Source organism: Pezoporus occidentalis, unplaced genomic scaffold, assembly GCF_034315485.1.
Source record: "Pezoporus occidentalis ecotype Australia unplaced genomic scaffold, CSIRO_AGI_Poc_V1 ctg4, whole genome shotgun sequence".
NCBI classification, from domain to species: domain Eukaryota; kingdom Metazoa; phylum Chordata; class Aves; order Psittaciformes; family Psittacidae; genus Pezoporus; species Pezoporus occidentalis.
The window spans coordinates 8,929,749-9,073,927 of record NW_026915724.1 but is presented as its reverse complement, the minus strand read 5'-3'; the positions used below and the strand labels follow the sequence as shown (position 1 = coordinate 9,073,927).

Sequence of the window (144,179 nt, the reverse complement as noted above, 5' to 3'; positions counted from 1 at the left end):
TATAAAATATATGCAGATTACTAGCACAGTGCCAAACGTGTATAATGTGAACTTGGCTCACCTGCAAAAATAAATAATACTCCAGAAAAGCAGAATCACAAGATCTTAAACCTACAGCTTATTTCACGGAGAAGCATTGTGTGTTTCTAAGCTGGCATCTGTTTGCAAAGGGAAAATACATATGCCATACAGACATAGGCGTATGCTGTAAGAGATAAATCTATTTTGCTCTCTTGAGGAATTACAAGACAGAAGACAGAACTCATGCAACTTTTCAACCAGCCCAGCCACTTGGATGGACAACAAACTGCCTCATATATTTACAGCAGCTTATAGAGAGACTCATCAATAACTCTCACTCTACAGGTTTTGTCATATTTCATCATTCATAGAGAGATTTTATGAGCAGAATGTACACAGCTCAAGAGTACTCAGTAATTATTTATTGGCTAGCACAAAGGATAAATAGCTGGAACTGGAATGCAACTAAGCTAAGTATTAATACTCTCACCGTCATCTTCCAATTCTCTATTTCTTTTTCTTGCTATTTATTCTCCTTTGATTACTAGCAATTACCTCTTCAATAATTACACTTTGCCTGTGTTATTGCTTTTCTTATCTTACATGTCCATAGCTCAGGTACTGTCTCAAAGCTCGAACCAATCTTCTTGAAGCTCTTAAACCACATATGTAATGCACCAAGATGGACTACAGATCACAGAGAGCTGAAATTGAATCCTTGGGCTGAATTACATCTCCTGTCTTGGTCATTCTTTCAGTAAGTCTGGCTTCTGCCAAAACTATGCTGTTCCATTTTTCTTACAGTTCTTAAAACCTGTATTTGCCTTTTCTACTTGTACACAGCAGTGTGGCATGACTTAATTACTGTATATGACATCCATTTGTTATGCTGATGTAAAAGGGTTATTTAAAATCGTTCATACTTTTGCTTGCAACTCTGACATCAAATGATTGTAAAAATAATTAAGTAATTAATCCTTCCAGGTGACAGCAAGGTCTGAAGCAAGCGTAAGTGAAATACTGCATAGAAAAATAGAAAATCCATTCTGTATATTGTGCTATGGAGGCTGGTGTCTGAATTTAGATTACAAATTTAGGCTATAAACTTTTTATTTACCACAGAAGTATTTATCTGGTGTCCTGCTGATAAAGTAATTAGTTGCCAAGTGGCAGAGCTAGCCTGTGTTAATGCAGAAATCAACTGTAATGTATAAGAACAGCAAAGTGGTAATAAGCAATAGGCAAAGGTCCTTCCGGTGTGGTTTCTGCATCACACTGTTCATAAATGATCAGGTGCTCAGAATGCAGTACTTCCAATGACATCTTCAGGCAAGGCATCCTGCAGTATAACTTCTTACAACATGCTGAGGACACAGTATAGAAAGTACACATTAGTCAATATTCAGTGGGCAGTCAAGAATTAAATATTTCAGCAATTATTATTGAGTCTTGGCAGTCACACATTTCAGAATGCCAGTACGGTCAAAATACTGTGAAGACAAACCAAGAGCGTAGCATATGGCATGCTTTGCTGATGGAGTGTTCATTTCATTACAGAGGTCTAAAATTTGTTGATTAAATTGCTGCTATGACACTGATGTAGTTATTACAAGCCAATTCAATAACAGCTTTTTAGCACCAGTTTGTATAAAATATGAATACATGAATGTATGTACCATGTTACTTGAAATGCAAATTCACACATTAAAAAAAACACCAAAATAAAAGACTGCATTAAGGAAGTAAGAATAATTCTCAGGTTAGAAAATTGACAAGATGAAGTCATCACACAGCTGAGCACAGAAGATTGTCCTAGTGATAAGAAGTCTCCCATTTTTGTGATCAAACTTTTCATGACACTTTGCAAAGAAGCTGCTTAAGAAATCTGCTGCTGAGAGTTTATTTCTCTCTTGGCCTATGCATAATGTGGCATTTGGGCATACAATACAATCAGGTAGCTACTTCCTATTGGAGATATTAAAATTCATGTTTGTTACTTCTCTGGTCATCGTGATTAAAAACATGCAAGCATTGCACATGCATGTCCAAAAGGGAAGATGACCAAAGAAATTTACACTTAATTCAGGAATGTGGATGCAAAAGATGACTCCTAATAAAAACAGCAATTCTAAAAGCAAAACACACACACTCACATTCAAAAATCTTTTTTATGTTTGTGTGCATTATTTTTTTATTTAATAAAAATGCAATATTGGTAAAGAAAGGCAATCTGTCTATAGACAGTCCTTTTGTTTGCTTTCTTGGTAGCCCTGGTACTTTCGTTTCCTCCAGTCTGAAAGCCTCATGTGAGACTGAACTTCCATTTTCACCTTAAAAATCAATAATTCTCACAGACTTCCTGCAGCATCTTTTGAAGTGTATAAAGAGAAGTCTGAACAGTTGCAGACTTTACATTCTCTTAGATTTGGTGACATTTTAGCAATATTCAGCAGATGCAGGGGCTTTTAGCAGCTCAAATGAATGTTTTTTTTCCAGAAGAATACCTAATATTTGTTTCTCTTGGAAGGAGATAAAATAACTAGATGCTACTGGACAAAAGGATACTTTTGTACAAAAAAAACCCTATTGCCAGAGAATCATAGAACATTTCTTCATATCTAATTCCTAATAAAAAACAACTGTAAAGATCAGGAAGCATTTTTATTTTTAAATAACCAAAGCTATTTTAAAAGAAGCTGTAGTCACTCGTTACATATCGCTTCACATTTTAAATAGAAGTGATTTGAAAGAACATTTTCAATGTACTTCAGAAAAATGCAGGTTCTAAAGGACAAGAGTATTCTCTGGGAAATTTAAGGGAATTTTAAAAGAAATCTTCCTTCTCCTCCAGATGCCAGCAAACCTTCTTTCTTTGTTGTTTTTGTTTGGGTTTGTTGGTTTTTGGGTTTTTTGTTTTGTTTTGAACATGATCTTAGGCAAGTTTTCATTAATCTGGGCTGCTAGAGAGTTAGGAAGTATATTTGGCTTTGAAAACATTTTGGTCTATTTGAGTTTTTGAAATGACATAAGTATCACAGACTTCCCTTTCAATGAAAGACTGTACTTTTCACATGTTTAGCTGTTTCCAAATCAAGAGGAAAAAATATATGTAAAATGAAAATAAAATTTGAAATAAATGGTAGAAATGAAAGACAATTTTCTGACCAGCTGTGGTTCAAAGTAGCAAAATACGTATGTCATTATAAACCTGCAGCAATACTCATTTGGAAATGTTAAGTCAAAATTACTTTAAAAGTACTCTACTAACAAAACTAAAGGGATGTTCTGAATCAGTTTCTCATGGCAGCAGGCTGCAGACCACTGTCAGCTCTTTGTTTTTAACTTCTGAACAAGTTCAAAGCTGCATGGTTCTCCTGCAGGTGCTTTTCCAAAATGAGTGAAGCCAAAAGTAGCCTGAGAGGGAGCCCAGGACTGCTAACAGAGATTACAACCAAGAATGTCATTAATAAATAGTAGGATTTACCATGCTAAGGAGCAGAGATGAAGATGTGTCAGAGGGAAGAAGAAAGCAAGAGGTGATAAAAGAACATGGCTAAGGCTTTGTCAGGTGAAAGGAGCTGGGGTAAATGAATCCTAGTGTGAATAGACAAGCATCAGAAACTGTGATCATTTCCCTGCAGTCACTGTATTAATACCTGATATTACGCCAATATCACAAAGATCCCTGAAAGCCCTTGGCAAAACACCTCTTGCTCACAGAGACTCACAAGCTACCTGTACTGTGGTATGGACAGCCCTGATCCCACTGACAACAGCAAGGCAGTTGAGTGAACTCCACCATGAAAAATCCCTTACTAGGATTTTTCTTTAAGCGCTGAAAGTGAAGTGCCTGTAATGCACCAAACTGCTTTAAAAGGAAAAAAAAATCATGAACCCCTATGCTGTGTATCTGATGACTGGCTTTATATCTCCTCTTATTCTGTCCTGAACACTACAGGTCTTCTTGCAAAATCTGTTCCAATGCTGTGTGGATGGTCTTTCCAGAATAGTCTGCTCATATCTGATATATTTCCATTTAAAAAAAAACAGTTTGGTGGTCTAATCTCTCAGCACTTACATACAAACACCTGAAGATTAGCAGGATGTCACTTGCAGGCTTTTATATCAGCTCTTGCAGAGTCATAAAGATATCACTTTATCTGATACCATAGATTAAATGGTACCTTGCCCAGAAGATCCCACGGTACTTGCACCACTGTGTGAAAGATCCTGGTTTTGTCTTAGACCTTTCCTCTCCTTTAAAATCCCTTATTTATGCTTTCAAGGGTGTAGAGACCACGCAGAGAAACATGTTTTCTGTTTGCATCAGCTCTGGTGTTCCGAGTTGTGGAAAGCAGCCTGCCAGGGGGGTCAGTACTGACTCAGTATATTGGCTACTTGATGAACCATCAACTTCATTCAGTTAAAGCACCTCTCATTTTAGGACAAATATTGTCTCCAGTTCTTAATTCAACTCTTCAACCACAATTTTGTTTCCTTCATGGCCACAAACTGAAACCACAGCATAGCCAGCTTATTTCCTTTCATTTCCAGTGCCCTGATGGGGTGTGCTTCATATCATCCAGAAGTGTACCATCCATGCATCCTTTTGTTTTCCAGAATCACCTTGCCTAGGTATGGAAAAAGTATAAGCAAAAGAAAGGGACATACATTTTTTATCTTATTTCTTTAAGATATTGTTGAGAAATTAATGTAAAGAGGTCTGCAGTTTCTTGCTTAGTTTTGTAATTCTGTATTTAGTTTCACCTACTCATAAACTCTCCTGATCACCTGATCACTGACTTGAAATTACTCTGAAAATTACTGTCATGCTTTCTTAGTTCCTTTAAAAGCTATTTATACATCATATTTCTCTACAGGAAGAAGTTATTTTATTACTTCAGCATAATTTATCATTCCTTATTTCTGCTATTGAGGTTTCAGAAGAATTAAATACCAGAGCTTAAACAGAGTACCCCTTCTCCTCTTTCCTAAAAAAATCCCTATAGTATTATTTCTATTACTTCCCTTTTCTCTAATCTGACAAAAACTGTAATGTCTGTTTCAATCTTTTATATCTGTATTTCTGTCTACATTTGATATCTATATCCAGTTACTCATCCTGGCTGGTATATCACCTTGTTTTATACTTGCATTTTCTCTGTCTTGTAAATGTGCTCTGATCTCTCTGAAGTTTCTGTGTGCTTGTCAGGTTTGTTTTTATTTTGTATTTTGCTTTACTGCAGGGTTTGGAGGTTTTCTGCTTTATCTTAATTAATTATGTATTTTGTTTTTTAAACAGCATGAGAAATGTGCCTGTCAGTGGAACGGGTAGCCAAAGGGAAAGGAGAATGGGCTCCCACCCTTTACACTGCCCCAGCATGCAGGAGTTGAACCAGAGTCTGATTGAATACATGTTATTCACCATCATGCTACTTACCTTATCACATCAAACATACAAAACTGGATTTTTTTCATTGTCATGGCAAACCATCACTAAATTGATTTATATTCTACTTTCTTCTTTAATGAGTTTTCTTCCAGAGCTTTCTTCTGATATTTCTTCCCAAACATGAAACAAGGCAGAATTTTCATATATTTGTCATTTCTGATCTGCCTCTGACCTCCAGATATCATCTAACAAAATAAGGATTTTATTGCATGCATTAAACCACTTTAGTTTTCTGTATTTATATTTTATTACCAGGAATATCATTCTTGTTTGACTGACAATTATCTTCTGTGTTATAACTGTGCTACCTCTAACTATTCTATATTAGCTTTATTTATTCCTCTTTCTTAGGTACTCCAGTGATGGAATTAATTGCTCTACCAAACAAGGGCTTCACCTTGTACGTAAAGAAGTAATTCATACTTACAACTCATACTATTCCCTTTTGAAATCAAAGGGAGTTTTTTCATAGATTTTAGTTGGGCTCTGGCCTATACCTATGAACTTCACACGCATATATGAATATATATGATACACACAGACAATTGTCATATTGATTTCAGTAAGACATCTAAGGGTTCTTCATTATGGGATTAGGCTACAGACTGGCATACTGGAAATTGAAGCTCTTTTTCTTTTCTTTTAAAGGTACACATGTCCAGCAAAAACAGTGGCAACACAAGCTTCCCTCTACTGGTACTTTAATGCTGTCTGTAAGACTCATCTTAAGGGTCATGCAATTCAGTTTCTCTCTTTGTAGCTCATACCTGCATTAGCAAATCAAACAGGACAACACCTGTTCCTCAGCCCCGAGGACAAGAGCTCCTTATGCCCATGGGGCTGAGCTCCTTTCTCCTCCCTCCCTCAAAGCAGGGTAGCTTCATCCATTCTGCCCAGTGAGAATGCACAGGGGCTAATTCTGTCCCCCAGGTTGTGCCCAGGAACTATATGGGAGGCTGCTACATGGCTTGGGAGAAAACTGCACCAGGGACTATGTTGGCATTTAAAAAGAAATGGCGATTGAATCTCAATACCTGACCTTCCCTGTCCTGCCTGATTTCCAGGGATTGGTGGTGCCTGAGGCTGTCAGTTAAGATAAACACCACCAACTATGTTGATGCTTGTTGTACTCATGGCTAACCAAGCTAATCCCAAATTTATTTCACATCAGGCAAACAGATTACAGGAAGGAGGCAATGGCTTTCAACAATTAGTCAAGGATGAAATTGAAAACAAGTTGTGCTCTGTATTCTATTTACTAATGCTCTGAATCACACTGTCTCGCTTCTGATCACCCGTAATCACATTTAAGCTACTTTCAGTTTATCTTTACAGATACTGGTCCCTGTAACTCAACCCTTTCATAAATCTATGCATAATGCTTTAATGATTATATGTAAGAACCACAATACATAAATTTGAAACTACCTATGTCAACCTCCCCTGTGCAATTCCTCCTCCTGAGAGGAGGAGAAGGTCTCAGTGGGTACCGTAGAGCTCCCAGATCATTGATTAATGTACACTGTTTACACACAGGTTTGCTAATGGATAAGGATAGGATAAATTTGCAAGCTGTGTTGTTTCTGATCACTGTGTCATGGTTTAAGCCCATCAAGTAACTCAGAACCACACAGCTGCTTCCCCACTCACCCCCATTCCCCTCCTGCCACCTCCCCGCCCCTGGAGGGGTGGGGAGGAGAATCGAAAGAATGTAACTCCCACGGGTTGAGATAAGAGCAGTCCAGTAACTAAGGTATAACACAAATCACTGCTACTGCCACCAATAACAATAATGATAAGGGAAATCATGACAACAACAAACACACACACATACATTTCGTATTCTAACCATGCTTTAATATGAAATCCTATCCCTCTTTCTACAGCAACAGTATATTTGCTTTAGCATAAGCAGGAGGTTATTACCCGGGTGTGGAACTGATGAGAGACCAAACCCAGGAATTTTCTTCAGATTTAAAATCTCTGCTTTGGACTTCTAAAGCTTTTTCTTAGCATCAATTTGGTTTAGGCCAAATGATTAGAGACTTTCAGGTTGAAAGAAACTGCTGATAAAATCACACAACTGAAGAATTTTATCATACAGTACAGAATTTTGCTTTTCCAAACACTGGAAGACAAGCAACTAGAAAATTTCCCTAGTCACATTTCAAAACCTTTTTTGGCCAGCACCACTATCCAAAGACACATTCCCCCAGGCCTCTCTCAGGGTTACAAGCCATTGCTGCTAGGACATTCTGAAACATCCTTCTCTCTGTTGAATGGCACATTTCATTTATTGCCATCTCTAATAACATATTGCCCATCAAAGCAGCTGAATTCATTATGGTTTTCATTTACCTTTATTTTTGGGAATATAGTATTCCATCTTAAATGAAGAGCAGACAATAAATATACCACTTAAGTAAGATTTAATATAACAGATTGTCCTGGTTTTGTCTGGATTACAGTTATTTTTCTTCCCAGTGTCTAGTACAGAGATGTGGTTTGGATTTAGTCTGAGAATAATGCCAACAACACACCAATGTTTTAGTTGTTGCTAAGTAGCACTTACCCTGATCAAGGACTTTTCAGTCTCTCATGCTCTGCCAGTGAGGAGGGGCACAAGAAGCTGGGAGGGAGCAGAGGCAGGACACCTGACCCAAACTAGCCAAAGGGGTATTCCGTACCACAGCACGTCATGCCCAGTATTGAAACTGGGGGGAGTTGGCAGGATGGGCTGATCACTGCTGGCCTTGAACACCTCCAGTGATCATCTTATACATCTTACTGTATATTTGACAATAGCTTAATTCCTCCGAAGAATTTTGCTTGGATGGAGCTCAAGTAGGATGGTGGTTTTTTCCAGTTCATTCTCAATGGTTATGTGCAGAAATCTTCCCTGTTGCATAAAAGCAGCAAGAGATATGAAATGAATAATTAAGAGATATTGAAAATTCAGAAAACCTGAAGTGCTAGGAGACAAGGAAAGAAAACCTAAAGAGGGAGGAATACCTTTCTGAAGTGTTCAGCTATGTACAAGGAATATTTTGCACTTTGGTAGTTGCAGGCAAAAATCAAATAGAAGCTATTCATCAGCATGAACAGTCCAATCCACGTCAGACCATAACAGAATATCTGTTTATTGATAATTAATTTCTTCTCTTTGAATGCATAAATGAAAAAAATGATTTTCATCAAATATTTCACCTCTATTGTTTTGCTGGCTTTATACTGAGGGTGAGAGGTCTTGCAGAACAGGCAACTAGAGCCTTTACAGTTTATACTTTCATACATAAATGGCAAATATTTTATCGTGCTAAGTGTAAATGACTGGGGGGGGGGGGGGGCAGGGAGTTAAGTCTTTCCTGCATCCCAAGGGCCCAAAGGAAAACCTTCTGCCCTGGCAGCTGCTGCTGCCTTTCTGCCAGAAGCAGCTGGTCTCACAGCACAGCCAGTGAAACAGCTCACATGGATGCTCCTGACCTGTTTGAAACTAAATCAGCCTGTTTGGTTCACCCCACTGATTCAGGTGTTAGATTAACCCATCTCATTTTGTCCCTGATAAATTGAACAGTCACAAATGCTCTCCCTCCTAAGTGGAGCTGCAGGGATGGTAATTCCCAGCAGCAGAGCATTGCTAAACTGGTGAGCACATCCTTCACTGCCTCATCCCCTTGACACATCATCACATGGGCAGGGCTTGAAGATCTTTATTTTAGAACTTGAGAGTCAAGAATAAAAACAATTTAACAACACATTATTTAACTTACACTATTTCTTGGATGTGATCCAACATCATGTCTTCTCTGATGGTGAATCGGGTTTAATGAGTTCCCATCCCTTGCTCTCATGGCCCTGTCACATGCCTCTTCACTTTTGGCAGTCTTTAAGAGAAACTTCAGAACTGGATTGGGGAACCGGTATTTTAAAAGCACTGAAAAAACAAGGTGTGTGGAATGAGGGTGGAGGGGAAATCCCTTGGACATAGCTTAGATAGCATGTTAATAAAAAGGACATAATAGAAGAAAAGGCACTGCTATGCTTTGTGTTAACAATGCTGTATTAATGGCTTCTAGAAAGCTATGCTCCATTAGCAATTGTGAGTAATAGGACAAAACAGAATTCCTTAGATATTAGAAGTCATAATAGAAGTTGTACCATTTCTGTGGCGATAAATAAACTTAGTTTGGGATAGGCTGAGAGAGACACTCAGGAAAGAGATAGATACAAAACATTTGATAGATATTTCTGTGAAAATGTGATTCCTGAGTCCTGTGCTTGATTATGGTCAAAAGCAAATCAAATACTGGCAATTGCAAGAAAATAAACAGAAAACAAACCAGAATGTGTATAATTCAAATTGATCTGGGAAACTACCACAGCATACATGGCTTTCCTTAGGCTTGGTTACCTTCAGTTGGCCATAGCTGAAGAGGCTGGGATAACAGCCCCTTTGGTTTGTCTCCTTCTGTGACTCTTAACAGAATTACTGTAGGTACATATTTAAGTTTCATTAAATATATATATATGTTAAATTAAAATATTTCTTACTTGGAGTTCTCTCATACAATGAGAATATTTCTCTGGCCTTTTAAATGCAAAATAACCACCTAGGGAGTGGCAGATCCAGTGCCTCTGGCTGGATAAGCCAGTGATGAAATCCAAGGAGTCAGCAGGTATGGCTCTGTGGTGAATGATGGACCATCTGGCCTTTATTCCACCCCATGAAGCTCCTTGCCAGTCAAGAATATAAAATGTTATAGTAGTAATTCTATACCAGCCACGTTTTGAGGTAACAAAACCTCCTGTGGATCTGTTCTGATTACATGGCCTAGATAGTAACTGGTGGTATGGCAGGAGTGTGAACAGAAACAGTCTGTGTGGTCAGGATATCCAAAACTGCCTGATCTGAGAGGAGGTTACCCCAGAACAGAATAAGATGAAGAAACGAACGATGACAATGTTCATTTACGATAGACACCTGTTGGATTAAGCAGCAACCAGGCAATTTCCAAGAGGCTTTTGAGAAAAGAGTCAGCTTGAGGAACATAAAAGATGGAAGCAAACTTGTGGCTGTTTGGGAAGTAGGATGTTGGGGAAGTGGCTGTTTGGAAGTAGGATTGGGAAGGTGCTCAGCACAGTGGTCAGACCCCTGCTTTGGATGCTGCCAGAAGTCACCCTGCTGCCATTGTATCCCCATCTCAGCCTGACATGGCATCCTCCCCACCCCACACAGGGAGCAGGGGTGACAGTTACAGGGTGTAGCAGAAGGACCTGCAGCTCGGGGAGCACATGGGAACTTATAGTGTACTGTCTTGCCAACACACAGACTAGCATGCAACAGGGAGGTGCATTGGTACACACTAAAATAGAGCAACATCATCCATAGCAGGAAAATATGCATGGCCAGAAGAGGGGGTGCGCTTGTCAGCCCCCATTCTGTAAGAGAGGGGTGCACATACATAACCATGCTCCCGTAGCATTAGAAATGGCAGGGATTGGGATGTTTAGAAACTTTTAGGTGCTTTTTAACATCTTGCAAGTGTTTTGTATTCTAGTTTATCTGTTGGCCTGCTAATATTGATCCAGAATGTGAAGTTCACTGACTGCCAGCTAATTATATGTCATTAATAAATCAGTAAAACACTTCGATCCTGATTTGAGGTAAACCACGTAAGTCAAGCAAGTCTTCCCTGCCACAGTCCCTTGTGTTAAAAGAGTCGTACACTATTAAAAAGCAGTAAACAATTAGCTAAAGTACTCATAATTCACACTCAAATTACAATAGTTCTTTAATTCAGATGATTGACTATTTCATTTCCTAGCATAAATGTAGATATAAACTAACAAGCTGCTTCTTGATCTTCTAATTATAATGCTCTTCTTCTCAAAGGAAGTTCCTGGTTTGGTACATTCCTGTGCCATTCCTCTCTATTTGTGGTCACCCTGTGATATGAGTTTGCAACAGCAAAAGGAAATTTCTTATTTGGAAATTATATTTCAGTAGGTAGTCTCTCCTCAAATACATCAGTGTTACTTGCAGCCAAAACTTGGAGAAATACCTTCCAGATGAACATACTGGCTATAGTTTCTTATAGTCATAACTAAGGAAATGAAAAATACTTGATGAACTAAGAGAGTGCAGAAAGAGCAGACTGAAATAAAAGTTTCCCATTCAGCAAAAACTTTGAAAAGAAAAATGCAGCTAAAGCTTTTGGATCCTCAGTTATGGACTGCGAAGCAAGATGGCTCAGTGATTAGTTCCAGAGAAACAACGTACCTCATAGAATTTTACGGAAAATACTAATCATGAAACAGAGAAAGCAAATTTAAAACATATAATACAAATGTACCATGAAAGAAATATACATATAATTGTTATGAATTTAACAGGGAAAAAAAAACAACCAAACAAACAAGCACATAAGAGTTATTGGTCACTTAAACTTTTAACATAAGAAGCTCTAGCAAGTGGCCAGCTTATTAGTGCTAGAGTTTGCCCTGACTTTGTATGTTAAGTTGCAAGTGAAGGCATCATTGCATCTTCAGATCAGGACCTTAGCAGGAGCAAGTTCAGTGTCAGAGAAATCCTCTGTATGGAAGACATCCTTTTATTATGGAAGCACTAACATTAAAATTCTTTACTGCAGACAGGCAAGGGCACATCCCTAATTTACCACCCTTTTTCTTGGAAGGCCAGATCTGTTAGATGAGTTTTGTTACCCTGCAGTTACTTAAACCAGTAGGATCCTGGTCTGTGGCCAGTGGTGGCTGTTGAGGTGAAAAATTAATTGCATCTGTAAGTTCTTGCCTATGGCCATGTCCTTTGATTTGCCCTTCTTTGACATCACATTTGAAAAGCGTAAAAAAAGCACTGAAACCATGAAAAGTCTTGCATTCTTTATGGAAAGTTGCTACACACTCCTTAGATTAGAAACAATCTCTACACTCAGTATGTACGTACTATTTAGTATAATAGGTATATGATTAGAGCTCATACACAATGCCATAAAGTCCACAAACTTGCAAGTAAAAGTTAATAAGCAAGAGAGAAATATAAAGTTATTTTCAGAGCTACACTGGAAAACAGAGCTGTAATAAAGCACTATAAAACTTCCTTATATGAATAGTCACAGAAGGCTACACTTATATAAACTAACACAATTAAAAGAGAAAAACATACTTAATGGTAAAGAAGAATTAAAGCCATACATCTTCAGACTATTTTTTTTAAGATATCCCTGATGTGTTCACTATCTTAGAATATGATCTCCTCTGACTCAAACTACATCAGCAGCACTTCCAAAGGTGCGAATGAATAATAACCACTTGTAAAATAAATGGCCCATTATCCAGGACTATGTAACTGGATATGATTTAGCTGCACATACTCCTGCACAAAAAAAAAAAAAAAGGAATAGAAAAATTTAAACCAAAGACTGCATGTGCAGAAACAGAAGTCTAATGGCACAATCTGAGTGTCCTGGGTTCAGCAGTAGCAGTCATTTTTCTCCTTCCTAGTAGCTGGTGCAGTGCTGTGTTTTTGGCTTTAGCCTGAGAACAATGCTGATAACACACTGACGTTTTAGCTGTTGCTAAGTAATGTTTGCTCTGAAAAGAAGCGGCGTAACTCTTCCCCATCCCTCCCACCCCCCCCTCCCGGGAGCGGCTGCATGATTCCGAGTTGCTGGCTGGGCTTAAACTGCGACACTGAGTACAACCACAGCGTAATTAGAGGATTTGACCCATTATCAGAAAGCTGAGACTGAAGGTGTCTTTAAGAAGGTAATTAGGGTATCAAAAATGTACCATATAGTATGTGACAGACCTAAATAGCATGCCTAGGTATCATGTTTGCTTTGTGTTCTTTTCCATATTTGTTTGGCTCATCAAGCATTTAAAAAAAATATTGAATCTAACTGGGGTGGCTTCCTGTATTTCAAAATAAAAGCGAAAAATTATGTGTGGAACAAGAATTTGGAGTGCAAGGTTTTGGGGACAGCAAGAGTGTAATTTTCACTGAGACAATGTTGCCACACAAAATTACTTACCTACATTCCAGATCTCTCATATCTAAGTGTCAAGGGAGACCCTAACATAGAAAAAAAACTTCTCTCACAGATGGTCACAAAATCATATGTGAAACTACCTTGATGTTCTGATTTGTAGTTGCTTAGTGGAATCTAGTCTTCACAAAGGCAGTGAAAAGGAGATAATACTGAGAGACGTCTATCCTGCAAGCCATTTCCATAATTTGCTCAGGTTTTCCGGACCTGTCTCCCGCTCCCAGTTCCGCCAGATTTTTCCTATATCTTTTGTTGCAGATTTTTGTTGCCATGTCCTTTCCTCCCCTCCTTTCTCCCCAGCCTAAGGTGCAAATGCTCCTCGTAGGGAGTCACTTGGAAGCACAAGTCCCACCACTACGGCTGCCCTTACACAAGCATCGCGTTCTCGGAACCCCAGCTACTCTGCAACACCCACTGGGGTCCAGCGCCTGTCCCGCCAGCGGAGACCCCGGCGGGCGCCCCCGCCAGGCGGCTCTGCTCTGCCCGGCCCGCCCCGTCGGCCGCAGCCGAGCGGGCTCGGGGAGGGCTCGGCGCTCCCAGCAGTTCCGGCGGAAGGCAGCGGCGGGCTGGTTCCGCGGCGTGGTTCTTCCCGCAGGGATGGTGCAGGACCCGCGCGGGCGGCTGGTGGCGGAGCTGCTGCTGCGGGCCGGCCCCGCCTGCAGCATCCTCTGCCTGTGCTCCCGCGCCTTCGTCGAGTGAGTAGCGGCACCGGGCGGGTGGTACCGCCGTGTCCGGGGCAGGTTCGCGCAGGGGAGGTGCGGGGAAGGGTCGTGCTGCCGTAGCCGTGGGCAAAAACGTCCCTATAGGTTGTGTTTATCTGGGGGGGAATATACCCAAACACTGGCTCCCGCGGAGAGCTCTTGCCGGAGCGGACGCGGCCCGGCGCGTAGTAGCGGTCTCTTCGGTTGGAGCCCGCTTCCTCCTGGGCCGTGCTGTATGTCTGACGAGGGCCGCGGCTGTGCGGTGCTCGGCCCGAGCGCTCCCCCTCCCAGCTCCCTTCCGCCTCCGAGTGCTTCCGTCCCCTTATCGCTTCCCCAAAGGCGTGCGGAGGGACCCGGAGCCCAACCGAGCCACGTGGAGGGCCGGGTTTCTCAGCGCGGGGTGGGAAATGCTGCTCGCGGGCGTCAGTCGTCGGTGCGTGATAGGGGAGAAGAGGCTGAGGCTGTTAACCGGGGCTTTTGCTATCAAACACACTCGGTGTTACGGCGGCATTGCGGAGATGAGGCGCTTTCAGCATTGGGTGATGTCTCAAATAGTTGCTGTTTGGGGCTGGAGACATTAAATGCTGCTTATGCAGAAGCTTTTGTGCAGCTGAAGTATAATTCCGTTGTTGCATGGAACAGCATTTTCAGAGCATCTCTTGTGTAGGATTTCCCATCGGGCTTTCAAGTGTTGCCTTTTCAACATCTTACTTTGTTCCATGTGTTTGGACTCATTGGGCAGCCCAGGTGGGAAGGGACAGGGAAGGGTCATCTGGTCCAGCCTTTCGTGGGAAAGGGAGCCTAGAGGAGGTTATTTAGCACCCTGCCCAGCCACATCTTGAAACCTCCAGCAATGGGGATTTTACCACATCCTTGCAGAGTTTATTTCCACTGAATGATTGTTTTTACTGTAAAAAAAAATAAAGTTTTAAGGATGACCCTCTGCATCAATGTCTGTCTTCATTTTTACAGAGATCGAAAATTATATAAACTGGGATTAAAAGGATTTTATGTCAAAGATGACAATGACAGTACAGGTAGGGTAATAATATCTACTGTGTGGTACAGTGTGCGGTCATACTTAAAGTGAGTTATCTGTGGCTACTTACATTCTTATTTCTGACTTATTCTTCACTACTTTTGTATGGGGATAGATGTGAATAATATCTTAGTACTTGCATAGCTTTCAAAATACCGTAATCTCAATGTGGAAGTTTGTGTCAAACCAGGTGTGATGCTTATTCCTGTCCAGACAGACTCACTACCTCACATAGCCTCCATCTGCTACATGGAGCAGATCAGTTGTCAGGTCCCCAGCCTGCTCTTAAATCGTAACTTCAACTATCTCAAAATTGGTCATATAATGGAGTGTCTGCCAATCCTGGATGTTTGCTTGGGAGCAGCACTGTCCTGCTGCCTGTACCCCAGTCTAGGATATTAGCTGTTGCAGATTAATCTGATGGGCCAGAAGCAGAGAAGAAGCAGTAGCACTGATGGGAAGAATTATGATGTATGTTTACATGATAAGTAAGGAGGATGAGAAGAGTAAGTCTCTCCCTTGGCATGCTTGTATTTTAGGAATGATCATGATGCATGCTCGGGCAATTTTAACACTATTCCTTTGCTCTGTCTTCCAGATAGGCATATGTGAAGAATTTGGAAAATGGTACTTTTGGTATCTGTTTTTGCCTTTGCTGTCATGCTAGCTTCAGTATCCTGTAATATCTTAATTTGAAAGGAAGAAGTCTAAACGTTAAGGAATATTCATAGAGGCTGATAATTAATAGCACAGATTAAATGTACACAATGTGGGAGGAGTGAAGAAGGAGAATGTAAACCTTGGTTTTGTGCATATATGAGTGAATTCTGGTGAGAGTAATCATTTAAAACCAAAAGGGTATTGTGCTATGTGATAATTTGGCAGTAAATGTATCATGACAAAAAAAAAATTCTGTGATTGTTTCAATTTTATCAACTGTGTCAAGATACTTTGTATTTCATGGTTTCCATCACTATCCAGTTCCTACTTTCTCAGTGGTATTTGTCGTTTTATGTTCATATGATGTTGCTTAAAAATTTGATAGATGTGCAAGCAGTGATTCAATAGCTGATCAGTTACTTCTGAGATAATTAAGTTCTGTAGTTCACACACTACATTTTTGTAAAATCATACTATTTTTCTTAGTGTGCCTTTGATTTCAGGTTTGCTGTGATACGTGCCAGAAGAACTCCTGTAAAGGATTTCTTTTCATAATACCAATTTTTGTGTTGTTTGCTGGGCATCACTGTAGTTTGCTCTGCATGTTATTGAGGTGAATGTGGTGGATCGACCCCAAGCACCCAGTTTTTATTACTGCCCATCACATTATATGGTATGGACTCGCCCTTCAGCTAGTCTGTTCCAGCAGTCCTACCTATACCTCCTCCTGATCTCTTGCCCACCCCAGCACTGTGGAAAAGAGAAAGTTATAAGGCTGTGCAAGCCTGTGCAATTGCTGCTCAGCAATAGTCAAAACATATTTGTTTTAGCCACAAATCCCAAATGAAGCACCTATAGAGGCTGCTATGAAGAAAGCTAGCTCCATCGCAGCCAGACAGGGAGCGATGTTTTGGCTATCTACTGATATTTAGGCAGAAATGAAGGTATTTATGAGGAAAGTTTTAAATGGGAAAGGAAGCTTAAGAGGCAGTTCTACTGTTGTGGTTTTTTTAGGCATTGAGGTGTCAGAACCAGATTTAGATATTATTTTATATTCATATAATTTCTTACTAGGAGATGAACAACCATCTGAGGAGAACCATTGTCCCAATGTATCCACATTGAAGGTGGATACTAATCATGCTCTGGACCTGGAAGAAGTTGAACTAGACTCGGAGGCTGAGCTTATGAAAAGCATGGGATTGCCTCTTCAGTTTGGTGGGCAGTCAGCCCACAGAGACATTGTGGTAAATATTTATTTGCTTTATTTGTTCTGTTTACTTTGTGTTTCCAGACGTAGGGGCATGTCTACTCTCAGTTATTTGGGGACTGCAGTTCACAGAAGTGATGTGAGCTGCCTTTGAGCTGTCTGCCTCATGTACTTGTACCAACGTACAGCACTGTGGTCTGCGGTTTGTAAAATCCACCTGCCAGTTTGACTAAACAGGGTCAGCTGTGCCTCATGCTTCCATTTCTATACTGCTCTTGCTACTAGAGAGAGCTGGTTTAGAGCAGGTGTGGTAACGTTGATGGTCTGCATCAGGACAACTAGTACACTCCAGTCTGAGTGCATGTTTTCACAGGTTCTGACCTGATTTGCACTATATGTATTAACATGGCATTATGAGGGATGTAGATGAGAGCTTAATGCCAGCTCTATGAACCTAACTTCTTACCGTCCACTTTATGTTTTTTTCAATGCGACAAAAGTAGGGATTGCATCTGATGGGACATTTGGAGTAATAGCTGTACATTTGCAGGCTTTTGCCCATGTAGGTTGTAGACCCTCATCACTACCACCTTCTTACCTGCCAAATTTAATTTGGCAGTTTGTGGAAAAAAAAAACCAAAACAACAGATTTGTCTGATTGAAAAACTTGCCTTTCTTGGATGTTTTTATCTTCTTTATATAAGTAGAGTTGTTGATGAAACCAATATTTTTCCTTAGGATTTCCTTTCAATAACAGGTTTCTGTCCACTAGACAACGGTAGGAGCCTGAGTTTTTGTAACAAGTGAAATGTGTGTATTGCACAAATGAAGGGGCCACCTGTTTGGAGAGGAGGCTGTTCCTTTGTCTTTCTGTTTAGCCAACTTGGAGATCAGTATGGGATGGGAAGAATATTACACCCTTCTTTTACGTCAGTGTCTTCAGACATACAGAGATGCAGCTGCAGGATTTACAGAGCTTATGAGTATATAGTGATGCTTTTGGGTTTTTTTTGGTTTTTTTTAAAGCACCCAAATATAGCAATGGTTTAGCATTCTATTAAGCTGAGCATTATATGTTCACTACCCTAATAAGACATCTGAACAATGTTCGCTGCCCAGGCAGATACCTGACAACAGTAAGGGTCAGTATCCATGGCCCCCTAAAAAAAGCTCTTTGATATTACTGAGATACTGTTTTATTGTTGAGCTCAACCCAGTGACCCTTCAGTTCCTGACCAACCTCTCTTTAGGACTTTATAGTGTTTCATGTTGATGTCTCCCCTTCTGAATCCTTGAGCTACTAATGATTTTCCTCTCAGCAGCTCCACTTCTGTCTGTGATCCTGCCTTTCTTTTGTGTTATCTTTCTGTACACTTTGTCACAGCTGTTTCTCACAACCTCCACAGAAATGTGAGCCAAGGTCATGCAGCAGGGCCCTGTCAGACCCATAAACCCTACAATCTTTTGTGGGGAGAGAGCTTAACAGGAGGGTTGCAGTAAGAGGGAGGATTACAACAGAAATGTGCTTGGAGAGAGGACAAGAAAAGACTGTATAAACATTGTGGACTTCTAGGCATTTTTTCCATTATATTTTAGGCAACAGAAAGTTATAGAAAGAGAAGTAACATGAAGATGATGAAAAAGAAAAAGAAGAAAAAAGAGTTACAGCAAAAACATGAGGATAAAATGGGGCAGGAATGCCAGAATCAAGTTTGTGGTGATCATATCCAGTCCATTTCTCATGAGTTGGTCCTAGCTACAGAGCAGTGTGAGAAAAGCAACAAACCTCAGGTTGTAAGTGAAGGGAACTGTGAAAGTTCAGAAAATCTTGCAAATGAGACTTTACCCAGTGAACTTAAAGAAAAATGGGAGAAGTACTGGAGCGAGTATGGGGAGGGCCTTCTTTGGCAAAGTTGGTTGGAGAAGCATCAAGAGATCTCATTGTCTGAGACCACCACTGCCTCTGAGCCTTGGAATAGTCCAGATACACGGGAAGAATGGGAGCGGCATTATAGCGAACTGTACTGGTATTACTGGGAACAGTTTCATTACTGGACAAGTCAAGGATGGACTACTGAGAGCTTACACGGAGACAGCGTGAAAGCTGATGGGATTACCCAGCAGACGGTAACGGACTTGATTAGCCCAGGGACTGAACACAGTGAAGTGCTGACCTTGGAGCTTTCTACCTCTGACACCAGAAATGAGGAAACACTCCCTTCAAGTGCTGAGCCCCACAGTGAAATAATTTCTGGGATTTGTAATTTAAACCTGAATTTGGAGGAAGTGGAGCAGTGTAGCACAGCTTCCCACCAAGGTCCTCAAGAGCATAATTCATCTGACAGTGAAAGCCAGGAAGAGCCCTGTGATGGAGGATCCAGGAAAAGGAGTGCATCTTGTGAAAATAAAAGTATTAAGCAATCAGGTAATACAGAATCAGATAAAACTGATTTTACCAGAATTTCTGTATGTGGTTATATATAAGAAATAAGGGCCTGTCTGTATTACGCCATTTTTAAAAAGTTAATCAAATATTTTGCGGAATAACTACATACTTAATTCCTTTTTCTTTCCTCTGCTTTTCTGGGTGATCCTCTCTAACCTGTATATTGAATGCATTCTTCAGCCAGAAGTAATTTTAATAGAACACGTACTTCATAAATCTTCAGATGTACTACTTAAAGTGATGAGACAGCACTGCTAGTGCATATTTATTTATCTTAGTATTAGTATTGTAATTCATTCAGCTGTGTCATTCAGATGATTTGTCTTTTCTCACTGATAGTCTAAAATGAATGAAAACTCAGGTTTTTGTTCTCATGACTGACAAATTTTAAGAACAGCTTTTTCAGAGGAAAAAAATAGCTCTGCAGTTCTGGGGTTGGAAGGATTTTTGCCTTCTGTCTAAAAAATGCCATATTGGTGAATAAACTCTTGTTTTGGTGTAACATGTTAGTATGGATAAAATGTCTTCCAGAGGTCCTTTCCAGCATTAAGTTATCAATTAGGCAGTGAGCTAGTATTTGTAGCATAGTGGCTATGCCTTACACCACTGGAAGAGACTCTGTGAGGGAGGTACAAAGACTGAGCTGGAGATGTTTTTCTTAGAATCATAGAATTGTTTGGGTTGAAAAAGACTTTAAACATCATTTAGTTCCAACTTCCCTGACACAGTCAGGGATACCTTCTACTAGGCCAGGCTGTTCAGAGAAGGGAGAGCCCCATCTCATTTGCCTGCCAGTTCTTCCTGCTAGTGTTTGCTGTAAGCAGCAGTGTAATGTCTTTCCTGACTTTTGAATGGTTTCCCCTGCTAAGAGGAGGGATGAAGCACATGAGTTAAGTGTCAGCAGCTCGGGAGTTCAGTTTGGTGGGAACTCTAACTCTGCTTCTAGTGACCTTCTAAGGAAAGAAGAAGCAGGTGTGTTCTCATCTGGATCCTACAGTAGAGGTAAGAGTCGGAGAGATGAAAGGAAAATCTCCTTTCCAACAAGAAACGAGGAGTTCTGGAATCCTCTCATTAGGTGTATGTGCATATCTTTGCATATTTAATAAAATGAAAACAAAATATACATCCAGGGAAGAAACTCTTTTGAATTTGTACCTCGTAGGCATTTTTCTTGGAGAGCTTGAGATAATTTGAAGTTGGTCTTACTAAAGTTTATTAACTCTACTGTGTAACTGATACTGGAAGCTTGTATTGGTATGTTGTCCCTCAAGCAGAGACAGGTAAAGATACATGTGTTTGGCACTTGTGTCTCATTGTCAGATTCAGGTATGTACAACAATCTAATTGTAGCTGCAGACATACTTTGGGGACAGGGAGATAAGGAATTAATTTAGGCAAAAGGAAAGTATAATCTTAACCTATCTTCAGGTTTGCAGGGGTCATGTAGTTCAAACTCTAATGAAAAAGAGCAGTTGCTGCATTGTGACCGAGATGAAGACGAGGATGAAGAGCCTCCTGAATGCAGACATGTCAAAGTCAAGAGAAGGCGAGTCATAAAATGTAGATGAACTTTTTATTTCAAGAAGCCCAAGTCTAGAAGCGTCCTACTTTATAGTAACTATTTGTTTGATTGAGACTGTGGGTTAAAACTTCAGTACAGAACAAGAGTCTTCTATCATTGCTTATCACTTTACCTGGTAACAAGCAGTGGATATTTCTGCTTTATGAAAGCAGTGTATGGCCTCGGTGACTGTGCAAGGTGATGGTACTATTCTTGTGTCACTGAAGTATACAAGATTGTTAAATTGGATCAGACAGCTTGCTTACCTAGATCTAATTTGTGTAGACAATACAAGAACAATAGTAAATAATCTGTATTGTTAAACTATATTTTATGCTGCCAGTAAAATGCTCAGTGCAATGGCAATCGTAAAATAGCCAATCTCTGCCTTGTTACAGTCTTTTTAATTCTCTAGAAATTTATAGCCTCAAAGATGATGAGATGGCTCTTCCTCCCTAATAAATGTACAAACTCAAAGGTGAAGGCATGGATGGAATTATTATCTGCTAATCATATAGCTCCAGTTTCATTCTAATATTTGGCTGTTGCCATAGCATTAATAATAGATGCTGAAGGCAATTTGGAAATTGGGTAAATAAACATCGTCTTCACCAGTTCCCTGTAGGCTTGATCTTAAATATTTTAAGAAGTCATTTGGAATAGCTGGAATGTTATAACCCCAATGGAAGGACATCTTGAATTGGGTAAAAAAAAACCCCAAACAGAAACCCTGGAAGAAGTATGTGCCCATGCATATGAATAGGCTGGTATTACCTGCTTTGCTTGGTTTCAGCAGTGTGTGGAAGAACATACTGAAGCCCACATTTAAATGTTTTCAACACATGAGTTTTAGTGGTATATCTGTAAAATTAGAGTGTTTCTTATAGATACTAACCTTGTCATCTGCGTTTTTTCCTAGCCATGAACTGGATGTGGATGAGAACCCAGTGGAAGATCCTGAGAAAACCTGTTCTGCTTTGGGTTTTAAGTGTGGCACAGGACAAAAGTAATTGCTTATGAGGAACTCGGGGTTTCTTCATAGCAAGTCAGCTTTCTTGTTATTACTGAAATAGACCATTCATCTCCATTTCCATTTTGTAAAGCTTTTGAAGATATTCCAAAGTTAGTCTCTGCTCTTAATAAAACTGTCATTCTTTGGCTAGAGTGAGATGCAAAGGTAGAGACTAATAAAAGAACAAGGAAATTACTTTGAAACAGAAGTGTAAATCGCAAGATACTTGCAGTTGTGTAAATGCTAGATGTCCAGTCAGCTACTTAAATTAGAGCTTAAAGGCTCTGACAATGAATGGCCCTCTCAGTTCAGAGTCCTGTAAGTTTAGATCATAATTTATAGCTATTTCATGTTTGAATCAGGTTGCTTTATACTAGTAAAATGTTTCTGTACTAATAAAGTGTTGCCAGGGTGCTGACCAGTGAAATTTCTTTTCTGGTGGTATGACCTAACAATAGGGTGGTCAGTGCTGTAGAAGTAACATTGTAGGGCACAGGCAGACTGTAGCTTAGGTCTAGCGCTTCTGTGAGATACCAGTTGTTTAGGGTGTGGGTATATATATATATATATATATGTAGTGTATATATATATAATTACATGTTTCAGACAAACAAGAGTGTTTTGCAGTTGACAATCTTTGTTCTGCTTTATAAAATTTATTTTAAGTGAATTGCCCTTTTTATTTAATTACATTTGCCAGGAGACAGAAGTCGCTGTTTTGGACGTTCTTTACAGCCACCAAAGAGTCGTTTTAGTAATCAAAGACGTTTTTTCATTTCCTATTCTTTAGGCTGGTATGGAAAATAATTTCTATCAAAAGTTGCATATATATGTGTGTATATATATACACAAGAATAAAAAAAAACAACCAAAACAACCGAAAATCAAGTTGGATAAACATTTTCAAATAAAAATATGTAAAAGTTTTCATGAAGGTACATTGTTTCACAGCTGCATTCGGTGACATATATTTTATTTTAGGAGCGGAAAAAATATCTCATAAAGAAATAGTTTAAATCATCTTCTGTAGATGTCAGCTTTCATGTTAAAACTTCCAGGTTGGAAATTAACCAACTAACGGGGGGGTTGTTTGTGGTTTTCAATTTCAGGTATGGTGGAATTCCCGATTTCACCCACCGAAGTGTGCAGTACTTGGAGAAAAAAGCAAAACTCAAGTCCAAGTTCTTGGATATGCGTAAACCAAAGAAGAGCAAAAACACACACATCTTCTTTACAGAGGAATCTGAAATGTCTTGCAAAAAAAATAAAACTTTGAAGAAGGTAGGTTTAAATTTTAGTGTTGCTGTAATTCATAGATTTATCTGCTCCCTTAGTATATTGGTGTATTCTTGGCAATCTGTCAAGGGGATTTTGAGCTTAATGGTGAAGTTATGTGAAAGTCATTCCTAACATCTGGGTGCATCATTTCTTTGGAGATGTGTGTAGGTTTTTATAGTTACTAGCAGTATCTCTGATTTTAAAAGGCATTTGGGGGCATTTGGTAGTGCTAACATTTCAGCAGGGAGAGAAAAATGTTTGTATAGGTTAGTGTGATTTATGTAATGCTGTGTTCTTAGTAATTTGTATCAACATCTTTGCTTACACCGCTGCCTGCATTTATTTTAAACTATAATTTTATGCTTCATTATTTTTATCTCAGAAATTAGTAATAAGTAGAAAAAAATTGTTCACTGTAGTTTTTTCTGAGTTGAGCCCCTTTAAAATCTGTTACCTCAGAACTCCAGTCCCACTGCTATGATTTTTGATCAAAAGAAAATCTCAGCCGTTGCCATCTTATACTTGAGGCCAGCATAGTTCTAGGGCAACTTTAATTGTGTGAAGGAAAAGAAGTTATGCATTTCCTCAGACTTTCTGGTAAGCAACTGCCCCAGGCCTAGGGCCACTCAGAGCAACTGTAATGTACAAGTGAGCACCTGTGAATGCCTTTGAAGAGTATAGACTAGTGTCTGCATGTTGGGTAGTATGTGATGTGGGGATGTCTGCTGTGCAGCAGAACCCTTCAGCACATGCACCATTTGGTACATCTTGCAGATGAGGATGAAGGTAATATATGAAGGTAATTTTACCTGTTGATGCTAACCTAAAAGTCAGAGTACAGCTTCTATGACTGCAGATTCGAGAAAAGGTAGTGATCTAAAAAGCAGTAGTCTTGGTCACCTGTGCCATGGCAAGTCTGACTATATTTCAGATATTACTTGAGAATGATTTAAACCCAGACAGGATGGAGAGGAGCATTGGAAGAATGTAAAATCCACAGGTTGATGTAAGAACAGTTTAATAATTGAAATAATAATAAAATGATAAATAATAACAATAATAGTTATAATAATAATTAATAACAAAAAAGAAATAAAAGTTCAGAAGGCACAACTGATGAACAATACATTGCTCACTGACCAATGCCTAGCCTATCCCAGAGCTGTGATTGATCTCTCCCAGCCAATTTTTCCCCACAGTTTATATATTGGGCATGACATGCTGTGGTATGGAATACCTCTTTGGCTAGTTTGAGTCAGGTGTCCTGTCTCTGCTCCCCCCTGGCTTCCAGTGCCCCTCTTCACTGGCAGAGCGTGAGAGACTGAGAAGTCGTTGATCAGCGTAAGTGCTGCTGAGCAACAACTAAAACATATTGTGTTATCAACATTGATCTCATACTAAAGCCAAAACACAGCACTGCACCAGCTACTAGGAAGAGAATTAACTCTGTGCCAGCCAAAACTAGGACATAAGTTTATCAGTCAATTTTTATGGAGTTTTCCTGTTGCAAATAGCTGGTATCTAGTTCCCAAAGCTAACTTTTTTCCAAATGGTGTAAAAAGGGAGGTCAGTTGGTGACTTCCTGAATGTTTTGACTCTGGATATTTTACTTTTTTTCAAAATATATATGGCAGAGAGTTCCTGCATGGCAGGTGCTTTTGAACTGTAACGCTTAAGCTGTGCTCTTGATAACTGGTTAACAACACCATCTGATCACGTGTGATATTTGACAATTGCAGGTGGAAATGTTCCTAAAGCGGGTTAATAAACCTGGAGCGGAAGCCACATCCCAGGCAGCCTCAACTCAGGGCAAAGCAGAGTCACTGTCTGTGAGCAGCGACTCGGAGGATCAGGAAGGCACTACTGCTGCACAGACTGCGACGCTGAGCGCTGAAAACCAAAAGCCACCGTCTTCCAGTGTGTCCCCGACAGAACCTGAAAGGGGTTACCTTGAGGAGGAAGCGCAGGAGGTGACAGCAAGTGCCTCCGATGGCCAGGGTGCAGGGAGACGGGAGAGGCGGCAGCTAGTCTCTCTGGATATTCCCGATTATCTCTGCGAAGAGACAGAGGACGTCAGCCAAGGTACATCAGTTTCCTACAAACTGGAAACGAGTTGACAGTGGACTTAGTACTTACTGCCTTACTGCACATGTAATTTGAGATATGTTTATTCTGTTTATCCAAAGAAACTCATTAAGTCCAAGGGTTAATGAGGTTGATTGAGAGCTGTGCTAGAGGAAGTGTCTTCAATATTGTCAGTATTTCTTTATAGGTGAAGAGTCATGGTTGATCCTATGCGCAATCTAACAGGTTTCAATTCACACCTTTTTTTCCCTGTAAGGATGAGGGTGATTAACTCCATGTAGATGAGCAGACCGTGAGGTCTGGGTTTCTCAGTGCATATTGCTGAGCTTTGAGGAGTATGTGTTGTTGAAATTATTTTCAGGGGGGAGGAGGAGGAAACCTGTGTTATGAAGTTTACTATTAAACACTGTAAACAAAGGAAAACAGGCTTATTCAGTTTTCTGCATATAGTTTAATCCTTCCTACGGTAATTTGATGATGTTAAATTTCTAATTGAAAGCTCTCATCTAGATTGGTTCTTACTCCTTGTTTATACAAGGGCATTAAATTGGTCTCTGATTCACTTGTTTGCTCGCTATATAGAGTTTATTGCCATCAGTTGAAGATAATGGCTAGGCTGTTAAGGCTCTTCACCTGAAATGTTATTTAGGACTGTGGCTGATACCTGTCAGGTAACACCATTCCCTTGAAACAGAGGATGATTTTTTTTAAATTTAAACCACTAATCTGCATAATCTGGCAAACAGCAGAGAAGGACATCTAACAGTGTTTCTAAACCTGAGCATCTTGCATCTTATCTCTCACCTGCCTACAAATTACATTCCTAGCCTACAAGAACAGTGACTGTTAACTTTTGCATTGTCTGCCAGATGTAGATGAAAAAAATGTCACAAAGAAGAAGGAGAAAAAAAGGAGAAGAAGGAACAAAATTGCACTGGGAGCTATGCCTGCCGAGGTTGCTGCTGATCCGGAGCTCATCAAGTACTGGGCACAACGCTACCGGCTCTTCTCTCGGTTTGATGAGGGAATTAAGCTGGACAGAGGTGGGCTTAGTACAAAGTGTGTTTAGTGGTATAAGATATATCCAAACCTGTGGCACTTCTCACAGTTTGTACTGATTTTCTTATGAGGAGTGTTACTGAGTGTGTGGTCGCACATGCACCCCAGCAGGCAGGTGAACAGAAGTCTTGGACTTCAGTACAGCTTCTAGCATGGGACACCCCTGTTTGCATTAGTCCTCATGTTTACTAGTCATGCTGTACCCAAATTTTGCTTGGTCTTTTTCAAAAACTCAATGACATTTTTCTGTTTCTCTATTTTATAAAAGAATTTTGTGAAACTTCCAAATACGCTCATGGACCTAGTTTGTTCTGACTTTCAGCAGTCGCTTTCAAAGTTACTTTTTTCCATGTTTACATGGAAACCATTTCCAAATCATAAATTTTGGGGTAAAAAAGGATTAGGATTACTGCTCCTTTATGTCTGGCATGTGTTGGTTTTGTAAGCCTTTCACTTCTAATGCTCTCTCACATAAACATGTAGATTATGTGGGAGACCAGGCATTGCTGTAAAGAAAACAACATTGGATAAGAGAGGATACATATCTGGTTTATTTGTTATAGAACATAGTTGTGCTGTATGAAGCTTTTTATAGCTGTCTCAGTGGACTTGTCCTTGATAAGCCAGGATCCTCAGCACCACATTCAACAAAGCATTTACTGAGATTTGGGCATATCTGTTTGCTTCAGTGAGACTTTGTTTGCTTAGCAAATTGCTGGACTGACCTGAGTTTATCATCGTCAAAGCCTGTATTTCCTGGTCGAATGCGCTAAGCCAAAATTGTTGGGATTAACACTAAACCTTCAGTTGTGTGTGTTGTTTGTTTGTTTTTAATTTAGGTGACCTTGGAATAAGAAATGAAAATACACTTCTTCCTTTCCTTTGCAGAGGGCTGGTTTTCTGTTACTCCTGAGAAAATAGCTGAGCATATTGCCATCCGGGTTAGTCAGTCATTCAACTGCGATATCATAGTGGATGCATTCTGTGGGGTTGGAGGAAATGCTATTCAGTTTGCATTGACCTCAAAAAGAGGTAAGCAGATGTTCTATGTAGCACTTTATTTTGTTTCTTCACTCTTTTTCCCTAAAAATCTGGGTATGCATTTTGTTCACTGCTTTTTAATCCTTTTTTTCAGTGCTTCTGAAGGAACAGAAGCTTTTTTGTTTCATCACATTTACAATATGAGCTTCCTGTTTTTAAAAAGGACCTATAAAACTGCATTTCTGTTTTAAGTCAGAGTTGGATTTGTGTGGTACTAGTCAAAGTTATTTTTACATGTCATAGTAACTAGTCTGTCAGATGCTCTGAAGATTGCTGGTAAAGGTTGAGTTCTGTTTGCAGTCCTGACTGCAGAGATGCCACAAAGCTCCTGCTTTTCCCAATTGTTACACCAAGTCTGTGTACTCAAAACCAGGTTACATGAGAGCAGTGCTTAAAACACTTGAATGGGATCATGTGCAGGTGCAGCAGAAGCAAATACAGAAAAGTGATAATAACAACTTAGTATTAGTCTAAGTTCCTGTTGCCAACAAATGAAATTGCTGTGAAAGATTGAGAGTGCTTCTGTAAAAACACTGACTACTTGATATTCATCAAACGCTCTGGGGAAAAAATCAGCTCATTTAATGCTTCTGAGTAATTTCTGAGCAAGACAGCAGTTTCTACTGCTGTTTCTACATAGGCTATGATCCATTCTATAAATGTTTTCCAAATTTCACTTTTCATATTTCCTGGCCAAATTTTTATTTCTGTCATTATGCACTGCCCTTGTATCACCTCTCTTGTGCTGTGTTGTTTGGGGTTTTTTAACTCAATTTTCAGTACAATGTTACCCACCACAGATAAACGTTCAACAAAGGGGAAGAGTAAGTTTCTAATTGACACCATTGTCAGGCTCCTGCAACAATTGAAGCAAGGAGGACTTCCTCTCTTAGGCAGACAGCCTAAGACAAAGCGGACAACTTGTCAACTACTTGAGCTGAGACGGAGGAGTCATGTTGGTAGATGTATGACAGCCAAAAGCTAAAGCTTCTCAGCTTTGTAACAGCAGCTGAGACTTCCCCGTCTTTGCTGTGTGACTTCCCTTGTTGTTTTGGAAATGCAGCAGTTGTGCTCTTGGTGGAACATCTGCTGCTGTCTTGCAAGGACAGGTCCTTCCCTTCTACGGAGCTGTTGCTTCGTGTCTACTATGACCAACAAAACTGAAGTAGTCGCTCACTTCACAATAGTAGGTTATAGACATGACTTGTATCTGCTGGCTGCAGAGGAACACCTTTCTTTTGAAGACATCCTTTTGGTGGTCACTTGGGATTAGCAGTTCAAGTTAACCTCTGTGTTTGCTCTCTTTGGTTTGCAGTGATTGCTATTGATATTGATCCTGAGAAGCTCAGTCTTGCGCGCAACAACGCTGAGGTATATGGCGTGGCGGATCAGATAGAATTTGTGTGTGGAGACTTCATGGTGCTGGCTGCTGACCTGAAAGCAGATGTTGTGTTCCTCAGCCCACCCTGGGGGGGACCGGACTACGCCACGGCTGAAATCTTCAATATCAAGACCATGATTTGCCCAGATGGATATCCTTTCAGAGTTACATGCTGGGGTGATTTTCAGTTGTTTACGAGCGGTTTTCTCTTTCTTCCGCTCCCTCTCAACATGGGCTTTGCACATCTGGTTGACTGACTGGAAATGATTTGGCCAGCAGCTGAAATCTCAGATGTGCTGCATTTGTTTACTCCTGCCCTAACCTGAGCTATATGACTGGGGGTTGGAATAGATGACCTTTGAAGGTCCCCTCCAACCCAAGCTGTTCTATGATTCTGTGACTGACCACCTAAAATTTAGTATTATGAGTTTTTTATTTGAAAAAAGCATGAAGACTTCTTAAAAGTAAAAAATCGCTTAAAGAATTGTAGTAGTTTCTTAACTTAAAAGCATTAATTCAGCAGTTTTAACTCTTTTATATTATTTTATTAAAATACCCTAAAGTAATCAAATAGCCATGTGGTATGTATATATATAGGTAATAATTAGTCACATGATCGATGACTTTGTCATCGATACCACTTTTTAATTGATTTATGAAAGGTGTATCTTATTTTACATGTCTTACTCAAACTTCTCAATCATAGCGCCTGACTTGGGAAATCACAGAAGATTGTAAGCAAAATATTAACCCTTTCAATTAATGTATAAAATTCCAGACTTATTAACAGTGGTATTGAGTACTCATTCATCTGGGAAGGCATTAGCATAATAGTTTCATCAAATATGAAGTGTGGTGGGTTTTTCCCCTAAGAAAAATCTTAGCTGTTCCCTTTTTGTCTAAAATGTAGCCACGTTTATAAGAGTAAGAAACTCTTTGTATGTATGTGTGACAGATATTCCACGAAATGGATTAGAAAAAAAAATCAAACCAATGTACTAGCTATAAACTACATTCAGATTTCTCATATACATCTATAGCTCGGTTAACTTTAAAAGTGAGGTTTCCTTTTCCTCTGTTTTCTAGGGCAATAATGATGAAACAGATTTTCTGCATTTAGACAATACGGGTTTCTGCATTTCAGAAGAGTAAAACTAAGACATACCCAGAAGACTAGCTATAATTTAATCGCATAATAACTGTATTTAGAACATACTTTTAATATGAATGAATATAAAACAACTTCTCCTTCCCTGTTCTTGGTTTTTCCTTTACTGGCTTCTACATTTGAAATTTTCAGGCTCTCCAAGAAGATCACCAACAATATTGTGTACTTTCTACCTCGGAATGCTGATATTGACCAGGTGTGTTACTGGATGAGGACTTGGTAATTAAAAAAAGCTCAGCTGGCTTAATAGGTATTACAAGCACAAACTTACTTAAGACTTTGAAGTCTGTTTAGCTGCCTGTGTTGGGGTTTTGTCTTCATTTTAAGTTCAAACCTTCAGTTATTTCTGTGTTTGCAGTACTTTTGATATATTTAGAAATGGGAGTAGTAGATTATTTCCATGGTTTTGATACTGTTCCTTCATGGAGCAACACATTGGAGGTTCTTATAGAAGATCCAAAGTGAGTAGAGTTCTTGAATGTCAGACAGATACATCATTATAAAAAACAAAAAAATGTAAAAGAATATCTTAACCTTTTAACCAGCTCTTACTGATAAGCTCCTGAGTCCTAAACTTTCATGGCTTTCAGTTTCTGAAAGAGTTGCAGGGAATCACTGCACAGCCTGTATTCCCTGCTATCACTGATCAGTAGATCGAAGACAATTGTCATGCCACCAGAGGTGGTACTGATGCTGTCCAGAAAACTGTGGTTCCATATGAACTGTTTGCATTGCAGTGATTAGATAGATGCCTCACTGACTTGATAAACACACAATTTGTTTCACTGGTGTGGGGTTTGGTTTTGCTTTTTTTTTTTCTATCAGGCATTTTTGTTTTAGACTTTTAAGAAAGTAATTAGATGACTGTTACAATGCCACTGAGTGTCTGGTTTAGTTCCCTCTGTGTACTTTCTGTTAATTACGTCTTGTAGCTGTTTCCAAAGAAGGGAACAGAGATGTTCTTCTCGCGTGCAACATGCCACAGAACTTTGCAGGGTTTTTTTCCTGCCTTCCCAACAGCTGTGTCTGACTTCAAGCAGGCAGTGTCTCCAGCCCCTTGGTGGTTTGCAGAATCATTGGTGGCAAACAGCTGGCTTTGGAAACAGGCTGAATTTCACATGGCCTGAGTATTAGCACACCATGAGCCCATGCTATGCACAGCACCATTTGAATGGCAGGTGATGATTCAGTTGTGTTTTGGTTTCAGGCTGGTGAAAAGCCAAAGTAACTTATGAATCTTTGAATAGGGACCTTAATTCTACGCAGGGTTTCTCTAGTTTCAACTTGTAACCACTGCATTTTATCAAATGTTCCATTCCCACAATGAAGAATGACTTTACAGGTATCTGCTGTGCTCATGAGCATTTTTTCACTGGATTTATAAATGGGCAACTTTATACTTACATTCTCGCATGCACATCCAAGAGTATTACCCACAGGCCTGTGCCTATTCCTATAGAAGATCTTGGCATCTCTGTGTGGTTGGGTTAGGTGTCTTGCCACCTCTGCATCTTGGTCTGATTGGCTCTGAATGCTTTTGTTGTGCTCTAAGTGTTCCTTAATGTACATCCACGGGTTTTCCTTTATACAAATGTCTGAAGAGTAATTGCTGTTGCACGAAACCAGCTTTGTAGTTACGGCTTAGTTGTTAAAAGCACATGGTTGGAGGCCTGGGGTCAGTTCAGTCGTCCATACTATGGGCTGCTATCAGGAAGAGAAATCATCTATTATCTCTAGAGATTATGCCAGCGTAAGGACAAAAACTTACAGGTTGATGATCTGAGTGGGGAAAGAGAATGTGAATCTAGCCCACTGTTTAGGGAAATGTAGTCTTGATCCTATGTGAACAGAGGTGTGTCAAACATGACCATCCCAAACATGACTTTAGTGGATAGTCTGGTCCGTAGTTGTGGGTTTGGCTGCCTTCATCTCTGACTAAAAGTTTCTGAAGTTACTGCCACTACACTTCCAGGGCTGTGAATCTCCAGAAAAGAAGATTTATCATCAGAGTTCCTTAATGGTTAGTGTAGACAGTTGTCTTCTCAGTCTGCTAATGCTTTTGCCCACAGTTCTCATCCATTGTACTTTTCTCATGGACTGTACAGGGTACTTGTGATGCAACAGCTGACTTTGGAAAAGGCCTATGGACACAACTGCTAGGGTGTGGTGTTGTCACTTGGTTTATGAATGTAGTCCATAAACTTGAGGGGCCTAAAAAAGCTTAATGAAGTAAATCTTAAAATTATTTTGCAGGAGATTAATACCTGGAAAGTGAATAACTTGGATAAAGCAGTATTTGTTGAACAAATTATCTGATGCCTCAGATTTAAATGGAAAGTTAAAAACCTAAGTTTGATTCATGGTAATGTAGCTGAGGAATGTAAGATTTGTCTCTTCTGTGTCCTCAGAAATTAACTCCGTGCTTGTACACATACGTGAGGCTTTCAGAGGTTGCTTAGCTCCTAGAATAGCTGGTGTGACATACTTAATTTGTAAGGTGGTAGTTAAGTGCTCTGCCTCTAGTCTTTCATTGATTGGCTTGAGCCTAAAACCGAGCTGTAGTCATGTGCTTTGTCAATTAAAACTGATTTAGAAGCTGACTTAATTGCCTTTGCAAACCTCTGTGAAGACGTTTATACTGACTGTAAGCCAGTGCTTCAGTGCAAATTTGCTTGTCTGACAGTGGATCTTGGGCAGAAATGGAAATAAATGAGCAGCCAGTTAGGAGCAACCTCACAATAAAAATACTGTTTAACCTTTAGTTAAAGTGGTGCAAATTTAGTGGAAATTATGTTCTTCTTTTTACAGTTAGATAACTCACAGAATAGGGATTCTGCTGCTGGTGTGAAAGCCGGTGGTAGCTGACCTTGTCCTAGTTGTGTCAGAGGACTTGTTGTCCATTGCTTCATTGGTAGACAAGACATCCAACCTTGTCCTGCATGGTTTTATTCTAAAAACAGTGCTTATTATGTCTGCAGGCTTGGCCTTTTCCGTGTAGGGTTAGTCTTGTAGAGAGAGATGGGGCTCTTTGAACTCCATGCAAAAAGAAGTGAACTTCTCTACTTCTGCCTCGAGAGGGAGCAGCGAGCCAGCCATGAGGAGTCTGGCGTTTAATACTTACCCTGACCGTGGACGGTTAACTGCCCATGTACCGTATTGTGCCTTAGGGATTATCCTAAAGTGCTTCACCGTTCTTTGCAGACAGTCACATTGTACAAATTTACAGAGGGTGGCTTAATTCAGAAACACATTTTTCTCTTTTTGCTAGACAACAATCTTTTACGTGTATCTACTTAGCATGGGATTATCTTTAAGTCTTTCTGATTTTAAGCTGCTGGAAATGTTGCATATTTAATATCTTGAACATAAGGTATTGATTTTGGATTGCATATTAGTCTATCAAAACAGCAGGATAATTTTCAGCTAACATTTCAATCTTTATGACCTCTATAGCAGAGCAAACAAATCTATTAGAAGAATATTGGTCTACTCTTAAGACAGGATACAAGTGACTTTGCTAATTGAAGATGATTCTGAGAGTAAAATGGCTGATTATTATTCAGTTTGAGAGATATCTTTTTTGAGTTAAAAAAGCCATTCTGTTTCTGTATTGAAAACTTTGTGTACATCTTTACTACTCGAAAATTTGATGACTGGTGCAAAATTTTATAAATCGGGTAAATTCCTGGGGGTTTTGGAGGTTCGGAGGTAGGGGTTTTTTTGTTGTTTGTGACAATTATGCCTAATTTAGTGAAATTTCACTGTTGTTGGAGCTTTTGCTGTCCTAATGTTGGTGTATTAGACCTGGTTTATATTCCAAATACTGCCAGAAGATACTAGTTACCTTTTGTTCCTTGTCAAGTGTATAGCGTGACTCCCTGAGCCCAGAATTAAGCAACGTGCTCTTGACCTTGGATAATCATACAAAGAATACACATCATGCAGGCACTTTTCTTAGTTTCTTGTCTTTGTTCCCACCTCATATTTGTCATCCATTTGAAGAAAATCTAGAGTTAGACACTGAAGACTTGTTCTGTCTTCAAGTCTGGTGCCTGTATGGGAAGATGTTAGCTGTGTTTCTGGTTTTGAAAGTCCAGTTGTTACAAATGACTGGTCAGTGAAGGGGGTGTGAAGATGGGTAAAACTCATTTATTTTAATTCTGTCTGGTGTCATTCAGAGAACAGAAAATCATATCAGAGAGGTCAGTTTAATAAATATGATAACTTGTCTGAATTAAGTCATTTAATGGCAGGCTGACTAGTAGAACTGCCACTGGGCCCATTCATTTAGCTATGATTTTAGACTGGAGACCTATCCAAATGGGACCTGCCAGGCAATGTCATATCTGGTTTAGGAGTAAATATAACAATGAGCAAAGCAGGGAGTGAGTGGCCAGGAGGTGAACTCAGATTAACTTTATTGTATTTTTAAGATGCTTGGGTATTAGGAGAGTTGGCAGGTCTCCTGTGGGTTGATGTGTTTTGCAGGCTGATCATTTCTAAGTGAACATAATGGTGTACACTTCAGCTGTGACTATCATGTACACGTTCAGGTTTTTAAGATGGTCTCGAACCAGTTCCTCTCCTACAGTGGGCGCAAGGTCTTCATTCTCACAGTCCCTGCATCTGCCTTCCAAGACTTGGGTGGTGCAGTCAGAGCCTTTGCCAGTGAAGAACAAGGCAAAGAAGTCATTCAGAACCTCAGCCTTCTTCAAATCCTGTGTAGCCAGTTCTCCTGAGAGCTTCCTGAGGGGGCCTACCTTCTCCCTAGTCTGTTTTTTATTTGCTACGTACCTGTAGAATCCCTTCCTGTTATCTTTAATACCTCTAGCTAAGTTTAATTCTAACTGGGCTTTAGCTTTTCTAACCTGGTCCCTAGCTTCCCAGACAACATCCCTGTACTCTTCCCATGCCACCTGTCCTTGCTTCCACTTATTATAAGCCTCTTTTCTCATTTGAATTTTCCTCAGCAGCTCCTTATCCATCCAAGGAGGTCTCCTAGCCCTGCTGCTGCACTTCCTTCTAGTTGGGATGCAACACTCCTGAGCTTGTAGCAGGTGATCCTTGAATATCAGCCAAGAGTCTTGGGCCCCCCTGCCCTCTAGGGCTATATCCTATGGAACCTTACTAAGCAGGTTCCTGAAGAGTCCAAAGTCTGCTCTTTTGAAGTCCAGGGCAGTGAGCTTGCTGCACGCTCTTCTCACTGTCCTGAGGATCTAAAATTCGAGCATCTCATGATCGCTGCATCCAAGGCTGCCCTGGAGAGTCACATTTCCAATGAGCCCTTCCCTGTTGGTGAGCACGAGGTCAAGCATGGCACCTCTCCTTGTCGGCTCCTCTATTACTTGCAGAAGGAAGTTGTCTTCCACAGAATTGAGGAACCTCCTGGATTGCTTGTGCCAGGCCGTACCGTCCTTCCAACAGATGTCAGGGTGGTTGAAGTCCCCCATGAGAACAAGGGCCTGCGAGCATGAGGCTTTTCCTATCTGTCTATGGAGTGCTTCATCCACAGGTTCTCCTTGATCAGGCGGACTATGACACCACCCTTTTAACCATTTATTAACCTGGCCAATCCTCCTAGCTTTTTTTAGGTCCTCACCTGTATCCTGGAGAATTGATGAAAAGATCACCTGAGCTCCAGAGCCCCTAACCACCTCCCCCAGGGCTCTGTACTCCTTCTTTATGTTCCCCAGGCTACTACTTTCTATATCCCTAACACCCACATGTATCACCAGGAGTGGGTAATAGTCCATGGGACTTACTAGAGCAGGCAGCCTCTCTGCCACATCCCTGATCCATGCCCCTGGTAGGCAACACACCTCCCTTGAGATGGGGTCTGGCCAACAGACGAGTGCTTCTGCCTCTTTCAGTGTAGAGGCCCCTACTACTACAACCCGCCGCTTTTTCCTAGCAGCACCAGTAGAGATCTTCTTTACCAGTGCATCAGCCGGCTGTTTCTGGCTCGAGTGTGCTTCCTCATTAGCCCCCTGCAGGACAGCAGAGCGGTTCTGCGTGGGGACAGGGATTTAGGGGGAAGCCCCTTGCTTTTGGTTATCCTTTTCCTTCTCTTTTTTTGTTGTTTTTTTTTGTCACTAATTCCCAGCTTCCCGGGTTAACGGCCTCTTTCTTTCCTTCATGAGGCAGAGGTGAAGCTCGAGGCCCCTGCACAGTTGGGCGTGGAGCAAGCATTCCTGCTTCCTCTCAACTTCCCTGACATCTTGCAGTCTATTAACAGCATCCCGCAGCTCAGCCACCTGCTGCAGGAGGACCTCCACCAGGGAGCACTGAGTGCAGCCCTGCCCATTGTGCACCATTCCCTCACAAGACCAGTGCAGGCACTCTCTACACCCCAAGGTCTGCACTGCAGCCTCCCCTCTCATTGGCTCTGAATGTGCACAAGTCCGTGGGTCCTGATGAGATCCAGCCACGAGGAAGGAGCTGGCAAATGAAGTTGCGAAGCTGCTGGGCATCATATTTGAGAAATCATGGCAGTCAGGTGAAGTTCCCGACGACTGGAAAAAGGGAAATATAACCCCCATTTTCAAGAAAGGGAAAATGGATGACCCAGGGAATTACAGACCAGTCAGTGTCAGCTCTGTGCCTGGCAAAATCTTGGAGCAGATTCTCCTGGAAGGCATGCTAAGGCACATGAAAATCAACAAGGTGCTTGGTGACAGCCAGCATGGCTTCACTAAGGGGAAATCCTGCCTGACCAATCTGATGGCCTTCTATGATGGGGCTACAGAACTGATGGACAGGGGCAGAGCAGTTGATGTCATCTACCTGGACTTGTGCAAAGCGTTCAACACTGTCCCACACGACATCCTTGTCTCTAAATTGGAGAGACATCAATTTGATGGATGGACCACTCGGTGGATAAAGAACTGGCTGGATGGCCGCACACAGAGTTGTGGTCAATGGCTCAATGTCCGGCTGGAGACCAGTAACGAGTGGTGTCCCGCAGGGATCGGTGTTGGGACTGGTCTTGTTCAACATCTTTGTCGCTGACATGGACAGTGGGATTGAGTGCGCCCTCAGCAAGTTTGCCGATGACACCAAGCTGTGTGGTTCAGTTGATACCCTGGAGGGAAGGAATGCCATCCAGAGGGACCTTGACACACTTGTGAGGGGGGCTGATGCCAACCTTATGAAGTTTAACCATGCCAAGTGCAAGGTCCTACACCTGGGTCGGAGCAATCCCAGGCACAGCTACAGGTTGGGCAGAGAAGAGATTCAGAGCAGCCCTGCAGAGAAGGACTTGGGGGTGTTGGTTGATGATGAGAAAATGAACATGAGCCGGCTTCAGTGTGCGCTTGCAGCCCAGAAAGCCAACTGTATCCTGGGCTGCATCAAAAGGAGCGTGACCAGCAGGTCGAAGGAGGTGATCCTGCCCCTCTACTCTGCTCTTGTGAGACCTCACCTGGAGTATTGTGTGCGGTTCTGGTGTCCTCAACGTAAAAAAGTCATGGAACTGTTGGAACAAGTCCAGAGAAGGGCCATGAGGATGATCAGGGGACTGGAGCACCTCCTGTATGAAGACAGGCTGAGGAAGCTGGGTCTGTTCAGCCTGGAGAAGAGAAGGCTGTGTGGAGACCTCATAGCAGCCTTCCAGTATCTGAAGGGCGCCTATAGGGATGCTGCAGAGGGACTCTTCATTAGGGACTGTAGTGACAGGACAAGGAGAAATGGGTTAAAACTTAAACAGGGGAAGTTTAGGTTGGATATAAGAAGGAAATTCTTTCCTGTTAGGCTGGTGAGGCACTGGAATGGGTTGCCCAGGGAGGTTGTGAATGCTCCATCCCTGGCAGTGTTCAAGGCCAGGTTGGACAGAGCCTTGGGTGATATGATTTATCGTAGGGTGTCCCTGCCCACGGCAGGGGGTTGGAACTAGATGATCTAAAGGTCCTTTCCAACCCTAACTGTTCTATGATTCTATGATAACGGCAGCTGTTAAGCAGCCTGATTCAAACTCAGATCTGTTCCCTGTCTTTGATAAAAGACAGAAGACATCCCAGCTTACACCGAGGCCAAGTAGTACTTCTGGACTTCAATTTTCCTAAATCTCATAGCACTTGAATACTGAATTGTAATTTGTCTACTTCAGGTTTAATAAATAAATAAATAATTCCTGGTCTGTCAGAGGGTGGCAGCACCACCATGGCAGTGGCAAAATTCACCTGCAGACCTGTACATTTTGAAGAATGCTACCTGAGAGCATTTTGGTTTGTTTTTCATAACACACACAAAAAAAAAGCTTGTTTTTCTCAAACCCAGAAAAGTAAATAATGATAAACTTTTTATCCACAGTTATCTTAGCTTATGGCTGGAACAGCTAGTAAGTTACTTTACTGAAGGAAATTCAATATGATAGAAAAGAGCCTGTGAGGCCAGCAGGAAAACTTTTGAGATCAGAAATGCACCTGAACAGTATAAGCAAGTTTGCACCTCAAGCAGCTTGTCCTCCTGAAGTAATCTTCTGTGGTCATCTCTGTTTTCATATTTATTTTCTGATATCTCCTGTTTTAAACATGAGACCAAATTTTCTGGCTACATTTTTAATGCTCTGTGGGTGTGTCTGTAGCTGTGTATGTAGCTGTGGACTATTTCCATCAGCAGTTTCTGAAGTGAAGGATGAAGCATCATGGTGAGATGGATGCAAGGAGGCCTTAACTGAAGCTGTATCCTTTGCCTTTGCCTGTGGAGAAGTGTGGCACATGTAGAAACAACACCACACAGCAAAGGAGGCAATATCTGCCTGCTTCAGTACATGAGTTTGGGCTAATGATCAAACCAGGATGCGAGAGTTGCCATCAGGGAATTGTTGTATTTGTACAGGAAAATGCAAAATAGCCACATTTTGGACTAGTCTGTTTTTTAAAAGAAATTAAGAAGCCTTTCTCTATTCACCACTGTAGCTCACTGCAAAACCAAGAGGTGTGTATTGGTATTTCCAAAAATAGGTGAGCACCTTTGCTTTTCTCAAAGCATTGTTCCTCAACCTGCTGTTATTTTTAGAGGGCATCCCTCTGCCAAGCTGGCACCTTTCTGAAGCTCACTGTGTGCCAGTTTTCACTCATTACGCCATCAGCGTTGACTGTGCCCTTCCAAGGAAAACTTGGCAACTGCTACGTAATTAATTTTGCAGCCTCCAGCAATTCACAAATAAGCATCGTCGCAGAGGATTTGCATTTCTCTCCCCTGAATTATGGGGGTGTTGAGGAGTGTGCAGAGTCGGATCCACCCCTGCAGGGCTTACACCCATGTGTTTGTTAAGATTTTTGTCACCTGTGGGTTTATCAAATACTTTTAGTAGTTGTTTGAAATTAGTCTTAGTTATGCTGGGTTTAACACGTAGGGACAGCGTATGGTACTTCTCAGGTATCCTGAGTGGATGCAGCCGCTCTGCAGAGGAGCAGTTTACTGTTGTGTTACTTGCCTGTGTTACTGATGAAGGATTTTGCTTTACATGGTCTTCTAAGAGAAATGTTTAGTAAATGCTTGTGTCCATCGAGATTTCAATGCATTAGTCGTACTTAGATGTGCTAGTGATACAACTTGTGCCCTGAAAGCAGGAGTATATAACTTCAAAACAGTAATCTCAATGTTCTTATATTAAATTGACTAATCCAATTAATATTTCAGAATATTTACACAACTTTGGGTATAAAATGCAAAGCCTTTAATGCTTTCTAGATGGGACATTCCAGCTTTTGTTCACAATAAATTAAAAGTACAAACTTAATGTCTTCTAGAAAAAAAAAGTGTTGCCCCACAACGTTAACTGCTTTTCGGATTTCAAGTAAGAAAAGATAAGTTGTAAAATTAACATTCCTGATCACTTGCCAATTTCGGATTCTTGTGCTATTTATAAGTCAGCCTGCCTCTGCTTTTTTACTTAATTGGCAGGTTCCTCTTTAACAAGAACATGGATATTTTTTTTCCTATTACCATTGGATTGAAGGATGAAAAAAACACTCACGCTTTCGTTTTTGTCTGCAGAAACAAAAGAATGAAAAGGGAGGAAAAAAGAACCCAAACAAAACAGAAAAGTAAATGCTTGATTTAGATGAGTGGTAATTTTTTGGGCAAGTCAATAAAGGCTTGAAGTGTAATTTAGATAAATCTGTTATTTCTTCATGATGGTAGGCTGGTTTTTTACTTACACTAAAATAGAGGAAGTTCAGCATGTTTATATTTAAACCTGCACTACAGAGTCAAATCTCAAAGGAGTTCAGACTTGTTAATAATGCAGCCTGAACTTTTAAGTTCCAGCTGCTGCCATCACAGACTTCTTGGCTTAAAGATCAGTTACAATCTACTGCAGCCTTTTAGACCTTGATTGCTTTGTCTGCCCAGGAAGTTTCCCTGCATGGGGAATATAGAAATAGTTTTTCTACAGCAGGCAGGGAAAACAGCAGCACAGAGCAGAACTGGCTGGGGATCAGGGACCCCATTACAGCACAGGTCCTTGGGGTCCGTGATGATAAAGCAGTCAGTGCTCAGTTTTAGTAGTGTTCTCTTCCTCTGTCTGTGCAGTCTGTCCTGGTGACAAATTGGCAGCCTGTATGGCTGTCATGCCTCAAAGGGGTTGTACTGAGGCACCACGAGTAGGAACAGGAGGGGAGAGAGTATTGCATGCTCTGGTCCAAAATACAGAGTTCACTGCAGAGCACTGTGTGTCTGTAATCATGAAGCATTAAAGGTGTGCACCGGCCTCGGTCAGCAGAGCATGAACGGTGAAATTCTCACTCCAGTGATCGTAAACATGAGAGCTGGGACCAGCACTGCCTGATGAGCTCTCCCTGCTGGCAGTTACTCAGCTGCCTGCAGCCTTGCCCTCAACACTGCGTAAGACTCCAGTGCACACAACAGCTTTGCAATAGCAACAACAAAATACTGCAGCTGTTGTTTATGAGCTTCCCTGCCTGTTTGGGGTTTGGGGGTTGGTTGTGTGTGGGTTGTTTCCCTCCACACACACACACACCAGTCTTCAGTACAACCTTCATGCTTCCTCCTAATTCCAGGATTTGGTTTTACTCTTCCTCCCAAACTTGGGATTTTGACGCTTGCAAAGCACAGCTTTCCAAAAAGCTTGATTTTTTGCTGCAACTGTGTGTCAACAGCAAGTACCCTGCAAACTGCAGTCTAGCATCTCTCACCTCAGCACAGCGTGAGAAGTGGTAGGTATTTATCTTTAGTTCTGTAGTCCTCTTATTTTCATGGCTTGGGGTGAGGGGGATTTTTTAGCCACAAAGCACTTCTGTAAGTAAAATGAGACACGGAAAGAGGACCAAAGGCATTAGGTGCCAAGGAACATTGTCACTACTATTAACACAGCAAAGATGTGTTTTATGTGGTATTTCATGTGAATAAAAGGTTTGGGGTTTTGGCTCTTCTCCTGTGCATTGATTGATTTGCTTCTTGTTCTTTGTTTTTCAGGTGGCTTCCTTAGCAGGACCAGGAGGCAAAGTTGAAATAGAGCAAAATTTTCTCAATAACAAACTGAAGACAATAACAGCTTATTTTGGTGATCTAATAAGGCATGACATCTTATGAACCCAGTGTGGATTCTTCCAAACCCAACCTTCCTGACTGCTGCTTTGCTTAAGCTTTTTGTACAGCTGGCTGGTCAAAAATGACTTGGAGCTATTTTCCACTTTAATTTCTGTTTACAGAAATGTGTTCTGTTTATTGCTGCTGTCAATAAATGTTTTATAATAATTTTGACAGAACTGAAAATGTAAAGGAGCTGTGAATATGGGGGAGGGGGGCGGAGAAGATCTCTGTAAGATGCGGTCTTGCAAGGTTCAGGTCCAGCCAGTTGAAGGGGAGTTCAGGATTTCTTTGCAGCTCTCACATGTGCTACTTCTGTACTTGCTCTGGTTTTGAGTGTTCAGAGGGTCAAAAAGAGTATCCTGAAAGCTGCTGTGCATCAAGAACTGCTGTCTGTGCTTGAGAAACAGAAGTATCTGAACATCAGGTGCAACTAGGGGGTCAAATACACTGCCACAGTTTAGCCCCAGTTCAGCTCTCTGGCTGCATGCTCAGTGGGAAACCTTTTCAGGTTTTCTTTATAGGATGAAGGTCAACGTGTTTCTTACAGTGAGTACTCCAGGTTGTTGTAGCACAGGGGGAGAGCAGGGCATGTTTGTGCATAGCTCTACCCTCTGGTTTTCGTTACTTAATTTTTTTCCTCCTTCCCCAGCCTTTTCATTACGAAGATGCTTTGAAGAAACCTAACTGGGGGTTTGTCTCAATAAGCAGAGGGTTATGTGTCCCTCCTCTTTTTGAGAACTTTTGGATCCTTGTGCAAGTTTCAGGGAGGGCAGAGGGAACCTGGTTCTCCCTGGTGAGGGCTTTCTGCTCCCACTTGGGGTTTTCCAACTCTTCACGGGAAGAGTGGCTTTCGGGCACTTCACCAAGTAGAAAATGAGGCAAGTAAGAAAGTGTCTAGGGCACCGATATGGTGCTCTCACTGAAATGTGCTTTTGGAAGTACCCAAGATCAATTTTGAGCCTGGTTTTGAGGTAATAGGGTAGGAATATAGTTTCTAAGATGCTAAATTAATGCTGCTCCTCTTCTGTTTGGAGTACAGCAGGACACTGAAGGCAGCAGAGCTAAGCAGTAAACCACTAAAAGTAGTGCCAACCTCTGGACAATATTGAAAAGGAATTGTAAAGGAAAGACATTATCAACTCTTCAGTATTCCTTAGAAGTTTGCTGTTAGGAGGCAGGGGAGGGTGGTAGGAGTGCTAGTATTACAGGAGGTCCAAACCAACTGTAGCAGTCGCACATGAATGTAATGATGATGTTCAATTTTCACTACAGGCTACAAACACAATCCCAAGGAAGTCATTAGGACCAGTGAAGAATAAATTAATCTATACTGTGTATGTCACAGTAGTCCATACACTAAAATTTGACTGTCTTTGGCTTATTGCTGCTTACAGAAATACTGTTGTCTTATTCTTTGGTTTTATTTTTCTCCCTAAAGTTAGGGAGTAGCTTTAGAAGTATTTTGAGATCTTGCTGATGGTGTTCCTGGAAAAGGAAGCTCTGGGGGAAGTACCAGTGAGTTTACTTTTACCTTCAGAAAAGTAGTCAATTTTGTTCAGTGCCCAGTGTGCAGAATATGGAAGCTGAAATATGACATCAGAGGTACAATATTTACTGGTTTAAGGTTTACTTCCAGTATAATGAACTGACTGATAAAAAGGAACAGTTTATCAATAGTTTCTGCTGAGCTTTGCAAGCCCATGAAGCACCAACAGCAGAAGAATACTCTTGTTGGTGGCTGTTCTTTCTGTAACCAACAAAAAAACTTGAAGTCAGAATATACTTTGCTGGGTTGTGATAAATACTTGCCTTCAGCTTCCCACTTGCACGGGACAGGTGAGGTTCCCCAGGGCTGTGAATCAGTCTATTCGTTAAGCCTAAAATACACCTATGTGTATTTTTCTTTGTTGTTAGTAACTTCAACCAACAAACGCTTCCTGGAGGACAGCTTCGTTCATGATACAAGTTTCTGTAAAACTTCGTTCTGCTTATGTTGTAGGAAAAAAGTTAACATAGGCTGGGACATAGTTAAATTTCTGTGCTTCTCATGCCTGGAGTCTTAATACCCTTTTGGGGCTCAAGTAGCATTTTGTATATGATAGTTTAGGCTGCAAAGAAGTTACATTACTACTGTAAAATAAATACTCGTAGAGGTTTGGTCTTGTACCAATTTTAAGCCACAAAATAAGCTGTACAAAAAATGCAGATTTGGGGTTTGGAAGTTAACTAATATTTGTACTAAATGTAATAAATGCATACTGGTGTATACTTTCTACTGTGCTCTTGAGCTCCTAATCTCTTAGGTTTGTCTTAATTAAATCCAGTATTAAACCAAGTCCCTGAGTTTCTTTTCCTGGTGCATGGTATGAAGAGAAGCAACGGGAACATGCTGTTAAAACTAGTGTGTTACAAGGCTAAAGACTAATTAAGGTTCAAGGGGACCAGAGCAGAGCATCAGTGGGGCTGAGCAACCGTCTCGTCATGGTAGGACAGTTTAGCATTGTGCCTTTCTCTGAAGGAGGCACCGGCAGTGTTACGGTAAAAAAATCACTGTTCCATGAAGTTTTAATGGACAGGTTTTAGAAAATCTTTTCCGAAGTGTAGTAGTTTTGAAATAACATCTGGGGCTCTATGTGCAACCCAGGGGTTATATAAACAAATTAATGTTACACCACAGTGGCTGTGGTAACATTTAGGAGAGGGAAACCCCATAAATAGCAGAAGGAAAAAATTGCTTGCAGTAGCTCATTGAACAAATCAGTAGAAAATTGGGTGATTTTCACTTGGTTTACTCTCCCTGCTTTCATATGCCTCAAACTCACTGTTTGCATTAACTGTCCTCTCCTCACATGCAAATATTCCCAACTCCAAATACCAAAGAAGGAAGGTAATCCTAACATGTAGTGTGAACTAATTTGCTATTGGTGGTAATACAGTCTTTCCGTCACAGGTATCTTAGTATTCCTGCTACTGGGATATCTTGGTGCAGTCCAGAGGACTTAAAAAAAGTTGAATTTCATTGGTGAGGAAGTTTTAGATTTCTCTATGAAAACAGAGGAGAGATATTTTTGCCAGTATGTGGTGCAGTGGCAAAGGACTAAACGCTCTAAACCCAGGCTTGAAATTGATTCAGATCCTCTCCTGTTTCAGCGTTCCAGCCTGCTCCATCAGGACAGAGTATCTATGTATTCTGTGATTCTATCCTGTGGCTTTATGATTCTAAGGCCAGGTTGGACAGGGCTTTGAGCAACCTGGTCTAGTGAAAGGTGTCCCTGCCCGTGGCAGGGGGTTGGAAGTAGATGTTCTCAAGGTCCCTTCCAACCCAAACCATTCTATGAAGTCATCACTAGCTGAAAGGTAGCAGCAAGACTGGCTGAAACCAGTTGGAGTGATTGAACATAGTGAGGCTGGAGATTTACCCAAGCAGTGAAAATCCTAGCTGCAACCATGCAGGGAGGAGGTAGGAGAAAACGCTGAGTCTGCCAACAGTGCTTGTCCACCCCAGGGAATGGTTTCCATCTCTACTCCGCATGGTCCTGTGGTGTCTTAAAAGCTGCCCAAGGTAGTGCCTGAGGGATGCTGCTAAGCGGCCTGCTGCCCAGGGCAGAGGTGGGGAGGGCAGCAGCCTGCCTGGGAGCCCTGACAGTGCTGGGTTCTGCTTGAGGGTTTCCCTGTGCAGAGGAATTCCCTAGCTGGGCTGCGCACACAGCTCTGCAAAATGCCCTGCAATGTAAGTCAGCCCATATCAATATGGATTTATCCATATAAGACCCAAGGACTGATTTCTTTTCAGCCCACGTAATGACAGGGGTATCTCTTGAGTGTCAGGAAGCGTGCTTTTACCACCAGCCCTTTGTGTACCCTTCTTCAAGCCGCATGCAAATGAATTTTCTGAGCTTGTCCTTTCTGCAGGTCTCTGAGGTCTTGGCCCATCACCTCACAACATTCCAAAACTGGAGTGAGTTTCAAAGCACTCCCCAGCAGAACAGGCTTCACTAAAAACCCCAAATGTCTCTCTGGGTTCCTGGGTTCTCAGACCCTTGAGGAAAAGAAAGTGCTATTGGAAGCAATCTGGGTTTGATGGCAACGTGATCCTTCCTCAACTAATTTTCTTCCTTTTTCTCAAGGCTGTGCTGCAACCTTTCTGTGAAACCCCTGTGGTTTATTAGAGGAATGCAATGGCATCACCAGAGCTTCATCATTGCACAAAACATGATTGAGGAGGCTCACAAGTGCACCTTTGGTGTATTGGAAGTAATGAAATACATTTCCCCAATCTTTTATCCTAAAAATGTGCCACGGAATGGGCATCAGGGAGGATATTCCTCTGCAGAGTTGGTGCAGGTTGAATAAATACGTTTATCATATCAGTACACTGCTACCTAGGGCTCTAGGGGTTCTTCACCTTGTCACAGTGTCAGACACAGCCATGGTGACAGCGCCAAGAGATTTTGTGAAAGGCAGTATTATGATCTGACAGCAAAGCCCCTCTTAAGGTATTCATTAAATTGTTCCAGGCACCAGGACAGCCTATGATTATGTCAAACGGGAGCAAATTGTATGCTGTGCTTTCCCAGTATACACGAACTTAATCTGAAAGTCTGCCTAGGAAGGTTAAACACTGACTTGAGCTTTGCCCAGAAGAACTCCAAAGCGGCAGAGCCCGTCACCCTGGAGGGTCACTCGAGGGACTGCCATGCCAAATGTCCATGCCAGTGCGAGAATTATTCCTGTGGATGCAGGTTTCATCTGGGTTTATCCAAAAGGTTCCCTTGGACATCAGAATGTTTGGATGTTCCTAGCAATGCTGTCTGCTGGGACAGACTCGTCTGCTCCAGCTCAGGCTTGTACATCTGGAGAGCGACAGTCCCCAGAATGGAAGCTGGAGTTCCCCAGGAAGCAGCTGTGTGGGAAACCCCAAGCTGTGGGATAAACCACCCTGTGGGAAGCACTTTTAGTGCTTGTTTTGACACTGACAAGCCCAGTTCTCTCAAGAAAAGCTAGTCTCACTGAGGTTCTTCTCCTAATACAGAAATGACCTACCAGTCATATATCTGTATTAAGTATTATACAAGTAATAAGCCTGTCTAGAAGAAATGCCGTTAAGAGTCAGGTTTGACTGCAAACTTTGTGGTCATATAATGTAGAGTGGGATGTCATCTACAAGCAAGGGCTCTTGGTGGCTCAGAAGCAAGCTGAATACTGGAAGTAGGAGAGAGCACCAGGAGAGCGGAGACATTCAGGCTACAGAGTTGAATGCCTGCATTGAAGCTTCTGCAGGAGATACTGCTTGTGTCCGCTTTTGCTTCTTGCAGCCAAGTTTAGTGACTTTTTACTGGCAGTCTTTTGATTTTTATTGCAGCTTGTAAAGAGCATTGTCTGAAAACAAACAAAAAGAAGAGCCTTATCTAAAAATAAATCTGTAGTTCTTGCACTCAGGAAAAAAAAACCAAACAACCCAACAAAACCAAACAAAAACAGCTGACAGAAAAAACAAGACCTGGAAGCACTATAATAGTTCAGAAATCAGGGAAGAATGTCCAAAATGTAACTATTTTGCAACCACTTCATAGGCACCTCATGTTTCAGCCTGAAATACAGAGTTGGAGAGAGGCTGACACAGTTTTTCAGCATTTGGGATAGACCATGCTGCTTGTCTCTGCTGCCACTCTGATTTATCAGCTTTGTTTAAAGCACTGGGGGCATTTATTATAAATAAGTTAAGTAGGAAACAAGTTGACTTCTTGCATGTTTATTTTCCCTGTTAGAAGAATGACCTAATCCAAAATTATTGTCACTTGTTAGAAAAATTCAAAGTGTAGAAATCAATCACTTTGCAAGCAGAAAACCAGTTCACAAATGGATGGAGCGGCTGCAGAATCAAGGTCTGCCAAGAAGAAATTTGACTGATTTGGCAACAGTAGCACTGTCCAGTTAGCTGAAACACAAATAAGCCATGCCAGCGCAGAAGTCTCAAAAGCCACTAGAAAATTCATGATCTCAACTCAGCCCACAGGAGGAACCAGCGAGGAACAGCTGTGATAGCTACGAACCATGAGGGAAGTGAACCTGAGTATTTGGCCAGCTCAGAGCATGTGGACAGACGTGATAAAGGGTGGGGATTACAGACCTTGGAAAACTTCTAAGAGGAGAAATTCCAAGGAGCAAGTGGGTCCCAGCCTGAAAATCAACTGCTACGGTGAGAAACAAAGAAAGCCAGAATTTATAGATCACAGTTTATAGGTATCCAGTCTTGCAGAAAGTTCATGAGTTTTAAGAGACAATAAAAAAGCTGATTGTCCTGCCCAGGGTGGTGCAGGTGTTTGACGGAATACCTAGTAGCAGAGCTGGGTTACTGCACAGGTTTGCTGATGCTAAAGATGCTGCTTCCTTGGATCATCAGTGAGCAAAGAGGAATGGCAAAATCCATGGCAATTTGCAATAACCTAGATAAAGGACTAATGAGAAAAGATCAAATTCCTGCTGGAGTCCAGATTGTGTTAAGCAAACACTGCCTCTTCCTTTCCTCTCTTTGTCTGCAGTATGAGTTTTGCATTGCCTTTCAGGCCATCCAGGAAACTTTATTTTTCATTTACAGGAGAAAAGCGATTAGATATCTTTGGTGACAGGTATCAAGTCATGTTGTTGAGACTACATACCAAGCAGCAAGGCTAGAATCCCCACCAGCAGTATCCTTTTCCATAGTTCATGACAGAGGATGTAAATTCATGAGCTGCTCCGTGCTGTCCACAGCAGGACTCCCAAGAGCTGTAGCACACCAGGAAAACTGTGTGTTGATATAAAATACCAGAGATGCTTCAGCTGGTAAGGCTGGGAGCCAGCTGTCCTGTCCTGGGGGTAAAGAATAAAGAATAACTGACCTGAATAGGCAGCAGGGTGGTACAAGTTAGCCTTTTCACAGCATCTAAAACACTTCAAGCTCCCCATGAGACTCTGAAGAAAACTAGGTGAAGGAGGCAGTGGTCAGCTCATATCTACGTGGGCTAGCACCTGCACTGTCCTTGTCCTGGTTATATTTTCACTGAAAACAGGCCAAAATGAGTCAATGGCCTGAGGCAGTGACACTTATCTGCTAAGGTGCAGTAACTGTTAGTTTTCTGGTCCTAAGAGAAAATAGCAGTGCTGCAGTTTGCTGCTTGCACTATAACATGAGCTAAGATCACTGGGGGTTAACACAAAGAGCTGTAAATAATCAATCAATGTAAGAGTATGTAGTTGAAGTTATAACTTCTTGCTATTGCCTGGTTATGCCACTGAACACTCACTTGGTGTACGTCAAATGGAGTGAGCCCCAAACTCTTCCTTGTAGCCGAGGAGACATTCCCAGTTTTCTTTCTGTCACACTGCCTTCCTGCCAGGGTAACCCATATTAGAGTTCCAAAGTCAGTGTCCAGCCTTGCAGGAGAGTTTACTACAGCTAGGCCCACGTAAGCAAGTCATACAGCACCCTAGGAAGGGAGCTGCGGAGGAAAACAGCCAGTGCAGAGGCCCCATGCAGTGCACGTGACTGGGATTTCATCGCAGACCAGCTCTAATTTGGTCCTGTAAGCTGAGCGTGCATCAGTGGTTGAAGTGATCTTCTGGCTAAGCTTCTTCTGGCAGAAGTCCACTTGCACACTCCATTGTGAGCTATGTAAGCAATGTAAGGGGGGTAACCACAAAATTAATGTGGTGTTGGTCCAAATTAAACTACCAGTCTAGACATACCTAGAGATAATGGGTGCCTTACCCAGGGACTGAACCCCAGCTCAGCAGCCTGACGCTCTCTTGCTAGAAGAACTGGTGGGACAACTGGAGCTTAAAAGAATTGAAAATCACTGCCAGCCATCTGCACTTCTCCTTATTTCTGTCTGTCTCTACAGACAGCAACTGCACTCTTCTACTTCACATGTCAGTATAACTTCACTTTGCCTTCACTTAAAATTCATTTCAGTTTGAGCTGAATGATTTCAGACTGGCTGGCAAACTACCGGTATCTCATTCTCTAGGGACCAGCCGTGCCAGATGGGACTGTGAAAGCAGGGCCCACCAGCTGCAGACAAGGTCCACATGAATGCAGGGCACGCTTCAAGCCATGAAGTCTGGCTTGAGGCAACGGAAGGCAGCAGGGAACTGGAGTATCACTGGCATAGCACAGGACAAGGAATGCCTAAATCCTGGCTTCCTCTCCAAAATTATCTTCCAAAATGCCTTCCATGGCATTTTCTATGAACTAAAGCTATATGTCACCTCACATGAGAGTTGCATATATGCACCACCCTTACAGGTGTTGAATCTGAGATCAGTTTACTAATAAATATTACTCTGTTAATTATATATGTACCACGGGTTTTCCTAAAATATCAGATGCTATGTAAACACCAGTCCTCTAGATAGGTTATCCACCTTTTTTCTTATTTATCTCCATCTTGTGAGGCACCAAGTGTACATGGATGTTGGCCATCTTTACACTGATGGGTGATTGGGACAGTGCAGCTGTGGAGTTGCGATGCCAAGGTGGAGCTGCTGGGTGTAACTCAGAAATGATGCAACGCCATCGAAGAAATTAATGAAGTTGTAGCAAGTAGGGCAAGACTGTTTTGAAGTAAGAATGTATTATTATTGTGTACTAAGCTGATTATGCATCCAGGTTGAGATGTACCAAATGGGCGGGTTATGCTGTAGCTGGGAGAAGCCAGGCATGCAGCCAGCCCCACATACAATGTGTGTGTTTGTGTGGTTGGTGGCAAGCAAATCCGTCACCCTGTTTGGAGAGTACTGTAAATGTGAGCGGGGTCTGCCAGATGGCAGACATCCGGAAAGACACAAGGAGAGAGCAAAGCGTAACCACATTGTGCATGGCAGTAAGCATGCTGGGCCTGTCCACAGATGGGAACTTCAATATCACAGCCCTGGTGCTAGCTCATGGGAAAAAGCTGACACAGTCAGACTCCAATTCCTCAGCCTTCTCTGCGTGGCTGAAAAATCAGGATGAGGGTCCAGATCGGTCTCATCTTCTAAGTTTTCACATATTTGGTGGAAATGGCAAGCCTGGACATGGCTGAGCTGCAATTTGTGCCAGGCACACAGAAGGACTGTAGGAAGACAAACTGACTTATAGTGAGTGCTCTTGCATCTCATTTGCTCTGGGGGTCCTTAGAGACTAGATCATCCCATAGATTATATCAGAATAAAATTCCAAAATCAGAAAGCACAAGGGCTGCAAATACGGTCCCTCTTTCTCCTCCTGCTTCCTTTGCTTGTCACTCTCCATGGGCAGCACACAGGATAAGGTATCCTAGAGCTGCTGAATGCCAATGTGGAAGAGGGAGGGGCAATTTTTATGTGGCTGTTTTCTCAGTTGTGTTACGCTACTACTTTTAAAAATTAATTCTATGAAATGAAGACAAGAATGGCTGGAAAAAATAAAAAGAAAGCTTTTCTTGTTTTTTTTCTTTCCCCCTGTACTGCATCTTCTGTATTTGACTAAGTGTCTTGATTCTTTGCTAAACATTTTGTTTTTCAAGGAGGCTGAGGAAACAGGGAGCAATATGGGACTCCCGCCCATGTCCTCCTCCCTTGCTTCAGGAACAGGTGGGCAAGGGTGAGCTGTAGCTCCCTGGGAAAAAGGTACCTCTGGCTCAAGCAACAAGTCTCTGTGCAGCACACATTCTGAATCACTCCTCTGGGTGATAAATAGGGCCAGTCTTTTAGTTTCTGATGTCCTGTAGTTTTACCCTTATCCCATATGAGCCCAAATAAGATAAGCCTGAGAAACCTATCTGGGTCCAAGTGAAATGAGGTAGCTCAGAACAGTTAATGTGATTTACACCAAGGGACAGACATGTTTAGACAAACCTGTATGCGGTTTTAAAGGCAGCTACTAATAAGTTTTTCTGAGTTCCGACTTACTCTAGCAACAAAAAGACCTAGAAGAAACACCATGATTTAGGTGTTGGTCTGTGATATATTTTAACATCTTCTGTGCAGCAGCTCTTGAGAGCACATTGGGGTATGTGTATTTGTCAAGGATTGACAGAAGGGTGCTTTGTAAAGGTACGAGGCTCTTATGCACTGCTACGATATAACAGGTTGTTAGTGACTTGTCAGTTCATGTTTTCAATTACTGTTATTACTATTATTTTAAAATTGTGGGTGTTTCTAAAACTGCTTTTTATCAGATAATAAGTACACTCATTCTTCAGTTACAGTAATTAGCATTCTGAGTTTGATTCTGCCACCTCGATGGCTCCAAGAGCCGGGAGTGGTTACCACATACACAAAGCTCTTAGCTCTTTTCCGTAAATAGATTACAACCTCCTAGTTTTAACTCTTGATGTCCCAAAGACCATCCTTGCTGCCTCTGGCTTTTCTGTAGCTCATTCCTGTCATTTCTTCAGAGTTTCTCTCCCACCAAATGATGCATCTTGCAAAGAAGTGCCTCATTTTGACCACAGTAGAATTGCAGTCCCCAGGCAGTTCCCATCCCTTGGCATGTTTCTGTTGAGCACATTTACTCGAAGTGTCCCTAATGAACAGCTTCCATAATAGCCTCTCCTGGGATGCTCTGCCAATTGTGCATGCATTCCCCAGCCCTGGGAGGGGACACTTCTGACCATTGCCAGGCTACAGCCTGGAGCAGCCTGAAAATGCCATGTGTGCCCATCTAGCTGAAAACAAAGCTGGTGAACGGAGAAAAATCTTGCTTTTAAAACTGCCTTAAAAGAAATTAATCTGAGTTTGACCTAAAAAGAAGCAAAGTAGCAGAATAAATCAGTAAGAGCAGAGAGAAGGGAGAATTTGATAAGTGTGGTACTGCTGGATGCGATGACACCTTAAGGCATGTTATTAAACCAGAAAGATGTTTTCTTGAAAAACTTCTGGTATTTCACTGTGAAAGCTCTAAAGGGGCATTTCAAAGGAAGAAGAAAACAAAGAAAGAAAGAAAAGAATCCAGACCAGATGAAACCCTGGAAGATGGTCCACAAGGACTTGCATTAAACTGAGGAAAGCAGACTAGGTTATCTAACAGAAGTGACTGATATTTCTTAAAAGCCTTGTTAGGAGGGTGCTTATGCATTTCATGGTCCACATCCTGTCTGTGTAATATAGTTTTCTCAGAGAGAATCTAAATCTGTCTTTTTAATGGCCGGGATATACCTAGAGCCCTGAAACTGTGGCACAGTTGTCCTCCTCGCTGGTGTACACTTGCCTATCATTCAAAATCTAAAGCCTGTCAATCTTGTTACCAGAAGTTTGCTGCTCTGCTATTGCCAGATGAAGCATCTCGGCTGGTTTTCTTATACTATGAAAGGAAAGGAGCTGCTGGCAGGTATTCATTATGACAAGTCATCATGTTTGAAGTTCATTTCACACCTTGGGTTTGCCATCGATCAAGTCCCTTCACCTTCCAGACCCACTGCAAGGCCTGTGTCTTTCTAATCACTGATAAAGGGGTTTCTACCTTGCAATAGCTCAAGTTGCTCAAATAGCAAATTTGTCTGCCAACGTGGGGAGAGATGAAATGGCCGTATTTGAGCTCAGGACAGAACCAGGTCTGTTGATCGCTGCCTGGGTGTGTTTGCACACAGGACATATTGCTCTGACTGCTAGAGACAGCTGCAAATTGGTACGCAGATTTACTAAAGGTGCAGAAAGAGCTAAACTGACTTTTTGTTAAACATGACAAGGTTAGAACATAGTGGGTTTATTTTTAGGGTAAATATATACAAATGCTTCTATTTCCAGCACGTTTATTTGTTTTCTAGCAGGTTGTTTATAGCAAGTGTTTACACCAGCTTTCCATTTGGAGAAAACTGCCTAACCTAACCTACCAATAATCTTTTACTGCGTATAACCAACGCATCCTCCTTTCTATGGTAATTGGTGTATTAGGAAAGCAAACTACAACCAAATAATAAAGATAAGCTCAAAACCCTGCCCCTGGCTTGGCTGCTGCCAGGGGCCACACTGTAGGTGTGCTGAACTCAGACACTTCCCTTTGTTTTTTATGTGCTGGGGACACCTGTGCTGGGGTACCAGAAATGCCACGGAAGCCATTTAACTCTTCCCTGAAGCCTTCATCCCCAGATACCTCTGTTGTCTTGAGGAAAACAGCACCAACCCATTATATGCTGATGTCGAGTAGCTCCTTAAGGTGCAATGAGTAATATGTTTGAAAATGTAATTAACATGTCTTTCAATCACTCATGAAAACTCTTTTAATGCAGTATAAAGCTCGATAATGTCTGTGATTGTGCTTTGACCTGATGAAAGCTCTGAATGGAAACTTATACAGTAGGTAATATTTACTCTGGCAGTGTGTCAGTAGGCAATATCTACTGCTTTTATTGCCCTGTGGAATAAGAGTTTTGAATTTTGCTCTAGACTGAACTATTTATTGTCTTGAAATTGGCAGCAGTAACACCCAGCTGGATGCCGGTATGTTTTATGTTTGCGAACAGGCTGATCCATGGGAAACAATCTAGCAGACAAATCAACTTCTATATGAATTAAACAAAATCTTTACTTGCATATGAAGCATTTGAGCCTAAGGGAGCTATTATTTTGGAAAAGCCCATAAAAGGACTTTTTAAGACATGGACTTTGTGAGTCTTAAACATTATATTCTTAGACTGCCTTTAGATACGCCTTATTTTGCGTAATCCAGAGGACTTTTATGAAACAGTATCTTGTATGTAAATGGTGCTGGGGTCCAAGGCTCTGACTTGCAAGTCAGAACAGAGCTTGGTGTCTGGCTAAGCCAGTGGGTTGCTTAGATTGTTCTTGTTCTGCCTCCCACCTTTTTTTTTGCCTATCCCTGGGACAGGAATTGCCATTTCCTATCTGATTCTCTTGCATAGCACTGAAAAAACTTTCTTATAAGCAAAAGAGAGAGGTAGAAAGTTTACCCAGAAATAGCTGAGTGCTCAGTACCAAAAATAAGCACGGCATGTAAGAGATAATTCTGTGTGCTTAGAGCCAGTCCTATCAATTCTCACAATCTTCTGAATGTCATGGGATCTGACATTTTCTTAATTCTCCAGCTGATGGTAATCGAGGAACCACATGACAATCTTGACTTCATTAACACAATGAAAAAAATCACATGTAAATTTCTAGCTTTGTGGTTGCTGAGAAAATATGAAGCAATGCAGTCTTGGATCTTGAAGATAAATAAAATCAGCTGATGGTCATTCTGACCTTTTATTCACTCCTCCTGTGTTAACATGCCTAAAGTTTCTTGGCTGCTTCTTAGACACGACCACACAAAAATTTGGTTCATTGTGAGATATCCTGTGACAATCTTTGCTCTCACCCCAGTCACCCACCTGTATGAACTTCTTCCTCCAAAAGCATGTGCTGACAGTCAGCCTACAGCAGTGTACGCTGGATATTCTCACGACTTGCACATAGCTTGCTCTCTCTATAGCTTCAGTATGAAATGAGAATAATTATATTTCCTTTGCTGGTCTGTTTTGGACTGTAGATTCTTTGGGACAAATAATTTCTTAGCACAGGTATACTCAACAGGTACACAGGTAGTACAGGGCCAAACCCAATCAGGCTTTATAATTGATTTCTGTTTAATTTATACATCCCTTGGAGCAGGGACTGGGATTCAGGCTTCCCTCCCTCCTGGGCTGGTCCAGAGGAGATATGACAAAGGGAGGAAGCACACACCAAATGTCCCCACAGCTGTGCACAGGCACGTGCCAGTGATCTGCAGTCTGGACACTCATAGGTGAATAACATTGCGTTGTGTTCCATAAAACATGAACCTGGAGCAATGTAAGGTTGTTAATGACAGTGTGAATTACATCTGGCACGATTAACAATTCATGGACATTTTTTAATTAAAACAAACAAATAATCATATTACTTAATTCAGGATATGATCCACGTCAAAGAATGTGCTCTGTGCAGGACTTTTTTTCTGGATGATACCGTTTGCTTTCTCATCGCATGGCTTTCAGAGATGGGCAGGCACGTTCCTGTCACGCGAGTTTTTCTGGACTATGATAAGCTTCAAAGAGAGACTAGATTTCCTTATTCTTCCCTTGAATTCACGTAGCTTTAAGATGTTGCCTTCAGCCTTTTAGAGTTTGAATGTTTGATATTTTGGGGAAGAAATGTGAGAAGAAAGAAAAACACAATAGTTTCCGATCATCAAATATTCTGGGTGAGTCATTCGCCTGCATCGCTAGATAAATGCAACAGGACATCCTGTAACCGTTGTGCAGTTTCTTTAACTTCTACTTTTTTTTTTCCCCCTACAACATAAATAGTGAAGTAGGGAAGAAAGTGGCAGTGGAATCCTGTCTGAGCACTCTTTTGCACTTGGATTCTCTCCCACATCAGGAGAGGGAAGTCAGTCACTTCTTGGGGTGACTACCCACCTCAGTACTGAGATACACAGATGGACTGCCGTCTCCTGCTGACCAGTGGCAGGGAATTCAAAGGCAAAGCCTCCTGAGGGAGGTTAGAAACTCTGATGTAATTTCCCAGAGCTTTTTGCCTTGTGGAGGAGTTTCTATCATGAGAGGAGGAGCGTAGCTTTGAGTCTTTGCTGGAGCTTTCCTGGAAAAGACCTGGGAGGGGAGTGTCTATGTCACAAGTCCTTTCTCAAGACTAATCTACCCCCAACCATTTTTCAGCTCTTGCATGCCAGCAGAAGAATTTCTAAGAGATTTCTTTTCTTCTTTGCTGTGCTGATAAAGGGATACAGCTGACCAGAATACCAATAAAAGAAGTGTAACTGAAGTCAAACAAATCCTGCTCCCAACAAAAGAAGACAATAAAACAGAACACAGTAATTCTGGTCATAGAGTCAGCAGAATTAAAGATAACAGGGAAAGAAGGAAAAGTTGAAAAACTGGAAAAAAAAAGTAAATCTTTCTCCTTTTTGCTTTATCTGCAAGTGCAAACAGAGATTTGAACATTAGATCTATCAAAAGTTGATCTGATCTTACCTAAGGGCCTTGGAAAAAAAATATACCTGATTTCGGGTTGATAAACATCAGCTGGAAATCTCAGATTAAGCCTAAGAGACAGATGCATATGTACGTGTGTGTATATACATAAATAATCAGCAAAAATTAAACAGACATCTTTATGCTGACAGACCAAGTGAAGGGGAATTAGTGTAGAGATAACAACTGAATAAAGCCTAACTTCCAGTAATAATTTCTGACAGTTTCTCAGCGGTATGATTTCACATGAAATAACTGGAGTCTCCTGAAATTCATCTTCCTCCTCAAAATCCCTTTTCCAGACTTGTCCCTACTGTGACACTTAGAAGCTGATGAAACTGGAATGGTCGTGTGTTACTGAGGTACAGAGGGGTTTATTCCATTTTTCACTGCCACTTATTATATATTGCCTTTACTTAGCGTCAGGAAATGCCTCTCTATGTACACAGTATGTAGCACAGTGGTCTTTAGCTGTGGTCGTGGTTTCAATAAACCCTGTAAATAAGTACCAGGAACCAAATCTGTTAATAAATAAGTCTCCTAACTTCATGATCTGACAGTGAAATGAGATAAAGACTGTGTCTAACTGCTATCAAGCATGCTTAATTGTGGCACTGTTCCTTCTCTCTCTACCATACACACACAGCCTCAGCAGGCCTATGGAGGCGAGGCTCCTTGGCTTCATTTCCTATTTACATCAACATTTTCTCCAGGGTGAGAAGTTCCCTGTAGTTGTTTTACACACCTCTCATCTGCACTTCTCGCACTTCTTCATTCTTTGAGTTTTTCCCTGATCTGGTCACAGGTATTCTGGCAGCAGGAATTTTGTTCTTTATATTGGCAAACTTTTTTTTTCTCCACTTTTCAATCACTGACTCTCCTGTCCTCTTCCAGTGCCATCTATTCCATAACAGTTTTTGTCAACAAAATATCTCCCACTCCCTATCTGCTTTCCACATCAGATTCATGCCTTAAGTCTAGACTGGGAAGCCTCTGGGGCAGGCAGTGTCTCTAGGTTGACATATACGTATGTTTACTTACCCTCGAAAAGCCCCAGCTCCAAACCCTGAAGTCCTATTACAGTAATTAATGCTGGTGTGGCTGAAAAAGCTTTAACCTATTAATTCCAGGAACCACTCTAACCACTGCTTTCTAGCCTTGACCAAAAGTAAAGTTTACTATCAATTTCCTCATGGCCCTCCTAACCTGTGGGCTCTTCTTTCATCCAGCTCTGCAGTCTCTGCTGAGGCTGTTCAACATCAGCAGTGTAGAGCCTTTTCTTTTTTCCCTTTCAGTTGAAATAGCCTTCCTGAATAATTAGGGTTTTCCCCTGCTTTTCTTCAAATATTAGCTGAATCTTATCCGCCTTTCCTAATTGTTCTCACACTATCGTTTTCTAAAACCTTTGATTTAGCTGGCTTAGTAAACCATGCTATGAAAACCCCCACAGAAGAGAAAGTTGCTTTGTTCCAGGTGGTGTTTTAATTCCTGTAATAGCTGGGAACTCTCTTTAGTTAACTTACTAACCTGCTTCCAGTGTTAGTTGTTGGTGATTGCAGTATCACTTTTCTATTATGTTCTCATCACCTAGTCTGGTGTAATCACTGTAATTCTTTACTTCTCTTTGTACTTCAGAGCACACCGAAGACACCAGTTTAGGGTTGTACTTGTTTTCTTTATATCTGACGACTGGCACAGTTAAGCCAGTTCACAGAAACGGTATTTTCCAAGAAGTTAATTGAAAAGGTTTTTTATATTGTCACAGAAAATAAGTAGTTAAGCTGGGAAGGGGAGTTGGTGTTAGGCTGCTGTTAGTTTTTACATTCTTATTGTGTTTGTTTATTTTTGTAAAGCCTGTTTCAACATAACCCAGGTACTGTGTAATGTCAAGAAGCGTAACACCCACAAAGCATACGCAGCAGCATGCTCAGAAGCAGCATGCTGGCTTTTACATGAGAGAGTAGGTAATCCTCTACCTGCTGTTGGTATCTAGCCTACTTCAGTGTAGCCAAAACGCACCTCTGTCAGAGAACTGGTGGATGGCTTATGTCAAGATCACCACTGTCCCTTTCCTTAAATACAGAGCAAACCACCCTCAGGGTTCACAACATTGTCTGCAGGCAATGCAGGGGAATGATAAGGAAACAAAGGAAACTGGCCTTTCGTGGCTTGGCTTCACCCCAGTCTCCTGGGGGTAGCCAGACTCAGTGATGGAGCCTGTACCTGCAGAGCGGCTGTGTCCAGGGAGGTGATGCTGTGTTGCCCCTCAGAAGCTGTGGGCTGTGCCTGCAGCTGCATGTGGCTCTGGCAGACACTGTGCCACTCCTCTGCACAGGAGCTTGATCCCAAGTGACACTCTCAACCTCAGAAGGCTGTAGGCAGCTGCTGGCAGAGGACAGTGCACAGTGTGGCTGTCTTGTGCAGGCACTTCCTGACCACCTCAGAGCTGAGGCTGGGTCAAACACCCTTCCTCTGCATAGCCTTTCCTCACCCACGCAGCCAGCTGAACAATAATCATCAGACTGCCCTACCAGTGTCTCTGTGCCTCACAAACATCTGCCTCTGCCTTTCTTTGCCTTCATGTCCTGAGTGTGACACCCTGCAAATCTGTCCTGGGAACCCAGCTAAAGCTTCCCCCCTGAGATCTCATCACGTTCACGTGCTCGCCATGTGCGGATTCACAAAGTCTTGGGAGCTCCTTGTCAGCTCTCTCCCGGTACATGCCGCCAAAGTGTGGCTGCTCAGTGGAGAAGTCCTCTATGCCACCAAGTCCCTCTTTCCTCTGGCTGTCTCGTTCAGCCTGACAGTTTCTTTGAGCAGTGGGAATCCCGGGGGACTCCTTCACAGAGATTTTCAGTGTTTCTCTTTTTAAAGAAATAGCCAGGCTGGTTCCTATTTATCTTCGTTCGTGTTTTCCACTGCATAGATGAGGGGAAAGCCAAGAAGTCAAAAAAGTAAATGGGTTGCTTAGCCCTTGCAGACTTTATCTCCCATGCCTGAAGGATCTGTCTAGCCAACGACATTTCTAATGTCATTAAGTGCTATAATTTAATATTTCTGTCATTCTAAGAAGTTTCTATTCTGGGCTAATTCTTTCAGGAAGTGTCAGCTTATTAGGTTTCACTGTGTGTGTACAATTAGCAAGTAGCCTTAAGTTTGCCCTGGTACCATAATGGCAAGTTAATATTATTGTTGGTTGTCAAAACCAGACTCTTGCCAAAACTGCTATTCATGAAACATGCTTTCAAGAAACAATATATTACTGACTACAGCTACCATGCAGTTCTCAGATATTTGCTACTTTGATTTTTGATTTTTAAATGCCATTCAGTCTTTAAATGGAGCACAGAATTTTTGCTCTGGCAGGCAAGGTTAAACTTACTTATGCAATTAATTCTTCTTTTTGTTTCATATGCTTTGCCTTAGTGATATACTTGGATAAGTACAAATGCGTCTTAAAGATAATAGGATAGGAAAAAAGGTAGGAGACAAAAGACAATGAGGAGCAAAACCTTCAAAAAGCAAAGCCCAGAGTAATTAGGATACTGTATCCAAAAGAAAATGGAAGGTAGGAAGGCAAAAAAATAGCAGGAGTGTGGCCACATAGTTCCAGCTTTGCCCTGTAGTAGATCTGTTACTAGAGCATCTCAAGAACTCGGCCCCAAAAGCTTTTATCTGAGAGAGCTGCTGTTTCACTGATTCATTTTGAAGGTTAGACTTGATGTGGATTTCCTTCAAAAATAGCTAACTAAAAATCTAGTTAATTTTGCAGTAGTGTGCATAAATTATGGAGAGCATAAGACTGGAAGCTCTCAGAAGATTGTTATCCAGAAAAGTGAGTGACACTGCTCTTTTTGCATTAGACTTATTCTCTCACAGACACGGATGTCTAAGACAGAAAACTGAGGCACATATACAGGGGTAGCAGACAGCGATGCCCAGGCTTTGGTTCCTTTATTTCCTTTGTAACAGCAGATGTAGCCACAAGCTTGTGCAGCCACATTCCCATTTGTTTTGAAGCATCGCTATCTTCTGGAAGCCTCTCTCTAGCTTAGTGGCACAAGAGTCACGTGGCAGATTTTTCTCAGAATGGTCATCAAGGCTGTAGCTGTCACTAATACGAGTTTCTTCTGCTGCTTTGGGAGTGCTGAGAACCATTCCTCTGATCATGAGCTTGACAAGATAACTGGCTGTTGCTTGATGACCCCGTCACCATCACTGGCAGACATTGATTTGACGCATCAGGGCGGGCAGCTACTTTGGAGTCTGGGTAATGCCAGTCCCTGACAATGTACTACATTCATGCAGAGGTAATGGCAAAGCAGAGCAACATTTTAAGTAATGTCACTGAGCAATGGGACAACAGCTACCATGTTTAAAAATGTGTGCACGCTTGCACTTTTAAAGAAAACATTTATCTTATTATCTACAAATCTAATCCAATATATGGTTTTAGGGACTGTCTGATAGTTTTTTCTCATTTAGTGCATTACTAGGTCAAGTAGATATTTTACATTTTCAGCTATGCCTGCAAATTTTGAAGCATATACTTCTCTGCTGTGGGTGGGTTTTTTCCACTTTTAAAATCTTTTTATGACTAATAGATCTGCTTAATCATTTACATAAATGTCAACAGTTATCCAAACCTGTGATCTGTACTGAAATAATAGTTATCAATAAAAAGCATTAGAAAATTTATAGAAAGAGCTAAAATCTTCACAGAACTATATGCTCTTAATAAGTCTAAATGCCAAATTGAAGAGGAAATCAGAGAAGCAGGAGAACATGCAGAGTCAGATGTCAGCTGTGTCCCATCTGAGATCATTTAAAGGCCTGAAAGAGATGGAATCCTGTTGGGCAATTTTGGTGATAACAGCCAAGGTGCTTGAGAGTCCCTCAGCAGCTACACTTCTGGGAGGTTCTGACAGCCTCCACTCTCCTTGTGACCCCCTATTTGGTGGCCTTCCTGGGAGGTGAAGGACTTGGAAAAGATGTATCATCCATCTGATTTCTCAGGCCCAATACAATGTGGGGTTTTTTCTATTACTTTCACCAGTTTTATTTAGCACAAATTATAAGGTTGGAAAAACTGTCTCTACAGTAATTTAGTAGATTAAAATAAGATTAGAATCTACTGTGTATCACATACTTTAGTTAAGAATGTTAAAGTTGGGTTTATCCAGTTTATCTCTGAGCTTGCACATTCCGCAAGTGCACTCACAGCTGCACCTGAAGAAATGCTGATATATATACACACAAACAGCAAATTAGCCACACTTATCATTAGGCAATTTGCATGCCTAATGTATATATGCATTTCTATTTGTTGGGCAACTACACAGTACACCTCTGTGTTTCTTTTTGTGAGCAAATTTGATTTACTTCTGAGTGCCAGCTCACTTAAATTTAACCCTTTATCAGCAAGAGGGCTGCCTTAGTGACAGCAGTGTGTGCACATGTGTGGAACCTAGTTGCAGGTTGTGCTAATAACCTCATGTTAGAAGTGTGAACTGTTTGACTTATTCGTGGAAGCTGTTAAATAAAAACTCTTGTTACAATACAGACCACAGAAAGAAAAAATACACATGCTTGCCATTTTACTTCACGAGGATGAAAATTATTTAATCAGACATCTCCTAACATGCATGCCATCTACAAGATTAGCCTGATTCCTCCAAGAGCTCAGTTTTAAATTGCTTTTGACATTTGAGCTGTATTTATAGTGCCATCCTTGCCTCTGAGGCTGTGGCCCAATACAGCAGTAAACCTCATTTTAAATACTACTGCACCAAAATTGCAGTAGGGGTCTAATAAAAAGCACTGCCCTGATACATATAGTAGAAAGTTTTGATGGATTAATTCAGTATCAATGAAATTTAAGCTGGCTTTGCTGTAGTACAAATTCAGTGGCTAGTGCCATCCCAAGTGTCTACCCCAATGACTCTTGCCTCTGCCCTGATCATTCTGTTCAAAGACAAAGATCCTTAGATGTCACCTACAAGCTTGCAACCACAGAACTGCAGAATCATTAGGGTTGGAAAGGACCTCTGGAGATCATCTAGTCCAGCCAGCCCTCCTGCTGAGGCAGGGCCACAGAGAGCAGGTTACACAGGAGCACATCCAGGCATCCAGTATTACATGTGTTGGCTATCTCCAATGGACAGTCACCAGTGAGGCTTCTTTGTCAGAGATTTTATCTTAGATTCTTACCTTGCATCAGATCTCTTTATCAGATGTTTTCCTTAACCTTTGCCTTAGTGTTGGCACAACCAGTCTGCCAGTACAGCACTGTCAGTGACAGCCAAGCTAACTGAAGTCAAGCCATAAATCTATGCAAGCTATAAATATAGCTGGTGTTCCTCAGAAACCCCTCCCCAGGCTACACTATGCAGCCTATTGACCTTTGTGGACAATATGTATCAAGATACATTTCACCATCTCCCACAGACACTTCAGCGGGTACACCAAAAGGACTTGGGAAAGTTAAGGGCAATGGAAATGAAAGGATGTGTGAAATGGGTGCTGACAGGTTTGCTGTCCTTATGGTGGTGGACCACATCCTGATCAGGGACAAATACATACTTTCAGAGAAGAAAGGGTAATCCATGGCAAAGAAGCTAGGGTATCCCTTTATTATACTTGAGGTCACTCACTTTAAGGTAGAGGACAAACTTGAGCAGAAAAACATGCCCACATGGAAAAGACAGCCAAGGATGAATTAAATACTCTTGGTAGCAAAAAACTGGGTTATGTTGGGATTTTTAAGTATTCATTCTCATCCTAAGTACTTCACTAACAAACTAGTTAGTTTGTTAGTAGCACGAGTAATGCTGCTCCTTAACTCTTGCATGCCCCTAAGACAGTACCAGAGGCTTCTGCCCTGGTTTGTCCAAGGCTTGTACCATATGGTACCTTCCCATCACTACCCAGAGTGTCCCTCTGGCCCCTGCACTATCATACTTTGTGTCAGGTTGAATTGCATGTCATACTCCTGCAAGCCCTACAGGTCTGTGATCCCAGTATGTCCCAGTTCTGCTCTCTTATCCCCAGCAGCTCCCAACCTTGGAAAGAGTCACTTGCTGTTTAGAGTTAGGCTTGTCTGCAAAGGAGAAGAGGTTTTACCAGAGGAGCAATCTGCCTTTAATGCCCTCCACCTTGTTGCAAGTTCACTTATTTTCTATCTCAAAGGCAGCAGATCATGCTGTGCATCCTTCAGAAATGTATATGCTTCCATTCACACTAGGAGGTCTTCTTTTCCTCAAGTCTAATACCAGCATAGGTTTGCCACCACTCACTGACTCCAATCCACAGTCTTTCATAGCTTAGGAGCAACCTATACAAAGAATATACACATGGAATCTGCCAACAGTTGAGATGGTCCAGGTGGGGCAGAAGTTGCTGGTGTAGACCTTCAAATAACCTTTGGAAAGGTTAATGACCTGTCTAGCTAAGAAAAGAGCAAGGATTACTTTTATTTACTTACTAAACCAGTTCCTCAGAGTAGGTTGGTATTGACTACAATGAACATCAGTAATTCCTACTCCCTCAGAATCTCCTAACTCAGACTTAACTTTCCTGACCACTTCATATACTGTCCTAAACACCTCCACACCAGACAACACAAGGCTGCTGGGGAACAACTTCTAATAGAGCAGGCATTGCCTGTAGAAGACACTGTATGAGATTCTTGCTTCAGCCTGATCGCACCCAAGAATTCAGCAGTGCCCATCTTCCACACTTCCAAGTATGTCTGGAAATAGTTGCTATGTCCAGTTTTATTCAAGATTTTAATTTCTTTTTGCCTTTGTTTTTCAGTTACTTCCTACTTTTCATTTATTTCCAGCTGAGAGCATTATTTGGGGGCTTTCACAGCAGGGCTGGATGGCATCAGAAATGTTAAGGGTTGAAATTTCAAACATTTCAAAGCCTGAGGCAAAGAGCTGCAGAGCTGCAACAGATGTGATGGCACAGCTGGGATTTCAAAGCCATTAGGGCCTGGATCCAAGAATGGGATACAAAGGGCTTCAGGGGGAAACAGCAACTGGGAACAGGAAAGTCAGAGAAAAGTTGATTTACTGCTCACGTCCAACATACACGTGATTTCATGTTACAGCAAACAGCTGTCAACCACTTGGCAGAAAAAAATTAGTCAGGTTGTCCCTGATAATGTGACCTCCCAGTTTTCACAGGAAACGGGTGAGCTGCAGCTGGTGGAGGCACTGGCTGTAGTTCCACTTGTTGCACTTCTACTCCTCCACTGTCTGCTCTTTTTGCTCTCCAAGTTTTTGTGGAGGACACAGCATGCAAACAGGAGCCTGCTTTGGAAGGTTGGTCCAGTAGCCCTCCAGTATCCTTTTAGACATAGCACACACAGCCTATTTGAAGACCTAACCTGGGCTAGTAATGCAAGAAGTTCTAGCAACTGCTAAATGCAAGAAGAGGTAATCAGGATCATCCAGTACGAGGGTGATTGAGTAACACCAAATGGGCTCAGCAGCAGGTTTGTACTTGGCATGGCTGCACAGCATCAGATGGGCAGATGTGAGTGCCTGTGCCTTGCCAGACCAGCTAGCCTGAAATGTCATCAATAAAGTATCTGTAATGACCCATGATGGCTCCTGTTGGCATTCCTGCTGATGGAAAACTGTGCCACGTCAGGAAATAAGCAGTAAGAAGATCACCTTACTCTGTTGCCATTACAGATAGCATAGCTTTCCAAAACGTCCTCTGTGTCCACAGAGGATATAGGCTGAGAACTTCATGGGTGGGAGGTGTCACCTCCTGTCTCACACAGGTAGCTGTCACTTTCCCAAGCCCAGGCTGAAAAGTTAGGTGTTTCCAGATTTCACATAACCCAGGCAACCTTCTTCTTGGTGGTGAGTGGTACTCCAGTGATAATTATCTTTGGTCCCAGATAAGAGCTACTTCTCATAAACCCTGTGCAACAAGGGGAAGGGCTTGATAACTTCAATCAGTACCAAATGTTTTCATCAGTGCTACCAGCTCTGACTTCATTAACTCAGCATCCACATATGTTGCCTGATGCTTTGTGCCATTCCAGAAGAAAATAAAAGCTGCACTTGGTACAGAGATGCCTCATACAGCTGACCAGGAACGTGCCTTCCTACTGCTACTTCAGCTGTTCAAGAGCAGCTTGACTACTGTGCTGTTCTTGACAGCAGCAATGCTAATGATGGTCCAGTGCCTCTCCATGAGGAAACTCTGCAGAGACTGGCTGATCTTGGGAAAGGAACGCTACACTTCGATAGCAGCCCACTCTGGAAGCTGCTTCCAGAAACACTGTGTTGCTTCTGAACTAGCAATTCATGTGGCGCAGTACAGGCAAGATGCAGCCTGGGCGCCCATCCAGGCTGGTGATACTGGGCGGAATGCCCAGAGTACAAGGCAGCAAACAAACAAGCATACCAAAATATCACCACTTGCTAATTTGAAATGATCTGAATGAGCTCAGATCTGTTCTTTCAGGTAATTAAATATTAGTGATCACAGAACTGTATACTAAATTAAGCATGAATTAAGCACATTCCCTAATAGTGTGGGCAGCCTCCTCAGACCAACAAATAATATTTGCAAATACCACAAACCTTTAAAAGCAGAGGGCTCATGGAGCCATTTGTTGTTAGCTTGTACTTATGGTTGCTTACCTGAATGAGCTGTGAAGAACCCATCTGTCCAGCCCCTTTCCTTGCCCCTGTAAGTAAGATAACATTCATGAGAACCAAGACAACCCTTTGTTTGAGCTGTCATTTCTACAGAAGGGCAATTGGGATACTCTGTAGAGCACAAATAGACCACTTTCAATCTGCATCAAGATACTCATCAATGTTGTGCAACCAACAAAACCTAGCTTGTTGCAACTGGTTCTCAAATTAGCTTCCACTGTTGGATACATTTGATTTGCTAACTAGCAATTCTGTTTAAAAAGGGTAACGGCAGGTGAATAAAATATTTAAAATCAGCAAAGACACGGTAGAAGCAGCTTTTATTAACTTTTGGAATTAAAGTACCTCAAGGGAGGCACCTTTTCTATGTACTGTATTTTTATGGGTGTTCATGGGAATCAGAAATAACAAGATGAAATAAAAGAGGGTGAATTTAAGATGTACAGCCAAAAGTATCAGTGTAATAAAACATAAACCACTGTGCAGTACACAGACGACTGTCTGCAAGTATGATGCCAGATTTCCTGAATTTAACCTGAGTATGCGTAGTGTTAGCCTGAACAGGTCAGATGCAGGTTGAGTCATTATAGGCATCTGTGCATTATTCCCCAAAGTGTTTTCAAATAACTTCCAAAATTTTAGCCATAAAATTAGTCAAAGTTATAAATTCATGTGTGATACATTTTAAATAATCACAATGGAACTACTATTAAAAATTAAGATTGTTTGTTTGGTTTTTTTCATTTCCCTTTAGTGTTGAAAACTTTCTTTTCCAGGTTCCAAACTGGAAACAAGAACAGGAACTGATGAATATCCACACATGACAGTGCATTAACTTGCTTCATGCTTGACAGTAATGTTAGTTCCTATATTATTTTTCCCTGAACAAACAAACAGAAGCAAACTGGCTTTATCACGAGGAGCACATTTCTTAGATTAAAATTTGTAAATATTCTTACATAGATCAATATGGCTTTCTCTGAAATCAAGGGTTACAATAGGAAAGGAAATGACACAAAATGAACGCCACAATGTACTGCTTTTATTTTCTGGGGTTTTGTTGTTTGCTTTTTTCTCCAGTGCCATTGTGTGAAGAATGTGTGATCTGGATCTCTTTTGTTATAATCCACTCTTCACTACTCCTTTTGAAATTGCTACATTATTACAAAGTAATTAACAATTTATAACAACTTTAACTACTTCATGGTAATCCCCTGAGGAAGAAATAAAATACACAAAAACTATGCAAGCAGTGACCATGAAAATGCTGGGATTTTCAGAGAAGAGACATTTTAATATGTCAACAAACTGGGAATGAGTTTCCGAAACTGGCTTATTCAAAAAAGCCAGATGCCTCAATGTTTTAATTTTACACCTATCTTTGCTCTCTCTTTCCCTGTTCTTTCATGAATTTAAATTCTTTTAAACCTATTTTTGAACAAGGTGATCTTGTCCCTGCTTTTTTTTAATGGAATGAACCCAGGTCTTCCTTAGGATCTCTCTCAAACTGCTGCTCTGGCTGTGCCACTTATGCTTTCATCACTAGCCACTATTCTTCCATTACTGCTCTGCTTTTGGGATCAGTACTATTCTTCCATTACTGCTCTGCTTTTGGGTTCAGTACTATTCTTCCATTACTGCTATGCTTCTGGGTTCATAGAAAGTGCTCAGCAACCATGAGATTAAGAAACACATAAAAACATAAGGTGAAATTTGTGGTTTCATTGTCCATGACAAAGTTTGATTTACTTCCAAGAGTCACTGTCCCCTACAGTTTGTGCCACTTTGCGCTCCTGGATGCCACTCAGTGATCAGCAGCTACCTAGCTGGATTGGTGTGTAGCTGGATTGGTCCGCAGTCTACACGGCCACACATAGGCCAGTTCCAGAGGAAATGTTTCCAAAGGAAATATTGCTGGATGCTCCTTTGAGCCTACTGACAAATTGCTGGACTGATCCCTCATCCAGGCCACTTAGCACTCTCAAAAGATTTCCAGAGCTGATCTGAAAGTTAACTTGGGCCAGGGACTATTCAATTACCAGTTTGGTGTACTCTGTGTGTTCTGGATACCAAAAGCATGGACATGGACTTTCCCAGTGCCAGCTAGCCTCAGTACCAGAGCACTGTCTTGGAGACATGCTTAATTCAGCCATAGAGACATAATCTGGGAGTCAAATCTGCCCAAAGTGAAAAATCAATTGGTGTGAACACTAGCTGGCTAAAGTGAATCGTGGTCCTTCGTACAAGGACTTCCACTGCAGTGACTGGCTTGAAGTTTCTTTCTTGCCCTGTTTTACACCATCCCCTAACAGCAGATCTTCAGCTGTAAGGAGGCTGGGAACAGCTTATTTTTCCCTTTTGGTGAATATATACTGAGGGAGAGAGCTCTTTTCCTGCTTACTCTTTCTAAGCTACATTTTGTAGATATTCCTTTTGTCAGTGGGGGTGAGGATGCATAAAAAAGTGACTTATTTCAAATTCTGTTAATAACCTCTGTTTTTTCTTATAAAGCAGGGTGTATTTATTCTACTCCAACCCTTCTTCATATCAGTTCTTCTGAGGCAGAACTGGTGAGTTTGCGCTACACCTCCTCTACCTGCTATTGCACAGCATCCTATTAAGGGCAATTCAGCACTTCTTTTATTTTTCCAAATTACTCACATTCTAGGTAAGATTGTATTTTACTGGACTGCATTTATAAAACTAAATTTTGTTTTATTTTCACTAATGCTTTGACAGGAGAAGGAGATTTTTAAACCCAGCAAAACAACTGATAATGAAAGAAGAAATAGGGAGGAGAGAGGCCAAGACAGATGTGGTATCTGTGCACCATTCCTCCTCTCTCAGAAGAAAGACACAAGATCAAGGTACTTACCCTGTAGAGGAAAATGGAAACATGAGTCACAGTACATTTTCTTGAGCCTCTCTGATAGCACTTCCAAACAGAAATATCTCATTTTACATAAGCTTTTGGAATTCAAATTTCCAACCAAAAAAGCCCACCAAGCCCAAGACAATGTAACTAATGAGATATTTCCTTTTTGTATAAACTTTTCAGAAAAAGGTTGTTTTGTGTGGGTTTTTTGTTTTTGTTTTTTCTTTTTAAACATCTTAACATAATTTTGGGGAAGGGAGAAAATATTTACCAATATTTTATTAAGCAAACTTGAAGGAATTCTTTATGATGTTTTTAGAGGCTGGTCTTACAGTAAGCGTCTACAGGACATTATTTTAATCAATGATGTAATTCAAAGAAGAAATGTAATTCAAAGAAAGCAGCCCTGCAGAGAAGGACTTGGGGATGTTGATCGATGAGAAAATGAACATGAGACGGCTTCAGTGTGCGCTTGCAGCCCAAAAAGCCAACCGTATCCTGGGCTGCATCAAAAGGAGCGTGACCATCAGGTCGAAGGAGGTGATCCTGCCCCTCTACTCTGCTCTTGTGAGACCTCACCTGGAGTATTGTGTGCAGTTCTGGTGTCCTCAACATAAAAAGGACATGGAACTGTTGGAACAAGTCCAGAGAAGGGCCACAAGGATGATCAGGGGACTGGAGCACCTCCCGTATGAAGACAGGCTGAGGAAGTTGGAGCTGTTCAGCCTGGAGAAGAGAAGGCTGCGTGGAGACCTCATAGCAGCCTTCCAGTATCTGAAGGGGGCCTATAGGGATGCTGGGGAGGGACTCTTCATTAGGGACTGTAGTGACAGGACAAGGGGTAATGGGTTAAAACTTAAACAGGGGAAGTTTAGATTGGATATAAGGAGGAAATTCTTTCCTGTTAGGGTGGTGAGGCACTGGAATGGGTTGCCCAGGGAGGTTGTGAATGCTCCATCCCTGGCAGTGTTCAAGGCCAGGTTGGACAAGGCCTTGGGTGATATGATTTAGCATAGGGTGCCCCTGCCTATGGCAGGGGGGTTGGAACTAGATGATCTTAAGGTCCTTTCCAACCCTAACGATTCTATGATTCTGTGATTCTATACTGTGAGGATGGTGAGGCACTGGAATGGGTTGCCCAAGGAAGCTGTGAATGCTCCATCCCTGGCGGTGTTCAAGGCCAGGTTGGACAGAGCCTTGGGTGTCATAGTTTAGTGTGAGGTTTCCCTGCCCATGGCAGGGGGGTTGGAACTAGATGATCTTAAGGTCCTTTCCAACCCTGACTGTTCTATGATTCTAAGACAAGCAACTATTGCCACTGCTTTTCAGAGCTCTGCAGATGCCCAGGGACATCTGGGACTAGATTTAGATGTGACACATTATGGTCTGACTGCTTCTATGGGCTGAGTCTTATATGAGATAGAAGTAGTGGCTTGTGTGCTGGAGTCCCAGCCTTGAGACAGGACTGCAGCATATACTAGAATGAAATGACTGTGCCAGCTGCATACCACCGTGAGTGGCAGGCCTTTCCATCAGTGCCAAAGATCTTGTACCTAGAACAACTTTGTTCCCCCAACTCATTCCACTCTTTTTAACATTTTATATGGAAATCCAGAATGCTTTTCTACTGAAATTCTGTCTCTGAAATCCCTGTGACCGAAACTCATCCAGGTGGTCTGGCAGTCCACACATGACACCTTCACTCCAGCTCTTGCAAAGCTTTTCAGCTGCATCCTCTGGGTGTTATGTCCACACATTCACATTTCCTGTTTTGCTGACCTGTGAGGCTAGTAAATCATTACTTAAAAAAAAAAAAAAAAAAAAAAAAAAAAAACACAACAAAAAAAAATAAAAGAAAAAAGAAGGGAAAAAGAAAGATGAATAGAAAAAGAACAGAAAAAAATGAAAAAAAAAACCAACCCCATAATATAAAAAAGAGAGGGAAAAAAAAAAAAAAAAAGAAGGGAAAAGAAAAAAAAGGAAAAGAGATAACCTTACTTGTTCTTCCTTTTCTTCCAACCCAGCCTCTCATGGACCTTAGAAGTTGCTATAGATGAGTTTTGGAGAAGTTAATGACTGTTAGGCTGTTGGTGGAACAAGACAGCCTTTTCTGCCTTTCCTCCCAGACCGTTTTATTTGGTCGTAACTTTTAATGGGGGCTGCTTCCCCTCCTGAAGCCTGCTCTGGGGCACTCCCTCCTTGACCGCAGCAGCTCTGCGGGCCCCGGGGCAGCCCGGCAGAGGCACAGTCCCCGCATAACGGCCACAGCTCCTGGCCCACTTGGCCCCCTTAAAGCCTCCCTCGCTCCGGGGCTCAGGCTGTGGAGCTGCTCCCCGCTGCCGCCGCGCCGTGTGCTGGGAGCAGCCCGCTGCCCTCAGCCAGCCTCTCCCGCTGTGCTCGCCCTTCACTCCCCTAGCAGCCCCGCATGCAAATCGAGCCCAGCACCAGGAAGTAAGCGGGGCGGCTGCGAGCCAACTGTCGGCTCTCGGGCGAGGTTCCTCCGCCGGCTGCCCCCCTCTGCGGCCGGCGGGGAGCAGCGCCGCGTCCTGCACGCACACCGAGCCCGCCCGGCCCCGCCGAGCCCCCGCCCGGGACACCCCTTTCTCTCCCAGCCCCGGCGGTAACCGTGGAGCTCATTCGCTGCCGGCTCAACTTTCGCACCCGGGGAAGTAAGTGCTTTCACCGGTGGTAGCGCTGAGAGCGGGGGGCGGCGGTGGGGGGGGGAGGTAAGCTCCGGCGCTCCCGGCTTTCTCCCACGGGCGTGCACTGGGAGGGAGCGGAGGGTGCCCAGCCGGGCAGCATCCGTGCCCCCGCCCCGGCACGGTGGGTACAAGGTGCTTTCCGGGACGGCTTGCCCTCGCTTCTGCCGCCCAGAGGAGGTGCTGCTGCTGTCTGACCCTCCCGGTAGGAATGGATGGGGTTTTCAAGGGAGTATGCGGTATTTGGGGAGCAAAAAGGAGAAATCGTTCTCAGAAGCATGATTTACCTCTTGCCGCTTCTCCCGGCTTCTGCTGTGATCTTCAGGGCTCGGGTGCCTTCTGGCTGCTTGTTGCCGGAAAGCATGTTAATATTAGTTGATCAAAGACTGCACTCGGTGCCTCAAGCCAAGGCACTAGCCTTGACTTAGGAGAAACGCTGTGGCCTCTAGGTATTCCTTCTTACACCATTTTTTCTAGGAGAGTGATTCCTGGAGCGTCTTACAAGTTCAAGCTGCAGCCTCTTGACTGTGTGTTCAAAAGTGCCTTAGCTTAAAAGAAAAAGGAGAAAATGGTCTTGTGATGTTTGATGCATGGTGTTGCTTGCTGACTGCTATTGTAACAGTACTGTATGCCTGAGGAATGGTCTTGAGGGGTTTTCTTCTTCCAGTTTTAATTTAGGATCTGAAAGTCAGGCTAGGTCTCTGGCTGATGTTGTACCTTCAGTAAAGCAGTTAGTTCAAGTTTCTCTTGAAATTACATCTTTTATGTGTTTGTAGGGAATGGGTTTGCAAGAACTAATCTTGCTGCTTCTCTCCCCTCTGTTGGCACTGAAGACCAAATTGATTAACACTTAAAACTTGTTTAGCCAGATCATATTACTGCTGATACACACAGGGAGCACAAAGGTTACTTAAAATACTTACTGTATTGTTTCAGCTGAAAGCCCAACTTAATATCCCATCTCTTGCTTTTCATTCCCACCTTTGAGGAAAAGAAGCAGTCTGACCAATCTTACCATATTTTAGCCCATCTTAATGCAAATTAGAAATTGCATTTTCTTATTTTGATCCTATAAAGTACCTGGGAGACTTTAGTAATTTTGGAATCTTGATGCTAGTTGCAAGTATCTGTAAACTATGAGTGCCATGTAGATAAGTCATAGTAGCACTAAAGAGTTATTAAAAAAAACCCCACACAACAAACCAAACAAAAAAAAGAGAACGATATTTGTTAGGAAATTATAAAGTTACATTGGGAAAATGTAGCTCAGTTTTTCAGAAGGAATAGTCAAATTGTGCTTGCGTGAACTGTTTCCAACCCAATACTGAATGTGGAGTAAGTGCTACTTACCTTTTCTGTGGTGGGACTTTGTATCCCTACAATAGCACTGAAAGTATGGATGAGAAAAAAAATCTAATAGCTTTCTCTGAAAAAGCAGCAAGAGGCTAGAAATCAGATACTGTTATAGGGTGTTATGAAATCTTGAGCAAGGTTAAAATTAATGAACTCTGAGATCAACAGATGTCTCATTCTATGGATCCCTTCTGAGATTCATAGCTTTTTGCTTTCTCCATTTCAACTTGGTGAGCTACAGACTAGGTAGAGTTCTTGATTTAATAACATAAATACCTATTCTGTGTGCTATTGAGATCTGTATTTTTTCTTAACCGTAATGGTGTGATCAGTGTAGAGCTTTGTTTGTAACTTGGAGTTACTCTGCTTTTTTCCTGGGGTTTGGAGTGGGTTTTTTTGTTTGTTTGGTTGTTTGGTTCACTTTTTGTTTGAGTTTTTTTGTTGAGGTTTTTTGTTTCCTATATAAATATATAAAAGACACAGTAAGGCTTAGGCCTTTTCTTGTAAGTTCCTTGGGCAATGGAGTTGCACAATGACTTCTGCTGACAGTGCAATGAATTATGAAACTTTTGCATACAAACCCTATTGCCTTTATGGTGTTTAATATTCCTGGTTTTAATGTTACCCATTCAAGAGAGTTTCCGTAAATGTGAAATTCTTTCTTTCATGTATTTATGAAAATGTAAGAATTAGTAAATGTTTAACTCTTTCATAATACTTTTTACCCCCATTTTGTCTCTAATAGAAGTGAGCTATCTTCCTTTGGCCTTGGTGGCTCTTGTAAGATAAGTGGCATCACAGAACAGCAAGTGTTGTGTGAAGAAATTCCTAAAACAGGCAATGCAAAAGGCCTAAGGTCCTCCTGGCTCAGCTTAGTACCAGATCTTCAGTGGGGTGGCTCACAAGCCTGTCTTGTGCTGCACATCAGAGAGCAGCATTTGGCCTCTGCAGCTATTCAGAGAAGTTTATGAACTGCAGTATTTAATCTGAGATGTGATTCCATTTCTGTCACAAAAATGAGATGTTTTCCTATCTGTACTTTGCATGATATTTCGAATCTTAATGGGCATCTTTGAGGTTTTTGAATGGAAAGATATTGACCATGAAGCAATTTTCATTTTTCACAGAGGGCTAGGTGGTGAGGTCTTTCCTCCCTTCCATTATATGCATATGCTGCATGACTTTATTTCTTGTGTCCAGGGAATTGTAGAGCCATGTTTACTCTCAGGGCTACAGGGGGCCCTTTGGAAAACTGAATGAACACAGAAAACAAGCAGATGAGAAGTAACTGATTAAATAAAGGCATGTGGTGGGTATTAGTTGTAGACTAGGATTCCCAGCGTTCTGGTCTTAGTAGCATGGCTGTACAGAGTTGGATTTCTACAGCACCAGTGATGCCTGAAGAATGTGACCTGTCACATAGTAATGCAAGGAATGGGAGGAGAATCCATTGGATGGGGACCCTGAGAGTTTGGGGAGCTTTATGTGCAGTAGGTGATATTTCCTTCTGAAGCTATGGAGCCGAGTGTGTAAATAATTGCACCAAACCACATGACTCTGTTAAGTAATATTTATTGTTATTTTACCCCTATAGGATTTCTGTTGCTAAGAACAGCTTCATTCTGATGAAGAACCAGTGCCCTGCTGAGAATTAGGATTTTTCTCCTGCTGATTGTATTCCTACTTCCTATTTCTCCCATTTATTTGTGTCCCCTCTTTCATGAGAGTGTAGGAGTGCTAGAGATGGTATAGAGAGAAAGGCTTCCAGACTTGACCAGACATGCCACAGGAAACAATGCGGATAAAATTGTAGAGTTACATTCATACAGAGACAGTCTTTAGTGAAGCATAAAAGAAGGGGACCGCCATACTGTAAACAGTACTGGTACCTTCTCAAAGAAATCAGCTTCTACTAATAAAAGGCAAATACAGTGTAACTGTCCTTAGTGTGACTGTTCCTAGTTTAAACTTAATTGTCCTTTAGGGAAGGATGGAAAGGTCTGTGCTTTCATATTTATTTTTGCCTGATTCAAATACATTTCCTGTTGACATTGTCATTAACTGCTGTAATTTCCGAGGCTGAATCACTCACGGTCATGTTCGGCATCTTTCCTGAAAATGTGGGTTCACAAAACAAAATGGAAAGGCAGAATTCACCTTCTGTTGGAAGCATTTCCCCCAGATATTTATAAGTTACTCGTATTTGTTATGTGCCCTAAGGAACTACCCATAGAGGCAAATAGATCAGTTATTTTTGTCAGCTGAACACCCAAAGAGAGATGGCATTTTGACGGTAACACTTTTCTGGGGAGAGAAGGAGGAAACCAGGAAAAGATGAAGGGGGAAAATTGGTAGATCTCATTTCTCTTGGGGGAAAAAGGATAGACTAGCAACATTCAGGCCAGTATTTGCCATCCCTTAGGTCAGCATTGTCTATCTTTTTCAAACTCCTGGCATCTTAAGTATCTACAATTGGTTCCTGTGTTTGCGCAGCATACTATCTTACTTCTTCAGTTCAAAGGGCTCAAATGATAAACAGTCTGAACAATGCGTCCTTCTTCCTCTACGGTCTCTGCTGCATGTAGCACAAGGCTACTTCTTCCTGTCTAAATTGTGGTTGATGTGTTGTAGAATTTGCTACTTCAGTTTTCAAATGCTTACTCTTTACTGTGCACGTTCTTGTGACCAAGATGTTTCTTGAAAGTGCCTGTGATAGCAAGTTGTGTGATCTTGAACTGGAAAATGTGATAGCTTACTACAGGGGTTGAAGTATGGGATGCAGCTGTACTTCTGGAATGGTGTTTTCTGAGCTTTCTCTAATTTATAGGGCTACTGGAATTCTGGACATGATAAAGTTTGGAGGGAATGGACTCCCTCTGGGATACATTCTTAACTACTCCTTTGTTGGCTTAGCGGAAAGCCATTTCAGGAAGTTTGTCAACAAAAATGTAGTCTGTTAAGTGGGTTTTCTGATGTGACATCTGTAATATATTGCTTTGCCTTTCATGTTTCCTTCATTACTTTGTACAGATACACGTATACGGACCTTTTTGATCATTTTTTGAATGAAATCTTATTCAAGCTTGTTCTTGGGCATGAACTGAAACAGTATGGTGTTACAGGAGTTAGCACAGAAGTACATTTGGCTGCTAAGCAGGTCTGTTCTTTCCATTTATGACTGTACTAGGGACTTGGAGCAAAATTAGTATTAAAAGGTAAAGAGTATGCGTAAGTGAATTCCTACCTAATGGAAATGTATTTATAAATCAGCAGGTTTGAACGAGGCTAAGTTTTACCCTATTCAGATAAAATATTTCCTGGTAGTATCATCTGAGTAAGAAAAGATCTGGATAATAGTGCATCTAGTGTATTTATTGAAATTGCCTGCTTGAGTATCCCTTGCCAGCAACATGAGGTTTACAGACATTGGATCCAGTGGACAGAAAATGGTTTTCTCTTGGGCAGTCTTATCTTTACCATGTATCTTGATGGGATCTCTAAAACCCTTCAGTAAGTGCTTTGGGGTGGCTGTGATTCAAGTGTGAATGGATGAGAGCTGGAGCACAGGGTTAAGTGATCGCCAGAGCTGGTGTCAGTGCCACTGAGGAAATGAAAGTTTTCAGTAAACACACAGGAAGGGGATGGGCAGGAGAAAGAGGAAATCCTATGTTGGATATCCTGGGTTCAGCTTGTTCAAAATATATTGCAAAGTTCATTTGAATGTGCCATTATGGTGTAGCAGAACATGTAAATGGTTTTCAAAGTACACTTTTGTAACTACAGACCTACCGTTGCAAAAGGTCTGCTAAACTATGCAAAGGCTAGAGGAAAGCATTGCAGCAAGTGAGGGGTGTGGGAAAAGTTGCCTTTTAAGCAACTCTCCAGCTGTATTGCTGGTGTGGCACTTTGTCTTCCTTTTTCTGTATTGTGAAGTCTTTGTTCTGTCACTGATTTCCAGCTGTGTCTGCACTGGCTGTGAGAGAGATGTCAGCGGCTGTGCTGGCACCAGTGGAGGAGCACTGGGGAATGTTGAGGTGAATGCTAAGCCCATTTCTCCTGGTATGTAGACGGTTTCTGCTAGGCAGACCATACACAGCAGTACTACTAGTAGGCCTGATCAGGAGAGCTTGTCTCTTCTGAAAATCTCCCACTAAATTTCCTTGGTAACAGTTCCCATCCTTCTGCCCACGATGCTTACCAGAGTGTATGAGTCTTAGAGCCATACTGCTTCAAATGTCGTTATTAGTAATAATGTGCTGGTTGTTTGTGGCTATTTCTTCCCAATTTTCAGGAAAAAGCCATGTTTCAGTCTTTATCCTGCTGTAGCAATACACCCCACAGCTGCTTCCTCCTCCAACATATTCTGTTGTTTCTTTCTCTCCAGCTTTGTCTTCAGGACTGTCAGTGGTATAAGCTGTTTATTTCATCTCTGGACCTCGATGTCTGTGCAGCAACGGTTCTTTTTCCCCTTCCAGAAAAATAAGCCTCAGCACCTTTCATAACCTACAATTTGCAATCTACTTGTGCTACCTTATCAGTGAATATGTGCCTAGAAATATGTACTCCCAGCCTCTTGAGGAGGTGTGAAGTCCAATGGAGTACCAACCTGGCAGTACTGACATGGTATTCACAGTGTTTTAAGAAGCCTATGGCCCCTTGAAGGGCAGCTTTCTACTTTTATAGAGACAACCACTGTTGGTGTCTGATTTTAAATGGTGACCTCAACCTGACTTGAAGCAGGTTGGCTTCTATCCTGAAAATGGTCAGTGTGGATTGTCTGCTACCCCTTTGTCTGCCATTCTGCGATGTTGCATCAACCTTCTCTGGTCAAGTTTCATTTCTGTTGTATGTGGGAGATCTTCCTGTGCTTTGTAGTGGCACATGTAAAAGATTTCTGAACCAGCGTTGACTCTCCTTGTAAATACACCTGGCTCAGTGAAGCAGGACATGGATTTATCAGCATGTATGCTGGTCTGTGAAGAAGAAACCAAGGCTTGGTACTGTGAAGGTGCAGAGCTAAGGCAACAGCTCTTATTCCAGGATTTCAGTGCTGTGCTCCTCAGCACTGACATGCCCCATATGCTCTGTCCCTACAGAAACTGAAACTTAAGAAATTTAGCTTTCAGAAGGAAGGGCAAGTTTTGAAGAACCAACTTGAGCAGAGCCAGCACCAGCAGAAAAGAGATTTGTCTGGTGAACAGGTGAGAGAAAGGTGCTTCAGGTGAGATGTTTCTGCTCTCAATGGCGCATTTAAGCAGCGCTGAGGGCATTGGGTACAGGTGTCAGAAAATGCAAAATTCAGCATTTGAATAGCTTATTTGAATCTGAGGTCAGGACAGTATTCTCTTCTGTAATGTATTTGAGTATGTACAGTGTCAGTCTTTTCTTGCTGGCTTTAGATGGGTAAAAAGTCCTTTTGCTTGCTCTTACAATAAAAGCAAATATATCAATATGTTTGGCATGCTATGATGCAGAAAAGTAATTTCTCCTTTGAGCAGAGAATGCACTTTCAGTGATGTGACTATATATTTTGTTACATGTTTTGTATCTTGTCATACTGATTGAGAAAATGTGCTTTCCTAGGGACCCTAATTGTCTCTACCCCATTACTTATCATCCTTTATATACTTATTTAATTGTGTTTTTTTCTCCTTTCATCTCTCTGCTTCTGCAACCTTCCCTCTTCATTCATTTCTCATCATCAACCCAATTTCTGACTTAGCAGGGATTCAGCCTCCTCTCCTATATCTTTTCTCATATGGCTTTCATATGGTCTTGAGAACTTGATTGCATGGCCAACAATGAAGCAGTCTTACGGATTTTTAAACATCTTCTTTGCACAATGCTGAATTTTGCTGAATGTGGAATTCAGTTGTAAGTTCATTGTGGACTCATTACAGTTCTGAAACAAACTCGGGTAACCATGGTGAACACTGATTTATTCTTAATTCTTGCCTGAGAAGTTAGCTGCATGGACCGTGAGTGCCAAAGTCACATATAAACAGTGGGGCTTGAGCACAGTTTAAGATGTTTTGGTTAAGTACAGTGCAATCACATGGTCTGCCTATGAGCTAGAGGTTTGATATTTGAAGTTACAAAGGTATAAACTTTAATGAGCAGCCAGTATGATTGTAGTAATCATGCTATGAAATTCTTGCAGTTTGCAATATGAATGTTAAAATACTTCTTGTCACAAATCTCCAGTTTACTGTGAGTCTAAATGTGCCAAAATTATCAAGCATGGTGCCCTACTCTTTAAGGTCTGTGTCCTGTATCATATGTAGAAAGTCCTGATATGAGTCTCTTGAAGCCTATAGAGCTCCCGAAAGTTGTGTGCAGTCACTTACAAGATCAGAGCCTTGTTCAGTGAAACTGGCTATGGTTGTAACTGCTAGTCTTCATCTACTGTCAGCTGTAAGGCTTTTGACCATTAAGTAGGACTAGAAAAACAGCAAGTACTAAATACTGTGCAATCCAGTTATGATACATTGTGAATACAGTAATGTTGGTTGTTTTTAGAAACAGAAAACAAGAGATGTTAAGGCAAAGTCAAAATAGTAGCAGTGGTCAAAGTATAAATCAGTTTTTGAAAATGAAATAAGTTAACATATTGAGCAAATGCAACAAGTCAGTCCTCTACTCAGAACTTCTTTTTACTGTAGAATGACTTCTCTCAAATATAGAAGAACTTCAATCAAGTTAATATCCTTGCATAGCTGCTGTTCTGGTGATTTGGGGAACTCTGTCTTCACCCTTGCCCTTGAAAAAGACATTTGCAAAGACACACGTTTAAAATGCAAGGTTTCTAGTTCTCCCTTAGAGCATTTCAAGTAGGAACAATCAAGTGAACCATCACACCAGCTATTCATAACCCTCTCTCAAAAGAGGGTTTCCAGGTTCCCACTCTGACTCCTCTCTAAAAATAGAACGTAAAATATTTTTAATTTTGGTTAACTGCAGAGAAACTTCTTATTCATGTGTGAAACAAATGTGAAAAGCATACTTAGAAACTTGGGTGTTAATTCTTACTCCGTGTTCATTCAGTGACGAATTTCCTTTTACACTCTTACTGTCACCACAGCTTGAGCATGTAGTTGCACAAGGCTATATAGTTAAAGGGTATTTCTGTTTTTACATGTCAGGCTTCCACACCTGAACCAGTAGCAGTTCGCAGTCCTTCAGGATATGTTAGGTAACTTTATACAGAGTGTACCCATATCTAATAAACCCCGCCCTGATTTTAAGGATTTAATCTAAAAACCTCCAAAAATTGCCTGTGATATAGATGTTTTAGTTCTATCTATCAGATTTGCAGCAGACTTGCTTCAGACAGTACCTTTTGGTGCCCCCACGTGTACCCCAAATTGCAGCAGTTTCTTTGAACAATTTATTAAGCTGGGTGGGAAATCAACTGGAAGCTGAAAGCTGCAGAAGCTGCAGAACCTGGAGTACAATCTTACACCCTTGAGGTTAAGGGAGGTTTTGCTGCTTACATCAGTGAGAACAAGGTGGTTCCTCACAGAAATACTTACATGGTTAGTGCTTAGTGTTCTTCTAGTATCCCTGTAAAGATTCATTATCACAGGGCTTCATTTCTGCTGGTGTAATTTACTGGCAATAGGTTCAGCACTCTCTGATTATTTTTTTTTTTTTTGAGAACTCTTGCAGCTTAAGTAAGCTTGTCCAAGGTTTGCAAACTTCCAGGAGGAACTAGGCTCTGAGTAAAAGTGTTAGCCCACTCAGCATGATTGATGTAACCCCAAATTTTCATCTGAGCTTAAATTCATTCTCAAATCCATATTGCATACCCCAGTACAGTGGCCTGTGTACAGGTAATGAAACATAAAATAGTCTGCTGAAGAAGTAACTTTTTCTGCAAGTGAATTAAATGCTGGTATTTGAAGGGGATGGAAAAAAATCTAGTTTTCTTTTGTGAAACTCAGTGTTTGAGACAGGTGCCCAAGGCATACCATGATGCTATTATAGCAAGAATACTATGCAACTTGCAACTATAAGTTGCAAGCTTGGTCATGAGTATGTGTCAGTGTTTAAATGTGAGGTGACTGAAGAGGAAGAAGCCCTCTGACCATTGGAACTGGATGGTAAATGCAGCATGTAAGGTTTATAGTAATTATGTATTCCATAGGCATACGGTTAGCTGAATCTCAGGAAACAAAAGCTAATATGTACTAATGATCTGTGCCCTCTTTTCCCCTTTAAACACACTGAAAGCAGAAACCTAAAGGAGTAGCATTATACTTTCTATGAGGTCACCCTGAAAACCTTCATCAGGGCTTGTTGGCTTTGAGTTTTCTGTCCTCTATATTTTCATAGGCATGTTACGATACTTTCATGGTTTTTTGAATGGGTTTTAATTACAGACACATCTCAAAGCAAGAGATCACATCTGCAAAAGACTCTTTATTGCCAGCAACATCTTTAACTAGTTGAAGATGTTAATAAATAACCATCTACCCTTAGCCATAGTAGCTATTAATGATTCTTCCTAACAGATGTCCTGTTAATGTATTCATCTTGGCATGTGGAGGTTGAGCATTAGGCTGCATTACTTGAATGAGATGAAGGTTTCAAGTATCAGCTGCTACCCTGCCAGTAGACATTCTTATTGCCTTTCTGGAGGAGGTGGAAAGAGTAATAAATTTCAGTTGACGACCTAGTTGGGGTATAGTCTGGTGATGATATTAAAGAGACACATTATTTTTCCCCAAACCCAGTGAACGTTAGTAACCCACTCATTTCATGCCATGTTGTCTTCTGAGGCTCAGTGATGCAGGGAGAAGCTAGCTCTCATTTCTCTTTCATGTGTCACATGGTAAATGCAGTCATTGGGTACTGCACATTAGCTCATGCAGGGCCACTTTTTACTTAGTGTAATTTGAGTGACTGTGCCTTTGGTTTCAAGTACATTGATGGGTAGGTTGAAATCAACACCTGTGTAATACCACCATGTGTATGAACTAGGCTGTTAGGACTGATATAGAGAAATCCTTGTTGCGTGCTTCTGATTTACATCTTGTTTTGGAAGACAAAGTGTGTGTGTGTATGAAGGAGAAGGAGCGAATGAGGAGCTAGGTAAGTACTGTTGGGAGTGAAGAAGGTTGGGTCCCACATCTATGCTCTCCAAAGAAACTGTGAGAAGCTTGTCCTGCCCTTCCATCGCATCGCTTATTGTGAGGATGATGTCATATCGGCTACTCCTGGACCTCACTCCAGCACCTTGTCATTTTTATGGATTGTTTTTGATTTCCCTATGCCACAGTGATTGCTCTACTAATTAAAAAGGGAGGGGAGAAGGTTCCTTATACTACTGGTAGACACGGACATCTATAAAGCTCAGGGCAGTACTAGGCTACTGAAACTCAGCACACTGCCATTATTGGCCATCAATTTAAAGCTGAAAAAATTGTGTGTGAGTCATAGATACCCTCAGCTTGGAATTTAGATATAGTCCTTGGGATTTACTAGCTGGAGTGAGACACTTCCTAATACTTAGGAAAAACGTTGATCCTCTTCAGTGTAGTGGTTTGGCCAAATTTCCTCTGGAAATGGGGATTTGGTTATATGCAGCTGCTGTTTGACATTACTGAGGTTTTTTACCAGTGAAGACAATTATGTTTTTACTTACAGTTTGCATGACGCTTTTAAGTCTGTGAAGTATTTTGGGAACCTTCCTTTTAAGTTAGTTAACATGTTGGTACAGTTTCTTTTCCATTTCATATAATCCTTTTGAAAAATTTAAGAGAGGTATTTATTCTGTTATGTCAAATTAAGATGTTCTTTGACCTTTTCCCCTGTCTTCAAAAGATATAATGCACTGGAAAAAAAGTTGAGGAAATGGAAGATGTGGTTGCCTGAGGGCTGGCAAAGTGAATTAATTAGTTGTTGATATTGATTCAAAATTCTGGAGGATGCAGTTGAGGCAAATGATTGTAATAAAATGAAGTGAGTGTTACAAGGTCAGAAAACAGATGTTAGCTTAATGTAAGACATGGTTTAAAATTAGTGCCAAAAATACTGACTACGTGAATCTGGAACACTGTCCTAATATATAAAGTCTATTATGCAGTGTTAACAAAATTACAATCTTGTGTGGATTAACTTTCTTGTGTTTTGGTATTTTTCTTCAATTGAATAAACAAGGATTAGTAGTTTGTGTAAATTATATTCTGCTTCATTTCAGTGTAATGTTTTGTTTCAGGATTTTATTTTCATCCCTTTGCAAGCATTATAACATTATTGTACTACCACAATGACATTTGTCATTTTCAGTGTTTCCTTTTTATTTTTTTTTTAATTTATTTTTTTTCACCACTGCCAAAAATTCCTGCTTGAAACCAAGCTTTTACAGTTGTGGTGGATTTACAGAAAAATAAAAGATGCTTCTTTCTTGGTCAAGGCCTCCCACCCCTCTTAGAGGTACCTTTCAAGTTATCAACTATGATGATATGTATTATACATGTTATGTTATCATATATGAGTTCCAACAATGTTTGTGGATCACTTAGCTGAGCACTGAATAAACTTATCCTCCCCCTGCAGACTACAAGGCAAAGCAGGCAAAGGTTTGGCTGTGGATTAGAATAATTTGAATATAGAAAACTGTTTACCTGAACTGATACAGTTAGTTTTACCAAAGCATTCCTATTTTAAAAGTTGCAGAGGGAAGTACATAAGCCTCAAACTTCACCTGATTTCTGTATAGCTCTGTTGGACCACTTCATACTTGGAAGTCTGAGATGTGGTAACTTCAGTCACTTATTTTCCATTTAGTATATCAATGTGTTAATCGATGTTGGTTATTGCACAGCTAAAATGCTGGGTCTAGTAAGCAGAAAAACAATGGGAGTGGTATAGGAAAAAATTTTTTTCCTTGTATGATGCAATTGTGCTGTTCAGAATGGGTTTGCCTTTCCCAGAAACACATCAATAAAGCATCAATATAGCAACTCCAGGTGTTTTTTTACTGAGCAGAAGCCTCCTTTTCTTATGCCAGGTCTTGGGAGGTTTTTGCTGTATGGTGTATTCCATGGTCCACTTCCACTGTAGTCAGATGACAGCACACTTTTTCCCTGTTCTAACCTACATTTTTATTTAAAAAGAAGTTTACATTAGGAATTGGACTTGGGTTATGAATGTTTCAGAGTCCTACCTTTGATTTCAATATGCAGGCCAATGGAAAACTGGGCACCAAAGAATGGAAGAATGGGTGTTGAGAATGTCTATGAGGGCAGTGGTCAGCTTGGTAATGAGATCTAGAAAGGTATCTGCCAATCCAGATTGGTTTAGTTGGATGGAGATATTGGTATGCTGACATTGGGAATCTGGACTCTGAAGAAGAGGAGCAGAAACACTGGTGCAGGGCTTAAAACTGAATGTTGCAGAGGAAGTAGAAATGTGAAGGATTTATAACCGTTGCAGGAATGCCAGTGTTGGAGAGCATGAAGGTGATAGGGTGATACTTTCTGTAACTGATAAAGGAAAACATGCAAAACAAGCTGAGATAGCATGGACAAAGTAGAATTTGTCTTGGTCACAATTGCTAAGGAAGGAGTTGTGAAAGAAGCTGAACAGGGTAGTGGTGACTGTCTGCTGCGCTTCCCCAGACTCTTGGCAAGAGCTCTGTCTGTTGCCTAATGTTACATAGTGTTACATTGAGACTTTTTTCTGTAGTAGTTTCATTTGCAATTAAAAAATAGGAGTCCCTTTGTGATGTTAGGAGGGATTAGAAACACAGGTGGCTGAGAATGTCATGCAGAAAGGATGGTCTGGCTAAATAATGGGGAGAAATTTAATGCTGGGGTGTAATGTCATGCTGCTGGAGATAAATCTGTGACAACAGTTTGCTGTTATGAAAATGAGAGAAACTTTAATGTCTTGGCAGATTGCAAGATGATTATAAAAGGCTAGTGTGATGGAAGTGTGAAAATGAGAAATGAATTTCTGTAATTTATTGGGCAACATATTTCTGTAGGTGGAAGAATATTATTTGCTGTAAGGCATTGCTCAAAGTCATCTTGGAACACCTGACCAACTCCATCCTTCTGTTCTTAAGAGGGATGAGTTCAAGCTGAAACAGATGTGAAGGGCTCCTAGGATAACCAGTGAAAATGGAAAGCCTGAAACGTCTTGGGCTTTAAAGGCTAGAAAACAGGCTGAGAGAGATGTGACTTCTTCCTAATTGCCTGTGAGGATGAAGGGCTAAATGCCATTATTGGCCCCTGAAAGTGCTTAAGACTCAGAATTACGAGACAGCTTCTAAGCCAAGTGAAGTTCTGAAACTCTTCAGCAACAGTATTTTGTTCTATCCCCTCAAGCACCCATTAAGCTGTCTAGGAAAGGAGCATGGCAAACTTCATCCTCAGCTTGTATGATGCGATCATGCTCCTTAGAACGGGTCTTCCTTTCCCAGAAAGCAGTTTTTAGTCCTGTGCTCTAATCAGGGGTGATAAACTAGGTAGATCTGATATCTTGCTGTGATAGAAGTGCACGCTTGCACAATATGAGGTTTTGATTTAAATAAGTTTGAGACAGCCCTGACAGTGTTCAAGGCCAGGCTGGATGGGGCTTTGAGCAACCTGGTCTAGTGGAAGATGACCCTGCTAATGGCAGGGGGTTGGAACTGGATGATCTTTGAAGCCCTTTCCAATCCAAACCATCCTATGATTCCATGATCTATGAAGTCTCACAGTAAAATGTTTGTTGCATACTTTTCCGTTACAGCAGTATTTGAGTTTGATTGTTACACTGGGGATTTGCTTGTTTCTCTTCTTTGCCTGTTTATGCAGATATGTATGCCAAAATATTACTTTTGCTTGATCTCACCTTTTAACCAAAAAAGAATGAAGCAGTTAAAGAATTGTCCAAATTTTCTTGTCTTTTAAAAAATGCTGTCAACTGTACTACTGCTTCTCACATCACAGGTACAGCAGGAGTCTGCACTGGGCAAGTCTGTCATAGTTAAACACTGAGTCGATTTAGGCTATCTATGCTCCTTTTTGTATGCATTGCAGGTAGCACATGGTGATTTGTGCCGCTCTCTGTGTATATATATATATATATATATATATGCACATAAAAGGGATAAATTCAATTTGGGGGGCATAGAGATGCTGTTATTCAGACCTACAGAAATAACATAAATTTTAAAAGAGATTAAGATACATGAGGCTAGCAGTGACTGAGACATAGATAACTCTTTCAGCAGAAAGGCAAGGGAGGAACTTAAGTTCCTGCTTAAGTTCCCCTAGTTGGTCTCCCAATGCAAAAACAAGATGTAGGAAGTGAAACAAGCTGAAGATGAAAGCTGACCCAGGATTTCTGTGTTTGCAAGGGTCTAGTTGGTGAAAGATGCCAGGCAGTCAAGACTGACAGCAAAATTTAAATGTGTGTGTACATGTATATAAAATATTATATATAATGTATTGCATGTATTATTAAATATATATATACATACGTATTTCAGAACAAGGCTGAACAAACCCAAACCTGATCATTTTTGAGACAGGCAAGGAGTAGGAATCCACTTCTCCTCAGTTGCTCTCCAGTTCAATTCGTTCATATTACTCTCAACCACAGATAATTCATTTTTGTTATACTTATTCTGACTCTGGGCTAGTAGCGCATCTTCACTACTACAAATATGTATAAAGCAGTACTGATGAGGCTTTGCTGAACTCTACTTCCTCAAATTAAACTCCTCCTCTGTGTCCCTTGGAGGTTGCTTTGCCATTCTGCCCCATGTGATGATGGATCAGAAGTAAACCCAGATTTCCCAGGCCTCTCAAAGATGGTTCTCCTCTAAGTCGCAGTAATAAAGATATGAAACATCACTGCAACACTCAGGTACCACAGATGATGTGGAAACAGATCAACATAAAGTGGAAGTCAGAAGTAAAAGTTAAGATAAATTAGTGCCTTAAATTTAAGATTTTTCTTTTTTTTTTCCGTAGAATGGGAAAGTTGAGCAGTTGATTGAAGTGATGTAGAAAGTTGGATGGGGCACTTTGTGTATTTGGGCAGAGTGGGCTTATGATTCTTCCTCCCAAGCAGTTTTAGGTCAAAGTTGATCAATGCGAGTTTGTTTTTTAACACACTTCTGCTTTGACCTTGGGGATAATGTAGGGAAGTCTCACATTCTCATTCATTCAGCAGATCTGATGAAGGCATCGCTGTTACTTCTGACTTTATAACTTGTGAAGTAGCGCAAACCAGTTGGCATTAAAGGCCAGAATGAAACGGCTAAAACAGAGGAGGGAAAAAGATTTTCAACGTTTCAAAAAGGTGTCAAAAATAGAATTTATGCCTCTACTGTCTAAGCTGCTTTAATGCAGAAGCTTAATAAAGACCAGTGTTTAAGATTCAGAATAATTTGGGCCTTTATTTTAAATTTTTTTTTTCTTTGTACTTCTTAATGCATCTTTTATTCATACTGCTAAGGAGCATCTTTTATATATATATACACACATAGAAATTTTGTGGCTTAAATGAAGAGTTTACTGCTTATAAACCCTGTAATTGAATACAAGTTTATTTCATTTATGTACCTGTTAAAATACATATATATGTATTTGTTGAAAGCCTAAGTCACTGACAGAATTTGTGTTTATGTACAATTACTGACCTTTTGAACAGTCGACATTTATTTGATAAAATAGAGTTGTTTGTCTACTTAATGTTGTAGTTCTAAATCTTTTAAAGGTTACTTTATTGTTGGAAAAGCCACAGTATCATCTATTTTAGTTACTTTTTTTTAAGTTTGCATTTATGCAAAGATTAAAATGAAGCCACTCTAAGCCATTGAAAAATCTGTGTGGATTTGAGAATCATTTTCACAAAGACATGACTTTGATCAAGAAAAGCCCAGACATATCAGGTGGACTTTTAGGAAATGTTTTCTAGTGTGCACCATAAATATTGTATGTAACAGAATTGAAAAGAGGAGAATACTTGTGACTATGAACAATATGAAAAATGAGATTGGCTTTGTAAATGATGCAAAAGCATAAGCACTGGGAGGAAATGAAACCTCAAATGCTGCTGATGGTGGATGGACAGGTGATGGTCACACAAACCTTGACTGCTTACAGTAGGAAGTATTGTGGCTTTAGACACATCACTCTGCTGGTAATGTGGCAAAAAAAAATAAAGCAATAGTAGTTTGGGGATACACAGCAGCTTTTAACCCTTGAAAAGTGTTGCAGTAGTTTCTGACCCCCACTCCCCCAGTCCATTTTGGAATTAGAACCTAAGTGCTGCTGTAGCAAAAGGGAATAGGGGATTCAGAGGGAAAAATCCAGACAAATGCCTATGTAGGATCAAAACTGGTGACTGGAACAACCTGCTGCAGAGGCTCAGTGTGATGGCTCTTATGGATAATCCTGTGGCTTGCAAAGGGTGCCTGATCTTAGATTTTTGTCACCATGGTGCAGATGTTAACCCAAGTAGCTATCTTTACCTTTTAGCCATGGAATACAGTATGCTTTTTGTTAAAAGAGAAGTTTTTGCTTTTAGGATATCCATTTATGAAAATTAACAGCTATGTTATATGATTTCTTTTAATTGAATGTTTTTCTTTCACGTCTAGAGGTGTGGGCAGGACCATGAATGAAAAATAGTCTCCTGTATTGCAAAACTGTTGGAATAGGAAACATCAGATTAGGAACTGACAGCATTCCCTCTGATGTCTAGATTATTTTTATCTCTGAAGAACAATAACATAGTTTCATTTGTAACTATGCTCTGTTCTCTGAATTTCTCTTTGCTTACCATGTTCTCTTTATATCTGCACAAAATGCTTCCATGGTTCTCTTTGTGATACAGCAACAGAGAGCTATGCAAATAAACATTTTACACCAAGTTAAGTATTTTATTTATGCATGAATGAACTTCCCCCTTCAGATTTTCCTTACAACTACTGTATAAACTAAGAAAGATGTGCACAGCATACACATTTTGTACTTCATGGCTTCTTTATTCCTATGGATAGGTTGCTAGGGTCAAATGTGTGCAAAGTTAACTTTGATAGTGATAGAGCATTTTGTGTTCTGAAATCCATTACAATGTGTTGGTTGAAACTCTCCCATCAGTGCCTGCTGTTTATACTGGCCCTATGAATTTTTACTTGAATACCAGTCTCGAAACCCTGGGAAAAACCAGGATCAGATTTCAGTAAAAATGTGTAATACTATACTGGAAACGACTGTATCTGGCATTGCAGATGGACTGAGCAGTCTCTGAGAAGAAATCTCTTGAAACCAAGACAGTTATGTTTGCTTTGGACATTGATCTGATGGAGTTTTAAATGTGCAGTCCAGAACACAGTGCACACAGCTTTACAGAGGGGTAGCGTGTACAGAAATGTAAGGTCCTGTGGCCTTTGAAGAGCTCACAAGTCTTTCATTTCACACTACCAAAAGATCGTGGATCATTGATCCAGTTTCTACTGCTCAAAAACTATTCTTCAACTTTGTTATGCTTTGTCTCCATTGTCTGCCTATATAGAAATAACATAAGGTCAGAAAATTAAATATTAAATTATATATAATGTACTTAACTATATTGATAGTTATTAATTGATATATATTAAGTGCTAAACCTTTGTTTCATGTTATTACATGTTTTCTATATTTTTTTTTGCAAGATTTGACAGGCTTGTTTTATAAAGAATCTAAAAGTCTCAGGATGTGTCTACATTAGCATTTTATTTAGATTGGGATCCCTAAGCTCCCTGAAGGAGTTGCCCCCACACTTCCCTCACTTGCTAGGCTGTAGTTTGTGTTGTGAAGCAGAGTTGGAGTGCAAGAACAGGACTGTTTTAGGAAGGTGCAATGTGGGGCTTACCTTCAGGTAAACCCTTGCTACGGTCCTGCTCTTACTTGGGGCTATGCTGGAGTGAAGGGGACAATAACCCCTCTTCAAGCAGGTATGGGCTTTTGCTCCAACTGTTGGGGCTGTTTGCTAATGTAGACCTAGCTATTTCCCATAAGGACCATCGGCTTTCATCTCTGTGCAGAAAAAAACATAAAACAGTGTTTCATGATGAGGCTCAGGATCTTCTCTTTGTTTGGTGCCATCACATGTGTTATCTCACATATGGTGTTCATGTGATTTCACACAATGTCAAGTAGACTTCTGTGGGAATTACAGAGCACCTGCCCATAGGTATTACCGATCTGTTGTTGCTACTGTCATGAGCAAATGCTAACCTTGAGCTACCAGCATGGCCTCACAGCAGGCTTAAGTTACAGCTGTTCATGTGCTTTAAACTGTAAAAAAAAATCTGAGTAAAAATGCTTTTCTCTGAGTTTACACTGGCACTGGCAAGCTGCAGTCCCTAAAGATATCTTCAGCTTTCTTACAGCAATAGGAGAAGGGGGTTTTGCCTGACAACTTAGATCAAATAACCTATGCCTTCTGCTTTAGCTGTTTGTTCTGTAGAAGCAGAACTATTCAAGAGCAAAAAGGTTAGCACTTAGGTGGCTAAATACCCCATTTTGCAGATACAGCAGGTAATTAAACTCTGGGCTTCCTGATATCTAGGGTGAGTGTGCAAACACCAGCCTGCCTGTGGGTGTACAGAAATTTCCTATGAAACATTAACTACAGAAGTGTCACCTATATATCCACAATTACAAATCAATCAAATTATTAAAATAAGAAAGTCCTTTTCAGTGTTTCAGAACGGCAATGTACAGTTACAGCTCTACATGTAACCCATGAAGAGCTGAGAATTTGGAAAAGCCTCCCACTGGGTGTTTTCACAAACTAAAAGATGTTTGTGAAAGATGCTGAAAGTGCCCCCCCCCCCGTGCCTTCAAATGAGTATGAAATGCTAGCATACAAAAAGAGGAAACTTTATTTTCTGCGTCTGTGGGATGGTGGTGCCTGGTCAGTGCCTATTGATTTTCTGTATGTTTCCTTTTATTTTTATTTCAAGAGAAGGCAAGAAGGGGAGCGATGAGTTCTCATGCTGCTTTTAAACCAGTATCACAGTTCACTACATCACTGCTGAAATCTTATGGACACACAAGATTTGTTGGCAATAGGTGACAGATAATTTGCAGGAACAGCAGGAGAGGAGGAACCCTTCTCTCCTGTTTAGAAGACAACATCCAATGTGACAACAGGACAGTGCATCCATCATCATGTGGTGCTTCCTCAAGGGCAGGATGGGAGATTAAATGAAGGTGATGTGGGAAGTTGAGCCCTGCCACATGGGAGTGCTTGTGGCCTTGGTTTATTGTTATAGTCAGTTAGGATTCTGATTATTAACAGTATTGTTACAAAACTGGAAGTCTTAATATGAACCCAGGGCAATCTGACTAATTTTCCTGTCTGCAGGGGTAGGGTGCGTAAGGCACTGTCCCACTGATACAGTTGTGTCTGCACATGGAAACCTCTACTACTTTAACTGTTTACAATGATAACCTTACCTCTCCTTGAGATGATGATAAAAGTGAGATGTAGTATAGGGTGTTACAATCTGTTTTAGCTTCTCCAGCTGCATTTTAGTCAGGGCTTGTTTCCTTGAGCTGTATATGCACTGAGCTCTTATTTTAGGTTTTATATTGTTCTTCAAAGAACTGGATTTAAAGATTAATTAAGGCGGTGGGGAGTGAGAGTTTGTGCCTGCAAGGGAAAATGTGACTGAACCTAGCATTAGAGCGCTGACCTGAAAGCAGGGAGGGAGAAGGGAAGGAGAGGTTTGAACAGCATTCATAGTGGACTTTTTCAGGAGTAAGTATAATTGCTTTCCTCAGATGAAGGAATATAATGTATATATGCTTGCTGAAGTACTATATAATTAGATTATGGGATTAGCCATAATCAGGTTTCAGCCATGTAAATGTTAACAGCTGTATCTCATCTGATTTAGCATGGATGCACATCCGGAAAGAAGGATTATCCTTCTAAATTATACTGAAGAAGAAATAGTTGTGTGGGGATTTGCCATCACTGATACACACATCGGCTATTTTAGACTGCTGTAACAGGCCTGTTTGAACAAGGACATTTGTCACTGTAGGTTACAGAAGCGGTATATCTGCCAAAGAGCTGCACAAGTCATCAGCCTCGTGTGAGACAGGGATTTGAACCAAATGGGGCTCCCTGATAGACCGGCATAAGCAAAGTGAGGTGGGAAGATACAGGCATTGCCAATGCCAGCTGCAGTTCCCATCATTTGGACTGCGATTTTTTTCTACGTCTTGCAAAGCAACCTTTTCTCTAAAAGAAGAAATACAGAAATAAGTTATCACTACAGTAATTATATATTTCTTACATCTATTCTGAAGCTCACAGAAGTATCAGAGAGGTGTTTCAGCAGGGCCAGCGATTGGGGTGGGAAAATGATAAATCTGAAATGGTTGAAATGGTAAATAACTATTTTGAAATATTCACTTCATCTGTGGATTGAAACAAGAAGTCATTTCTTCCCTTTGCAGCAGAAAAGAGCTTTCTGCACATGTTCCTAAACTGCAGTTGTTCTCCCCTTGAACTATTGTGTGTGAAAAGGAAGCAGGTTTTTGCTGTGTAGCCCAGATGATTGCATGGGAAACAGCTTGGTTTATGGTGTAATGTTTTTGTTTAATACCTTTTTTATTCCAACAGGAAATATGGGATGTATAAAATCAAAAAGGAAAGAGAATCAGGATGGAGATGGGCTAGATTTGAAGAATCAACCAGTACGTAAAACTGAACGAACTATTTATGTGAGGGATCCAACGTCCAATAAACAGCAAAGGCCAGTAAGTAGATAGTCTCAGGGGAGAATTCCAGTAGCAAGATCAAAGCATGAGTGGCATTACTTAAATTTCAATCCAAAGCACATGCATGAAAAAATTCATCTGATCATTAGTCCACACTTGGGCTTTTAGTGTTGTGCAGTTCACCCTCAATGAATAAATACTTAAAGAAATAAAAGTAAAAATTTGTGATTTGTTACTTAATTACTTTGTCATAATTTTCTGCATGAAAACAGTAATCCTTGGCAACACTTAATGTAGACATAGGTATGACTGTAGAAGAATGCTAGGTGACATTGGAAAATGTGAAGTAGTTAGAACTGGTTTTAGAAGCAGTGTTGTTGGGGTTTTAATAGCTATGGGATCCTAGTGTTGACTATTCTGTTTAAAAAGGATGAAGTAATCATGGGTGGCCAAAGGCCACTACTTGCCCTTATACTAGGTGTGTAGGCAAGGATGGGAGGAGAGCAGAGGATGCAGTTGTGAAGGGAGCAGCATTGTGCTGCAGGAGAAACAAGGCAATGCAGTTTGGTGTGTGCTGCCTGGCACTAGAAAGGAAGGGTGCCAGGAAGGGGAATCCTGTTGGGTACCAAGTGGGTTAGCTGTTTTGCAGATTGCCTGGTACCCTTTTCTCCCAGCCTCTATACTGTGCTGAGGAAACCATATTTCCTGACTGTGCTTACTCAGGGTCTGTGCTGTCTGCAGGTGTGAATGACACCTTTCTCACCCATCTCACCCGCTGACACAGATGATTCAGTGTGCTCTCCAGTCAGGGTACACACATCACAAACTACCATTGTTTCTTTTTTAATCAATCTTTATTCTTGCACAGTGTTAGCAACATAACTGTGCTTGTAGCTCTTTAGCGTGGCAGCTACGTGTGTGTAACTGGCCCATTAAAGTGCCCTGTCTAAAGCCTCTTCAGCAGAAGTCATACAGCTGTTCACGTCCTCCCAACAGTCTGTGTCACACCTTCCCGAGGGATGAGCTGCTCAAGTCAACATCTAGTGGGGTTTACTATATTTTTATGTTGTAATTTGCTCTTGAAGAATGGTGGGAAAAGATTGGAGCATTTTCATTTAAGACATAGAAGATGATACCAAAGCAACTGAGTAATATGTAATTGTAATGTAAGATTGTCACAAAGATCTAAAGCTGCTTAATTAAAGATATATTTTATTGTAGGCAAATACAGAAGCACAGCTCTTACCAGGACAGAGATTTGTCAGTGAAGGTAAGTTTTCATAGGGATCTTTCTGCTGTGTGCTATGCCCATGTCAGGCTGTGAAATAATCTGAATGTGCCTTTGGCTTTCTGCCTTTGTAGATACAGAGGAGCGTGGAGTTATTGTGATAGCTTTGTATCCCTATGATGGCCTTCATGAAGATGACTTGTCCTTCAAAAAAGGAGAAAAATTGAAAGTTATTGAGGAGTAAGTATGACAGTACTGATTGTATTGTAGTTTTTCTTTGGAGTCATCTAACACACTATATAATGTTTTGTTATCCTACTCATCACAAGTGTATGAATGGTAACGGAACTCCCTTGTATGTGAAAATACAAACGCATATGGAGCTGTTCCAGGCTGGATGGGGCTTTGAGCAACCTGGTGTGGTAGAAGTTCTCCCTGCCCATGGCAGGGGGTTGGAACCAGATGATCTTTTAGGTCCAACCCAAAGCTTTCTATGACTTGGCAGCTGCCCTTGGTAACAGCAACCGAACATTGATCTAAAGAAGCCAATGGCTGCTCAGGGGGCTTAAGTTCAGAGGAAAGATACTTCTTCTCCCTCCAGTGAGGTCAAAGCTCTCAGACAGTATAACCCAAATAACACTTTATCATTTTTCTTTCCTGACAAAACTACCCTGGTTTCCATTTTTCAGGCTGGGAGAATGGTGGAGAGCAAAATCTCTCTCAACAAGGAAGGAAGGCTTCATTCCCAGCAACTATGTAGCAAAAGTAAACACCCTGGAAACAGAAGAGTAAGTTCTCCCAGGCAAACATCTTCCTCCTGGTGGTGTATTCTTTGTGGGTGGCCAGGAGAAATGTCTCTAACTCTCTGAAATACTTCTCAGGTGGTTCTTCAAAGACGTAACCAGAAAAGATGCTGAAAGACAACTCCTGGCTCCTGGAAACAGTCCTGGAGCTTTCCTTATCAGAGAAAGTGAAACATTAAAAGGTAGGCTTTGGGGTGAGTTACTTTGGAGTTTGTAGTAGAGTTAAAAATATACTGTCTGTCTTCACAAAAGAAGGTATCAGGTGGCACTGGGTGTGGAGTAGGCCCCGTCTGTCCTATTGTGTGAATTGTCTGCAGTTCTATAGGAGTGGGAAGGATGAGAAAATCACCAGGAAGAGAGTTACAGGTTAACACCCAAAGCTGAGGTAGGGAAAAAAAACCCTCTGTGTGGTTACACTGACAAGAAGCAGGAATGAATGAAGTGGAAGACCTTTTCTCTTCCTAACAGTTGTGATTCCTTTGTTGAAGGATACTTCGCTGTAAACAGTAGATGCTGCATTTCATAGTCTTCCATTGTTGGATCTATATCCATTGCTACAAGTTTTACAATGTCGTTAGTGTGTAGCGAGGGTTTACTGCACTGCAGTTTGGTATTTTTCAGGAAGCACTTTGGTAAAGGTTTGTGCTGAAGACAGATCTCTTTGTACTGGAAAGCTTAGTGAAGCCTCCAGACTCTTCACCTGGGACTTTGAGAAGAGAACAGGAGGTTCTGCCCCAGTGCTTGGACTCTGACAGCTGCCAGATTAGATTCTCCATCTGGTTACCCTAACACTGCATCCTCCAGAGGAAGATGCATGAATCCCTTCAGTGGGTCATGTGTCTGTCCTCTCCATGGTGTAGCTTTTCTGGCACTAACACTGCAGATCCTTGGTTAGGTAGCTCTCTGTGATGAGCCCATATCATTGTTTCTGTGCTCAGATTTCATTCAGATTCCTGAATTAATTTCCCAAAGGAAGACTCCCAAATTCAGCATAGGCTGCTGAGAGGAAGGAAAAGTACCCCCAGAATGTTTCTTTCTAACCCCTTCTGTCACTGTATCTGTGTGTGGTGAGAGAGAAGGTAGTGAGGTGGTTTCTTATCCTTTGAAAGTGGACAAGAATTGTATGAGTAGAAGAAACGAAGAGCTCTGTGTTAAGGGTAGATGCTCTGCTGCCCCATCTTAAATTCCAGCTGGGGTTAGGCTGTCTGGGACTAAGTGATCCACTCTCCCTCCTGTGTACCTCAAACCATCTCCAAACTGTCCTTTTGCTAGTTGGTCCATGACATCCAGTGTGTTCCTATTCCAAAACGCTGATCTCCCTGAATTTCAGCCTCTGCCTGAGGCATGTGACAGCCCCAGCCTTGCTTTGCCAGCCAGTTCTTCTTGAGCTGGGGGGACTTCCCGCAGAAGCCGGCATTGGACGTGAAGCTGCCTGGATAATGGAACTCCTGAGCTTGTTGGATAAGATTGAAAAAGAAAGTGTGACAGTAAGCATTTTGGTGACCAGTTCAGGACACGCTATTGGGTAACTTCCTCCTGTTGCTTGCAAAATGCTTTTTGAGGAAATAAAGGAGTAAAAAAACAATCCAGGGAAAAAGGTGGTTTTGTTAGGCTTGACTGTATACGCATGGACACTGTAGACTTTTGCTATCTGTTAATGATCATCCTTTCTTTATCCACAGGTAGCTATTCTCTCTCCATAAGAGACTATGATCCACAGCACGGCGATGTTATTAAGCACTACAAAATTAGGAGTCTAGACAATGGGGGATTTTACATCTCTCCAAGAATAACTTTTCCCAGCATCAATGATATGATCAAACATTATCAAAGTAAGTTAAATCAGCTAGTGAATTACTTAATAGAATACAGTCATTGTTTCCTGTGAGGGAAAAGAAATGTTTTCTTGTTTTATTTCAAACCGTTTCATCTTTTTCTTTCTAAATAAACTTGGCATGCATGTTATCAAAGGTAAACTAAAACTGGAACCCAAGTAATGTTGTTACCATAATCAGACCTAATGCTGCTTACCCTGTGGCATGCTCTTGTGAAATCAAGAACAGCTTTATAAAACCCCTCATCAAAGTTATGATGATATGAAGCTATAGTAAGAATTGCCTGCATTGTAAATAAATTAATTCTGCATTTGAGAGTAAATTTGTACTCACAATTAGCAGAAATACATACACATTTGTGAATGTCATCTTTTAGCTGGTGTTGAGTGTGGAATTGTTTTTATTTTCCTAGACATTTATTATTCATTTATTTATTTAAAATAGCATTTTGAAGGAAGTAAAATTCCATTAACTTTAAAGAACAAAAATTGCACCACATGAAATGTGTGCATTTATTATTAAAAAAAGGGAGAGAGGAAAGAGGAGAGACAAATTTCTACCTATGTCTTAGCTACAAAAGTGACTTTTCATTCTACATAACCTCCTGGTTGATAGATCTGAAACATGGTGGTTTTTAGTCCTGTAACTGGGAAGGCAGACAAGACAAAAAATTGGACAGAAAAAAATAGGACAGAAAATCACATAGTGATGTTTTAAATCCATGCTGAGGGCCTGGCCATGAGATTTCTCTAAGTTGTTAGACAGATGTGGTGATTCTTTGGCACAGCTTGAGAATTATTCAAAATTGGTATTAAAGTTATAGCTAGTTAGTGTCTGGAGAAAAAAATAATGGTGACCTACTTCCGCTTGCATGCACATGTGTCTGAAACCGTGCTGCAAGAAAATTTAATGACAAATTCAGAGTACAGGTCCCAAGCCTGACTCCAGTGTGTGTCTTCCTTAACATACTGTCAGTAATCAGATCTTGTATTGTATCTATTTGGTACAAATTAATAATTTGTTTGTAACCAGATTCATGTGACGCTTCTTTATTAAATTTGTCTCTGAATACTAGATTTCAGTTCAGAGGCTCTTAAAGTTATGTGAAAGCACCAGAAATGTTCTATTTTCATCTAAGCACCTGATTAATTTGAACATTATTTTCAGCTGGTTACTGCACCCCCGCAATGAAGTAATGGTTGCTTCAAGTTGTGAGGCACACAAGTGTAATAGATTTTGTATTTTATTTTTACTTTGAAAACCAGAACAATCAGATGGCTTATGCAGAAAGTTGGAAAAAGCTTGTATTAGTCCCAAGCCTCAAAAGCCATGGGATAAAGATGCATGGGAAATTCCACGGGAGTCAATTAAATTAGTGAAGAAACTTGGAGCTGGTCAGTTTGGAGAAGTCTGGATGGGTAAGTTTATTCGTTTGAAATAAGTATTTAAATCTGCTGAAATAAGTGTCATTTCAGAGACATTCAGAAAAACAGTGGATATGAACCTGGTCTGATACACTTGTAAAACAGCAAAAATACGTCCAAAATACACCTTCTGTGAGGAGAGAGGGTTCATGAGGGGGAGCATACCTGACAGAGACATGGAACAGATCGTGTAATGGATTTTTAAGGGAAAAAAATAGTAAAGACTATAATTTAGAAGGCCAAAGACAATGGGGGGTTTTGTTGTGTTTTGTGGGGGAAGTAGAAGGTTATAGTAAGATGTGACTCCTGATTCTCAAAATTGATGGGCCTCTCAGAACTTGGTTCAAATCAGAAAGTGGTAAAGAACATGAAATAAAAACAAATCATGTCTTTTAGTGAACTATGTATCGAGTTTTCATTGCCTTTTGGTAAAGAAGACAATGCAACATAATGCTTGCGATTGCCATACTGGGTGAAAAATGGGGACACTTAATCCAAGATTATTGTGTGCCAATTCGCTGCTCAGAAAGTAGGTAACATATGTAGTGAGAAGATTAAAGATTGATTACCCCCTACCTTGAATTATCATGCAAGTCCCCTATTATGAAACTGTCATAAGACTTACAAGTTTTAAATGTTAATATGTACCCAGCAAGAAATGATAGAATGAATTATTATAAACGTAATTAGCTTTGTTTGCTTATAAACAGTATTTTCTCAGCCTCAGTGACTTCCTGTGGCAAGGGACTACGATCAGTATCTCATCACATTCTGTAAATATTATATAATCCTCTTGCTTTGAAATGCTGCCTATTCTGGTATCTGAGTATTCTTTTTGGTTCTATAGTGCAAGTTCTTTGCACTATTCATCACTTACAGATTTGTTAGCAGTTACCATTTTATTTGAGGTAAACTATACCTTCCTCCCAAAGTCTTCATTAGGATGTTTTTTCAGGCCAAATAATTTTTAGCCCTTCCCTGAATGTCATTTTTTGGGTATTATATTTAAATAGTAATAAAATTGTTACAGTTATAATAATAGTGGATTACATTATTGTTGTTGTTATTATTACTATTAAGCAAGATTCTATAGGCAGAGAATTAACTTAAAAGTGAAACCCAAAGCTTACTAGAAGGTGCAAAGCTATGAAGGGGCCTCTGATGACCCACAGGAGTGCAGTAGTCTGATGGGAATGTCATTGCTTTGAAGAGATGCCCTCATTTAGAAAAGTGAATCACAGACTGGTACTGTTTGAGTGGGAAATTCTACACACAACTACAGCTTCAATCAGAAAGCTCTAATTCAGTCATAGGTGCCATCTTTTGATATAAATCATGTAAAAAAATCAAGCAACACCACACTAGATTATTCCAAATATAATTATTCCAATTATTATAATTGTTCCAAATAAGCCAAATTCAGCCTTTTTATCTGCCTTCATGAGAAGAGGGTTAAGAAAGCCTCTAGCTAAGAGATACATGAGTGACAATTTAAATGCTAGTTAAGATGAGTGTCAGCCATTGACAGTTTTTTTTCTGTCTAATAAACGGGGGGCAAGAGAGGTTTAGCTGACACTGAAACTTTGTGGCAGGAGGTAATCACCTGCTTGAAAATGTAGATCATTTTGGGAAGTGGCTACTGCACACACATACACAGAGACATAAAATTTGAAAAGGGCATTTCTGTTTCAAGATGTTTCCTCTTGTTTGTGTCATTATTTTAACATCTGAATTGGGCCTAACCCCTGCATCTGAATTGCTGCACTGTGAGAAAAATTAATGTACTGTGAAAGCGATCGCTGTGTTTCCTCTTCTCTGCTTCCTTTCTGAAGCAAGACAAGCTGATTTGCATGGCCCAGGTCCTCTCGAATCAGGAACATGGTTAATCTTAGAAGCAAGGAAGTTCAAGCTGGAAAAGACATATTAGGTCAGCTGTGCAGTGCAGGGTCTCAGCAAACACTGTATTGCAATGATCAACCAGTGGCATCAGAAATGTGGAGATACTAAGAAATAGCCTAGTTGTTATGCTCTTCTGATTAGAGAGCTAGTTGTTACATGCTGTCCTCATACAGAACAAAGTTATTTTTCAGCCATAGTGTGAATTATAGAGAAATATTGCTCCATGGCTCAATTACTAAATGAATTTCTTCTTGATAAAGGGTACTTAAAATTGTGGTTTCAGTGTCACACTCAGAGGAACTGGGCTTCCCACTAAAGAGAGATATGGAGCTACTGGAGAGAATCCAGCAAAGAGTAACAGATGGTTAAGGGTCTGGAGCATCTCTCCTGTGAGGAAAGGGACTGTGCAGCCTGGAGAAGAGAATGCTTGGGGAGATCTCACCAATGTATGTAAATACCAGAAGGGAGGGTGCATAGTACAGAGACAGTCAGTGGTGGGTGATGGCTGTAGTTGGTAAAGGAGTGATGCGTTAACATGCAAGAGGATGTAGAGAAGCTGCTGTTCTTCAGTCTCTTCCCCAGCACCTCTTGAAATTGTAATGGCCTGAGACATTTATCTGGCTTCTAACAGTGTCATTCCTCTGTAGCTCAAACAAATTGTTCCCAGGGTAACTTTGCAGGAAATTACTTCAGAAGCAAGGGAAGAGGAAGGCTGCATCTTGTAGGCTTGTTCACAAAGTTGTTCATCGTCAATTCTGGAGGTCTTTTCAGAAATGACAGGCTCAACGTCATCATTGTTATAAATTCATGTCACAGCTTGGCCTGATTAAGCCCTTGCAAGAATCTGTGGGGCAACCTGGTTGTCCAAGATACTACTCTGGTGAGATAATCATAATCAACTCCAAAATAAATACCTGAAACACCAACAATTTTGGTGGGGAGACTTCTATTCTAACATGTAGAATATGGAGAAACTGGCTTTCTGTGTGAGACATGGTCGCATTCCATTCCTCAGACTTGGGTCCTATTGCTTGCATCCCATTTAATTTTTAACAGAAGTCTAAACTGCAGAGAGTCTTGCTTCTTGCCATGGTATGAAAGGGTTTTTGACCATGGAGTTCAGTGCATCTGGGCAGCTTGTTTAGTGATAAGATGAACCAGAGTAGCACTGCAAGAGCAGGGTCCATGTTTTATGCATTTTTGTTCCTAGTGTGCACTAATACAGTGTGAACCATAATGCTCTCTGGTATTAATAATCCATGAAGAGAATCCTCAAGCAGGGCTAAAAGAAAAGTTAACAAGCCAAACAGAGCCATTATGATGTATTTTATTAATGAGGCACATCTTGCTTGCATCTCACATGTAAAAGATTCTCTCTTTTGGCAACCTCCAACTTAGAATATAAGGAATACACATTTTGGAGTTGTGTTTTCTTATCCAGCTGTTAAAAAAAATAGAGAAAATGATACCACAAAAATACTTCTATGAAAATTAATGAGATCTAAAATGAACCAAGGAAACTTACCAGTGCTTCTCATCAGTATCAGAAATGGGTTTTTATAGTACATATGTGAGCTGAATGTTAGTTGCAAAGAATCTGAATTTAATTTCAGAAATTCTAGATGTAAGCAAGAATTTCCTTGCTTATCTATCTTTTAAAATTCATGTCTAGGTAGCAAACGAACCATGTGTTCATCCATATCATACAGAAGGAACACTGTGACGCAAGTGGTATGTTTACACCCAGAGCCAGGTTCAGTTCAGCCAAAACAGACATTAGCAATGGGCTCCAAGCCTCGGGTACTGTGTGAAACAGGGGTGATGATGCAGTGCTGTGGCCAACCCTTCCCACAGCTCCCTGCCTGTCACTGGAATCCTTCTGTGATGCAGACTGAACCTTACATCTGCTGCTGGTGAAGCACTTTGAGGTCACCAGCTTTTGCTCCACCTGCACAAAAGCTGCCGTTTCTTACCTGTACGGTGAGAGTGTGCCTGCAAAGCAGATGATCGTTATGGAATCTACCACAGAGGTTCTCACGGGAATGATAAACAGCCTGGCATGAGGACTAGGACATTGTTAAGCTAGGGTGGTACAGGTGCATACTAGAGAGATGCTGCCTGCTCTGGGTCTGACATGAATCTCAGCCCAAATCAAGCTATACAGTAGTTTTGTTGGTAATGGGTGGGAGAGAGAGGTGGCAAATACCAGTTTTGCCAAACTGACAAGGGTCAGATTTTTACAGATGCCATTGTATCTGCTGTTAGAGTTCATGACCACCTTTCTTCAGTGATTTGGTGTCTCATCCCTTCCAATGCCTGGTGAAATAAATGAACATGAGAGAGATCAAGATCAGTTATCTCTAGTGCTGTCATTGGCTCGTTTGCTTTGCGTGTAATCACCAGAGGATCAGGGTAGACATTTATCCCAGCAGTAAACCTTAGTATTGCTGTTGCAGTAATAAAACCTTTCTGTGAATAGCACCCAAGTTTGATTGATTTCTTTTGTGAATGTAAAACACTGTTACATAGGTTAAGTGTCTTGGTTGTAATTGCTTCGCAGAAATTGCTAGGTTCAGTAGAGTATTCAACAAATTGGGAGTGGAATTCGTGCTATGCTTTAGGGTATGGGATGGAATAGTAGTAATGATACAAATATGCTTTCTTCTTAAGCAAAAAGAAATGCATTTAACATCTCTTTTTTTTCTGATAGATGTAAACCATATACCTGAGCTTTAACAGCACATTTGACCTGTAGTTGTCATTTCTTACTATTAGGCCATTTAGAGGCATATCTTTGTTGAGCTTTGACCTGACCACATTTGAAAAAATAGATTTAATAATCATGCAGGTGAATGTATTGTGATAGACATAGTAGCTTTTCTCAGGTGATGATCCTCCTTTAAAAAAGGTGGTAGAAGATTGCAGTGATCAGAGCAATCCCTGAAGATCTGGGAAAATTAGTTCCTTGCTTTCCTCCTGATTTCTTATGTTAGGATAGTAAATACTATAAAGAAATTGTGGACATTTAGAGGTATATCCCTTCTCTGGATTGTTGCTGAATAAGGAAATGAGTCATGAAATTTTTGCCTCTTCTGAGAAATAATTTTGCAATTTTGAATGGGCATGGTGGGGGACAAAAGTTGCATTTATATCCTTCTCTCTTTCTCGTTTCTTCTATTTTTTAAATTAAATGACTTCATAATATAAACTTAACAATCAGTTCTTGCTACTCCTTTTTTTATGCTCTTTAACATTTATTTAATGTTTGGAAAACATTAAATCAGAATGTAATTCACTGCTTTTTACTGGTAAGTTGCTTTTTATATAATTAGAATATTAATATTAGCAGGTTTGATAAACAGAGAAATGAAGGAGCCACGGTCTTTTCCACTCTTGGCATGGGCTACGTGATAAGAAATCTCATTTTAAATCTTGCCCTGAGCACTGCAGGATTGCAGTCCTGGCAGCATATCTTTGTTGGTCATAAGAACACTTATTTGATTGCACTTTCCTGTAATGCTTCATTTTGAGCACTGAGGGTTACAGAGAGGATTATAAGCATGAGACCAACATGCATAAAATGGCTATAATCATGGAATTTAAAATCTTGCAAGTAATCTGTGGACTCCGTTAGATTCTGGGACAAGTTAAGTGAACCTTCATTAAAACATCTTTTGACTGAATATTTTAGGGGCTACTTGTACATGAAAACTTTGTATGAAGATGATTTGCTTGCTTTATTTGTTTTGGGTTTTTTTCAGATAAATGATTTCTGAAAATGAGGAATGGATTATTTTGCACTGCAGTCTTGTATCAGTTGCAAAATAAAAAGGAATTCTAGCATAAATATTTGTGCTACATCTGGCACTTGCTCTCAGCCTCTCAGCTATTACTGGAATCCAGCCTCAGCTGCTTTACAAATTCCTAGTGCTGTGTGGCACAGAGTGACTTGGACTGCACTGACCGTATTCCCTCCTTTTAGGTTACTATCATAATAGTACAAAAGTGGCTGTGAAGACTCTGAAGCCTGGAACGATGTCTGTGCAAGCCTTCCTGGAGGAAGCCAACCTCATGAAAACACTTCAGCACGATAAACTCGTAAGGCTTTATGCTGTAGTGACCAAAGAAGAGCCTATTTATATTATAACAGAATTCATGGCAAAAGGTGAGAAGAGTGTTGGATCTGTGAGCAGTGCTTTAGTAAACTCTTCTGCTTCTTCTAAGTTAGCCCCAGTTCTTTAAAAAGGAAGGAATAAAAAATGAAAACTTAGGATTTTAGCATTATTCTTTTGAATGCTTCAATATAAAGTGAAAGAACACCTGTCCTAGAGGAAGGGTGAGGCTTTAATTTCATGATTCATTGCTGTGGTTGTGATTGCTTCAGATGCAGAGCATAACCCCAAAATACCTCTGGTTTCTTTGGGCTCCCTACCTGACTTCTGTACCTGGAGTCATAGCAAGGCAATTAAAGCAAACCTTAGAAATGGCCTTACGTGGCTCTTGAGTTGGTAAGTACATAGGTAATAAGGTGAGTGGTGAGTGGTCCTGACAGGATGGTTGCGCTGCTAGAAAAGGACAATCTTTATTAGAGCATTACTACACAAAGTAAGTGAAGTTTCCTTCTTAGATTGTCTTGGGTGCTATATTTTCCTGGGCTGTTCTGTTTTCAAGAAATTCTGCTGCTAACTTCATAAACAAGTGTTGAGCCACTTAGTTTTTATGATGTGGAAAGGATTGATATGTGGGATTCTCTTAAGACAGCTTTCCTGATAGTCTATAGACTAGGGTACTTATCAGAGTCAATACCACTGAAGTAAGGTAAGGTCTGATGAGTTTTCTACACCCAGGAAAATGGCAACACTTGGATGCCTGACATGCTGACTTGAATGCTATCATTCTTAAACCACGTAAAGAGACTGCCTTACTGTAGTCAACTTGAAAATACATCAAAACACTTGCCTGCAAAAATTTTGTGATCAAGAAAATCGGGGACCTGGTGTGACCTTTATTTCAGTAATAAGCTGCACTGAGTTGGTCTTTCTCTGTTTTAACAGGAAGTTTGCTGGATTTTCTGAAGAGTGATGAAGGCAGTAAATTGTTGCTTCCGAAGCTGATTGATTTCTCTGCTCAGGTAAATTTTAAGAAATATGCTCAAAATTAATGGGGTTTATTTCTCTTTGAGTCTAAAACCCCAGCTGGGCAGCTTTGGGGCTTTTGCATTAAAAAAAGATTTTAATTTTCAGATAAGTTTTGCTCTGAGAAAATAAGGTTGTTTGAAAGGAGGGAATGGATAAAATAGGTTTCAAACAAAAGATGTGAAATTAGGCTTAACTTGCTGCTGGTGACCTGCTAAAGATGCCAGTGGTACCCTGCTTAGATGGTGGTGGAAAAGCTGCTTTCAGTTCACATGGCTGTGAGTTGGAAGTGTAAGTACACATTTGTGAGTTTCTGCTTACAAGATTCCTTCAGTGTTAATAAACCACATCATTTTTACTTCTAAGGTCAATTTGTGAAACTTCTCTTAAGCTCAGAGAACTATAGGTGGGTTTCAAACTCTCACGTAAATTACCGTGAAATAAATGAGATCTAGTCAAATGATGTTTCAGAATCTTATTTACGAACCAAGAAGTTTGTTTCAAAATATACTGGTCATTCCATGTCATAAATGAAATACGTAGAGAGAGACCTCAGACTGATTTGTGTGTGTCAAAGTGTGGATCAAAAGTGTCTGGAGACCAGTGTTCCACCTCGTAGAGTTGCCAGCATTAAATGTCCAGTGAGGCATATAAGAAAGTAGAGTAAGAATTGAGCAACTTTTGCAAGCTGTAGTTCATGTTACTAATAGGCAATGAAAAAATTTCTGGTAGGTTATTGTTTCACCAACCTTTCTGGGGTTTTTATTATGCATTAGAATTTACAGACTGTTGTACCCTATAACTAACTTGTTATAATCCATGGTGAAAGATGAGAAAACTTTGAAAGCATGTAAAAAAACATTAGGGATTTATAAAAGAAAAATCACTATATTATGTAGTTGTTTAATATAACTATTGCTATATAAGTGAATAGAAGATTAGATATTAGGAAACATTTCTTTACAGAGAGAATGGTGAAACACTGGAATAGGCTTCCTAGAGAGGTAATTGATGTCCCAAACCTGTCAGTGTTTAAGAGGCATTTGGACGATGCTTTTAACAGCATGCTTTAACTTTTGGTTAAAGTGGCTTGAAGCGGTCAAGCGGTTGGACCAGATGATTGCTGGAGGGTCTTTCCAACTGAAACTCTTTTATTCCATGGGATATGTACCCAAAGAGCTCCCAATTCTTCTTTTCACAGTTCTTAAAATCATATTTGCTTCTGTTTGATGAGATCTGCTGAAAAAGCATGGTGCAAATTCAGTGAACCTTTTGCATGTATAAACTCTTCCTGCTGCTTTTGCAAATTTGTTATCTACATCTGCCGTGTAGCACACACATGCCTGGTGGTTGTGGTTAGGAAAATGATACGAGTTGTTGCTGAGCATACTCGTAACTTTCAAACCATCTCTAAGTAATCACTTTTACAGGATTTTGGTTTAAAATAGAGCAGGAGGGGATTGGAGAGCCTAGTTGTTTCTCAACGTTTCAGGAATTGTAGTCACACCCTGTTGTTCTTTCCCCAGAGTGCACTTCATTTGTAACCAAATAAAAACTAGGCACAACTTAAATACTGATTCAGCGCTTATATTTTTTCCTCATTTTGCCTGCCTAATTTTGCAGGCAAGTCAGGATGTGTGGATTTGGATTTACTGACAGTTTTCAGGTGCCTCATAAACCACTCATACACACTTGAACTGTCCTAACCCACTTCTTTCCCTTTTCCACCCTGTTTTTGTGCCTTTGTCACTCACATTAACCATGTGTGCATCCTTGGCCCTTTCAGTAGAGACAGAAGCAAAGGCAGGCATTTAAAAACTTTGCCATAGTATTTGTATGTAGTCTTCTCCATCTGTTTTATGTGAATGTTTTCCTTGGTCTTGTCCTGTTACTAATGAATCCCCACTTATACTTACAATTTGTGGCACTTTTTTTGTGGGTATCTTTTATGATTTCTGTCATATTGGGGTATTATTTTTATACTTTGTAACTTGTCTTTGTTGTACTGGAGTGTTTCTGGCCAGGTATGATTTGGCCACGTTTTTCTCATGAAGCACTGTCTTTATGGTGTGATTGCCCTTGCACTTAATAATTGTGGGGTTTTGATGGTTGCTTGTTCCTGAGGCTCTTACCCCATGAGGCTGCACTTGTCAGCCCTTCAGGTTGTTTAAAACTTGCTTTCCTTCAAACAAACAAACAAACGAACATACATAACAAGAAAACTTCATATTTTGCCATCATTTCATTTCCTTTCATTTTCATTCCACTCTTTTTCATGATCCTTGTCATTTATTTTTTCTTCTTAACATGACATATGTTCTCAGCATGATGTAAAAATATCCTATTAGGTTGACCTTAAGCAAACCCATCTGGCTTCTTTAGTACTCCACATTTTTGCACACAGCCTGAAATGCACAGTGGACTCAGTTACACCTGTTGCTGTAAACCTCTTTCTGCATGGAGAAACAGCAATGCAAACTGCCTGTAAAACATGGTTGGTTTGTGATAACTCTTGCAGAAGAGGATCACAGACCTCGGAATGGAAGTCGAAATCAAGAGCAGTTTTGAGTTTAAAAATGGAGCTATGAAGGAAGCCAGAAATTCTCTGGTTTTGTAGCAAAAAAAAAGCAGCAAACCCAAATCAAAACAGAAGCTGGATGTCACTTTCTGAAATAGAAAGAAGCATAGGACTGCCCATCCCTCTGTGTGCTGTTCAGCATTAGCTGTGATGTTTCACCATCTGTGAGCTGAGACCAAGTACTTTTGCTTTTCAGAAGGTGTAGCTCTTCCTTGTCCTTAGGCAGTCCTATTCTGAAATGGCAGCTTATTAGGTTCTCCCCTCCCTGCTTCAAAGTCCTTTGCTGCTTTCTCCGAACACCTTCAGAAGCTACAAAAAATGGTTCTGAAAGCAGGGAACGCATGTTTTCAAAGCCACACTGCTTGCTCCATGATTTTGTTACCATTTTCTTTCAGGAATTTTCAAGATTTTTATACCTGTTTGTGAAATGACCCACAAGTATTCCAGCAAGTTAAGTAATTATCCTGTTTTATAGATAGGAAGAGCAGAAACAGAGAGGAAGGAGCACTGCCAGCTGAAACCATGCCCCAAATGGGTGACAGAGCTGCGTGCAGAACTGCAGCTCCAAGTCATCATTCACTTGGAATGTGACTTTCAGCTCAAGCTCTGCAGTATGGAGGCTGACTTATGGAGTCATTTATTTCTTCCAGAAGACTTTTCTTGCATTCTTACCCTGTTTCCAGTATTCAGAGATTTGGTGGTTGGTTGTTTTTGAAAGGATTTAACTTGGGTATTTCTGGAAGTGTGTCAGTACTTCATTAAAGGTGAAGGGGAAACTGCTCCCTTCTTGGTAGTAACACTTGTGCAGTGTAGGCAGAATCTTCTCTTAAAGGACACAAAACAGATTCCAGAAGCCCAAATTACCTTTCCCATCCTGTTCCTGAGTAGTAACTACATGTAGCCGAACAGTCTTGACAGGTACCAATGATCATTAACAGAAAAGGGAAAAGGCTTTCTTTTGCTCCCGTGAATTTCTCTACCTTTAATATATCATTTGGCAATGAAAACCCAACAATTATTACAAAGTTATCACATGGGCTTTGGCACCAATTCCCTTGATTAAAAAAAAATCTTCTTTTCTTTCTTTCTTTTCCCACAAGCAAAGGTTTAATGTGTGAATTGAGTTGTCCAGTTGCTGCGTTTCCACTCCTTGTCCCATTCAAAATTCCTTGCCCATTATTCTTTTCCTACTGGGGAATTTTTTGTATGCCCAGATGCTGGCACATACGTGGCTTCTTTGAATTTCTCTGATTCAGTGCAGTCAAAGCCATTGTCCTGGCGTTTCACGGAAATGTAGTCTGTATGTGGTGAAAACTTACTGATTGCTTGATGTTGCATTCTTCGTTTGTGACTAATCAGATGGTGAGTTCAGTGAGTCTGGCACAAGTAAGAGGAAATAAAATGGTCTTTCCTATGGCTTTGCTTGGTTGGGCTTGGAAACTAAATACTGCTATCACAAATGTCTCTTTTGTGAAGTGAATGTCTCCCCAGACAGCAATTTGCCCAAATGTTAAATCCACGCAAGGAAGTAGGAGGAAAGTTGATTTCTTTGTGATGGGTGATGTGGTTTTGGTGATATTAGTGGACCTGTCTGCATTTTGGTCATATCTGCCAAGCTGGTTAGTTCAATCTCAGCACTGATCTTGCAGCAAAACCTTCTTTTTCATCCCTTATTCCTTCCCAGTATTGGCATGGGGAGGAGAGAGAAGCTAAAGTAGGCTCTGAATCGAATACTACTCTTCTATTTTGTCTGTAAGTCTTTAGTAAGACCCTATGTGGCAATTTTTCAGTAGTAGTTGCTTCCTGCATTATGAAAAGTCTTATTTGTAGAAAAAGTGAAATGCAGGTGTTCTTCATTCCCTTCATCATCAGGGTTGCTCTTTGATTTAGTGTGAGACACCCCACACACCCACCCCCCCCCATCCCTACCCCCCACACACATTGTATAAGGGCAGAAGAATATATCAGTTTATAAGAAGAGGTTTGCAGTGAAGGAGGTGGGAGGGCAAGTGGCTCAATTTTTCCATTGCCTAAACCAAAAAAGAGGAACGAAGACCTCACACACAAACGTGTGGTTTGTGTTGTAAGTGGTGGCAGTGTGTGCCTTCACAGGGGACCTTCCTCAGGGACCTTTTAAAAATGGGTAAGCAGAAGTGATGTTAATGTTTTCTTAAGGTTCAGTCAGGTGCCCCTGCCTGCTTTACTGCATGGCTGAAACAAGCACCTCTGGAGCTGAGAAGGTGTCCATGCACTTGCCTTCTCCTGAGGTGGAGAGAGCCCGTGTATGAGTGTGCCAGGGACTGGCACTGGAGGAGGACCCTTCCTGCTTTACTGGTGCTTTGTTAGCAAACCTGAGAGCTCCTGCATTCCCCAAAGCATGAGGCCATGAGTGAGCTCTCTGTCACCCACAGACATCCTGGAGAGGTACCTTTGGCACAGGTTGGACCACGGCCCTGCCTGGGAATGACCCATCACCAGTCTCACAAGGAAGAGAAAAACTGGCAGCTCACAAGCACGGGGTTTATTTTCCCTTTTTCCTAGCTCCTCTTTTGGTCAGAACACCATCTACACATCAGTTTTATTGCTCTGAGTTTAGAAACTATTATTTCAGTTTCTCTTTTTTTCTGAAAAGTAAAGCGGCAGCCTGAGCAAATACTGGGGAAAAGATCATCCCCAGTGCATATTTTGAGGACATTAATCATCTTTAATTTGGTTTGGAAATCAATTTGGGCTGCTGAAAGACAAATTAAATTTACTTATGATAGTGTCTGAGAGCTGGCTGTTGTTAAACACTCCTCGTTACATGTTGTTGTAGAAGAAAATAAAGTTGTTTGACCTCTATTAGTAATTGTTTCCCGATTGTACAGGCCTATTCTGAGTAAATAGAATGTTGGGGGGGTTTTTTTACCTTATCTGCACTGTTGTTTTGTCAGTCCTTAAAAGAACATCTGTACCTTGTTTGACTTATTAATTCCTTACATTTTCTTAGAAATTGGAAAGAAAACTCAATAATTTGGAAAAGAAAATATTTTAGTAGAAATCTCAGGAACATTTTAATTAAGATTTTGTTTCAGGAAATATATCTAGCACATGTCTCTGATCTTGCCAGCTGTTATTCACCCAAACAATTTTTTGGAAGCTGCTACTATAAGTATAGTATTGCAGGACTGAATCTACATGTAGGTTTTCCCTGGCAATCTCCCATTCCTTGCTTCCATCTGAAAAATGCTCCAAAGACAGAGGTAATGAATAAATGGATGTGGCTTTGCTGATACCTTGAAAGAACAAAGAGACCCGCTGATGTGTTTGTGTGGTGTTAAAATATCAAAATACTTGGGTTTTGGTAACAGATTGCAGAAGGGATGGCATACATTGAAAGAAAAAATTATATCCATCGAGATTTGAGAGCAGCGAATGTTCTGGTTTCGGACTTGCTGATGTGCAAAATTGCTGATTTTGGGCTAGCGAGAGTCATCGAAGACAATGAATATACAGCAAGGGAAGGTATGTACTTTTGTTTTCATCTTTAAAACTTCAGCTTCTGGGAGGCAGTGGGGATGGATCCAACAATAATATGGTCACCAAGGACAGAAAATGCTGTAGCAACTTCCTGGAGGCACCATTCTAATGCCAGCAACTTTTAAAAAAAATAAGGAAACAAGCAACTTGTCTGTGCTCCCCAGGCTTTTTGAAAAGTTTGTTTGAAATAAATCTGAAGAATGAAGAAAATAAAAAAAAACTTATTAAAGTTTTAAAAAAAAACTTAACTGCAGTTTTCTCTAAATTGCACAAATTATTTGCACAGCCACAGCTTCCACCCCTCTGAATTAAATGCCAAGAAAATACGTTCATATTTTCTCATCACATCCTGAAGTGCCATACACGCCTCCTTTCACTTGGAGAAAGGAAGAAGCCCTAGCAGGTGTGGTTGCTGGTAACAAGGAAACCTTTAGCAGATCTGGTTATCTTTTGAAGCTGCTTTAGGAGCTGCAGCATTGATTTGCATGTTCAGCAGCACTGAACACTGTAGGGACACTGGAAACCTGGGTCCTGTTCGGCACATGGGTGGGAGGTAACATTGCAGCAGGGTCAGGACTGGCAAGAGGGGAAATTGTGACATTAAAGATATTTGTCTAGGTTTTGCCAGGTGTGTTTTGCTAATTTGGTCAAGGATCCTTTGAAGAAGTGAGTAGTCAACTTGTAGTGAAAAGTTTTTATTTATGCTTCCATGCACAGATTGCATTCTGGTAACTTTGCAGAGCAGGTTTGTTGGCTGGCTTTCCCCCTCTTGTTTTAAAGACACTACCTCATACTTTTACACAGTCTGGATGGAAACTGTGGTCATGTAGGACGAAAGGGGGGAGAACTAAGGTATGAGGAAGAAAGTGAACAGTGCATTGCAGTTGAGATTAAAGGAAGGTGAGCTGTTCAGCAGTCACTGAGTAACAGTAGTTCAATAGAACAGAGGGAGGGGTCTCAAAGCAGTTTTCAGAGGTAGAGAACCCGTATCTGTGTTTTTTAGCTAGCTTTGGACATTCTGTATTGATTAAATGAACCTTTCTGGTTATAAATTCTTTATGCCAAGTTTCTTTGATATGTTTTCTGCCATTCAGAAAAGTTTCCTAGCTTACCTGGTATTTTGCATCAAAATGATAGAGCAGACTAAAAAAGGCAGAGAGACAATACATTACTTTTCATGGTCTGAAGAGCTAACATATTTCCCAGTAAAGGTTGCTTGAACTTTTCTTATTTAACTGTAAGGAGTTTGCGATTTTCTGGAATCAGTTAATTAGACATGAAAGACAATATTTAAAGATATGACTTCTTAAGCTATCATTTGCTACTGCTTTTGCACCTATGTCTGAATGTGAAATGTGCTGGGGTATGTGGAAGCTAGACTGACTTTCTTTAAAATAGGAAAAGGTAGTTAAAGTCTTGCGAAGTTCCAGGTGATGGGAATTGTAAGATTGTTGCCTGACCACTGGTCAGAAGGGAAAATGGTGACTAATTTTAGCATAAATTCACCATACCTTAGAGTTAAAAGGTGCTACGTAACATTCGGCATCTTATTTGCATCTCTGACACAGGACATGCAGGGTGGCAACGCGTATCCTGCAGTACATCTCTGCTGATAACTCTTGGATAGAAGGAGTTGCTGGGAACTTTGCTAATTTAGGGGTATCATAGGCAAGTCATTTAAGACATATTAATGACTTGATATGGAGTGTTTACATTTGCCTTTGACTGATTGAGACTGTACTCTTTTTTGCTTTAGGTGCAAAATTCCCTATTAAATGGACAGCACCAGAGGCAATTAATTATGGATCTTTCACTATTAAATCGGATGTGTGGTCGTTTGGGATCCTCCTGTATGAAATCATTACATACGGAAAGATTCCTTATCCAGGTATGGCGTGTGTTTATACCATTACTCTGTATGTACACTTTGGTGTTAAAAAGCAAAGAAAAATATACAAGGAAAGAGCTGGCAGCCAACAGTAGCAACAGCAGTGATCTGGAAAATGTCTTGCCAGTTTGAAGAACTTTGCTTTGAAAAATTATAGTCACCATATGTATGACTCTGGGGTAAATGTTAGCAAACAGACTAAAGGCACCATGAACATGTAGTTATTTTTATATATTCAGAAGGGGTTAAAACCGCAGTGAATACAGCATTGTCACAGATCCCACCTTTACAGTCCACAGCACAGTCCCACAGCAAGGATGCAGTGCTACAGGTTCTAATGGTGCTGCATATGCTGCTGGGGTTTTAAATATTGTAGTATGTGAAAGTACTAAGAGAGCGTGTTTTCACAAGCAAATAGGCTGTTAGCTAACCAAACAAATATGAAAGCAGACCCTGAAGTAGTGTTGATGTACTGCTTGGAATATTTACTCTTCGTTGCTCCATACAGTTCAGGTATGAGAGCACAGCGGAGTACATCATCTGTGACTACTGCATTAGGTAGCTGGGAAGTGGTTACGTGCTTCATGTTTCATTTTTCTGCATCCTGAACAGCCAGAGACAGCAGAGGGGCAGACCTGAGTCCCTGAATGGACAGCAGGCTCACCCCCTGGGTACAGAGAGACAAGAGACTCAGGAGGAGAAAGGGGGATGGTGGCCAACTTTATGTTATGGAAGAACATACCAACTTCCCATACAAGAGCTAGAGCCAAACCAGACATCCTCATTGCTCAGTAAGGTTCTAGTCCAGGAAAGCACTTAAGCTCAAGAGTAGCCCATTTTGACTTCAAGAGGTGATAGGGCTGCTTGGACAGCAAAGTGTTCAAATATATGCTCTGGGCTGGCTTTTAGGTAAGGGCTATAAAATATGTGACTGAGTAGTTGGTCCTCCCAAAGTGTTCTAAACACTGCTCATGTCCCCAGGAAGGATCAGATAGGAATTGTATGCAGCCAAGTAATGCAAGGTTCTTCCCACAGGTGGGATATATGCTAATGGGAAAAAAAGTGCCTGTGTACCCAGACAGTTTCCTATGCTGAGCTGGGCTCACAAGGTTATTTCTGGGTGCCTTGAATATTGTCCTTCACTGAGCAAACCTATGGGCTCACCTGGAAACCAGCACTACAAACCACAAACTCCAACACCATATTTTCATTTTAAGTACAAAATCAGTCAATACAGCAGACATGGTATTGCTGTACTACTGTGGGAAAATATCTGTTCTAAAGGAAATCTGGGCAGTACTTTTCATAAGTATGAGAGCATTTTTAGGAGCACCATAAATAGGCCAGACACTGTGGATTTATTTGTCAACCAGCAATTAGAAGTTCAAGCCTCTTGACTGCATACTGGAAGATTTCAATAGTTTGCAAGCATTGCTCGCATTAAACTGGAAGAGGAATATATGTCTGTTTTAAATAGAAGTATAAATTGGAACAGCCTATTAGACTGAAAGTTGATACTGAAGAATCAGAACAGCAGAATAAATGGGTGACCAATTTACCTTACATGAAGAAATGTGACAGGCTTGGGCAAATTACCCAGACGTGGCAAGAGTAACTCTCTGTCTCAGTATGCATAGAGTCTGCAGCAAGCAGGTTAGAAGCTCTGCAGGCAGAGACAAAGGTTGATGCCAGGGTGGGCTGTTGCTGTGAATCTCACCACCACTGGAAGCAGAACAAATGGTAGCAGGACTGGTTACAGAAACAGAATAAAGCTTGTTCTGGAGACAAGAATTGCTATCTCTCCCACAGTCATGTTAGTCTTGGCACAAAAGAGGTCACTGCACTCAACTGGGGAAATAGAAATCTTCCCCCCAGGATTTTCAGAGCAAGTTCCTCTGTACCGGTGCACACCTCAGCCTTGTTTATTAAACTCATATTAGTAACGACCTTTAACAAGTAGCAATATTCTTGTCTTATGGTGAAGATCTTTAGAATTAAGTAGATAAAAAAGAAGAAAAAAATTCTTTAGGAATTTAGATCATTTAATGAAAACTTTTTTTTTTTTTTTTTTTTGTTGAAGGCATGAGCAATTCGGATGTGATGGTTGCTCTTCAGCGTGGGTACCGAATGCCACGCATGGAAACCTGTCCAGCTGAGCTTTACGATATCATGAAAACATGCTGGAAAGATAAAGCAGAAGAGAGGCCAACATTTGATTATCTACAGAGTGTGCTTGGTGACTTCTACACAGCAACAGAAGGGCAGTATCAACAACAACCATAGAGCAAAGAACACTTTTTCTATTGACATGGATCATAGGCACAGACTGCTATTTGGACAGACTGCTCAAACCAATTACTTCACAAGTGTGGATGTCTTAACTGAGTGTGGAAGTTGAAATGCTGAAGGAAAGAGTAATTCTGCAGAGAAAAAATAGTATTTTTATTTGGTTAGAACAGTTCCTCTAAAGCCTGAAGTTCTCCTTAAATGCTCTGTGTTCGGCATCTGCAGAATCATCCCAAAGGAAGAGGGCTTTTTGGGGTGGGGAGGGAGAAGGAAGGAAAGCCATCATGCACTGGTACAGTTTGCCAGTACCTTCTTGGGATCTAAGTTATGCAATACATTACTAAGAGACCTCTATAAATGGGGCAAGAAGATGCCTGAACAGCTGTTTTCAAAAGAAAAAGTCATGAAGGAGAACTTGGAGATTTAAGACATGGTGATGTTCATAAATCATCTTTTTTGAAATGCAGCATCTTGTGAAAATTATTTTTATATCTGTTATCATTGTTATTTCACATTAATATCTGGAGTACTGTCACCTCTTGTAAGACTTTCTGAATGGTGTCATGGTTTCCTTTAAGGAAAGGTGATGTATGTAATTCTTTACACCGAAGATGATTCTGTTTTACTGCTGTATTACTCATACGAGGTTTAAAATCATTCTCAAAGCATCACACAGCCATCACAGCTGCAGAAGTGCAACATGAACACACAAGACAGCAGGAGCAGCCGCACGCCTAGGACTGTGTTGAAAGTCATCATCCGAAGTCCATGGCAAAGCACAGGATTTTGAAGGAAATTGATACTTTCATTGCAGTCACTGTTACCAGTGAAAATATTTTAATCTTAATTTTAACCCTCTGTGGTTATTCAAGACTATTCCTTATATTTTTGCTGCTTTAATCAACTAACCTCAAAATGTGTTTTAAAGGTAAAACTAGCTCTAGTCCTGTCCGAAACAACTTGTGGAAACACACTATAGGATGTCAAGTTACATTGCAGTGACACTATAGGTGTGTTGCTCACTATCTAATTCCAGTTCCTAAAAGCGAATGCTGTTTGCTAAGGTCTACCTATAGAGGTGTTCTACCAAGTTACTTTCCAAAACAGCTGAGCTAGTGCAATTGCAATGTAACTAGTGCATAGTTTCCTTTTTTGTGACACCCCAAGTGACACTGGTTCTTACAATTGAAACCCAGTAGATTTTTGCCACCCCTCCACCCAATTGTTTAGGCAAATGGTACTTTGCAGAAGCTTAAAACCTTTTTGAGCCTTAGTGTGCCTATAATGAGCAGCATAAATATTCATGCTTTTCTTTTCCATTGGTTTCATTCAAACTGTGCAGTTTAAGCAGACTATCAGTTAAATATTGTAAATAGTTTCTATTGTATGGTGATTTTTAGTTTTAATAAACACTTAATCTGAAGCAAGTTGTATGGCAGTAATTTGAAATTAAACAAATTGCTGATGTTCTATCCATAGTGGTAGCTTCATATGGAACAGGTGAACATCTGTTCATCTCCACTAACATGATTAAGGGATTCTGCTTTCCTTATGCCTATTCAGCTTTGAGAAGCTGAAAAGGACCAAACCAGCTATTTCTGCATCCCTGTTAGGGTTTCTGCTTGATCGGGAGGGCAGGAAGAGACAAAGTCAGTCCTCAGCCGTCTTTTAAAAGAGCTTCTCAAAAGTCTTTAATGTAATACCAACACAGTCCACCACAATGCTCTGGAAAACATTAGTTAAGAATTACCCAGTCCTTCATTACAGTCTTTTAAACTACCATAACCTTGTCTTTCAAGCCATTTCCTGTAGCTAACCAAAAGCACTGGGAAGTAGGGTGGAACAGTTGCTCTGAGAATAAGAGATTACAGTTAGCATTACATAAAGTTGCTAACATTCATTTGTCTGAGATGGTTGTCAGACTGTCAAGGTGTAGCAGTAGAACATCTGAAATGGTGTTGCAGAAGGTTTTCCAGCCTTAGCCTGTTCCGATTTAGGGGTTTTTAATTTGTTTGAATATTGCTGGTCTTTGTACAAATTGCTCAAAAAAGCTTTCTTATTCAAGGGAACTCCACTCAGTGTATTGTATAACTACACCAAAATATTAATAGTTGGAATACTCTGTGTGGGAGCAGAATATTACTTTAGACATTCTACCCTGGAGGGATTATAGGCCTAGAACTACTGGAGCCAGATAAGCTGTGTTTAACAGAAACCATTCAAAGCATGAGAATAGCACTGGCTCAAGTGCTACATCTCCAGCCTGGTTAAAGACATGTCAGAGTGATGACTTATCACTGCATTTACACAAACCAGCCCAAAACTCAGAAGTCCTACCAAGAGCACTCACACCAGCGAAAGGTTGTTCTCAGTGTTGCACAGGAAGCCTGCACCACCTAGCGTCTTCACAGGGAGGGCGAGGTTCTTGCTCTGAACTGGGTACCCTTTCACTACGAGGAACAGCTTTACAGGGACTGATCAACCCCGTTTATTTATGGATTCTGTCTTGTTCTAAAGCAATCCTCCAGCACTAACAGGCATGGTATTTTCACAGTAGTTAGGAAAAACTTTCACCTTCGCTGAACTGAAATAGCTTTAAGAAAGGTACTTCATCATGCTCCAGTCTTCCTTCCTTGAGTTACTAGGTAAGTCATATAACCAGGGCTATGATTCTTTCAACTCAAGAGCATGCCAATCACTATGATCATTTGGCCTCAAAACTTATAATCTGCTCTTTACCTTTATTTCACTGATTTTCTCGCCTTCACAAAATGAACAGTCAGAGCTTAATTTAGTAATGTAAAAATTTATTATAAATAACTTTTTCAAAACTTAGTGCTTATTCTTACTCAAATTCAAATTATATTAAAACAAGTTCCTTTACAATGCTGAGCTAGCCAGAAAACAGCAAGGACCGAGATAAACCTCACTTTGTTGCCTCTTCTAGCAGTTTGCTCAGTTTGGTCCCAAGATGGCATTCTCCAGGTCAAACCCCAAAAATTAAGTGAAAAAAAACAGCTATTTTAACTATTTGAGATTAAGTTTACAAGCCTTCTGATTTCTAGGAATCAACAATGAAAGGAAATAGTTTAAAATGGTAACAAGCAGAAGATGAAAATCCCACTTTGCATAAATCACACATTTACCAGTATAGAAGACCATGATAGAAGTTCAAGCAGCTCAAGAATTAAAATTACATATTTATTTCCCAAATCACATCCCTGTATCTACATTTTTTACACAAGTTTAGATATAACCTTACATAGCTCTAAATTCAATACTGATTCAATTAAAAGAGTTCTGTATTAACATTTTTCTGTCAGTTAACACGACAGTGAAGATGGCGTCCACAAGTGAGACGTTACCAACAGTTTAAGATAAAGAAGCCCTGTAATTGCACACTTTGATTAATCAAATATTAGTCCTTTGCTTTATGAGCCAACAGTACATGTTTTCCTGAAGAGGATGAAACACCTTCATACTTCCCCCAGCCTTTACCAAGAGGTGTAATAGCAGTGGCTGCTACTGTGGATTTCAGGTTAGCCAACAAACCTTTCCTGGGCTTTTGTTGTTTTGGCTCCTCCTTAGAGAAATGCTTTTTCTGTTCGTCAAGTTCTTTTTGAAGGGAAGACACTGTTTCTTCCAGCTCAAGAACACGTTTAGCCCAGTTCTGAAGACTAATCATTTCTTGATCCTATGAGGATAGGTCTGTGTTAGGTATATGAACACTCCAGAGTCTTTTTCATGAGGTTAATTTTCTGTTTCAGATTATTTTATTATGCCAGTAAACACGCTTGTTATTACTATTCCAAATAGCTACTCAGTACCCATTTCTTCTGAATTACTTTTATGTAATTTAGAGAAAAAACAAACTACTTGGCCATCATATATAGTTAGAGACCAAGTCTGGCTAAGAAGCTGGTGATAAAATGCTTGGCCACACTCTGCAAAGATTTGCTGCTGTTCTAAGAACCAAATAAAGGAGGCTTTCCTAGCTTACCCTGCTATTACTAAAAGCAAAACTGGTCAAATCAAAACTCTTATCATAGTCATAAGTCTACTAACCAGATCTGAATAAATGCTTTGAATAGGCAGAACAGAGTCTCAAACATGCTCTTTAATCCTTACAGTTAACAAAAAGTCATCTTCCTATGTCTTAGAACCAACTAAGAAAGTTCAAGATGAATAATTTTCAGCCTCAGACTAAAAATCATGCAGAAGGTAATTTAATGTTCAAGAGAAAAATATCACTAAGCAGCCTTATACTTGGCCTTGCTTCATTTGCAGACTTATGTAGGTATATAGTGTCAAGAGTTCAAAATTTTCACATTTTATTTAGAAATCTAGCTGATATCTGAGGTCAGACATTGTCAGCTTTATGAAGTCCCTACTTTTGAAGGAAAAAAATTCTTCTTTTTCAGTATTAAGTAGTTTACCTGCCCATTGTCTTATCCAGCTCAGCTACCTCTGCAGGTGACTAGCGCTATAGCTTTGAAGCTCTAGTCCTCAGGTCTTGTTGCACAAGCGTTTACCCACTGACACCTTGCTTGCCATCAGCAAAACACAGCTAGAGTTCCAAGTAATTTCTTTGCTTGGCAGTTATTTGTGGCACCTTTAGATTATCAGGAATTGTTGGCACAGAGTTACCCTATTGTCTATCGTTTAAGCTGAAAAGCAAGTCTTGTCTTACAAGATACAAAGTCAAGGAGTGAAACACAAAGGCTCTGACCTCATCAGTCAGGAAGTTAGGGACAGAAAAAAAATGATAACATCAAAAGAAATTACTAAGATGAATGGTGTTTTTACACAAAGATGAGAAGCATCCAGTACAACTATAGATACAAGTAATATTAAAGTTGCTTTTAAATTACTGACAAACCTTGAGCATGATTGTATGCTTCAGCTGACTGTTCTCTTCTGCCATTTTTCTGTAGTTTGCATTAGCTTCTAGCAGAGTTTCATTTAATTTCTGTATTTTTAACTTCAGAGATTTTATAAGCTGAAAATAAAACACACACACACACACTGCAGTTCAAGACTGTTATGATTAGAACTCATACAGACACTGTAAGAATTTCTAATTAATACTGAGCAGTGCAAGCTGCAAGATTAAAGCAATGAGGATGAAGTCTGCTTCTCTCAGTCTCCTATGTCTCAACCTATCCTGTCTGGTGACAGAATACAGCTGGAGCATTAAAAGGCTATTGTGCTTAAGCTACTGGGTTTACACAGACCTATCAATTAAAGACCAGCAGCACAGACTAACCTATTTCTAGAACAGTCTGCTCCTTTTCAGTAAGGGTAGTTAAAAAGAACACTCATCTTATTAAAGCTATTCATATAATGAACTGAAGCACAGTTGCAACAGAAAACATCACCTTTCTGATGGGAATATTGATGGATTAAGTCCTGAGAGGGAAAAGAAACTCTGAACTAGCAAAATTAAAGTTTTATCATTAATTTACTTCTCCAAGGTTGGAGGGAAAATATCTATAGATTGCTAAAACAAACCCAAACCATACCCTTTGCTCATGTTTAAAGGCTGAATGGCAAGAAAAAAAAAGTAGTGAATTACTAATCACATATTCACAGGTACATAAGGCAAAGAAGCAGAAGGGCAATGATGGAACCAATTGCTTTAAAATGCTCTCGCTTCAGTTATTGCCAGGCAGCAAACCCATCATTATAGCACTTTCTAGCCACACAGTCAATACAGTATCCCCATATCAAGCATAAGAGCCAAACTTTCATCGAAATCCAGAATTGACAAAGGAAATGGAAAAGGATGTGAGCTCTCAAGAACATGAGTGGAAAACAAACGCCAGGGCCATAACATGAGACATTAAACTCTGTGAGGAAAAAGATATTTTTGGAGAACACTTTCTCAATAGAAAGGGATTTAAGTTCACTTTCCATTTACATGGTTTATTAGAACCAGCTGTAACTATTTCTCCAACCCCAACCCCATTTGTTACTAGTAAAAGGAGCAAGGCTTGTCTCTTCCCTCCTCTCCATCCTCTTTAAACACAGGAAACTAACTGTAGCTTTACAAGTTCATTCAAGGTAACAACCAAAAATGAATACCTAAGAAGATTTAATTTTTTTCCCCATAACACAGCCTGAAGCTTATAACTTCCACCGCTATACACTATTCAGAACGCTGAGACCTTACTTGTTTGAGAAACAGAGACGTTACCCTTTACTTCAGTTTAAGCGGTTAGCAGAGTTCAGTACTTGCAGAAGCTATTGGTTCAAGGCACTAGTTTGGCTCTAGATCTAAACTGTTACCACATTCTGTTTTTGTTCCCCCAGGCATGAGCAGGCAGCATTTCAGGAAGGAAAGCACTGAGGCCATGACAGCAATGTTTACAACAAATTCCAATACAAGGCTACATACTTCCCTAGTTCCAACTCGCATCATGTTCACTGTGTAACTTGTTACAGTAGTAAATGCCTTTACAGGCTAAAACCAGAACACAGCCAATCTCTGGACAAAAAAAAAAAATCACCTACAATGGGCAAGGGCTTTTTTTGTAAATTTGATGCCCATTTGCAAGAATCTTCATGTTTTTGTCTAGAGTGCAGAGCTTTAAGCACTGAACCATGCCAGAGTTTAGGCCAGTTATGCCTAGATTTGTTAAATACCGAGCAAAGCTACCTCTTCTTTCTCTTGGCATTGTTTCTGCAGTCCTTCATTGGCTCTCTTCATCTTGTTCAGAAGTTCTATAGGCAAAAAGAAAAGTTTTCTTGTTCATACACAGTATAAAAAGTAAATAGAACTTTAAATATCCAGATTAGATTCCTACCTAGTTCCATGTTATTTTCAGTAGTTGGTAAATTCAAATTCGGACTTCCCAGAGCCAACAGCCTCCTTGACTGTTCGTCAAGTTGCTTTTCCAATTGAAGTATTTTATTCTCTCTATCCTAAAAGAAGGGCACATGGTAGAATTTGTCTAAAGGAGGAAGTTACTTTACACAGGAGCAACTTTTCCAGTCTGAAGATTTCCAAGTTGTATTAAGAGTAACCACATGGCAGAAAGGAAGCTTTAGTGCATTTGTGTTAAACACTGTTGCCAGTTAGCTTGCTAGATAGGAAGAACATATTTCATAGAACCAAGCTTCAATCTCAATCTCTTTTTCAGTACCTGTTAGATTGCTAGAGTAGTATGTCAAAGTGGGAAATCAAACAAGAGTCACCATCAAGAAAAGTTACTCATCTGATTCTGGCTCTCTGAAGCTGCCCACTCAGATTTTATGTTGTGCTCCAGTTAAGACTTTCACATCTTAGGGATTTCATCAGTTTCTTATTTGAACTGCTACCAAGACCTTATTCTCTGGTTCTTTCCTTACACAGCCCTGTGGTCAATGTATAAGTCAGCTATAAGTACAGACAGCACTATTAAAACTCTTCTTCCACCCCTACATGATGAATCATAGAATCATAAAATCGTTAGGATAGGAAAGGACCTTAAGATCATCTAGTTCCAACCCCCTGCCGTGGGCAGGGACACCCTATGATAAATCATATCACCCAAAGCCTAATCCAACCTGGCCTTGAACACTGCCAGGGATGGAGCATTCACAACCTCCCTGGGCAACCTATTCCAGTGCCTCACCACCCTAACAGGAAAGAATTTCCTTCTTATATCCAACCTAAAACTTCCCCTGTTTAAGTTTTAACCCGTTCCTCCTTGTCCTGTTACTACAGTCTCTAATGAAGAGTCCCTCTGCAGCATCCCTATAGGCCCCCTTCAGATACTGGAAGGCTGCTATGAGGTCTCCATGCAGCCTTCTCTTCTCCAGGCTGAACAGCTCCAACTTCCTCAGCCTGTCTTCATACGGGAGGTGCTCCAGTCCCCTGATCATCCTCATGGCCCTTCTCTGGACTTGTTCCGTTCCATATCCTTTTTATGTTGAGGACACCAGAACTGCACACAATACTCCAAGTGAGGTCTCACAAGAGCAGAGTAGAGGGGCAGGATCACCTCCTTCGACCTGCTGGTCACGCTCCTTTTGATGCAGCCCAGGACACAGTTGGCTTTCTGGGCTGCAAGCGCACACTGAAGCCAGCTCATGTTCATTTTCTCATCAACCAACACCCCCAAGTCCTTCTCTGCAGGGCTGCTCTGAATCTCTTCTCTGCCCAACCTGTAGCTGTGCCTGGGATTGCTCTGACCCAGGTGTAGGACCTTGCACTTGTCATGGTTAAACTTCATGAGGCTGGCATCAGCCCACCTCAGAAGCGTGTCGAGGTCCCTCTGGATGGCATTCCTGCCCTCCAGCATATCAACTGAATCACACAGCTTGGTGTCATCGGCAAACTTGCTGAGGGCGCACTCAATCCCACTGTCCATGTCACCAAAGATGTTAAACAAGACCGGTCCCAACACCAATCCCTGAGGGACACCACTCGTTACTGGTCTCCAGACAGACATGGAGCCATTGACCAGAACTCTTTGCATGCGGCCATACAGCCAGTTCTTTATCCACCGAGTGCTCCATCCATCAAATTGATGTCGCTCCAGTTTAGAGACAAGGATGTCATGTGAGACAGTGTCGAATGCTTTGCACAAGTCCAGGTAGATGACATCAACTGCTCTACCCCGTCCATCAGTTCCGTAGCCCCATCATAGAAGGCCACCAAATTGGGCAGGCAGGATTTCCCCTTAGTGAAGCCATGCTGGCTGTCACCAAGCACCTTGTTGATTTTCATGTGCCTTAGCATGCCTTCCAGGAGAATCTGCTCCAGGATTTTGCCAGGCACAGAGGTGAGAGTGACTGGTCTGTAATTATCCAGGTCATCCATTTTCCCCTTCTTGAAAATGGGGGTTATATTTCCCTTTTTCCAGTCATCAGGAACTTCACCTGACTGCCATGATTCCTCAAATATGATGGCCAGCAGCTTAGCAACTTCATTCGCCAGCTCCTTCAGGACCCGCGGATGGATCTCATCAGGACCCATGGACTTGTGCACGTTCAGATTTTTAAGATGGTCTCAAACCAGATCCTCTCCTACAGTGGGCGCAAGGTCTTCATTCTCACAGTCCCTGCATCTGCCTTCCAAGACTTGGGTGGTGTGGTCAGAGCCTTTGCCAGTGAAGACTGAGGCAAAGAAGTCATTCAGTACCTCAGCCTTCTCCAAATCCTGTGTATCCAGTTCTCCTGAGAGCTTCCTGAGGGGGCCTACATTCTCCCTAGTCTGTTTTTTATTTGCTATGTACCTGTAGAATCCCTTCCTGTTATCTTTAATACCTCTAGCCAAGTTTCATTCTAACTGAGCCTTAGCTTTCCTAACTTGGTCACTAGCTTCCCGGACAACGTCCCTGTACTCTTCCCATGCCACCTGTCCTTGCTTCCACTTATTATAAGCCTCTTTTTTCATTTGAATTTTCCTCAGCAGCTCCTTATCCATCCAAGGAGGTCTCCTGGCCCTCCTGCTGCACTTCCTTCTGGTTGGGATGCAACACTCCTGAGCTTGTTGCAGGTGATCCTTGAATATCAACCAACAGTCTTGGGCCCCCCTGCCCTCTAGGGCTGTATCCCATGGAACCTTCCGAAGCAGGTTCCTGAAGAGGCCAAAGTCTGCTCTTTTGAAGTCCAGGGCAGTGAGCTTGCTGCACACTCTTCTCACTGTCCTGAGGATCTCAAATTCGACCATCTCATGATCGCTGCATCCAAGGCTGCCCTGAAGAGTCACATTTCCAACGAGCCCTTCCCTGTTGGTGAGCACAAGGTCAAGCTTGGCACCTCTCCTTGTCTGCTCCTCTATTACTTGCAGAAGGAAGTTGTCTTCCACACAATCAAGGAACCTCCTGGATTGCTTGTGCCAGGCCGTACCGTCCTTCCCACAGATGTCAGGGTGGTTGAAGTCCCCCATGAGAACAAGGGCCTGCGAGCGTGAGGCTTTTCCTATCTGTCTATGGAGTGCTTCATCCGCAGGTTCTCCTTGATCAGGCGGTCTGTAGCAGATCCCCACAGTAATGTCTCCCATAGCTATATTCCCTTTAACCCTGACCCACAAACTCTCTGTGGACTGCTCACCTGTCCCCAGACACAGTTCCATACTCTCCAGCCTATCCCTAACATAAAGGGCAACTCCCCCTCCCCGCCTGCCGGGCCTGTCCTTCCTAAAGAGCCTGTAACCTTCCATTCCAACACTCCAGTCATAGGAGCCATCCCACCATGTTTCTGTGATGCCTATTATAACATACCCCTGTAGACGTGCACACATCTCTAATTCCTCTTGTTTGCTCCCCATGCTACGGGCATTTGTATAGAGGCATCTGAGCCGAGCTCCAACCACCTCCCCCAGGGCTCTGTAGTCCTTCTTTATGTTCCCCAGGCTACTACTGTCTATATCCCTAGCACCCACATGTATCACCAGGAGTGGGTAATAGTCCGTGGGACTTACTAGAGCAGGCAGCCTCTCTGCCACATCCCTGATCCATGCCCCTGGTAGGCAACACACCTCGCTTGAGACGGGGTCTGGCCGGCAGACGAGTGCTTCTGTCCCTTTCAGTGTAGAGTCCCCTACTACTACAACCCGCCGCTTTTTCCTGGCAGCACCAGTAGAGATCTTCTTTACCAGGGCATCAGCCGGCTGTTTCTGGCTCGAGTGTGTTTCCTCATTAGCCCCCTGCAGGGCAGCAAAGCGGTTCTGCGTGGGGACAGGGATTTAGGGGGAAGCCCCTTGCTTTTGGTTATCCTTTTCCTTCTCTTTTTTTGTTGTTTTTTTTTGTCACTAATTCCCATCTTCCCAGGTTAACAGCCTCTTTCTTTCCTTCATGAGGCAGAGGTGAAGCTCGAGGCCCCTGCACAGTTGGGCATGGAGCAAGCATTCCTGCTTCCTCTCAGCTTCCCTGACATCTCGCAGTCTATTAACAGCATCCCGCAGCTCAGCCACCTGCTGCAGGAGCACCTCCACCAGGGAGCACCGAGTGCAGCCCTGCCCATTGTGCACCATTCCCTCACAAGACCAGCGCAGGCAGTCTCTACACCCCAAGGTCTGCACTGCAGCCTCCCCTCTCATTGGCAAATAAGCCCTAGCTATTCATAGCCCTAGCTAAGTGAAAATAAAACCAGAGTATGAAGAAGAAAGACAAGTGTGAAGGACCTGAAAAAACAGAGGCAATTACACAGTAGTGTTTCTTGTCAGCACCTGAATGGAGAGCTGTAAAAGCAGAAGTGTTTATACATCACAACCTCCAACAGAAACCCACTTCCCTCATGTCTTGAAAGGGACCTGCCTGCTATTGGAGCAAGAGATTATCTTAGTTCCTGAACAGGAAAATGCAGTGAGAAAGCACTTCTGGTGTACACCACAGTCCTATTCTTTCACTACAGACCTTCTGAAAAGACTGAGACCTACAGGTCCCAGTCTGTTGCCTGGATATACTTAGCCATCTACATAGAGGCTAGAAGTAAAGACTGACGTTGCGCACAGCTAACGTGACTCAGTTGCAAAAGGAACAGCAACTTACCGATGACAACTCTGACCAGTTCTAGGTTTAAGTGCCTTCAAGAGATTAAGTTCAAACCTGCATAAAATTTGATTTCTTATCGCAGTTTCTTAACACACAATCCTCCATGTAGACTTTCAGAGCAGAAATACGTTATACTTAAAAAATACCTACCCTGTATTCAATTCCTCACTGCCCTTTCAGGCTAGCTTTTTACTCTACACCCTACATTCCCAAGGATCTCCACAGAGCCAGACTGCTGTATACATGACCCATCTAGGTGTTCCAATCATTGCATTACAGAGATAAGGATGACTTGAATTTAGTTACTCTGGGTTCTCAAAGATTGGAAAAAATTAACTATACACTACAGGTAGTGTAAGACAGAGGATATCTCTATCCCTATGGTCAGCACTGGACACCAGAACAGCTAAGCTGAACTGCTAGTTATTATGACTATTCAGTGTTATATTTAAGATTCCTGAATTATTCTGTTAAGGAAAAGCAAAATTTATAGTTAAGAGGCTAGCACACAGGTTTTAGCAGTATATATGAGTATATAGAAAGTATGTCATACCTCAACTTTCTCTTGTTCAGCTAGAAATTCTTCTATGGGAACATACTGATCTTCAATTTGTTCCATTGCACACATATATGCATGTTTCTTGATGGCCTCTTTATACATTTCAAATTTGCTCTCCAGTTTTTCTTCATAACTGTCTTTCATATCTTCCAAACGGTTGCTAAGGAGAACATATTAGTTTTATTTAAAACATTAGCATTCTAACTATTACGATTTGATAATGTGTGTTCAACTGGCAATATCAAAGTTATTCATCTATTCATAAATAGTGAAGAGACCGAGAAAGTACTTTTCTCCTTTCTATTCCCAATAATCCTACAGACTTGCAGCAAGGCGGAACTTCTACATGACATACACAAAAAACAACAACCAACATGTTGCGATAGATACAACTACACCCAATTAGGCCCGATATTTGAAGTATATTTCTAGGGCAGTGTCCTTCACATTGTTGTTTTGGGATTGAGTTTTTATTTCTTCCCTTAAAGATAAATGCCAAATTCATTTCACCTTATTATTTCAAGACATTACACATTACTCTGCTCTCATGAGACCTCACTTGGAGTATTGTGTGCAGTTCTGGTGTTCTCAGCATAAAAAGGACATGGAACTGTTGGAACAAGTCCAGAGGAGGCCATGGGGATGATCAGGGGGATGGAGCACCTCCCATATGAAGACAGGCTGAGAAAGTTGGGGCTGTTCAGCCTGGAGAAGAGAAAGCTGTGTGGAGACCTCACAGCAGCCTTCCAGGCTCTAAAGGGGGCCTATAAGGATGCTGGGGAGGGATTTTTCATTAGGGACTGTAGTGATAGGACAAGGGGTAACGGGTTCAAACTTAAACAGGGGAAGTTTAGATTGGATATAAAGAGGAAGTTCTTTACTGTGAGGGTGGTGAGGCACTGGAATGGGTTGCCCAGGGAGACTGTGAATGCTCCATCCCTGGTGGTGTTCAAGGCCAGGTTGGACAGAGCCTTGGGTGATACGGTTTAGTGTGAGGTGTCCCTGCCCATGGCAGGGGGGTTGGAACTTGATGATCTTAAGGTCCTTTCCAACCCTGACTATTCTATGATTCTACAATTCTACTGCCCCAGCAGTGACACAGAACATCACCTCAACAGAGAAAAGGTGTCACTGCTGCTTCATATGTTCAGCCAAAAAAGCACCCAAACAATTTTAAAGTCAGTGCAGGTGTTAAACCACCATGTGTCCAGCTGTCAACTTAACTCAGGGATAGTCTCAGCAATTCAAACAGCAGGAAACTGATTTCAGGAAGAGAAGAGTTAAGAGGAAGTAAATTCAGTTTGAGCAACTTGGACACACTTGAAAAAAGTCTCCAAATTAGCAATATCAGTGCATGCAGCCATGGTAATTTACAAGATTGTAAACTAAGAACAGTTCACAAATCATCCAGGAGAAAGAATCAAGGAGAGCTTAAAGAGATACAATTTAAAAATACCTCAAGCACATGCATGCGTATTAACACAATCAAGCGTAAGTTTTGGAACCATCACAAGCCCCAGTGGGCACCTGTAAGCAATTTTCCACATCTGCTAAATACTAATAACAAGTCAGAAAATCTCCAGCAATCACAAATTAAACAAAGTTAAACAGAAAACAGCATTAATTTTCCATTGTACATGGGAAGAGGCTGATCTGTACAAGTTGATAGTCATGTTCCTTCTTCCCTTTTCATCAGAAGCTTTGAAAGTGTCCAGAACTAACTTCCCTAAGTAACATAAGTAAACATGTCTTGCATATACATATATGTATATACATACATATGTATATGTAAATGTATGCATTTATATAATGTAATATATGTAACCCTTTCAATCTTGAAGAGAACTGCAACATGACTTGCCTCCAAGCTTCCTCCGTTTCCAAAAGCTGTCGGAACATTGCTTCTGCCATCTCTCTACGTATCTTCACCTCCAGCAGGAGTTTACTTTGCCTTTCTGCAACTAGCTTCTCCTTTAGGTCCTCTGTAGTTTTCAAGAGATCCTAAATTCAACATATTTCCTTTCAAAACACAAGCTAGAAACACACATTTGCAACACATCACATGAAACACATGATATGCATGTCAAATTAAATATTCATACACACAGCTATCCACAGAGGGCATTTCTACAAACCTGTATTTTCAGGGGGGCTGCAGAAGAGGTTAAATATAATAGAATAATAAAATAGTTTGGGTTGGAAAAGACCTTCAAAGGTCACCTAGTCCAGACCCCTGAGTTCCTACTGCAAATACAGTCTTTCTCTATCTTGATGGTTTCTGCTATCAAAAAGTTTAATATTTAAATGCCAAAAAAGTAATAATTTGTACATCCATTTAGTATAAAACCTAATTGATCTTTACAATACATTGTTAGATTGCATAGATTTGTTTTTGAAATGCTGCATCTTAGCTTGTTCCTGCTGCACCCAAAAGAGCTCAAACAGCTAAAAGCTGTTTTAAATATACATGCTGCCTCCTTACTCTTATCATTAAGCAATCAGTTGAATTCCAAATCTAGGACTTAAGTAGAAAGCCACAGGCAGCCTTCCACAACTACACTTGATCCCTCAGAACTAGAACACTTTAAGATTATGTCTGCCTGACCCCAAGGAGAACACATCTCTTAAGTTAAAAACTCTAATATAGCTAATAGTGTTGGCTTTCTTGGGTACAGTCTTTAGTAGATGTGCACCTACCTCGTGACTCAGAATGGTGATGTCCACTTCCTCTTCTGCATAGGTTTCAGTACTGTCAGGAAAGTCATCTACAGATGTACCAGCATCAAACTGCATGATAGGTTTGCCACAACCTCCAACAAGCTTGGGTGAAAAGGCATCTAAACTTTTTGGTAGGATTGTCTGGATTACCTGAAAGACCCAGAATTGAAAGCACTGATCTATCAATGCTGTCAGTATTGCAGATATCAGAATAGTAGGAAGAAGTGTCATGAAGGTATTGTTGTATTTAAATGATATTTAACGATTATGAGAATATTAGCATAATTTTACATGTCGCTTACCAGACAAAGACCTATATCAATATGAATATAAGACCTCAATACTCTAACAAAGTACAAGTATTTTAGAAGGAGAAAACACCTTTCTAGAGAAGCATACAAGGTCTTTGTGTAGTCTCCTGGGAAGGTAATGAAAAGCATCAAATCCCCAAAACATTTGTTCCTTCCTGAAATACTGCAACTAGGATTCAATAGTTCATGCTAGTTAAAGATTTTATGTCATAGGACAACACATCAGAGAAGCTTGTCTCGTCAGTGCACACTTATCATATGAAAGTTGCAGCTGAAAAGAATTAGAGATTTTTTTCTCTCCAAGATCACATTAAACGTGCCATTACAGACTTGGAAAACATCAGAACTCATCCAGACTAGAAAAAGACTATTTCTGCCAAAAAATGCAACATAGCCCACCTTCCCACTCCCTACAAGAAGCAGCTTCTACTTCTTTTACTGCCACCACAAGCTGTCCAAGAAGTTCTGAGCAATTGCCACCTCATGCAACAGATGCTTAAATGAACACAGGTTAAACAATTCATCAAAAGCTTGAATCATCATCTTGCATTTGCTCATATATAGTTTACCCAGACATATCTGAAAGCACCTGGACTATTTTTTCACAATGATGGTGTGTAGAACTGAACAAGCCAGAGAGCTGCAGCTATCTTTACTTACTACCACAAGAAGGTGGTAAGGACTGGCAAGACTATCAGAAGCCTTTTAGAGAGAAGCCACAGGCAGAAGAATTAGTACGATGCATCAAAAGTCCAAATCACACCTGAGTCCATACAACCTGGTAATTTGACAAACCAAGGGTAACAAAGAATGCAGATTAGCAGAAAGAGTAGATGAACCTGTTTGGCTATAGCTGCAAATTTCATTACATGTAGTGTTTCATCATATGTGGAGGCATGCTGATTAATGTTTACAATCATACAAGCTGTGCCTTTTCCGCAGAAGAATGGCTGAAACAGACGAGTCAACTTGCTCTCTCTGAATGGAATATAGCTTGGCTTCATCCTTAGGGGGAGAAGAGTAATAAAAGTGTGAAACAAAGAAATTGCAAAGTTACATGAAGCTGTAACTAAACTTAATTCTTGTTGTCAGGAAACAGATCCAGTAGGATGCTCATATTTAAGCCTTAGCTATTTCATATCAAGGTCTTTCCTGGTGGAAGAGAACAAAACAGGAGCTTTGTTTTGCTCATACACACACTAAAAAGCTTGGTAGTTTACTGCTAGTTGCCCTTTTTTATTCTCTGCAGTTTCAGCCTAGAACTTAGCATGTTGTTTACAACTTATCACTTACTTTGGATTTTGATTTTGCTTCAGTGCTGCAATGCATTTTCCAAGGATATGAAGAGAATTATTAATATTTCCTGCTTCTTTTAGTCTGTCTCCAAAGGCTTGTGTTTTATTACACCTCTCTGACCCAGCCAAGTCACAGAAAGACAACCTGCATGAAAGAATTATCCAGAGCATGCATATAAACTTGTTTTTAAACAGTATGAGAACAGAACTGCATGTCTTTAATTCTTTATGTGTCTAAAGTATAAATGAGTGACTCATTTCAGCCTACCTAGATCACAGAATAAGTTGTACTTTAATGTAGATGTTTTGTCCAGGAGGCACTATGCAAGGCCTATGTTGTATTTAGGGTAACAGCACCAACCTATCTTATCTTCCCATTGTATATGAAGATACTTGAACAAGACTGCTTCTCCTAAGACAGTCTATTCAGCATATCCAAATAACTCTGCTGGTAGCATTCATCTAAAACTTTGCAGGCATTCTTACATAAAGAATTCAGTTCAGTAACCTAAGTTTTGTTGCAATACTGAAGTACTTCCAGGAGAGATAAGAGGAATTTCTGAGACAGTTTTGCACACTGGGGCGATGGCTCAGAAGCATGTTGCAGTCACTTTCACCAGTTGCAGCACTGAGAAGATTGCAGGATAGTATGCAGGATACACTGTGATCTGCCTCTTTTGGTTACAGAATTATTTGTTCACTATTCCAAGTAAGAAGACAGAAGGCCTCCCAAGATCACCTTAGAGCTCTTTGTTTCCCTCTAGCAATTATGCGCTATTGAACTCAGGCCACTGAACTGCCCCTAATGGTACAATAGGTTACAATCAGAGGCAACTATCCTGCATAATCAAGGAATTTCATCATTTTCACTTCATATTAAGAAGGCCCTTGAAATACCCTGCAGTTAGGTAATTCACGTAATCAAACTGTTACCCACTTATACAAATTTATTTACACAAAATAAAACCTTTGTAAGATTAGAGCCTTTCACACAGCTGAAATAAGTACATGCTAATACTATACACATTATTAAGGCATATATTTCAACTATGTGAAAGGCTATGAATACAGTGTGGTATTACATAGTACTACTCTGACTCCACCTTCTCATTGTTAGACAATATATGTATATTTCTCTCAATTTTTGTACAACTGAGAGTTTTAACAGGCTCTTTCAGGCAAACCTTAACAGAGTAAGAGACAGGGAAACACTTCCACACCTGTCCCTATCCAATTTCCAGTCAGTTTTATGCAGCCAGTGGAAGTCCAATTTCCTTTTCAGCTCTTGGAGTAGTTGCTTATTAAAAGAAAGTTCACCAGTTTAGAACACTTACACCTTACCAACTTTTCTGAAGTATTTACATTCTGGTAATCAGCTGAAGCATTCACTTACTCTGAAACTCCAAGAACACGCGGCTGATGCTCATCAGTTAGCTTTAGTAGCCTGATTGAAAATATACTGTGACTGGAATGAAAAGAAGTTCTTTTTAATAAGCACAATTATGAAAATTAAGCAGTCACTGAAGCAAAATAAAATCTTTATGCTACAGAAAGTTCAGTGCTGAAGAAAGAACAAGAATTAATTTACCGATTTACATTAGTTACCTTTGCAATGCATTCATTTGGCAGCAAAAAGCAACAATAAAAGTTGTATTTGACTTTCCATTTCTTTTAGTACAGGAAGGGAAAAACATTACATAAAACCTACAAACTTGTCTTGGACAATAAACAAGCCAGTTCACTTAAGTCAGCTGATCAGAGGATAAGTGCTCAGGTAGCCACTTCATATACAAACTTCAGGCAGTATCTGAACTCAGTAGATCTGAAGAACTGATTACGAACAGGTACTGGGGAAGAAAATAAGTTAAGGTTGGACAGCCCTGTAACTTTGCCTACAGTTATTTGTTCAGTTCTGAAATTATTCTGTTTTCTAGAAAGGTTGAATTTGTAGCCTTTGAAAATCCAGTTATTCTGTTCTAGACACCAAGCTACGAAGAAGAACCAGAAGTACCCTGTCCTCAGTTTACCCAGCAAATCAGGAAGCACAGAAGACAAACTTCTCCAGTATATATTTTAAAAGCAGTGCTTCACTCCTAGAACCAACCCACAACTTAAGAATTGGAGTTTCTTAAAACAAACAACTCATCCCAACTTAGAAACAAACTAGGTGGAAGTCAGCATATTCTCTGGGGCAAAAAAGAGGACATTCTGGGCACAAAACTCTGACAAAAAAAAAAAAAGCACACAGTTCTTTTCTGCACTACTGTAAGTAAGAGTGAAATTCAGGTAAAAGCATGAAATTCAATGGCAGCTGTCTTTAGCTAACAGAGGACAATACACCTTATTGCTTTTTATAGAAAAAGTAGGCTTAGTAACACTGTCATTATATTAGATAAATATACAACATGGCCCTTCCACACTTAAAGAACAAATAAAGAAGAGGACATTAAAATCAAGTAAAAAGGCATTTTCAACAGAAAGTATACCACCTTCTCTATTTCCTCCTGCTCCATCAAGCCAGATTCTCCCTGAGCCCTCTCCAGAGCTGGGTAAAAGCTAGGAGCTTATTTCTTAATATACCAAGTAAGGTCAGCTAGAACACAGCAAGCATCTAGGTAATCTAGCAGCACTGCAAGGTGCTGCACAACTCCTTCCTACATCCCCCTACTGACAGGCTCCAAGTTTCCAGGAATTGTATTGCCAGTGATGAAGAACTAACCATCTTTTCCTTCAACATCCTTTCACAGCCATTCCCACTTAGCATCATTAGCATTTACCAAGATGTATAGCTCTATTGGCACGCAAAAATGAATGTGATTTGATCTTTTTGGCTACCCAAAGGCATGAATAGCAACTCAAGTCCAGCTACTATTAAAGTTTCTTCCAGAAAGAAATTCGTAACATACCCAGAATAATCAAGGAAAGTCTTAAACTACTATTGAAGAGCGGTTAATTTGAAACATATTCTAGAGTCTTCTCCTCCCTTCCCCCCTTCTTTCTCCCCTTAAAAGAAACAGAGTATGCTTACAATTAGAGAAACTAACCTCCTACTTGATTGCTCATTCATTCTAGTACAAGCAAAGCTTCGGTTCTTGTTTCCTATTTTTAGTATTTTGCAGGCTTCTTCAGTGCTCTGAATGTTAATCCACTTTAAGTCTGTGAAAAGAGACCACTTACATACATTTCTGATGATCAAAGATATTCTGTGAAACTGCTAAGGTTATAAAACAGTATTACCTTTAATATACGAATTTCCTCCTTGATCCTCACAAATTCTTAAGACTCTGCGCTTCTGAGTTTTTGATGTAGATAATACATTTAATAGGTCATACACATATTCATTATAAATTTCACAGAAGGAAATCCACACAGATGCTTGTGTCTTTTGGTGTATATTAGTTCTGTACTTATCAAGTGGAACAAAGTTCTTCTCTGCTAACCCAAAACAAAGGAAAAGTTCAATGATTAAACAACATATTGATAAATTTTATAGTATACAGAACCTTCTAAAAGGAGGAGGCTTGTATGTGTTGTACAATTAAATATACAGTACTGCATAATTTTGAGTTCACTCAAGAACACTCACATTTCTCAGCAGTCACTATCCTCCTGTACTGAGGATATGCCCAAATTCTAAGTTATTGCCCCCCCAGTACATTTCCAGAAGTTTATACATTTACTTTGCAGAGCTAAGCTTCCCTCTTCGGGGAGAAAAGGTATCAGAATATTTTCACATATTTACTCTTCTTCCAGAGTAGAGCCATTAACCTTTTGTTCAACGACTATACTACAAAGTAAATATACGTATACAGAGGTTTTTTTTAATCCACCAACAGTTACCCATGTATATTCCTATAGTCCCCTTCACCTCAGAATTTTCCACTGTATTTTACCTAGTGAATCAGAAGGAAGACTTTTTGAGGTACAGTTGGAAGAATTCGACTCCACATCACACGTGTTTGTTATAGTATTTGAGTTGCCTTCTGTCTCCTTGAGAAAATAAGACCATTACATCCATATGAACAGACTGAGAACAGCAGAAGTTAAAAATGACAGCAATTCCAGTCTTTAAATATCAAAACAGTATGAAGTGTTAAGCCACCCTTACTCTGACTGCAGATGAAGTGTTTTTAATAATATTGAACTAAATCAATGAATGCTCTTTCCCTCACAAGAACAATCACTCTCCAATATCCCAGCAACCTGTTTTGGAGGCCAACTGCTGCTAACATAGGAGGCTTACTTCATAGTTCTGGGAGAAACAAGACCCTCTGTCAGACTGCAACAGCCCAGAATGCCTTTATGAATTATTGGGCAAATCTGAACAGTACTTCAGTCAATCAAGAGAACTGAAGAAGTAAATTTCTCTCAGGGGCAGATGGCAGGGTGCTGAGCAACAGAGAGAATAAAGCAGCAGAGAGTCTTAATTTGCCTGCTTGTTACAAATCACTTTTGCAAATCACAGGCTTGTGCCAGGTCTGTGAGGTTATGAGTCAAGCTTACTTTAAAAGCTCAGAAAAAGTGAAACAACTTCATGAAGACCTTAAACATCTAATAAAGCAACAGCCTAAGTTGGTTTAATTAATACTGAGTTACTGAAGGGCCACTAAAAGTCCTATATAGAAAACAGCACAGTCTCTTTAAGTACACACATTTGCTGAATTTCTTTACATCAACAAAATTATTTAAAAACCTGCCAAGGCTTGTCAAAGCACAGACTTCACATTATCCATAGGAAAACCGGTGTAACAAAGCAACTCCCACTATTTAGATATTCCAACATATCCACATACTAACTCCCTCCTCATTTTTATAAACCAATGCAAATTTTCATCAGGACATTCACCCCAATTTCCCAAAACCCAGTCTTGATAGAGCATCATCCTAGCTACAGTAGAAGAGGAGAACAGAATCAAAGAAGTAAACCTTAATGTTCTAGCTATTTTAATGCAGTGCTAAGTTCATTATGGACTGACTACTGCTGCCTGTGTTACTCACTTGGTATATCCAAAATGGAATTTTTTAGAACATTATTAAGCGGTACTTTTAGGTCTTTCATTTTAAAGATAAATAGTATATGATTTCATTGTCATTTATAAGTGGCCATGTTTCTTGAGTAGTTACAAGTATAACCACAAACATGGATTCTATTAATTCTGTTTGTGAAGTTCAAAGCCGAGTTCTAAAGCAGGGTATGGGACTGACACACATGGCATATCTAGGCATGTCAAAAACAGAATGTAAAACACCCAGCGCCACAGTACTTGTGCATGTGATAAATTTTTGTAAAGGTGTTTCAACAAAACCGAACTAGCTATGTTGCTATACTGTTCTTCAAATCATAAAACCAAATATAGAAAAGAGCATGAAGATGACTGCCTGAAAACAAGTGGGAACAGGAACTGACATTTTTTGCCAGTGACAGAAGCTGACATTTAATATCAAATACAAGGACAGGTGGGAATCGGAATGCAAGTAAAGCAGCATTTAATCCAGGAAAAAAAACAGTATTTAATCCCATGAATAGAATAAGTAAAGGGAAGGAAAGAGAGGGTGTGAACCACAACAAGCAAGAGTTTTCACATCAGTAGTGCAGAGAGAACAAACAGTAGAACATTAAATACAAGGGTATTGCAGTAACTCAGAGTAGTTTAAACTGAGAGAATGAAAGGAATAGCAAGTTCTTTCTGCATGACATGTAAACTGAGCCTGGGAAAACGGCCTACAGAAGTCCATGTAAAGCAAAACCAAGCCCACCAAACCATATCTGCGCTCGGATTACAAGCTTCAGTGAGCATCTGAACAGTGATACTATTCATTCCTAAGCTATCAAGCAGCATGGGGCTAGCTGAGCTATCACTGTGGAAGCATTGTAATACAGAAGGTCTCATCATGTATTATTTTCTAGATGTATTTTTACTTTTCCTTCCTGATGGTGGTCTTGCTTTTTACTATAATGCATCAGCATCTAGGTCACCTACTGCAACATTTAGTAACTAAACTATTAGTGAAATCAGACTGTGATTTAACAGAAAGGAATATTTGTAAAATATTATCATCAAAATAAGATTTTTCACCTCCCTTTCTAGACCTCAAAGTCCTTCTTCTTCCTTCTTGCAAACTTATAAATTCCATAAAATTATTTTTAATATTTACCTACTACCCTTCTGACCATCTCAATTTATATTAAAGACCCTCACACCCCTGCGTATGCACATATACACAGTGCAAGTGAGCTCTTCAGAAACTCTCAGATATGTAATCTTTAGCATCTTTGAGATTTTTCGACTGAGATCTTTCCTCAAAAGTTAACCAGACTCAGACTAAACAAAGTTTGGTTTGCAGAGTTTATATCAAGCAATAGAATTTAGAGTCAAAGTTTACATATGAATTTGATTCATAGAAGGATATTCTTTCAGAGCTAACTGGAGTACTTTAACTGTGTTGGCATTAAAGACCACAAAAAAAGAAAACCTAGTCAATCACTACTTCTATACTTTCCAGAATTCAGAGTTGCTTTAAATGAAAATCAGCTGAGCCTACTGCATTTTGGAATTAAATGCACAGAACCACATTTCAGATTAAAATGTTCTGAAAAACAAACAACTTGTGACAACTTGCAACTGGGCTTAGAAATACAGAACAGTCACACACATAAAGCTGCCCATTTTCTAGCGAGACCTATTTCTTACACTGGAAACACAAATGACTAGATAATGAGAACAGGAGGCTGGAACACTAGTCTTCTCTATTGTACTCGCAGTCTTCAGAGACCAGAGTTAAAGATACATACACTCTTCTAAAGCAGGCTGTATTCCTTCTGGGAAATTTGTTTTGTGCAATCTCACTTCACTTGCTGTATCAGAAAACTTCCTTTATGAAGTTACATAAATCACATGTTTACAAACTTTTTAATCTGCCTTAAGGCTGTCTTCAACCAAAATGGACACTTCTGCCTTCTTCACTAATCCTGCTAAGATTTTGCCATCATCTCTCCTAAAATAGTACTGGCATTTGAACAACGGCCCTGGGATCCAGCCTGGGAACCTGACCCAAAAGAAGATTAGCTTAAGTGGGTTTTAGATTCATTAGCTCTCAGACTTTTTCAAAGGCTAGTGTCACCAGTGTCAGAACTGCTCCACTACAGAAATCCAGGCTTTGGCTTTGCAATGTTTTTTTGTTTGAGCTGTGTGCTGCCTGCTGCAGAAAGTTCTTCCAGTTTACCCTGAGCTCCAAAACCAGCCAGTTGCCTTATTCCAAGGTTCACCAAGTATCCACACAGTAGAGTTAGATTCTTTAGTTACCCAAAGAATCAATAGGGAAACAGAAATTTTAAAGATAATCTGTTAGACAAGAAGCTTTTAAGAAGCTTCATTAACAAGGAAGTATTTGGTCACTGACCTCTTTCAGTGATGCAAGAACAGCCATTTTCATGGCTTCTTCTTGCTTAACTTGTGCATCTTCTAGTTTCTTAACATCATTACTCAAATATGGCTTGAAGTTCATCTTCAGATAATGTCTTTCCCTGATGTGGTTAAAAACCACATCAAGTGAGCGAGGTAAAATGCCAAAATCCTTTGAAGTCCCTTAAAAATAACACAAGATAAAATGTAGATGTTCATTTAAACTTCCCATTGGATTTTCACTTGGTTGTCATACACGCTTTTTGGCAGATATGTTATACCTTGGATAGTGAATGTCTTGCCTGCGTTTGTAACCCCATAAGTAAACACCAGTCCATTCACTCCATTAACATAAGCTCTTACTATCTCTTTCATTGAGCCTTCAAAAAATTCACTCTGAGTAGTTTCTGGTCCAAAGACCTTGGAGAAGGGGGAAAAAAAACAAAAAACAAACAAACAAAAAAAGGATAAAAAAGTGGTAAATGGCACAAAGTAGTTTAATATATCAAAATATTAAGCACTGATTAGTTGTGACTACTTTTTCAGAGCAAGCTCAGAAGGCAATACCAGCTTCATTTCCTGTCTTGCCTGAACCCTGGCTGATTCAACATCTTCTGTTGGGTTTTCATAGGGTGCCTGTTTAATTCTGAGAGGCACTCAGGCTTGGCCTTATTTTTGAATATTTTCCTATTCCTAAAACAACCTGCTCAGTGCTACTGAGCACGTACTGTTTAGTGGGTACTTTCAAGAGCTCAGCTGGTGATGCACGGCTCCCCTCCTCACTCTGCACCAGTCACCCACCACTGATATCAGCATTACAGTGGTCTGAATGACTCAATGGCCTGGAGCTGTATTTTGATACTCCAAGAACAGAGTTTCTTGCAGTAGGTAATAGAGTTAAGAAATTTACTTCCAGCGTAGGACATTCCAGCATTTAGGCTGCTATTCTCTCAAAAATAAGTTCCTAAACACAAGTCCCTTTAAACATGTGATTTCCTGTAACACTCCCAGATAAGGGCATCTTGAGGAATAGCAGAACTGCACTGAGTTGGTGCCTACAAGAAGTTTCTGTAGCATCTAATCAAAGAGAACAGGGCTACCAAAGAACCTTCCTTATCTCATCTAATACGCATCCCATTGTAATATAGCTTTCTTGACAACCCAACAGTAAGTAATAAGCAGATGGGGGGGAGAGGGTGTGGCTAAGGAAAATACCACCACACGTAATTCCAAGGAGAAAAATCACATTGCATGGCACAATAGAAAAATCAGTTATTATCTACCTGAGAAAACGTGAATTTGTGCGCAGAACGACCAATTCCTTTTTCACTGTTTTTCATTGCAGAAGACTCTTTGGGTGCATTAAGAATTACCGTCTGGTGATCTTCAATAGTTAGACAACACTTAAAAGACAAGACAAGGTAAACCAAAACACCACACAAAATTATTTAGGAAGACAGAAATCTGAAAAAAAAACCAACCCAACAAGAACAAACAAACCAACCTCAAAAGCCTAGAGTTTTCATCTATTTACCAGAGCTACATAGAACTGCAAAATTTACATATAATCTCTCTTGAAGCATGCAAGAACTATAGAGATACCCACTTCACATGAAAGACAGTGTATGCAAAGTTAAGGCAGTTGTCTGAAGTTTCCTGTAAGGTAGAAACTTTGTGATTTATATTGTGTGGCTTGCACAATCCTAGCTGTGAAAACAAAGCAATATAAAAATCTACCGGCTTTCCACTTCAATCATTTTCAGTGAGAAACAAACTATGACTAGCATAAATAAAATTAAGTTTGAATCATTATCTTTTGATTGATAGATGGCATTATCAGTAATAAAGGAAACAATCAGTTTCAAGTATAGGTGAGGTACAATTACCTACCACTCAATAAATGCAGAATGCTGTATCACAGAAAAAAATATTTCACACCAGACAGGGTACTAAAAATACAAACTGAACTACCCGTGTAGCGTAACAGTGTCTTGAAGCATCAGCTGCAAGGATTGATTGTAACTAAATCTAACATTTGTATTTAGAGGCTATCCAGAGCTGGTAAAACCAATCATCCATGTGTGGCATTTACACAGGAGGTACTCCATTAAGAAGTCTGATTATCAACTGGTATAGAAGCTCTAAGAAGCTGGGTACTGAATTTAGACCAATCAATTGTTCACTATGCCAGGGTCTAAACTTCTGTGCTTTTTAACATTCATCCCACGTAGCAAGAAACAGGAATGCAGGTCAAATGTACTAAATCCTAGAGGGCTACAGAAGAATCCAACATGTGCAGCATGTGCCAGCAGCTTTATAGAAGCTCATGAGCAGTCAAGGTCTGTAGAGCTGGAACCCAGCTGGTAATACATCGCTCTTGTTGTCCCAGCCAACCCCACAAATAAGCTGGCGGGAGTTAGGCTATTTCTGACAAGGTACACATTGTTTACGTCCAAAGAACACAGCTTCCTGCTCTCCAGCAGGTGACTCACAAAAGTCACTGACAGTTGTATCAAGAGTACAGAATTTCATCCAGGTAGTCAGAAATTTCCCACTCCAAAAGGGAATAACAACTCAATTTGATTTTGTAAATCAATTTACCCTTACAGCCAGCTCAGATTGATGAATGATACCAAACTGGAAGCACTGTGACAGTGCACAGGAAGGAGGAGTGTTCTGTGTGTTTGCACGTGTACATGTATGTATGTAAAACGCTGAAGCATCTGAATCTGACAGTATAAACTGCAGACGTTATAGAAAAAAAAAATTCACAGGATGAGCAATAAGTCACCATGATGAGGCAGCAGACTGTTCAAGCACTCCAAAGAAACCCAAGGGTCAGGTTCCCCAGCCACTCCTGGAACTGCATCATTTAAATAAAGTACCTGGTGGAATTTTGCAGAGCTACAGGCAGGCATGTCTCTACCATGTGATAAAAACATTACATTTACCCAGGTGTCCACTAATTCTATTTGGAAGCAGTACACAACTTTTATAAAAGAAAGTCCCAGCTTACAATATTAGGTGCTCTATGGGGGAAAAGAAAAATTCATTTCTTAATTCTACAACTTACCTGAGGTTCATGGTTTTCAAGCTCCGCTACAGAAAAGGGCCTCACTCTCAAGAAGACTTTCAAAGGCTGATATGCCTATTCATAAAAAAAAAACAAACAAAACCAACACACACACAAAACAATCCACAGTCATAATGGCCACTTTCTAAATAGAACACCCCCCAAGTCATATCAGCATACATCTCAAATGTACTATTTCCTTTTTTATCTCACTGCCTCACCTCTTCCTTCCTTGTGAAGTCCAGACCCTAAGCTTTCATTTGCTTCTTTATTCCTAATACCCTTAAGTAGCCTTTCCTTACCTCCTCCCCCACTTCCCTTTTAGTGTTCTTTTAGGACAAAGCCAGTATCTTGATTTTAAAAGAGCACAGTAGAACCATAGAATAGTTAGGGTTGGAAAGGACCTTAAGATCATCTAGTTCCAACCCCCCTACCGTGGGCAGTAACAGTGACATAAATTGCACTGCTTCCACCTTCTGGTGTTACTCTGTATTGAATTCAAGCTGGATTTTCTAATAGCTGCTCTATAGTATTTCACTTCCACTGTGTATGGAGCATGTTAACAGATTGGCATATTCTTAGTCTCCAGAGACAGCTTTGTTACTGCTACCTAGGCATAAGCCCTTCATCTTCCCCACAGTAATAAGCATGAAACAGCTCTCAGTTGCCAAGGTGGGCTTTTCCATCCTGCACCATTACACGAAGGTCTCCCCATCCAGGTAAAATAATAGTTGGGAGATTTTTAGAGGGATCCCAGCATTCCTTCTTTTCTCATACAGCTTCAAAGTCCCTACTTTGGCAACTTGTTCATTCAGCAGATGGCTCAACCAGAGTTCTCCCCATCCCTCCCACAAGCAGTACTCTACTAATCACACAAAATTAAGTCACCTGAGGGAAGTAAGCCTATCAGGAAACCTACAAGTCTATAAAGGCAGGGATGCAATACAATCTGCAGAAGTGTACTGCAGCACAGCATTACAGAGCTGTATTTCCAATCACCTAGCAAGCTTTCAACAAGCATCTATATGCTTGTTTAGATTACTAAAAGGAATGATACAGTCGCATTACATTCAAAGTGCAGTTACTGAAGTCCTTTACTTCCTTCTCAAAAGCTTAGACATTGCTACGACACATCCTGTAGCATTGATCATCAGCATTCGCTAATGGCTATGACCTATTTGTAGCAATAAGAAGCAAGCAGAAGAACCAAACACATCCTGGGGACAGGCAAATACAGCAGTTATCACCAAAGAAGTATTTAAGAGCTTAAAACCCCCATAATCAGAAGACCTACTACAAAATCAACCCACACCTGCCATTCCTCTGTATTAGGCAATACAGTTGACTCCATAGGTGAAGGATTACCCAATACACTGAGAAAAGAAACTGATTCCACTGTATCAGGTGCTTCTGCAGAAATACAGCTTTTCCCTTCATCATCCATTTTCTGTGCAAAGGAACTTGAAAAAAAGAGACCAAAACAAACATCGTTTTCTTACAGAACAGGCAAAAATACTTAGGGAGCAAAGCAGAGATCAAGGTGGCTTGCACATGAACAAGCGCTTCTGAAGAAAGTAAGTTTGGGTGTACAGAGGAACCTTAAAAACGGACTGACAGCAGACAGCAAAACACACAAGTGAAAGCATGCTGACAGCCTCGGTGGGCATCACCCTCAACCACCGGCAAGCGCTGCGCCA

General features: G+C 40.7%; 3 protein-coding genes across 9 annotated transcripts; 2 read left to right on the top strand and 1 right to left on the bottom strand.

The window, feature by feature from the left end:
- Positions 1-14,100: 14,100 nt before the first annotated feature.
- On the top strand, positions 14,101-41,901 carry TGS1 (trimethylguanosine synthase 1). Of its 2 annotated transcripts, none has more exons than XM_062633374.1 (13): positions 14,101-14,234; positions 15,213-15,277; positions 17,014-17,183; positions 18,746-19,574; positions 21,024-21,141; positions 22,076-22,162; positions 23,278-23,449; positions 25,186-25,528; positions 26,401-26,574; positions 27,479-27,622; positions 28,947-29,165; positions 30,300-30,376; positions 41,620-41,901. In XM_062633374.1, the coding sequence occupies exons 1-13, from the start codon at positions 14,137-14,139 to the stop codon at positions 41,734-41,736; spliced, it is 2,613 nt and encodes an 870-aa protein (XP_062489358.1). In that variant the 5' UTR covers positions 14,101-14,136; the 3' UTR covers positions 41,737-41,901. The 2 variants fall into 2 exon arrangements, with proteins under 2 accessions (XP_062489358.1, XP_062489357.1); XM_062633373.1 differs by having other exon boundaries at positions 14,102-14,234; positions 17,014-17,186.
- A 29,493-nt stretch (positions 41,902-71,394) lies between these two features.
- On the top strand, positions 71,395-117,063 carry LYN (LYN proto-oncogene, Src family tyrosine kinase). 6 transcript variants are annotated; one of them, XM_062633385.1, is made up of 13 exons: positions 71,395-71,935; positions 92,948-93,021; positions 94,267-94,315; positions 94,408-94,513; positions 94,963-95,061; positions 95,155-95,258; positions 96,759-96,908; positions 98,177-98,329; positions 104,217-104,399; positions 105,289-105,365; positions 111,298-111,451; positions 113,223-113,354; positions 115,435-117,063. In XM_062633385.1, exons 2-13 carry the CDS (start codon positions 92,953-92,955, stop codon positions 115,635-115,637), a joined length of 1,479 nt encoding a protein of 492 aa, XP_062489369.1. In that variant the 5' UTR covers positions 71,395-71,935; positions 92,948-92,952; the 3' UTR covers positions 115,638-117,063. The 6 variants fall into 6 exon arrangements, with proteins under 6 accessions (XP_062489369.1, XP_062489366.1, XP_062489370.1 ...); XM_062633382.1 differs by having other exon boundaries at positions 71,396-71,935; positions 92,948-93,084; XM_062633386.1 differs by lacking the exon at positions 71,395-71,935 and adding an exon at positions 72,028-72,170.
- A 1,367-nt stretch (positions 117,064-118,430) lies between these two features.
- Positions 118,431-143,972, bottom strand: LOC134171297 (kinesin-like protein KIF20A). The gene is made up of 18 exons (XM_062633388.1): positions 143,795-143,972; positions 142,483-142,557; positions 140,693-140,812; positions 139,691-139,829; positions 139,408-139,592; positions 135,900-135,996; positions 135,244-135,438; positions 135,051-135,162; positions 133,400-133,471; positions 132,005-132,151; positions 131,551-131,716; positions 130,380-130,550; positions 129,544-129,683; positions 127,677-127,842; positions 122,447-122,564; positions 122,299-122,363; positions 120,520-120,639; positions 118,431-119,334 (listed from the first exon to the last, which is right to left on the bottom strand). Exons 1-18 carry the CDS (start codon positions 143,924-143,926, stop codon positions 119,059-119,061), a joined length of 2,496 nt encoding a protein of 831 aa, XP_062489372.1. The 5' UTR covers positions 143,927-143,972; the 3' UTR covers positions 118,431-119,058.
- Positions 143,973-144,179: the final 207 nt, after the last annotated feature.

Bases quoted from the DNA above. Each gene is read 5' to 3' on its own strand.
- LYN (XM_062633382.1), top strand. From the start codon at position 92,953: ATGGGATGTATAAAATCAAAAAGGAAAGAGAATCAGGATGGAGATGGG. The intron at 105,366-111,297 runs GTAAATTTTAAG...TTTTGGTAACAG, and splicing joins TGATTGATTTCTCTGCTCAG to ATTGCAGAAGGGATGGCATA. The intron at 111,452-113,222 runs GTATGTACTTTT...TTTTTGCTTTAG, and splicing joins TGAATATACAGCAAGGGAAG to GTGCAAAATTCCCTATTAAA.
- LOC134171297 (XM_062633388.1), bottom strand. From the start codon at position 143,926: ATGGATGATGAAGGGAAAAGCTGTATTTCTGCAGAAGCACCTGATACA. The intron at 139,593-139,690 runs GTATAACATATC...GTTATTTTTAAG, and splicing joins CAAGACATTCACTATCCAAG to GGACTTCAAAGGATTTTGGC. The intron at 135,997-139,407 runs GTCAGTGACCAA...TATTTTCTCAAG, and splicing joins TTCTTGCATCACTGAAAGAG to GAGACAGAAGGCAACTCAAA.
- TGS1 (XM_062633373.1), top strand. From the start codon at position 14,137: ATGGTGCAGGACCCGCGCGGGCGGCTGGTGGCGGAGCTGCTGCTGCGG. The intron at 15,278-17,013 runs GTAGGGTAATAA...ATTTCTTACTAG, and splicing joins AGATGACAATGACAGTACAG to GAGATGAACAACCATCTGAG. The intron at 25,529-26,400 runs GTACATCAGTTT...ATTGTCTGCCAG, and splicing joins GACAGAGGACGTCAGCCAAG to ATGTAGATGAAAAAAATGTC.